This window comes from Moschus berezovskii, chromosome 28 (assembly GCF_049115385.1).
Source record: "Moschus berezovskii isolate FMDL1 chromosome 28, NW_MosBer_1.0, whole genome shotgun sequence".
Taxonomy (NCBI): Eukaryota; Metazoa; Chordata; class Mammalia; order Artiodactyla; family Moschidae; genus Moschus; species Moschus berezovskii.
The window spans coordinates 3,622,115-3,747,840 of NC_142487.1; the positions used below are offsets into that span (position 1 = coordinate 3,622,115).

At 40.3% G+C, this 125,726-nt stretch overlaps 1 pseudogene; it reads left to right on the forward strand.

Moving 5' to 3' along the window:
* The first annotated feature begins 972 nt into the window (after positions 1-972).
* Positions 973-114,965, forward strand: LOC129549585 (uncharacterized; annotated as a pseudogene).
* The last annotated feature ends 10,761 nt before the right edge of the window (positions 114,966-125,726 follow it).

The window sequence follows — 125,726 nt, forward strand, 5'->3', positions numbered from 1 at the left end:
CACACTTTGTTCATGTGTTTCTTTAAATCAGTATAATACACTAGCTAAAAGCTTAGGTTTTGCAGTCAGACTGCTGCTGCTGCTGCTAAGTCACTTCAGTCGTGTCCAACTCTGTGTGACCCCATAGATGGAAGCCCACCCGGCTCCCCTGTCCCTGGGATTCTCCAGGCAAGAACACTGGAGTGGGTTGCCATTTCCTTCTCCAATGTGTGAAAGTGAAAAGTGAAAGTGAAGTCGCTCAGTCGTGTCCGACCCCTAGCGACCCCATGGACTGCAGCCCACCAGGCTCCTCCATCCATGGGATTTTCCAGGCAAGAGTACTGGAGTGGCTTGCCATTGCCTTCTCCTGGCTCTGGTATTTACCATGTGAACTTGAAAGTGTTACTCACTAATTTGTGTCTGACTCTTTACGACCCCATGGACTGTAGCCTGCCAAGGTCCTCTGTCCATGGGATTTCCCAGGCAAGAATACTGGAGTGGGTTGCCATGCCCTCCTCCAGGGAATCTTCCCAACCCAGGGATAGGACTCCAGTCACCTTCATTACAAGCGGATTCTTTACTGCCTGAATCACAGAGAAGCCTTATGTGAACTTAAATGCTACTAAGCTTTGTTCATTTTTTTCATTATTAAAATGGAGATAATAATAACATGCTTCTAAGGATGGTGATAAAGATTAAATGACACAGTCATTATCAGGTTCTGAGAAGAGTACTCGGCACATATGCCTAATAAATAAAAGCTTTTATCTTTACTCCAGATTTCATCTACAGTTTCAAGCAGTGAAATAATCCATTTTCTGAGAGGGAAGATCTCTGCTTCTTCTGAGTGCAAGTGTGCTTTATGTTCAGGGCCTCCTGGTGAGTGAACTAAAGAATAATTAAGATTGTGTGACAGCCTTTGGACTGCCTGGGTTTTAAGCAGGGTTAAAATAACATCACAGCTAAGTTGTTTTAAGTCGAGGATTAGAGTCAATGACTAAGAGTCAAGGGCGGGCTGAGAGAGGACAGCGGTGGCTGCGCCCTCTCATCCCTGTGAACTCTTCCGCCCTGGACGTGTGGACTCTGGAGCCTCACCCTGACAAGATGATAAAGAGACAAGAGCAAGTAATGGCCACAGATGATAATCCTCCCAGCGGCAGCAAGTCGGGCTCTGCTCCCACCTCTCCAATCACCTCCCCCATGCTTCTCCAAAACAGATTATCCACCATTACAAGGACATTGCCCACCTCCACATGTTCCTGCCTTCACATCTCTGCAAGTGCTAGTCCCTTCCCTAAAAAATCCACCAGCATGCAAGAGAGACTCCAGGTCATGAAAATTATTGCAATACAGAGACACCCAAAAAATTTTTTTAACTTGTATGCCCTTGGACTGCAAGGAGATCAAACCAGTCAATCCCAAAAGAAATCAATCCTGAATATTCATTAGAAGGACTGATGCTGAAGCTCCAATACTTTGGCCACCTGATGGGAAGAGCTGACTCATTAGAAAAGGCCCTGATGCTGGGAAAGATTGAAGGAAGGAGGAGAAGGGGATGACAGAGGATGAGATGGTTAGATAGCATCACTAACTCAATGGACATGAGTTTGAGCAAGCTCTGGGAGATGGTGAAGGACAGGAAAGCCTGGTGTGCTGCAGTCCATGGGGTTGCAAAGAGTCGGACACTGAGCGATTGAACAATATATGCTCTTACTGTTCTCACTGGAATCAGAACAGGTGGACTGATAAAAATGTTTAATGTGTAATAATAGCCCAGGTTTCTTGGCAGATGAAAAATCCTAAACCAAATTCACATATAAACATGGCTTTCCTTCTGAAACTGGAGGAGGAAATGTTAACCCACTCCAATATCCTTGCCTGGAGAATCCCATGGACAGAGGAGCCTGGCGGGCTACAGTCCGCGGGATCACGAAGAGTTGGACATGACTGAAGGGACAGCACACACACAGTAACAATTCCTTCCCAGATAAACTGAGTCTGGTACAAGTTTATCTCGCGTTCTCAGGCGGGCAGATGTGGCATTCAAGGGGCAGTTCTGGGTCTAAAGAGAGATTTATACAGTCCCTGTATAAGAGACTGCAAAAGAGACATAGGCATTTAGAACAGTCTTTGGGACTCTGTGGGAGAGGGTGAAGGTGGAATGATTGGGGAGAATGGAATTGTAGCATGTATATTATCATAAGTGACCAGTCCAGGTTCGACGCATACATTTTCCTCTGTTCATTTCTTTGCATTTGTGCTTTTTTAATAAAATTCTTTTTTAGAAATAAAAAAAAATAAAAATAAAAATAAATCAAAACTCAAAAAAAAAAATATGCTAATTAAAAGTTGGTTATAGAACCAGGGTTCAACTGTGGTGTATAGCTTTAAAAGTCCATGCTTCTATTTACTATTTTATATTCCACCCTGCTCCCCAAAAACATGTTATACAATGCTAAAGAGAAAAATAAAAGAACCAGGATATATAAACACTATGAACATTTTATATGAAGCAACTAACAGAATTGCCAAAACATATGTGTAAACTAAACAATGAATGCCGAAGCTTTCAACATACTTTTCTCAGGGATAGATTAAAAAAAAAAAAAAAATTTTAAGTGGAGATGCTGGGAATCTTTGCAATTGAAAGCCTTAGTTACTACAAAAATATTTAACTTAATAGCTAAGCCAATATTTGTCAAAATTTGAGAGACAAAGCTGAGGCAGTGCTCAGAGGGAACTTCTTAGTTTTAAACATGTTTTTCTGTTAACAAGTAAACCAAGAATTCAATATCAGAAACTAGAAAAATTTCACTGGTGTTTGGAAGTAAGAAAGGAAATAATAAAAATAATGTCAAATAGTATTTTTAAAATAAAGATAAAATATAGAGAACTAACTGAAAAGAGAGAAGTGAAACAAACAAACAAAAAATAATAAAGAGAGATTTAGGGACATTGCCATCCACAGTTCTAATTTCTTTCAAGAGCTTCATTTAGTCCCACTATTTCAAACATGTGCTTTTATCTGAATCTCCCTCATCATATCAACTTTAATCTAAAATCAGGCTTTTATCCCTTCGCTTCCCAAAACACTGACTTCTATCGTCCCTGTTTCTGTTAGTGGCACCGTTTTTCTCCCAGGCAATGGGGCTTGAAGACATGGAGCCATCAGTTGCTCAGCCCTTTCCCTTGACCCCAAAATTTAATCAGCAATCACCAATCTCATTTTTTTATTCTTTTTTTTTATCACCAACACTAATATTGAGGTCCATTTTACCCTGAGCCCATATTTATACTATAGGACATACTCATTTTTCTAACACAGCACACTGTGTCACACTGCTGTTCGGAAATTTTCAGTGGGCTCTTGTCACTCCCTAAATGCAGACTGCCCTTCAGAGCTTGGAATTCGCCTGCTCCATAACATGGTCTCTATTCCCTGTCAACTTATCCACCTCCACCCCTTTCATGCTGCCTTACCCAGGGTCCCTGTAGTCACTTTCATTGCTCCTCAGTGCCCAACTACTCTGCTTACCTCCTCCTTGTCAATCCAAACTCAATTCTTCAAGGCTTAGGCACAGTTCCACCTCCACCAACCAACCAGGCTTCTCCATCCTTCACTTAACTCATAGTACTGACTGTCATCTACCTGGATCATCCAATAACTATTTGTATATACAGCTCTATGATATTATTAATTTTGTCTTACAGAATTTTTCACACTTACACCAATGGTGTATATATTAGCTATGGCTTGTCTTTTCAAATAAAATGTATGCTATTATTCAGTTCAGTTCAGTTCAGTTCAGTCGCTCAGTCGTGTCAGACTCTCCGCGACCCCATGAATCACAGCATGCCAGGCCTCCCTGTCCATCACCAACTCCCGGAATTCACTCAAACTCATGTCCACAGAGTCAGTGATGCCATCCAGCCATCTCATTCTCCGTCGTCCCCTTCTCCTCCCGCCCCCAACCTTTCCCAGCATCAGAGTCTTTTCCAGTGAGTCAACTTGTCGCATGAGGTGGCCAAAGTATTGCAGTTTCAGCTTTAGCATCAGTCCCTCCAATGAACATCCAGGATTGATCTCCTCTAGAATGGACTGGTTGGATCTCCTTGCAGTATAAGGGACTCTCAAGAGTCTTCTCCAACACCACAGTTCAAAAGCATCAATTCTTTGGCGGTCAGCCTTCTTCACAGTCCAACTCTCACATCCATACATGACCACGGGAAAAACCATTGCCTTGACTAGACGGACCTTGGTTGGCAAAGTAATGTCTCTGCTTTTTAATATACTATCAAGGTTGGTCATAACTTTCCTTCCAAGGAGCAAGCGTCTTTTAATTTCATGGCTGCAATCAGCATCTGCAGTGATTTTGGAGCCCAAAAAAACAAAGTCTGACACTGTTTTTCCATCTATTTCCCATGAAGTGATGGGACCAGATGCCATGATCTTTGTTTTCTGAATGTTGAGCTTCAAGCCAACCTTTTCACTCTGCTCTTTCACTTTCATCAAGAGGCTTTTGAGTTCCTCTTCACTTTCTGCCATAAGGGTAGTGTCATCTGCATATCTGAGGTTATTGATATTTCTCCCAGCAATCTTGATTCCAGCTTGTGCTTCTTCCAGCCCAGCGTTCCTCATGATGTACTCTGCATATAAGTTAAATAAGCAAGGTGACAATATACAACCTTGACGTACTCCTTTTCCTATTTGGAACCAGTCTGTTGTTCCATGTCCAGTTCTAACAGTTGCTTCCTGACCTGCATACAGGTTTCTCAAGAGGCAGGTCAGGTGGTCTGGGATTCCCATCTCTTTCAGAATGTTCCACAGTTTATTGTGATCCACACAGTCAAAGGCTTTGGCATAGTCAATAAAGCAGAAATAGATGTTTTTCTGAAACTCTCTTGCTTTCTCCATGATCCAGCGGATGTTGGCAATTTGATCTCTGGTGCCTCTGCCTTTTCTAAAACCTGCTTGAACATCTGGGAGTTCACGGTTTACATACTGCTGAAGCCTGGCTTGGAGAATTTTGAGCATGACTTTACTAGCGTGTGAGATGAGTGCAATTGTGCGGTAGTTTGAGCATTCTTTGGCATTGCCTTTCTTTGGGATTGGAATGAAGACTGACCTCTTCCAGTCCTGTGGCCACTGCTGAGTTTTCCAAATCTGCTGGTATATTGAGTGCAGCACTTTCACAGCATCATCTTTCAAGACTTGAAATAGCTCAACTGGAATTCCATCACCTCCACTAGCTTTGTTCGTAGTGATGCTTTCTAAGGCCCACTTGACTTCACATTCCAAGATGTCTGGCTCTAGGTCAGTGATCACGTTATCGTGACTATCTTGGTCGTGAAGATCTTTTTTGTACAGTTCTTCTGTGTATTCCTGCCACCTCTTCTTAATATCTTCTGCTTCTGTTAGGTCCATACCATTTCTGTCCTTTATCGAGCCCATCTTTGCATGAAATGTTCCCTTGGAATCTCTAATTTTCTTGAAGAGCTCTCTTGTTTTTCCTATTCTGTTGCTTTCCTCTACTTCTTTGCACTGATCACTGAGGAAGTCTTTCTTATCTCTCCTTGCTATTCTTTGGAACTCTGCATTCAGATGCTTATATCTTTCCTTTTCTCCTTTGCTTTTCACCTCTCTTCTTTTCACAACTATTTGTAAGGCCTCCTCAGACAGCCATTTCGCTCTTTTGCATTTCTTTTCCATGGGGATGGTCTTGGTCCCTGTCTCCTGTACAATGTCACGAACCTCCGTCCAGAGTTCATCAGGCACTCTATCAATCAGATCTAGTCCCTTAAATCTATTTCTCACTTCCACTGTATAATCATAAGGGATTTGATTGAGATCATATCTGAATGGTCTAGTGGTTTTCCCTACTTTCTTCAATTTAAGTCTGAACTTCGCAATAAGGAGTTCATGATCTGAGCCACAGTCAGCTCCTGGTCTTGTTTTCGCTAACTGTATACAGCTTCTCCATCTTTGGTTGCAAAGAATATAATCAATCTGATTTCTGTGTTGACCATCTGGTGATGTCCATGTGTAGAGTCTTCTCTTGTGTTGTTGGAAGAGGGTGTTTGCTATGACCAGTGCATTCTCTTGACAAAACTCTATTAGCCTTTGCCCTGCTTCATTCCGTGCTCCAAGGCCAAATTTGCCAGTTACTCCAGGTGTTTCTTGACTTCCTACTTTTGCATTCCAGTCCCCTAGAATGAAAAGGACATCTTTTTTGGGTGTTAGTTCTAAAAGGTCTTGTAGGTCTTCATAGAACCGATTAACTTCGGCTTCTTCAGCATTACTGGTTGGGGCATAGGCCTGGATTACTGTAATATTGAATGGTTTGCCTTGGAAACGAACAGAAATCATCCTGTCATTTTTAAGATTGCATCCAAGTACTGCATTTCGGACTCTTTTGTTGACCATGATGGCTACTCCATTTCTTCTAAGGGATTCCTGCCCACAGTAGTAGATATAATGGTCGTCTGAGTTAAATTCACCCATTCCAGTCCATTTTAATTCACTGATTCCTAGAATGTCAACATTCACTCTTGCCATCTCCTGTTTGACCACTTCCAATTTGCCTTGATTCATGGACCTAACATTCCAGGTTCCTATGCAATACTGCTCTTTACAGCACCGGACCTTGCTTCTATCAATGGTCACATCCACAACTGGGTATTGGTTTTGCTTTTGCTCCATCCCTTTATTCCTTCTATAGTTATTTCTCCACTGATCTCCAGTAGCATACTGGGCACCTACCGACCTGGGGAATTCCTCATTCAGTATCCTATCATTTTGCCCTTTGATACTGTTCATGGGGTTCTCAAGGCAAGTATACTGAAGTGGTTTGCCATTCCCTTCTCCAGTGGACCACATTCGGCTGTGGTCCATGTGATCAGATTGGCTAGTTTCCTGTGATTATGATACCAGTCTGTCCGCCCTCTGGTGCCCCCTAGCAATACCTACCGTCTTATTTGGGTTTCTCTTACCTTGGTCGTGGAAAATCACTACATTATCCTTACTCAAGTATGAGTATGCTTATACATCTTATTTTTAATTGAAATATAATTGACCTACAACATTATTTTGATTCCAAGTACACAACATAGGAGGTTGCTACCCCTATACATTACAAATTGATCACCTTAAGTCTACTTACCACACAAAACTATTACAATATTATTGATACATTCCCCATGCTGTACATTTCATCTCTGTTCTTCATTTATTTTGCAATTGATAGTTTGTACCTCTTAATCTCCCTCACCTATTTTGCTCATTTCCTCCTCTCTGGCAATGACCTATTCTCTATATCTATGAATCAGTCTCTGTCTTATTACATTTGTTCACTTGTTTCACTTTTTAGGTTCCACATGTAAGTGAAATCATACAGTATTTGTCTTTCTCTGATTTATTTCACCTAGCATAATACCCTCCAGATCCATCCATGTTGTCAGAGATGGCAAGACTTCATTCTTTTTATGGCTGTGTAATATTCCATTGGGAAAATAGAGAGGAAATATAGATACATCACAACTTCTTTATCTGTTCATCTATTGACGGATGCTTCAGAGAAGGCAATGGCAAGCCACTCCAGTACTCTTGCCTAGAAAATCCCATGGATGGAGGAGCCTGGTAGGCTGCAGTCCGTGGGGTCGCTAAGGGTCGGACACGGCTGAGCGACTTCACTTTCACTTTTCACTTTCGCACATTGGAGAAGGAAATGGCAACCCACACCAGTGTTCTTGCCTGGAGAATCCCAGGGACAGGGGAGCCGGGTGGGCTTCCATCTATGGGGTCACACAGAGTCGGACACGACTGAAGTGACTTAGCAGCAGTAGATTGATGGATGCTTAGGTTGCTTCCATATCTTGGCTGTCATAAATAATGTTGCCGTGAACATAGCGGGTGCCTATATAATTTTTCAAGTTAGAGTTTTGGTCTTCTTCAGAAGACTACCCAGAAGTGGAACTGCTAGATCATATGGCAGTTCTATTGTTAATTCTTTGATGAACCTCCATACTGTTTTCCATAGTGGCTGCAGCAATTTACATTCCACCAACAGTACACAGAGGTTTCCTTTTCTCTGCATCCTTGCCAGCACTTGCTATTTGTTGCCTTTTTGATAATAGCCATCCTGACTGGTGTGAGGTGATAATCTGATTGTGGCTGTGGTTAGTGATATTGAGCATGTTTTTTGGTGTCTGTTGGTCATCTATATGTTTTCTTTTGAAAAATGTCTGTTATACTTCTTTTTTGATCCACAGTACTCAGCACCTAGTTGTCACTTAAATATATCATAGAACTTGAGAAAGGGAGCCCTGGAGGTCATCTATTGCCAACGCCTACTCAGGATAAGAATCTCTTCGACACTCCTCAGAGCCGATTCTCCAGCCTTTCTTGAACACTGGAGTAACACTTCTTAGTTACATCATAAGACAGTCTGTTCCACTGCTGAAGAGCACGAGTCAACAGAAAGGTTTTCATCAAACTCTGAAATACAGCTGAGTGAAAGCACAACATACTCAACAGTACATTCAGTATGCTTCCCTATGTGCATGTATATGCCCAGAATATCTCAGGAAGGATATTCAAGGAGCTGGGGTTATCATTGAACAGAGAATTTGGGTGGCTGGGAGACAGAAGAAGACCTAATTTTCACTATTAGACTCTTTAGTATAATTAAAAATTAACAAGTAAAATATGATTTAAGTTCTTTCTTGTTGTATACTTAAATTTTCCTCCATGAAACTTTCATCCTGATCCTATCTCTGATCTCTGGAGCTATCCACCATAACTCAGCTATGCTGATGGATGGATCGGCATTTTAATGAACTGCTGTTACGAATCATGTAAATAGGTACATTCAATTGAGGTTTATCAGTCCTGGGTGTTCACTGGAAGGACTGATACTGAAGCTGAAACTCCAATACTTTGGCCACCTCATGCGATGAGTTGACTCACTGGAAAAGACTCTGATGCTGGGAGGGATTGGGGGCGGGAGGAGAAGGGGACGACAGAGAATGAGATGGCTGGATGGCATCACTGACTTGATGAAGGTGAGTTTGAGTGAACTCCGGGAGTTGGTGATGGACAGGGAGGCCTGGCATGCTGTGATTCATGGGGTCGCAAAGAGTCGGACACGACTGAGTGACTGAACTGAATTGAACTGAACTGAAGTGAATTAAAGGCTTCAAAAGTAGAATATTCTCTTACATGAGTTAAAAACTGGCTCCATCAGGCTTTATAAAAATTTATTTTATTGAAGTATAGTTGATTTACAGTTCAGTTCAGTTGCTCAGTCGTGTCCGAGTCTTTGCAACCCATAGACCGCAGCATGCCAGGCCTCCCTGTCCATCACCAACTCCTGGAGTTCACACAAACTCATGTCCATCAAGTCGGTGATGCCATCCAACCATCTCATCCTCTGTGGTCCCCTTTTCCTCCTGCCTTCAATCTGTCCCAGAATCGGGGTCTTTTCAAATGATTCAGTTCTTCGCATCAGGTGGTCAAAGTATTGGAGTTTCAGCTTCAATATCAGTCCTTTCAATGAACACTCAGGACTGATCTCCTTTAGGATGGACTGGTTGGATCTCCTTCCAGTCCAAAGGACTCTCAAGAGTATTCTCCAGCACCAAAGTTCAAAAGCATCAATTCTTCAGCACTCAGCTTTCTTTAGTGCAACTCTCACATCCATCCATGACTACTGGAAAAACCATACCTTTGACTAGACAGACCTTTGTTGGCAAAGAAATGTCTCTGCTTTTTAATATGCTGTCTAGGTTTGTCTGGCAACCCACTCCAGTACTCTTGCCTGGAGGGTCCCATGGACAGAGGAGCCTGGTAGGTTGCAGTCCATGGGGTCGCTAGGAGTCGAACACAACTGAGCAACTTCACTTTCACTTTTCACTTTCATGCATTGGAGAAGGAAATGGCAACCCACTCCAATGTTCTTGCCTGGAGAATCCCAGGGACGGAGGAGCCTGGTGGGCTGCTGTCTATGGGGTCACACAGAGTTGGACACGACTGAAGTGACTTAGCAGCAGCAGCAGCAGGTTTGTCATAACTTTCCTTCCAAGGAGCAAGCGTCTTTTAATTTCATGGCTACAGTCACCATCTGCAGTGATTTTGTAGCCCAAAAAATAAAGTCAGCTACTGTTTCCACTGTTTCCCCATCTACTTGCCATGAAGTTGTTTACAACATTGTGCTAATTTCTGTTGCACAACAAAGTGATTCAGTTATACATATATATACATTTCATATTCTTTTCCATTTTAGTTTATTACAGGATATTGAGTATAGTACCCCATTCAACATGCTTTAATATGCTTGTGTGTATTAGTTGCTCAGTGGTGTCCCACTCTTTGCAACCCCATGGACTTCAACCTGCCAGGGTCCTCTGTCCACAGAATTCTCCAGGCAAGAATATTGGAGAGAGTATAGCCATTCCTTCCTCTAAGGGATCTTCTCTACCCAGGGATCAAACCCAGGTCTCCTGCAGTGCAGGCAGAGTCTTCACAATCTGAGCCATCAGGGACTTATTTTTTGCAGAATTTTCAAATCAGTTGTCTTAATTGTCTTAAATTTTTTACACAGGCCTTCTATTGTCACCCATATTAGCATAAGAAAGTTGTTGCCCAAGGCATTATGATGTTATCTTGTATATTATGTAAGCAACTTTGTGATGTTCTTGACACCTGCAGTGCCCTCTTATTACCTGAAGGCCTAAAATATGGTTAGTAGCTCTAAGGCTATATTAACAGCTTTCAGATTTATGCATAATCCCCAAATTTCAAAGTAACCTTAAGAAGAAAGGCCATTTCTAAATATTATGAAAAATTTACAGAATGAATAAAGATATTCTTTCAGCATTATGAATAAGCATTTATCTCAGAAATCAAACAACCTATGTTCTACTTCTGGCTCTTTAAGTAAATCTGGGCCCTCTATTTCATCTCCATCAGTATCACAGATGTATTTTTTAAGAGCCTTTCTCTATGGAGCTTTCTGTTTATGACATCTTTACTGCAGAAGGTACTCAGAAATTATAATACACACAGTTTGGATTTTTAGCTATTCACCTAATGAAAGCACCCCTGGGGGGTAGAGCAAGCCTTCCTTAAAGCGGGAATCACTACTGACTCTAGGCATTCCCCTTATCAATTATCAGCAGCAAACTTGGACAGAGATCCTTCACAAGTCTGAATTACTGACACCCATGACAGCTGTCATCCTGAAACTCGGGTCATGAGGTTGCAGAGGTATATTAAAGACAGATAACGATGATGCCAACTAACACCAGCTACAGTGTGGACTGTAATTAGCAACTGGCTATGAAAATCCCATTAATAAAATTCAGCCCAATTAAATAAGCACTTGTTGAGTGTCTATGAGGCCCAAGGCAATGTGACCCTGTTCCCGTCCTTTGCCACCCAGTACAAAGAGAAGAAATACAAAAGGCCTCTGTGAGTGAAAGGGCTTCTTGAGATGACACTATTCACCAAGCACATGCTTCCCTCTATCAATTCTATCACGATGACTAGACTCTAATCTTGCATCTAGAAAGTTCTAGTACTTATAATCTCAGAACCCACAGAGTCATGAGGCAAAGGAAACACACACACACACACACACACCTGAAGTCCAGACTAGTGATGTGATCCTTTTACAATGCATTCCCCTATCTGCACTTGGGACACCTGCAGATCTCATGCTGCCCTCCCACTGTATCTCAGTTTGGATGGAGAGCCATAATTTCCACATTCCAAGTTTCACCTGTTGGCAACCCCTCCCAGGGGGTTGGGGGAGAGAAGGGGAAGGGGCGAGATCATGTTCACTTTCTCAGACACAGTATTATTCTGGCATATATATACACTTATCTTAAATCTCTTTGGTCATTTCTACTATTCCCAGAGGGCAGAAAGCAATAGTAGAAGCAAAAAAAAAAAAATTTCTGCAAATACCTTCCCTTATCACCCTTCATAATTGGAAGAGGTCATAAGGCAATGAAGCATGTGCTTCTTGAAGTTATTCCTTGTATCAATAGGTATTTACAGATTCCTCCATCCATGCTGGGATCTGAAGAATCCGAAGCAGTGAAGACACTGTTCCTAACCTCTGGAGCCTTATGATTGAATGGGGAGGTGAGGTTTACCCAAATAACCAATTGAGAAGAGCTAAGCACAAGCTAGAATCAAGATTGCCAGGAGAAATATCAATAACCTCAGATATGCAGATGACACCACCCTTATGGCAGAAAGTGAAGAGGAACTCAAAAGCCTCTTGATGAAAGTGAAAGAGGAGAGTGAAAAGGTTGGCTTGAAGCTCAACATTCAGAAAACAAAGATCATGGCATCTGGTCCCATCTCTTCATGGGAAATAGATGGGGAAACAGTGGAAACAGTGTCAGACTTTATTTTTCTGGGCTCCAAAATCACTGCAGATGGTGATTGCAGCCATGAAATTAAAAGACGCTTACTCCTTGGAAGGAAAGTTATGACCAACCTAGACAGCATATTGAAAAGCAGAGACATTACTTTGCCAACCAAGGTCCGTCTAGTCAAGGCTATGGTTTTTCCCGTGGTCATGTATGGATGTGAGAGTTGGACTGTGAAGAAAGCTGAGCACCAAAGAATTGATGCTTTTGAACTGTGGTGCTGGAGAAGACTCTTGAGAGTCCCTTGGACTGCAAGGAGATCCAACCAGTCCATTCTAAAGGAGATCAGTCCTGGGTGTTCATTGGAAGGACTGATGCTAAAGCTGAAACTCCAATACTTTGGCCACCTCATGCGACGAGTTGACTCACTGGAAAGGACTCTGATGCTGGGAGGGATTGGGGGTGGGAGGAGACGGGGACGACAGAGAATGAGATGGCTGGATGGCATCACCAACTCGATGGACATGAGTTTGAGTGAACTCCAGGAGTTGGTGATGGACAGGGAGGCCTGGCGTGCTATGATTCATGGGGTCGCGGAGAGTCGGACACGACTGAGCGACTGAACTGAACTGAACTGAACTGAACTGAAGTGCCAAATCATCTGATACTGACAATAAAGAAGGAATCAACGTCACAAACACTATAGGAAACCTAGGGAGGATCCAACACAGCTTCTCCCCATAAGCAGAAATCTTCTATCATCCTTGTCAGGGCCACTGAGCTTCTGACTTAACAGTGGAACTCACATTTCATGAAAGCTGTCCATTTAATTTTTCTAAAGCCTCTCACTGCTGAAACATTTTGTCCTACATAGAACCAAAACTCTCACCTATTTTTTTATTTTACACAGTAATGATTTTTCAAATCTTTAGTTTAAGTGCCTTTAAAAGAAACAGTAGGCTAACAAGCCCAATAAATAAAGCAGTTAAACGTGGAACTCTTCTGTTGGGAGCTGCAGGGGCCCTCAGCATGTCCCCTAGGGCCCCCATCTCCTCCACACGGTGTCCCCTGCAGCCCAAGGCATACCACAGAATGACTGCTGCTCTGCAGAGCAAACCACTGCTTTAAAGGTAATTAGAGTAAATCTAATTTGATCTGTGTTTGCCAGCCCTTGAAGATAGCTATCTTGTCTCTAAATCTTCTTGAATTAAACTTGGCTCCCTTTCAAACTGTCTATTCCTTTTATATTGTTTTTCCCCATAACTCCCTCATCCTGCTCACTCTTCTAAAATGCAGAAACCATATGTGAACACAGTTCATTAATGACTATGATCAGCCAAGGGTAGGGTCTCTCTCACACTCTGGACAGCAACAGACGCAGACGAGGGCTTAGTGGATGAAGAAGGACCTAATCTGGACCCTGAGAAATGTGGGATTTAGATAGATGAAGAGAAAAGAAGATAAAATTCCAAGCTGGGTGACTAGCATGAACAAAGACACAGAAATTAAAATGAGGGCCTCTAGACACACTTTGAACACGTCTCTTCCAGACCCTCTCAGTTCTTCTTCATTTGGCCAGTTGCCCACACTCTTGTATTTCTCAGAAGAAAATTAAGCCAGATCTTACCTCCATGAATTTAGATTTCTACTGTGTTGATATCTGAGTGCCATGATCTAATCCATACTAAAACTAGATCATTTCAATATTATATTTAGTGCCACAGGGAAAGAGTACTTGATGAAGCCTATAAACACAAACAGTCATCTTTTCAATGAGTCAATAGCTGGATAAGAAGATTCATAAAGGCTATAACACTACTGGGGAACATCCCTGGGGATCCTCAAATCTAAAGCAAACCCAAAGAACATCTTGCCCCTAAGACATTATCTTATTTATCGCTTATCACACCATAGGTAATACGTGCCCCAAATGGTCTCTTGAATATGAAAAAAAACAACAGCTTCTTCATATATAGGAGTGCTAATCCACCAAAGTAAGACATCCCATGAAAACAAATATTAAAAGATCAATTTGTGGGGCAAATATGTAATATGTTCATCAGTCTGCTTTCTCATGTTACTTAATTTTCAGCACATCAGTGTTTCATATAATCTGATTTATTATTCAGGAAGTAAGATCTTAAAGAAAGGATTTCACTATATAAATCTTTTTCCCATAAAAATGTATTTGTTAGTGATTATATGAATATTTGCTATTTTATGTTACAGAAATGAAATTTTCACATACACACACCACTTACAAGACTGAGGAAATTATCTTGTCCTAAATTTTAATGTGTGTTATGAATCTAAGAGTTTTAAGGTATTGAGAAAAAAACTGATGTTACTAGCATTCAGGGAAATTGATTCCAACGTTTTATTTCCATTATTTTTCTCTTTCCCTTCATATCAAAAGAAGATAATCTGAATTGCTCTAATTTGAAAAACAACAATATGTGTAGCAAATACTTGACAATGAAGATAGAAAGCCTCTAAAAATCTGTTACCTTAGTAACGGCAAGAATGTGGAAGAATAAGAATACACTGTCAGGACATCATTTCAGATTCCACAGATTTGAGGCCTAAATACAGTCAGCTTTCATTAGCTTTTTGTTTTTCCCAGCAGGTCCTTGGACTTTGAAACAAAACCTGAATGACAGCTATGAGCAATTCCAGCCTGGTTCCTGATTAGCTATGCCAAACAAAACAACTCTCAGCAGTGTAAACTTCCAGGCATCCGCAGCCAAGCCTCTGTGGAGACGAGGAGTCCTCAGTGAGATCTGAAGGCGAGTCAGAGGTTGGGGGGTAAAGGGTGAACAGGATGGGGGAGGGGGAGAAAAAGGATAAGACCTTCCCCTCTACCTCGAACTAGTTCCATGAACTAGCCTCTGATTAAAATGAAGCAGTAACTAGTCTTGGCAGTATTCTCATTGTAGCTTTATAGCTCCCCCTATTCTATGATTTAACCCATCAGTTCATTAAATCTGAATATTCCCTTCCAATTAACACCCATAACACCCTCATATTCCAAACTACCCACACTTTTAAACCAAACAAGCAATTCTGAGGCCCTATTGGCATCAAATAGAGCAAGCAGTCAATTAAAGAGATTCCAAAGAGATTCTGAAGAGACCGGAGCAAAGCATGAGAATAGACAGTGCCCCATATGGATGCAAACTAAGATTGTGCGCCATTTGTTGTTCCTCACTTTCACTGCAAGCGGACCTAAAATTAATTACAGCAAATGACAGTGCGTGGTGCTGTGTGGTCCCAGCTGCTCCATAATTACCTCCCAGCGGAACTAACTATTAAAAAGCTTTTTTCTTACCATTGATTCTACCTAAAGAACATTCCTTTATCTACACAAAAGCATTACAGATTAGATCTCAAAGAAGATCAGATTTCCTTTTGGTCAGAAGCTTGATTTTTAAAGTTATAACTGGTTTCAGAAAAAGCTGTCTGGAGAAAATTCTGTATTGGATTGCTAGATGGCAATTCAGCTGTAAAGAGAGGAGTCAAACTAAAAGGTTGACTCCACTCTGCCAACAAGCCTCTTAACACTTCAAAAGTTAAAAGTGAGTATTTTTATATTTCTTGGTCACATAGCAAAATGTTACCACTGACATTTCCTCCTGTCTTCTGGAAAAGTGACATTTAACCACACTCTGATCACTACTGTTTCTGAGATAACCTACAATAGCTGATGGTTGATTTACTTATAATGCTGGGCAACAAAGGACCCTGCTTGTAATCTGTAACCACCTTTTTTTTTTTTTTAACAGTCTTGTGATGATTTTGTAGCATGTAAAGTAAGGAAAATAGCTCTAACACCCTAAGATGTAATTTGCAGATATGTGGTAACAGATGCCTCAGAAAGCTTAACCGTTTATATAAGCACATTATAAAAGCGCAGCCTGGACTTTAGGACATTAAATTTAAATCATCAAAGGTTCAAGTGGAAAATTCAAGTTCAGGCATACAGAAGAGAGAATATATAAAGATTTATCAAAAATCACAATCAGAGAGAGAGATTAATTTTGAAAACTAAGAACCAGGAAAATTTCCATCTTTGAGATAGGTAGTATGAAACCAGAAAGCTACACTCCCAATTATTTTCTTTGACTTGTCTGCAATCCGACCAATTTATTAAACTTATAGAAAAGAACCTTAAGAATATTTTTGTAATAAATGAAGACAGTTAAGGCTGTCAAAACAACAGAAATCCCCTCAATATGAGTTTATGCTTGAAATCCCAAACCAAACCTGCTTATTCAGCACAAAGTCATCAAACAGAGTTCTTATCAGTAAAAGGAACAATCCATTGTCTGGCTGAAACAAAGGGCAATGCACAGGAAATCAGGCAAATCTGGGCCAGATGGTCACTGATTCAAGTTTCATTCTCCCCATCCCCCACCCTGCCGGGCACTACAGAAATACATTCAGATAACATTTTTGGTTACCAGGTAACATCCCGGAGTGTAAGGTATAAACCTCTTATAATGACTATACCACCCCCCACCTCAATACCATCTAATTTACTGAAAGAAAAGGTCCTTATAAAAAGTTAAAAGAGGAAGTTACTGTATAGCAATTGTTGAAAGGAAAATACCTCTGAAAACCCAGTGCCTATATCTGAGGCATGGCATGGAGGTTTACTAGGTGGGATAATTTAAAGTATTCACACTGATTTATGTTCATCTTTTTTTTTTCTTAAACCATGACACAAAATAGAAATGAACCCAGAGAAAACTGATTTATTACACTCATTTTCTCCAGGTTGACCACTGGGCTATCACCTTGTAGAGTCTTGTGGTTTGTAACCCAGGAACACTTTTCACCAATGACAAACTACCAAAAAAAGGAATTACTGACTGATTCTGATTATAAACCAATATATATGACCTCATATCACAGAATCTGTAAGTTAGGATACTGCTGTGAATACACATTTCACACCCCTATTAGGTTTTAAATTCTGAAGATCAACTATTAATTAAAGGAAAATATGCAGAATTATGTCTTAAAATTTGCAAGCACTCTATAGAAACCTGTATATTAAAAATGGCATAAATAAAAATTCAAACCCTCTCAAAATACTCAAAAAACACTCCTTTACATTTCCTAATTGTATAAAAGAAAAATATTTAGATTAAACAAAGGTCTTTTCTTCCCATGACTACAGTGGTTTCTTGGAAAGTAGTTACATTTATGTGACCTAAGTAAATTTTATCAACCAATGAATAGCAATTCCTTTAGTAAACTTTATCATCCTTTTGACAACATTACTTTGGAAATGTCAATGAATGGTATGCTACAGTGCCACTCTTTCAAAATTTACATATAGAAAGGTCAGGGTAGATCAAAGAGTTTTTTTGTCTATTTGTTTTTTTCTTTTTACACAAGATAATCACAGGCTAGTAATGTCTTCAAAAAATGACTTCAAAATATGCAATCAACAGCAACTCACACAAATGGCCTGTTTTATTGTAGGGAAGTAGAAAAAGTCAGCACTAATAACCTCCATTAAGAGAGCATTCATGGCAGCTGACACAACGCCAAAAAATAGGTATAAAATGAAGCCAAATAACAAAACTTTAAATCTTGACCTTTTGTCTTAAAGTGAATAATAATAACTAGAAACTTTTTCAAAAACTTGTTCTCAGAAATTGTTCCTGAAAGTTGAGTTAAAATTACAGTATCAGACTAAGTTTTCAGACTAAACATATGCATAGCACTGTATGTAGATTTGTGTGTTATGCATGTGTGTGATACATATGTCAGTGTGCTTCTGCGAACCTCAATAGCTTTTTTAACATCTCAGATTTATTTGAAGTGTATTTTGACAACTTATACTACAAAATACTACTCAACATCATACTGAAAATTGTTGAATTATTGCTGTATGTGCTTTTAAAACATATAAATTAATTTTCCTTCAATAGAATTTATAAATTAGAAAAACTGCTAAAGAGAAAAATTAATAATCCATTAAGAAACTTAAAAATAAGCTAGTTGAGTATTGTCTTTTTAACAAGTTTTATTTTCTTTAGTATAAAATGGGAATTTCACTATTCATGAAAAAAGAAGTAAATGACTATTCAAATTAAAATTCTCTACCTTCTGAGCTCATCTTTAGAGTCTCTAAGATAAATTTACATTTAAATGAAACACACACAAAGACAGCTGGACTATCTATCATAACCATCCCACACACACACGAGTGTTTTCAGAGATTTAAATCTCTAGTTCTCAGCAGAGAGAAAATTGTGACTTACGACTATTTTTAATCAGTCGGTTTTATTTCTACATCATTGCAATAGGATGTATATGCTAATACTTTAACTTAATACAAGAGTTAAGGGGAAAGTATCTCTCAACAGTTCAAAACAGAGTTCTACCAACAAAAGTCAACTCTGAACAGACTTCTCATGCACAGAAGTTTCTGGAAAGCTAGCTTCTAAATAAGATAAAAACAAAACTCTGTATCAACAACAATAAATACAATGTGTCAGAATTCAGCAGACTAATAGGCCCTAATATAATGGAGTAACAGAGTTTGAAGCCAAAATATTAATATGTAAGTAATAAGTTGTAGCTGTTCTTTAAGTCCTTTCTTTTTTTTTTTCTTTCCTTACCGTATATCTTCTTTATCTTGTGACCCATAAATCAGGTAGGAAATTTAACTCCATTCAATTAAAAAAAATTATGTTGTCTTTTAAAAAGATAACATATTTATGATAAATATGGCACTGATTAGTCTTACTACTTTTTTTATTACTGTACCTAATAAGGAACATGGGCTTCCCTGGTGGTTTAGTGGTAAAGAATCCGCCTGCAAATGCAGAAGATATGGGTTCGATCCCTGGGTTGGGAAGATCTTCTGGTGAAGGAAATGGTAACCCACTCCAGTATTCTTGCCTGGAAAATCCCATGGACGGAGCAGCCTGACAGGCTATAGTCTATGCAGTTGCAAAGAGTCAGACACGATTTGGCGACTAAATAACAATAAGAAACATATATCAAGGGCCAAATTTGAGTGTGCATAGCTTTCACTGATGAAAAATTGGCAGGAAATCAAATTTCTAGAGTGAAATTTATAAGAAGATATATTTTTAAGAAAATGCTCTTTGATCTGATACTTTAAATGCTTATCATTTCTCAATATAATCTATATACATTATAGTAAAATAGTAGTTTATTACACAAATGAGTGTAAGTGTGTTTTAAACATCAACTGAAGGTCAAAATAAGCTTTCACTCATTTTCTCTCTAAATGATAATTTCTCATACCTTATATTTACTACATCAGTTCAGTTCAGTTCAGTCGCTCAGTCGTGTCCGACTCTCCACGACTCCATGAATCGCAGCACACCAGGCCTCCCTGTCCATCACCAACTCCCAGAGTTCACTCAAACTCATATCCAGCAAGTCAGTGATGCTGTCTAGCCATCTCATCCTCTGTCGTCCCCTTCTCCTCCTGCCCCCAATCCCTCCCAGCATCAGAGTCCTTTCCAGTGAGTCAACTCTTCGCATGAGGTGGCCAAAGTATTGGAGTTTCAGCTTTAGCATCAGTCCTTCCAATGAACACCCTAAAGAACCTCTAAAAAGGAACTTATTTACTAAAATTAATATTTGTTCTACCAAAAAAAAAAAAAGGATACGAATTGAATACTTAATGTCCATGAAGTTTTACTAACAAATTTAAGGCTCATACCAGGATTTCCTTAACATCACTAGCACTGTTTTGAATTTTATATTCAATACTTCATGAACAAAGTTTAAAATGTCTTCTAGTTTAAAAAATGGACACTAAAAAAAAAAAAATGGACACTAAATTTCCACTAGATATCAGTTCAACTGAATTGTTATAATTTTGGTATTTGGCAACAGAATAAATAACATGCTTCCATATTATGTTATATAAATCTTTTACTATATGAGTAATGATTCCAGAAACATGATTTAAATAAAATTAGATATGAATCTACAAAACAACAAGCCACAAAACTGTCTTAACTAGATTGTATAGGCTTCCCCATGGTCACGAATAATTCTTTATTTTCCTCTCTTTCTCTCTCTCTAAGGCACCATTCTAATTATAGGTACTTGGTGAAGACTTATTAGCTTGAATTTTATTGTTAATTTCCTGCCCAATGGAGATTTCTGTTAACCCCACTGGATATTAACTTCTTGCTCAGTAGGAAAACTAAAGAGAAAAATTATTTTTAAGGAAATGACAAACATATTTGATGCAGCAATTACTTTTTATTCAAACGAAAACTGAGAAGCAGTGTGATATTATAATTGCTGCTGCCAATTATTACTTCAAAGCCTTAAAAAAATAAGTACAGGTCAAACACCAACTTTACGGTGGAATTATGGTGTCTGTTTGCAATACGTGAACTTTAGCTTCCCAAGGGTAAACAGCTATCTCCTAATCTCCCATGCAGAGGTATCTAAAGTGCGTGCGTGCTAAGTCGCTTCAGTCGTATCTGACTCTGTGACCCTACGGACTGTAGCCTGCCAGGCTCCTCTGTCCATGGGATTCTCCAGGCAAGAATACTGAAGTGGGATGCCATACCCTCCTCCAGGGGATCTTCCCAACCCAGAGATGGAACCCATGTCTCTTTATGTCTCCTGAACTGGCAGGCAGGTTCTTTACCAGTAGCGCCACCTGGGAAGTCCCGGTATCTAAGTAAGTCCATGCTATTTTGATTTTGAAAGACTTATCAATTTAAAATCAAATGAGCAAAATTAATTGTAATATTTAAACGGTAGGAAAGATTTGTCCCATTTTTCAAAACACTTTTTCCAGACTTTCAATTCCATGGTTCTCTTCCACTACACAATCTTATCCTGGAAACAGATGGCTTTGAATTATTTCTTATTAGCTAGGATATTTATTGACAAATTTAAAGTTCATGTTACCTAAATTACATAAGTCAATTTGTAAATAAGTAAATATGATGATAAACTTAACATGCATGAAGGATGCATGTTCATCCTTCATGCATGAGAGATGCATACAGAGACATCACTATTTTGTAAAACTCAAAAAGAAGGGAAAATCAAGGGCATCTCCTTTCATTTCTGCCACAGTATTGTTTCAGTTTTATTTTTCCATATTACCATCCTTTATGCAGAAGATAATGCTACTGATCTAGCTTCTGTAGTGCCTGGGCCTCATCATGGTATTTCCAGTAGAACTGATCAGCTTATGCTGTTCCATCTACCCTCCCTCTCCCCTCCCTTGAAGTCAGTGGCGTAGATCTGAAAGAAGCTTGACCCAGGTGAAGGACAGATTCCACAGCCATAGAAGAAAGCTCACAGGTCCCTACAGAGGTCATGCATTTATTCGTTGACAAATATTTATCGAGGAGAACTAAGTGCTTGTTCTAGGTGCAGAGACACAGTAGTGAGCAAAAGAGATAAAGTGCTTCGAGTCACAGAGATTTCAAGTTTGGTGAGTAAATCCAAGACCTGACCTCCATTATGCTCCTCAGCAACCAAGATACGGCCTTGGTACAGCCTATTTCTCAAAAATTAGGTACTGAATGGTCCCTTGATGGCCTGAAAGAGTTAATATGCCCTTGAGCACCTATGGATGCCATCTTCAGCAAGAGCAGCAATGTTTTCCATAAGATACACCTTCTTATACTCAGATCTTACCTTCTAGTTGAGTCACAAGACAGGCACCCAAGAATGTGACATAGAAGAAAGAACAAAGATTCTGAATTAGCCAGCCCTAGATTTGAGTTCTGACTTTTCTACTTACTACCTACAGGAGCTTACAAAATTTACTACAGCCTTTCAGAGCCTTAGTTTTCTTAGCTATAAAAAGAAGGACAATGAAGAATACTTTACAAGGCTGTTGTGAATATTAGAAATAATATGTGTGCAATGCCTGATGAAGTGTACATTAACTTTTATTAATTTACTGGGTAAAATTATTAATCCCTGCTATAAATTAAATTGTTAAATAATAGGAAAGGACTAGTCAGAAAAGTATATTTGGATCATAAAGACTTTTCTGGTTGTTTTTTTATTAAAGGTTATGTTTTGTGCCCATGAATGTTATTTTTGTGATCGGTCACTTCACTCATGTCTGACTCTTTGTGACCCCATGGACTGTAGCCCACCAGGCTCCTCTGTCCTTAGGATTCTCCAGGCAAGAATACTGGAGTGGGTTGCCATGTCCTCCTCCAGGGGATCTTCTCTGACCCAGGGATTGAACCTGTATCTCCTGCATTGGCAGGTGGGTTCTTTACCCACCAAGCCACCAGGGAAGCCCTATGCATATTCTCTGACATATACACATACTTTCTCTCTGATATTCCAGATACATAACTAGGGGATGCATTTCACTGTCCTGTCACATTTCCTGTTCTGGAGGTAGAATTGAGATAAGGCATACCACTGACTCAGACTCTTTATGATGGCAAAAAACCTCAAACACTTAGGATATTTGAAATACCATAACTCAGACACTACACTTCGAGACTCCAAAAGAGCTTTAGCTTTAGATTGTGCTTTTAATACCTGCCAATATCCAACAGCTTCTGTACATCTTTTGACCAAAATACTATGAAAATATCTCCCCTAATATTAGATTGCTCCATTTATATGAACAAGGGGCATAAAGGTGATTTTAACATAGTCTAACTTTTCTAGAAAAGGAAAAACTTGGTAATATTAGTTGCCAAGCAAAACATTTAATATTAATTGCTATTCTGGCACTAGTAGTAAAGAACCCACCTGCCAATGAAGGAGACGCAGTTTCCATCCCTGAGTTGGGAAGATCCCCTGGAGGAAGGCATGGCAACCCACTCCAGTATTCTTGCCTGGAGAATCCCATGGACAGAGGAGCCTGGCAGGCTACAGTCCATAGGGTCACAGAATCAGATACGACTGAAGCAACTTAGCACGCATGCACTTTACCTTTACATGAGAGATTACGAGACAGATGTTTACCCTTGGGAAGCTAAAGTTCACGTACTGCAAATAGACACCATAATTTCACCGTAAAGTTGGTGTTTGACCTGCACTTATTTTTTTAAGGCTTTGAAGTAATAATTGGCAGCAGCAATTGTATTACCACACCGCTTCTCAGTTTTAGCTTGGCTTCCCTTGGTGGCGCTATGGTAAAGAATCTGTCTGTCAAGGAGGAGATGTGGGTTCAATCTCTGAGTCAGAAGATTCCCTGGAGGAGGAAATAGCAACCCCACACCAGTATTCTTGACTGGAGAATCCCATGGACAGAGGAGCCTGGCGGGCTACAGTCCAGACAAGAGTCGGACACGACTGAAGCAACTTAGCACACACGCACACACACACGATGAAGTCTGAGTCATGTCATTCAGCAAGTCTGATGAGGAAAAAGAACTGAGATTTCCTGAGGGATGATTTTGTACTAGGCATCCTGCTTTGTGCATTGATCCATTATCTCAGAAAGGTGACTGTTTTGGAATCCAACAAATAAATAAATCCAATAAATAAATCAACAGTCTGAACATTAAAATATATCAGGAGTCTCCAGTGGAAAATAGTTATTTGTTCAATAAAGATTTCATTTCTTGAAAAATAAATTAGATTAATTTTGTATTATAAGGTGGCTTCCCTGATAGCTCAGTTGGTGAAGAATACGCTTGCAATGCAGGAGACCCTGGTTCATTTCCTGGGTCGGGAAAATCTGCTGGAGAAGGGAGAGGCTACCTACTCCAGTATTCTTGGGTTTCCCTTGTGGCTCAGCTGGTAAAGAATCCACCTGCAATGCAGGAGACGTGGGTTCAATCCCTAGTTTGGGAAGATCCCCTGGAGAGGGGAAAGGCTACCCCCTCCAGTAGTCTGACCTGGAGAATTCCATGGACTGTATAGGACATGTCATCTCAAAGAGTTGGACACGACTGAGCAACTTTCACTTTCACTTTGTATTATAAGGTAATGAGCCTACCAGAGAATGCTGTTGTTTTCATGTCAACCCATAGAATAATACAATCTGTGAAATTATGCACAAAGAATGTAAGAGAAGCATTCCTTACATTTAGTCTTTACATTAAATGAGATGCTGCTGTTCATGACTCCCATTACTAGTAATATGACTATTACTAATATTAATTATTAGTCTAACTTGATCTTTCACTGGGCTGCAACTGGTAAAGATATGTCTAATATCTCTAATATACCAAGACCTTAACTTCCTGCTCCAACAATTTTCATGTGATTATTAAATCATTAAAATAGAGGAGAATAGTTACTGGATTCTCTAGATAGGAAGTAAACCCTGATTCATGTGGGGAGTTCAGTTGCAACAAGTTTCTCTTTCAGCTATCATTCTGGTGGTTTGATTAGTTTATGTTCCACAGGAGAACCAAGGGATCAGAGCATGTTTAAAATGGCCATTTTAAAAAAATGCTGCAAACCCAAACTTGCACAGGGAACATCATCATGTAATATTTGTTAGAAATCTAAGCAGAAAGTTTTCAGGTTCATTTCTAACAAATGAAATTGAGGAAAAATATTGTGGAAATACTTTTACCATCATCTATCTTCTTTCCCCAATACCACACACAGTTTTATGACATTTCAAAGAATTGCCAACTAAATACAGACTGTATATGTCAATTCTGTAGAATATAATTAATCAGTCAATACTTTGTACTTACTATGTACCCAACACTGTATTAGACATTATGGAAAATGCCATAGTATCTCTTCTCAAGGGACTTACATTCCTATATTCAGAAAAAAAAAATCTTTCTGAAATAGAGATACTAAATATCTATAATGAAAATCTAAAATTTTGACACATAAACTACAAGTTTAGAGAAGCAGAAAATTAATAAAAACACCAATATTTAGGATACTTCCATAAAGGAAATAAACTAAACTAGACCTCATTGTGATCTAGTTTCTTCTACTTCTGGAGGCATAAAAGTGGCCTGGGGCTAAACACTTAGAGCTTGGTATCTACATTTAAACAGCAACTTCAAGTATCCAATAAGTAGTTAATATCCAAAATATACAAAGAACTCATACAACTCAATTTTTTTAAAAAACAACCCAATTAAAAAATGGGCAGAGGATCTGAATAGAAGTTTTTCCACAGAAGACCTACAGATAGCCAATAGGCACATGAAAGATGCTCCACAGCACTAATTATCAGGGAAATACAAACAAAAACCACAATGAGATATTCGTCACACTGTTAGAATATCTGCCATCAAAAAAGACCACAACAAACAAGTGTGGGTGAGGATGTGGAGAAAAGAGAACCCTCATATAACGCTGGTGGGAATATGAATTGGTGAAGCCACGATGCAAAACAGTACAGAGATTGCTCAAAAAACTAAAACAGAACTACCATACAGCCCAGCTGTTCTACTTCTGGGTATTTTTCTGAAGAAAACAAAAGCACTATTTTAAAAAGATTCATGCACATCTATGTTCACTGCAGTAGTATTTGCATCATCCAAGGTAAGAAGCAACCTAAGTGTCCATCAATAGAAGAATGGATAAAGAAGACATGGGAGATACATATAAATACAATGGAATACTACTCGGGCATTAAAAAAAACACAAAACTTTGCCTTTTGCAAACACAGATGGATAAAGAGAGAACTATGCTAACCGAAATAAGTCAAACAGAGAAAGACAAATACTGTGTGATTTCACTTATATTTGAAATATAAAAAACAAAACAAATGAACAAACAGAAACACTCATCCATACAGAGAACAAACAGGAGGTTGCCAGAGGAGAGTGGGGGAAAGAGAGAAATAAGTGAGGGAGATAAAGAGGTACAACCTTTCAATTGCAAAATACATGGACCACAGGTATGAAATGTGCGTGGGAAATAAAGCTGATAATTATGTCCTTTCTTTGTATAGTGATTGATGGTAACAAACACTGAGGTGATCATTTTGAAAGGTATAGAAATATCGAATCACCATGTTCTATTACAGGAACTAACATAGTTTGGTCAATTATACTTCAAAAACAAACCAACAAACAAACTCATAGGAAAAGAAACAAATTTATGGTTACCAGAGGTAGGGAATGAGAGGATCAGGAATTGGATGAAGGCAGTCAAAAGTCACAAACTTGTAGTTATAAGATAAATAAGTACTAAGGACATGATGGACAACATGGTAAGTATAATTAACACTTCTGTATGTTACAAAAGTAGTTAAGACAATAAACCCTAAGTATTCTGACCACAAGGAAAACAATTTTTTTTCTTTAATTTTGTATCTGTATGAGATGATGGCTGTTCACTGAACTTTTTTGGTAATCATTTCACGAGGTCAAATCAGTCAAATAAGTTAAATCACTATGAGGTACACCTTAAACTATACAGTGCTGTATGCTCAATAAAGCTGGGGGGAAAATACATATCTCTAGTTGATTCTGATATAAGTGGCCTATAGTTTGGCAAACACTGTTTAAATATGATTTGCCAGACTTTAGTGTTGTCCGAACAGAACTTTCTAAAGTGGTGGAAATAGTCTGTAACTGTGATATTTAGTACAATAGACACTAGCTACACGTGGCCATTAAGCTCTTGAAATGCAATTAGTATGACTGAAGAACTGAATTTTTAATTTAACTGTAATTAATTTTAATTTAAATAGCCACAGCCAGCACTAGGGAATAGGAAGAGATTTCTAAGGGAAAAGTGAGACAAGCCACAGGTAGGAAGGCATATGAGAAAGGCAGGAAAGACAACTGATTGGCTTGTCTAAAACAGAGGTTTTATATTTGATTATCATGAGGTCAGATTATAAAAAGCCTTGAAGGGAACTGAGGAAATTGGATTTCATGACACATACTGCTAGTTGTATAACTGAACCATTTCCTGATCTTTCTCCTTATTAAAACGTGTGGGTTATTCACGCTTACCTCAGAGAGGAGACTTTTCCCCAAGCTCTGGAGTGAATCTTCATTATTCTACACCAGTCGTGGCATTTCTGTTTTCCTCATCAGTAACTAGCTGACATATGTCATTCAGTTGCTAAGTCGTGTCTGATGCTTTGCAACCCCATGGACTGCGGCATACCAGGCTTCCCTGTCCTTCACTATCTCCCAGAGTTTGCTCAAACTCATGTCCATTGAATCAGAGATGCCAGCCATCCATCTCATCCTCTGTCACCTCCTTCTCCTCTTGCCCTCAATTTTTCCCAGCATTGGGGTCTTTTGAGAATGGGATTCAATGAGAATCCCATGAACAGTATGAAAAGCTTACACATGAGTATGTGATAAATTCTAACCAATGGGATTTGGGACATCTACGTATGTGGGTAAACTCTTAAGAAAGTATTTAACTTGAAGAAGTAGAACCTTTTCCTGACTCCAGTCAGAACCTTGCAAGGCTTGAATGTGCTGCTGACACCTGAGTACATGAAAGGACAAGGTGGAAAACAAACACCAAACAACTAAGGATAGCAGAAAATGATGGAAAGAACCTGAGTCCTTGACGACATCACCAAGCACCAAGAAGTGCTTCCCCAACCCTCTCCCCATATATTTTGGAAAAATAAGGAATTAATTAGTTTAACTTCTTTAGCTTTCTGTTCTCTTTCATGCATTAGAACAGAATACTAATATTTAGGGGAAATGCTAAGGAAGGCATCTGATCCAGGTTGAAACTGATATGAAACAAAGTTCAAGGCTTAGAAATGACAGGTATGAAAAACAGATCAGAAGAGAGGACCAGAGTCAAGCAGACTAGCGTGAAAGTCCTGAAAGTCAAAGTTGCCAAAAGATCTTGGAAACCTTAGTGAAATGTTATCATTTGCAAAATCATTCATGCATATAGGTAAGTACTTGAGGTAAAGTTGGAAAAGCAGTTCATTTTGTAAGGGTAGTAGGATTGTAAGTGATATGCGTCTTTGCTGATTTTTTATACTGTTCTCATATGTTATTATTTCTACTTAAAATCTCCATGACAATATAATTTGTTTAAATGCTGTCTATTCAATTCTTTTGGGGAAATGGAAACATTCTTGAAATGTGATTTCTCTATACTAGCTGCAGCTAAAGGTATGAGAAGATTCTGAGGAACAGGACAGAAAGCCAGAAAGGATGACGGAGTAGCCAGGTGACCTTGGGGAGTCAGGTAAAACCCTGTTTTCCTTTTAGGATCGATCTCGGGCTCTAAAATCCACAATGTCTGCTTTCAAATTGAAGAAAACTTTTTGGAAAAGAAGAAAGTCCTACAATTGACCTCACTCTTCACTTTTCTGAGCTCTGTTCTCATCTCTTGTACTATGTTGTTGCTGCTGTTTGTTGCTAAACCGTGTCTGACTCTTTGTGACCCATGGACGAAAGCCCACCTGGCTCCTCTGTCCACGGGAGTTCCCAGGCAAGAATACTGGTGGGGGTTGCCATTTCCTTTTCCAGGGCCTTGTGCTATGAGTTGAGTCTAAAAGGGAATAAAAGTCAATCTCTCCTCAAATCCTCTGAGCAAATGAGAAAGCTTGGAAAATAATTATGCTTTACAACTTTAGTATAACTTCTGAGAAAAAAGTTTCTGCATCGATTTTCAGTGAATAAAGAAAACTGATTTTGGAAATTTTAATGTGAATTAAAGATCTATATTAATATCAGGTAGGTATCAAGTGCAGCTTACTATTATTTTTAACTTGCATTTCCAAATAACTGATAAAGTTAAGCATTTTTCATATTTTTGACCATTTGGAATTGTGCTTCTGTGAATGACCTAATCACAGCATTTTTAAACTGTTTTAAAATTATGCTGTAGAAAATAATTTTATTATCATTTTGTGAAGACTTTCTTATATACCAGATGGTAATTTTTTCTCTGCATATGCAATGATTTTTTTTTCAACCTAACATTTGTCTAAGAAAGGCAATGCCAAAGAATGCTCAAACTACCGCACAATTGCACTCATCTCACATGCTAGTAAAGTCATGCTCAAAATTCTCCAAGCCAGGCTTCAGCAGTATGTAAACCGTGAACTCCCAGATGTTCAAGCAGGTTTTAGAAAAGGCAGAGGCACCAGAGATCAAATTGCCAACATCCGCTGGATCATGGAGAAAGCAAGAGAGTTTCAAAAAAACATCTATTTCTGCTTCATTGACTATGCCAAAGCCTTTGACTGTGTCGATCACAATAAACTGTGGAACATTCTGAAAGAGATGGGAATCCCAGACCACCTGACCTGCCTCTTGAGAAACCTGTATGCAGGTCAGGAAGCAACAGTTAGAACTGGACATGGAACAACAGACTGGTTCCAAATAGGAAAAGGTGTACGTTAAGGTTGTATATTGTCACCTTGCTTATTTAACTTATATGCAGAGTACATCATGAGGAACGCTGGGCTGGAAGAAGCACAAGCTGGAATCAAGATTGCTGGGAGAAATATCAATAACCTCAGATATGCAGATGACACTACCCTTATGGCAGAAAGTGAAGAGGAACTCAAAAGCCTCTTAATGAAAGTGAAAGAGCAGAGTGAAAAGGTTGGCTTGAAGCTCAACATTCAGAAAACAAAGATCATGGCATCTGGTCCCATCACTTCATGGGAAATAGATGGAAAAACAGTGGAAACAGTGTCAGACTTTATTTTTTGGGGCTCCAAAATCACTGCAGATGCTGACTGCAGCCATGAAATTAAAAGACGCTTACTCCTTGGAAGGAAAGTTATGACCAACCTTGATAATACATTAAAGAGCAGAGACATTACTTTGCCAACCAAGGTCCGTCTAATCAAGGCAATGGTTTTTCCCATGGTCATGTATGGATGTGAGAGTTGGACTGTGAAGAAAGCTGATCGCCGAAGAATCGATGCTTTTGAACTGTGGTGTTAGAGAAGACTCTTGAGAGTCCCTTATACTGCAAGGAGATCCAACCAGTCCATTCTAAAGGAGATCAATCCTGGATGTTCATTGGAGGGACTGATGCTAAAGCTGAAACTGCAATACTTTGGCCACCTCATGTGACAAGTTGATTCACTGGAAAAGACTCTGATGCTGGGAAAGGTTGGGGGCGGGAGGAGAAGGGGACGACGGAGAATGAGATGGCTGGATGGCATCACCGACTCTGTGGACATGAGTTTGAGTGTACTCCGGGAGTTGGTGATGGACAGGGAGGCCTGGCGTGCTGTGATTCATGGGGTCGCGGAAAGTCGGACACGACTGAGCGACTGAACTGAACTGAACTGAACATTTGTCTATGGTATTTGTTTACAGTTCTCTTTTTGCTTTACAAAAATGTTTTAAAATTATATAATCAGATATGCCTGTCATTTAGTATACAATTCTGGTTTCTTGTTTGGTATAAATAAACATCCTCTGGTGAAGTTAATGGTTGTTTAACTGTGTAATATGTATATCACAGAACATTATGCAGTCATTGAAACGAATAAACAAGAGCTATACCATTTGACTTATAGGTATATCTTGTGTTTCATTAAGTATTAAGAAAAAAGAAATTTTATATATAATTATGATTATATATATATAAAATACAACAGTATATATAAGATATTGAAGATATACAATATACATATGTTTCCATGATCACAGAAGAAGTTTAACAAAATAAAGAGCAGACTGGCCACACTGTGGAAGTGAAAAGGGAGGTTAAAGAGGTAATTTAGACTCCCTGAACCCAGATGACTCAGTGATAAAGAATCTGCCTGCCAAATTCAGGAGACACAGGTTTGATCCCTGAGTCAGGAAGATCCCTTGGAGAAGGAAATGGCAACCCACTCCAGTACTCTTGCCTGGGAAATCCCATGGACAGAGGAGCCTGGCGGCCTACAGTCCATGGGGCTGCTCAGACACAAATAAGCGACTATGCACACACAACAATGAATTTCTTAAAAGATGTGACTAGTTTTCTTAAAAAACATACGACCCTATTATGTAAAATTATTTGTGTTGGTGAATATATATATATAACTATGCATGGAAATGTGTAAGAAAATGGTGACCAAAACATTAATGGTGTTTAAGATAGTTAGATTTCAAGGAGAAGGGAAGAGGAACGAGCAAAGAAACAAGAGGCAGAGAGAGAGAAAAAACAGAAAAGAAGTAAAAAAGAAAATATGATTTTAAACAATCAAATAAATTGAAATTCACCCTTTCCAAAAAAAAAAAAAACTGATTGGATGAGGGGGAGGACAGAAGCCTCAAGTGAAAAGGTTCCGCACCCTCTGATGTGGTAACAATTATGACAATAATCTTACCATCCCCGAATACTCCACAGAGGTATACACATAAACTTACTATAAGTAGTATCAATTTAATCAGTCTTAAAATGCAGGAAGTAAATGAGACACTGGATCAATTACATTTTCTCATTATGACCTCCACAGGCAGTGGTGAGAATTTTAGACACACCTCCTTTCTAGAAGCTAAACTTGCAAAATGATAAACGTGAGGAGTGGTTCTCAGACTTGTGTGCCCATAAAAACCACCTGAGAAGATCGTTAAAACACACATTCCAGGGTCCCAGCCTAGAAACTCTAATTCCGCAGGGACAAGTAATCCACATTTAACAAGCACCCCAGGCGAATAAGGCAGGTGTTGACAGATCACGCTGAAAAACAGTGAATTTAAGGATGTCTGATCTCATTACAAACTGATTAACCAAAGAGTTCGAGGAGTGGAGTACACTAGAGAGAACAAAGATTCTGAAGCCAGAAGATCTCCTTGGAGGCTCTCATCTGATCCCCCTTACTCCCTCACTTGCCTCTGCTCTTCCGGCCGTGGCCTCCCAGTTATCCCTCCGAGGATTTGAGCCCTGCCAAGAATGCTCTGCCTCCAAATTTCCAAGAGTTCCGTCCCTCCCAGCCTTCAGGTCCTCACTTAGATGTCACTTCTCAGTCACACCCTGGAGAGAATCTCAACTCCCATCTCACTTTCTAAGTTCTCTTTCTGCTTCATTTTTCCTCCCCAGAGCTTCTCACTGCCTAAAAGACAACATATTTAACTCGCTTATTTCTTTTGCTTATTGTGTGATTCCCATCAGGACAGGGATGTTTGCTAGTTTTCTTCACTGCCGCCTCTGAAGCACCACAAACGGGGCCTGGATCGAGTTCAAGGAGATCGCACTTGGCCAAGATAAAACAAAGCTTGAGAGATCAGTGATAGGAGGCAGATACCGGCAGGAAGTAGAGAGCTTGTTATTACACAGATCCCTGGGCCCTTCGAGAGATTCTGATTCAGGATGTTTGGAATGGAGTCTGAGCCTCTGAATTTCTAACAGGAGCCCCAGTGATACTGATGCAGCCTGCAGAACTGTCAAGTGTCTCTGCTTGCTCTTTTGTGAAAGTCAACCAAGTCTAATATGAGAAGAGATACAGGCTAAAAAGGCAGAGCTTTGTCATAACTACAATCATTTGCTGGAGGACAAAATTTGTTCCCCTAATCTCTACGTGGGCTTCCCTGGTGGTTGGATGGTAAAGAATCTGCCTGCAATTCAGGAGACTCAGGTTTGATCCTTGGGTTGGGAAGATCCCCTGGAGAGGGAATGGCAACCCACTCCAGTATTATTGCCTGGAGAATTCCATGGACAGAGGAGCTTGCTGTGCTATAGTCCATGGGGTTGCAAAGAGTCAGACACAAGTGAGCGACTAACACTTAATTTCTGCGTACCTAAGTTATCTACCCAAATAAATAAAATGATTCTGCAATAGGGATATTGTCACATAACAATGTATCATGGATATTTGTGTGTGTGTGTGTGTACCCAGTCGTTCAGTTATATCTGATTCTTAATGACCTCATGGTCTGTAGCCTGCCAGGTTCCTCTGTACATGAAATTTTCCAGGCAAGAATACTGCAGTGGGTTGCCATTTCCTACTCCAGGGCATCTTCCCAACCCAGGGATTGAACCCACGTCTCCTACATTGGCATGTGGATTCTTCACCACTGAGCCACCTGGGAAGCTCATGGATGTTTAATACAACCCAGTTTTTAGTAAAATATGATATTCAGTTTGTTTCTAATTTTTTACTCCTATAAATAACGTTTAAGATGATGTTTTTACTACATGCATTTGTCTAATTATTTCTTTCTAACAAATTCCTAGAAGGAAAGTTTCTGACTCAGAGGTTCGACCATTGCTATCCATAAGAACTTTCTCCAATGAAGAAAAAGTTCCACATCATCACAGTCCAATATTGTAGCCACCCACCGCATACAACTAATGACCACTTGAAATGTGACTAGTGCAAATGAGAAACCAAATCTTTAGTTTTATATAATGCTAATTAATTTAAATTTAAATAGCCACACATAGTGATGGACTGCCACATTGAACAGTATAGGTACAGACATTTAAAATCTTGACACATGATGCCAAATTGCTCTCCAGACAAGTTATAATTGTCCATAGTGTATAACAGAAACCATTTCTTTATCCCATTGCCAATGCTAGATATTATTGATTTACTAAATCTTTATAACCTGAAAGTCGAAATATGTCTATATGGTTTTCATGAGCATTTCTTTATTAATAATGTTGAACAGAGTGCTTTCTTCTGTCATCATCATAATCCAAATGCAAAGATTTTCACCCATTTTCAGGGGCTTGTTTTCTTGTCTTTTGTTTGTTGGGTTTTCGGGGTTTTTTTTGCCACACTGGCCAGCATGCAGGATCTTAAGTTCCCTGACCAGGCATTGAACTTGCACCCCCTGCAGTGAAAGTAGGGAGTCCTAACCACTGGACCACTAGGGAAATCCCCACCCATGTCAATTAATTGAGAAGCTGGAAATTATCTGCCTTCCAGATTTGTTTTCCTGGGTCCATATGTTTTCTTTAAAATGTATTGTGTGTGTTAGTTGCTCTGTCATGTCAGACTCCTTGTGACCCCATGGACTGTATCTCTCCAGTCTCCTCTGCCTGTGGAATTTTCCAGGCAAGAACACTGAAGTGGATTGCCATTCCCTTCTCCAGGGGATCTTCCCGATCCAGGGATCAAACCCAGGTCTCTTGCACTGTGGGCAGATTGTTTACCGTCTGAATTTACTGCCATCATTTAAATTCATATAAAAATATGAATTTTCAGTTCCACTTGAAAAAAATCAAATGATCTGGTTAACAGTGACATACAGGGAAAACATCAGTGTAGCCTCAGAAATCATTCTACCTTCAGTCTTTCTTGCCCACCAGAATTCGGCATGCCCTATTATTTTACAGGTGCCCTGCTTCACTCAGGCAAACTTCCTGCTCCAAGGCACCTGAGTTTACAATTCCTGCTCTGAATCACATTCAGAGAGGTTAAAAGGTGAATGATAATAGCTAACTTTCATTTCATACTCAGCATGCAAAAGTGATGTTGTATTTCTGGATTATCTTACCACTAACATTTAACAAGGAGAATACTATTCTAGGGATTAACTAATGTTTACTACTCCCAACGGGATTGGGTCAGTATCAGCAGTGTTGTTAAAATGCAGAACAGGCCCCACCCCCACGATTTGGGTTGGACCCCAAGAATTTTCATCTAACCCCATGCTCCCAGCACAGCTCCACACTGGGATAGGGCTTCCTCAAAGACACAGACACTCCTGGATGTGTAGTGATAATATGTAATTATGACATGGACACTTCTGGACGTGTAGTGATAATGTGTAATTATGACGACACAGTGTGAACTCATACACCCTTTTCTTCTAAAACATGCCCACATTTATTAGTTCATTTTACCTTCACAACAATTCTGTGCAGAAGGTGGATAATTAGAGCAGTCCTTTAATTGTTCATCCCATTTTACAGAAGAAAAGAAAGACACAAGAATTAAGAATCTCCTCTAAACACACAAGTTCAAACGGCCAAAGCAAGCAGGTTCCCTAACTCCTAACCTTGGTAGGATAGGCAAACACAGCAATCCGGCACACAACCCAAGCTTGTTTTCTATTTTTACTATAAAAATAGCACATGTCCAGGAACAGAGAAGACCATACGAGATATGGTTCACAGCAACAAACATTTATCCAGTGCCGATTAAGCATTAATCTGTTAATCACACTTACAGTTTCCACTGTAGGGACTGTTGAAGACACTCATAAAGCACAGAGATAAACTGAAAATAAAATCTGAAACCACAGCCTTGAAAAGAGTGAATTCCCTATGTCAGAGGACAAAAGCAAAGGCACCGAAGGGGTGGGTGGTGGGGATAAACACAGAGCTGGGCTGCAGGGAGGCAGCCCTGTGGGACTTCACATCTGGACTTGGAGGAGCTGCTATCACCAGGCAGTCAAGAATGGGAGGCAAGGAAGAGTACACAATAGGAAGCCCTCCTGGAGCCCAGGAGCACAAAGAGCTGCTGTTATCCACGTTGGGTGTGTGTTTGCCAGAAATATCAGGGCTGCTGGAACTCCAGAACTAACAAGGGCATGCTTTTGTGTAGTCTAAATTACCTTGACTGTATAAGAACTCAAGTCAGAGGATATAACTTCATCACCCACTGGTAGCCAAAAAATAACATGATTAGCGATCATGAAACTTTCTCTCTCTGATCTTTTCTCCCCCCATTTTAGGAAGCATTCCTAGCCAAAATCCACCAATTTGGATCACAGTAATGCTAATTAATAAAAATCCGCCCTTCAAGGGAAAAAAGAAAGGATTGCATTTTCACTTAAATGGCATTGATAGAGAACACTATTCATTAATTTTAACAGCCATATTTTTAAGAATAATGGATAAAATCCACCATCAGTTGAGAATACAAGAAAACTACAACTAATCTGAAAGAAACGATTGGAAAATTTGGTTCACTCACTAGTGTTGTAACTGACCTGTCCTATTGGCTTGTCTTATAGTCTTGTTCAAAATGGCTGAGGTGATGAAATTTCCACCTCTTCAAGTAGAAAACTGTAGCAATACTATAGAAAAAAAAAATTACCTCTCACCTCATGCAAGATCAAAGGAATGCAATTCAAAACAAATGGATATAATTTTACACTGATCAAATTAGTCACAATAACATAAATGTTTAAAATAAGTACACACAAATAAGTATAAATTTATGTAATCCTTCTGGAAAGTAATTTGGAGATTATAAGAAATCAGGAAATTTCCTAATTAAAAAAAAGCTAACATTTACATGTGTAAATGCTTTTTACATGTATTACTGCTTTTTTATCTTAACTGTATTAAGAGTTATTTCTACACCTACTTTACAGATTAAGAAGCTCTGAGAAAATAAGTTACTTGCCCAATATTGCCATAGGAATGGAGCTATGTTTTGGACACAGAACCTTTAATTTTGAATCCCAGCTATTTAGAACTACACTGTATTACCTCTTTAGGGAAACAATTCTAAGTTTGTTTGTTTGTTTTAAAGAAGAAGGTCCCATTCATAAGGGTAGCCATTATATATTTAAAAAAACTGGAAAATCATGAAACAGAGAAAGAGCTAAGTAAATTATAATACAATAAACTAATTGTAAACAGCAGAAAGTATAGAAAAATGTTTATAAAAAATCAGAGTAAACATGTCCAATATGATAAGACATTTGTAAAAATACACATTCACATGGTAAGGATGGGAAGGAAGCTGAACAAAAACCAAAACGATTCCATTTTAGAAGAATTTCATTACTAATTCTTAATCTTCTTTAGTTTTTGTTAGTTTTGTCAATCAAGATTACTCTCAGCACCCTTACAAATCTAACCTTCCAGTTCATATTCTTATCACCCCAATCGAACAACTCCTAAAACTTCACTCTAATGTATTTATATTACAGATATTCAGACTAAATACATCATATTCTTTGTTGTTGGCTCTGAATCTTCAAAGTACGAGATCTCTTTCTTTAACAAGAGTGATTTCTGTAACAGTGTACTTTTGAAACCCTTAACTGAGATCATATATAGTGACTAAAATCACTTAACTCTTTTTATTGTCATAACCTTGAAATCACTTCTCGGCTCCCTGCACCCCTCTAGGAATTTGCAGTTGCAGGTGTTTTAGAGATTAGAAAAGTTTCCTACTAAGAACACGATCTCTAAGTGAATATTTATAAAGTCACTAAAATAGCTTGGCTATAAGGATTATTCATATTCTAAATACTTTTGAGAATCGCTAATTAAATTAGGTAAAGTTCCTTTGAAGTAGGTCAATGAACTTTATTTCCACTTTAAGAAGAAAAGTAAGAGTCTGATAAGAGCAATTTCCCTAAAAATGGCACCATGAGCTGTGAAGAATTTTCACTCTCCTTAGCCATACACGGTGATACACAGAGGCCCATTCAGGGTTCGACGTTTTTCAGTAGCATAAACAAACATTTTGTGGGAAAATAAAGTAGCTGTTCTCCAATGATATCAATCTCATAAAAGCAGGAATGTTGTTTAAACATCTCAACTTCTTCTTTATGAATCTACCATTTAGGATTTTTTTTTTTTTTTGGTCACTCCACTAATACCCACAGATCCAACTGGTTTATCCTTACCCAGTCTTAGGACACCTACAGAACTCCCATTTTACCAAAAATCACAGAATTTTGGAGTTAGAAGGTGTCTCAGAAGCCACATGGTTCAATTCCTTTATTTAAATGGGGAGGAAATAAAAGCATTTCTGAGAAAGTTAGTTCATTTAGCTAGTTTATGGCAAATCCAAGCCTGGAACTAAGAGATATGCCCAAACGTCTTAACCTTGGCCTTCATACTATTGAAATTTTTATACTATCTCCTGTCAGCGGGAGTATTCATATATCCTTTCAATGTCTTCAGATATGTGCTGCGCTGTATAGAATAGCTATAGTTCTCATTTTCTGCTTCATAAAGAGCTCCGAAATGGAAGAAAAATCAAAGATTATAAATAACAAACCTTATAAAAACCAGGAGAAACTGGAGGGAGATAACCACTTAATAGTTCTGCTTTGCACTGAAGGCTTGTTCTAAGATTTTTAGCATTCTAACTGATAAGTGCCTTAGGCCAAATGAAAGGGTCTAACATTATCATAAGTGAATATCAAATTAAGATTCATCACCACTGAGACGCAATTCAGTCTTACATATCCAGTTCCTTTCATCCTCTATTTCCACAATGTAATTCTACTCTAACAGAAGGTTTATAGAAGAATTTACAATGGAGGAGCGTGGTTGCCTCTGGGTGGAGGAAGAACTAGGGCATTAGGGATACGGGTCTCTGAAACAGAGGGCATATTTTCCACTGGTGTTTGAAATTTTCATCCTTTGCATATAACTTCCCAATATTCATTAATTAAATCTTTCCCTTGAAACACATGCCTACATGCACGTAATTCTAATATTAATTTAATAAAACAATTATTTAAATTTTTCTCTATCTGAAATTTTCAGTATTGCGATTTGTAAAACTACATAGAAATATTCCGAAAGGGGGGGAAAAAAAACCGACACAGTTCCAAAACTCAAAAGAGGATTCCAGGATAAAGTACTCACCGCCCCCCTCCCCCCAAAAAAAGATGTACAGAGGAAGGGGAGGTTTCTAAAAGGGGCGTTTCATTCAAAAAACCTTTTGCGGACAAACTCTTCCCCATCTTTAAATAGCTATATTTTTTAAAATGAGATTTCAGTGGGATTTCCCACCTCCCGGTCGAGGTGGAGGGAGGACAAATTAAAACGTGGTTTCTGTCTTCGCCACCGGGGCCAGAGGGCCGCGGTGGTGGATAAGGACCTCGCATCAGGCACGCAACCGGAGGAAAGGAACCGATCGAGGAGGTGTTTCTACCGGCTCCGTCCGCCCCCGCGGGCGAACCCGGCTCTGGACCCGACGTGGGCTCGGGCGGACTGATCCGCCCCATGAATTGCGTCGGAACCGAGCGTTCCTTTTTCCCCGGAGCCCGGAAGACAGACTGAGGAAACTGATGAACTTTAACAAGCCGCCTCTGCATCCCTCGCCTCCCTCCCCATCCCCGGCCCTGCACACACCGCTCCGCGCCGTCCGCTCCTTAGGTCAGCTGTCAACACAACCCTTTGTGTCTCCGTCGGCACAAGAGGGGTCCCCAGCCCCTCACAGAGAAACTCGAACGATGGCCGGAGAACACGCGCGCGCGCGCGTGACCGAGTGACACTTCGTGCGGAGCCGAGCCGCCCGGGCACCCCGGCAAACGCCCGGCCACCGCCGGACGCTCCCAACTTTCCACCCGGGGCTCGACTCTCTCCATCCTCGCGCGTCACCTCCGCGCCTCCCTACCTGCCGTCCCCCACCTCGCGCCCGGGAGACCCCCCTCGGCGGCCCGCGGGCTGCAGGAGACGCTCCCGAGGGGCGCTCCCCGCCTCCCGCAGCCTCCGGGCTCGGGCTCCCTCGCTCCCGCCACAAAGGCGGCGGTGACAGGCCTCTGGCCTTGGGGCGCGGAGCGCACGGGCTGGGTCTCCTCGTGGGGCTTGGGGCTGGCACGGGCGCCCGGCCTGGCCGCACAAACGCAGCGGCGCTCACGCCCCGCGCTCCGCGCAGCTAGCCCTCCGGAGAAAGTCAGCCGCGCGCCGGCCCGCGCAGCCAGGGTGTGCACAGCCCGCCAAAGGGCAGCGCCGGCGGGGCAGCGGCGCGCGCTCGCGCCCGTCTGGCCGCCTCTCAGCACCACCGCCCCCGCGCCCCGCCGCCTCCCCGCGCCCCGAGTCCCCGCAGCCGCTCACCTGGCCCTGGCAGCGCGCGAGGGCCGAGGACCGGGGGTGGCCCTCGCCTGGGTCGGGGCTCGTCTCCCCACCCCCAGCCGGGTGGCGGCGCCGCGCTCCGCTCGCTCGGCCGCGTTCCTCCGAGGAGCTAGCGCCGCCGCTGGCTGGCGTCTGTGTGTGCCGGGCAAGCCGGCCGCGCGCCCAGGTCCCTGGGGCGGAGCGAGGCGGCGGCCGCCGCGGCCGGAGGCGGATTCCTCAGGTGCGGCCCCTCCCGCTTCCCCGGGACCTCGGCGGCGGCGGGGACCCCCGGGCCCCCGCTGCGCCCCGCCTCTCGGCCGACAGCCCTTCCAGGCGCCCCAGTCCCTGACCCTCACGGAGTGCAGTGGGGAGTGGGCGCGAGGCCCCCCGCCCCGGTGAATCCCCTCGCCCCGGGGGCTCGCGCCTCCATTCCCAAACTCGTCCGGCCCCCGGGGGTGACGTGTGTGGCCACTGCGGGGACGTGTCTGTCCACTGCGGGGAGTGGAGGGGTCTTCTCGGGAGGAGGACTGTCCCCCACAAACGCCCCCGGAGTGGCTGACTGGCTCAGCCGAGAAGAAAAATTTATTTTCTCGCGGATTCCACCTTCATTCATAGAGTGCTTTGGCCTCGCTGCGGGATTGCTTTCTCTGGCCGCTGGACGGCGGGCAAAGAGCCCTAAGCGTGAGCTCGAAGTGGGCGATCGGGGGTCGAAACCCTTCGGCCTTTTGCTTGAAGTGGGGCTGGAGGATGGGGCGGGGACGGGACACGCACAAAACCCAAGTGACACCCCCTTTCCGCCCGGGGGCTCCGGCCGGATCTTCCTGGACACCTCCCAAACGAGCACACTGCCTCGCCTCCTGCTCGCCCCGGGACCCGAGCCTTCCCGGGCCGGGAGGGCTGCTCCGACCGACCGCGGGGTCTCGACGGGGCGGCGGGGGTAAGCTTCTGCAGAGATACTTGGACCCCGTGGTGACAGATGTAGCTCCATTCTTCACAGCTGGTGGGTTTTGTGATTAGAGCTGGAGCTCATTTATTTTTAAAACGGTCATTGTGGCCAGAGATGGGCGACTAGACGCCTTTGCTGGATGGCCCACACTGGAAGAAACCGCTCCAGGCTGGATGTTATGGGAGAGTCTAGCTAAAAGCTAATCTATTTGCTGTGCCTTTGGGGCCAGCATAGCCCGGGGTAGGTCAGCCGATGGGTGGCTGTGGGGAACGGACCGCGGTGCCAGGCCCCGGGCGGGTTGGTTATCAGTCTTGAGAAGGTATCATTGTCAGTTACAGTTTAAAGACAGCTTCAGTTAAAGCAGATCTCATAAGATCTCTAAGTCAGTACGTTTTGTTTGCTCGTCTTGCTTTTTTTTTTTTAAGAACCGAAATGCATTTCCCCCTCCCCCTCCCCATTTCTCTTTTGGTCCATACAGAGGGAACTGATTGGAAGACAGTAACTCAAGACATAGTTCAGTTGTGGCTTGCAAAAAGTAAGCGATTTGTTTATGATTTGGATTTGTCTTCTCTTCATCCTTTACTGGGAACACAAGCTCAAGTACCATTTTTTAAAATCGTTTTCTTCCATGTGGGAATAAGGAGTAGACATGTTTTTTTGCCTTGCTCTACAATTGAATCCTCATTGTCCAGTCTTTTAAAACACAAGAGAACACTTTTCTTTGCCGTGAGGGTGGGAGCCATGTCTGGCTCAGTCACGGTCTGTAATGCCACTGTCCTAGATCTTGGACACAATACAGGCTTAGTGAATGAGATCAGCGCGGTTTTTAAATGACTCCAATACAGAAAGGTGCCGCTGATTAGCAGCATTAAAGCTCAAGGTATCAAAAAGGAATCGAATGTCAGTTCACACACTCTACTTGAGAACCAGCCATATATGTGGGAAAGACAGTGAGTAGAAACTTAAAATTTCAAGTTCACCTCCGTGCATGAAAACTAAGCTCATGGGAGGTTAAAGCAAGCAACCATCTTTTGAAAAACCCAGTCTGTCACAGGGTTGGTTGAGCTGAGGAGGGGAACACCTTCCATTTTAAAGATAAGGAAACAGGGAACAATGAATAGCCTTTATGTAAAACCACAGTGCAGTTTTCTCTTAGTTTAGTTCAAGGACCATTTGTTGAGCATCAAACACACTAAACTCTGAAGATGTGAAGGTAAATTTGGCACAGTTGCTCAAGAACCTTAGACCTATATTACAGAACTCCAGTATTCATTCTCCATTCATTCAACAAATATTTATTGAGCACCTACTGTGAGCCAGATGGCGAAGTGAGAACTGGTAATTCATCAGTAAACAAAAGAAGTCCCTAACAAGGTTAAAAAGTTCATGATGGTAATCTATCTATATTCTGGTAGTTTGAAAATGTTTCAGTATCTCCTTCATTAAATAACACTCCCTTGCTTTGAATTTATTTGTGTATATGTCTTGTCTCTTCTTTTTGAGGTTTATGTATTCCTCCTCATGTCCAGTAGACATCTGTGATTGTAAAATATGACAGAATTGGGACTTCGCTGGTGGTCCTGTGGCTAAGACTCTACACTCCCAATATAGGGAGCCTGGGGTTCTATCCCTGATGGGGGAACTAGATCTCACATGCCACACCGAAGAGTTTGCATGCCACAACTAAAAATTCCACACACTGCCATGAAAGATTCCGCATGTTGCAACTAAGACCCAGCACAATCAAATAAATAAGTAGATTTAAACAAAAAATTGTTAATAAAAATATAACAGAGTTAAGGGTGAACCCTTTGGAGTTAAGGTGAACCCTTTGGACCCATGGTTTTGAATCCTGGCTCCAAGGCTTACCTATTATGTAACCTTGACAGTGTTCCCATTTGTAGAATAGCATCATGATAGTACGAACCTGAGGGAGTAGCCGTGCAGATTAAGACAATGCACAGTGCCGAGCTCACTATAAAATGTTAACTCCTATCATCTGTGAATCCCTCCTCTTTGTAACAATGAGTCCCAAATGCTTTTGCAGAGATTCACTGCATTAGAACCACATTCAGTGAAACACATGACTCATAGCCGTCAGGATCCATAGAAATGACGGAATCCTTCTCAGTGATGATTGGGAAGGTCCTCCATCTGAACGATGGGGGACATTCCATGATTACATCCTGGTTCTGCTCTCAAGAATGAATACCCTTTTGCATTAATTTCTGTGGCCCTTGGCTTACAGTCTCTTCCTTGTTCATTATCCTTTATGACCACATCTGAAGTGGTCCTTGGGAAGTAAGCCCTTCTTGGAGACCTCAGTTTTCACAACCCATTTCCTGTTGGTACAAGTTTGGGATCCTGAGAGCTTATTTACAGTTAGTTACTTACAACTGGATTTGTGATTTGGCCACACAATTCCCTCATACACTTAGTGGGCTGTTGGTTGATTTTAGTCACTGAGTTGTGTCCAATTCCTTTGTGACTCCATGGACTGAAGCCCGCCAGGCTCCTCTGTCCTTGGGATTTCCCAGGCAAGAATACTGGAGTGGGTTGCCATTGGCTACACCAGGGGATCTTCCTGGACCAGGGATCGAACCCATGCATTTGTAGGTGGATTCTTTATCAGTGAGCCACCAGGGAAGCCCACACTTAGTAGACTTCATATTTATTTGCTTCCGTTGAGTTCTAGGTGCCGATAGTTCCATGTAAAGTTCTTTTCTGAACATAGTTTCAAATAATTGATTTCTTTGCTTCCTCACCCTGATCCTTTCTCTCTAGGTTCAGGTTTGAGACTTGGTGGCTCAGCATCTTGTGTACCGTCGTAACCAGTACCTTCCATGAGGAAAGGGGATGCTACTTCGCTACTAAGTGCCAGTTCGCTGGCTTCACTACCTAATCCCAACCTCCACTCTGCTACCATCGTCCTAAGAGGGTCAGACCACTACAGGGAATTGAACAGTGGTCCCTCTAATTCCAGATGGGAGGTCAGTTACTGATGCTGAATGACCTAGAGCTCCACCTTTAAATATGAACAAAGTCCGTGCTCTGCCACATTTTATAATCACAGAGGCATACTGGGCATGATGAGGTATACATAAACCTCAAAAAAGGAAGCAAGACACACACACAAATCCACTAGTCATGAAAAGAAGATCCACTATTTGAAAGAAGAGGGCCAAATTAGAGCAACTCTCACTCACTGAAATGGAATTAATGCAGGAAATAGGAGAAAACTTTTTTTTTTTTAATCCTGTTTAGGTTCTTAACTGAAATGTAAAGAGTGACAAGGGCAAGTAATTGTGAAAATGGAGCATCTAAGAGCCAGAATGTCCTCAGAAATTAAAAAAAAAAAATAGATGAATGTTTAAGTTGAAAAGATTATGAAAGAAGTTAATAGGAAAATAGATGCTACTGAAAACTGAATTAGTGAATTATAAGACCATATCAAAAAATCCTTCTAGAGCATAGCAAAAAGATAAAGAAACAGAAATTGTGAAAGAAAAGATTTTTTTAATGTTAAAAATATATCCAGGAGATCTAATAGTTATATGTTGAAAGTTTTAGAAGCAAAAAAAAAAGGAATAGATATTGTATTTTACAATACTTACTTTTTAGTATATGAATACTACAAGATATGTAGACATCATTGAAAGAAATTAAGGCTTAAATAAAGGGAAACAACAGTGTTGTTGGAGTTTAAGAGTTAATATTGTTATGGTAGCAATACTCCCCAAATTGATCTACAGATTCAGCACAAATCCTGTCAAATTCCAAAATTGTTCCTTTCTTTTATGAAGGAATTGAAATTTGACCCTATAATTTATGAATTATATGGAAATGCAAGGGATTCAGCCAAAGCAATCTTTCTTTTGTCATTTTTTTATTGTGGAAAAAAGCACATAATATAAAACATACTATTTAACCATATTTAACTGTATGGTTCAGTGGCACCAAGTATCCAAAATTATCTTATAAAAAAGAAACTTTTTACTTTGTATTGGGGTATAGCCGATTAACAAACAATATCGTGATAGTTTCAGGTGAAAGGCAAAGGGACTCAGCCATACATATATACAGGTATCCATTCTCCCCCAAACTCCCCTCCCATCTGGGCTGCCACGTAACATTGAGCAGAGTTCCATGTGCTATACAGGAGGTCCTTGTTGGCTACCCATTTTAAATATAGTAGTGTGTACATCTCCACCCCAAACTCCCTAACTATCCCTTCCCCCAGTCTTTCCCCCAGCAACCATAAACTCATTTTCTAAGTCTATAAGTCTAAGTCTGTTTCTGCAAAACAATCTTTTTAAAAAATAAAAAAATTCAGACTATAGTTTCCAATTTCAAATCTTATTACAAAGCTCTAGTAATCAAGATAGTATGGTACTGGCATAAGGACTTACGTATAGATCAAAAGGATAGAATTAAGAGTCTACAAATAAGCTCATGCATCTATGGTCAATTGCTTTTCAACAGGTTGTCAATACAATGGGGAAAGAATAGTCTTTTCAACAAACAGTGCTGGGACAACTGAATATCCACAACCAAAAGAATGAATTTGGACATTTGCCTTAGAGCAGCTACAAAAATTAACTTAAAAGGGATCTTAGATCTAAATGTAAGAGCTGAAACAACAAAATTCTTTTCATAGAGTTCTTTGACATTGGGTTAGATAATGGTTTCTTAATATGACACCAAAAGCACAAGCGACAAAGGAAAAACTAGATAAATTGATTCATAAAATTAAAAACTATGTGCATCAAGGGACAGCATCAAAAAAGTGAAAAGACAACCCACAGTATAAAAGAAAATATTTTCAAATCATATATCTGATATGGACTTGTTATCTAGAATATATGAAAAACCCTTGCAACTCAACAATAAAAAGACAAATAATCCAGTGAAAGATAGACAAAGGATTTGAATAGACATTTCTCCAGAGAAGACATATAAATGGCCAATAATCATGCAAAAGATGTGCAGCATAATTAGCTACTGGGGAAGTAGAAATCAAAACCACAATGATATATCATGTTATATATACTAGGATGGCTACATTTTTTTAAAAAAAGTAACAAGATATATAGAATGGAATGTTATTCAGCAAGAAAAGGAACAAAATTCTGACACATATAACAATGTGGATGAACCTTAAGACATTATGCTAATGGCAATAAACCAATCACATAAGGACAAATACTGTATACACAAATACAAATACACTTATATGAGATACCTAGAACAGTCAAATTCCTAGAGACAGAAAGTAGAATGAACAATAGTTGGGGTGGGGATGAGGACTCTGAAGCGGGCATGAGATCATGGTGGGTTGTTGTTTAATGGATACAGTTAGGTTTAGGCTTAAGGTTAAAGTTTCAGTTTGGGAAGATGAAAAAATCTTGGGATGGATGGTGGTGATGAATGTACAACAATTTGAATATCCATTACTTTGTCAACAAATGTCCGTCTAGTCAAGGCTATGGTTTTTCCCGTGGTCATGTATGGATGTGAGAGTTGGACTGTGAAGAAAGCTGATCACCGAAGAATCGATGCTTTTGAACTGTGGTGCTGGAGAAGACTCTTGAGAGTCCCTTGGACTGCAAGGAGATCCAACCAGTCCATCCTAAAGGAGATCAATCCTGGGTGTTCACTGGATGGACTGATGCTACAGCTGAAACTCCAATACTTTGGCCACCTCATGCGACAAGTTGACTCACTGGAAAAGACTCTGATGCTGGGAAGGATTGGGGGGTGGGAGGAGAAGGGGACGACAGAGGATGAGATGGCTGGATGGCATCACCGACTCGATGGACATGAGTTTGAGTGAACTCTGGGAGTTGGTGATGGACAAGGAGGCCTGGCGTGCTGTGATTCATGGGGTCGCAAAGAGTCAGTCATGACTGAGCGACTGAACTGAACTGAACTGAATCCCACTAGAATGTACACTTAAAATGTTTGAAATGGTGACTATAGTTAACCATAATAATAAAAAAGAGATTTAGAACATTTTTTTAAGCTATAATAACAGATGTTTGTTAAGCTATAATAACAAATGGAGCCTTTATACATTGCTGGTAGGAATGTAAATGGTGTAGCTCTGTGAAAAACAGTTTAGCAGTTCCTCAAAATAGAGTTATAATATGATCCAATAATTCCATTCAGAGACGTATACCCCAGAGAATTTAAAACATATATTTGCACAGAAACTTGTACATGAATGTTCACAGCAGGATTATCCATAGCAGCCAAAAGGTGGATACAATGCAAATGTCAATCAACCAATGCATGGATAACCAATATGTGTCCTATCCATGCAATGGAACACTATTCAGAAGTTTTTTAAAAATGAAATGCTGATACATGCTCCAAAATGGATGAACCTTAAAAACATGAAATGAGCCAGGCATTAAAGGTCATATATTGTATGATTCCACTGATGTGAAATATCTAAAATAGGTGAGCCCATAGTGATGTAAGGGGTAGACTGGGCTTCTCAGGTGGCTCAGCAGTAAAGAATCCACCTGCTGATATAGGAGACGTGGGTTCGACATTGGTATATGAATACATTCTTAGCATTAATAACAATAAACTAAGTGAGCTAGATTTCCTTAGTGAAAGACAAAAATCTTTGAAAAAAGAAAATTTAGCTATATTCTCCTTATACATTATACCCAAAATAAAACAACATAGAAATATTGAAAATAAATGGATGACCTATTAAGGTTACAAGCACATGTAGAGGGGGGGAAAAGTAGCAATATAAAATCAAAGTGAAATTCATGATTGAAAAGTAAATATCAAGCAGGACAATAAAACCAATTTACTTGGAAGAATAGCAGACATTTATTATACACTCACTACATGCCAGGCACTCAACTGAGGATTTCCAAAAGTAATCCTTACAACACTATGGAGTGACTGTAGCTCACATTTCCGTTCTGCAGATGAGGAAGTAGACTTAAAAAGATTAAGTGTTCTCAGCATCTGCCACACAGCAATAGATGGACGTGGAACTCAAACCCTAATGTGCTAACTCCAAAGTGTACATTTGTAGCACCAACATATTTAAATAAATAACAAGTGGGGCTAAAAGAAGAATTTGTTTAAAAATTTTTAACCCACTTCTCAAAGAACTGGATAGATCTCATAGACCAAAAATAAATAGAAGAGACAATTGAGGGACTTCCCTGGCAGTCCAGTGGTTAAAACTCTGTGCTTCCAACTGCAGGGGACATGATCACTGATTAGGGAACTAAGATCCCTCATGCCCATGCAGTGAGGATTTGGGTAATATAAGAAAACACATACCTGGGCTTCCCTAGTAGCTCAGTGGTAAAGAATCGCCTGCAATGCAGAAGCTGCAGGAGATGAAGATTCGATCCCTGGGTCCAGAAGATCCCCTGGAGGAGGGCTATGGGATCCCACTCCAGTATTCTTGCCTGGAGAATCCCATGGACAGAGGGGCCTGGCAGGTTACAGTCCATGGGGTTGCAAAGAGTTGGACACAACTGAGCACCTAATATGAACATGAACATCTCAGGCACAGAGTCATAATAAGGGCTATTGAAAACGTCAAGGAATTTCTTCCTTTACTTTTCTGTTTCTTTCACCAATACAATTTTCGGGGAGGAGGTATAATTTACATACTACATTACACTAGTTTTAAGTGTACAACATAATGATTCCATACTTTTATACGTTGTGAAATGATCACCACAATAAGTCTAGTTAACTTCTGTAGGGAATTTTCTGGTTAGGACTCCATGTTTAGGACACTGCTAAGGGCATGGGTTCAGTCCCTGGTCAGGGAACTAAGATCCCACACGCCACGTGATTCAGCCAAAAAAAAAATTGTGATTATACATATTGACAGAATTTTTTTTCTTGTTAAGAGAACTTTTAAGTTGTACTCTCTTACCAACTTTCAAATATGCAATACAGTGTTATTAACTATAGTTGTCATACTGTACATTATAGCCACATTGCTTATTTATTTTTTAAACTGGAAATTTGTATCTTTTACCCATTTTATCCCTTTACCCATTTCATCCACTGCCTTCCTTCCCATCCCCTCCATAGAAACCATCCACCTATTCTCTATATTTACGAGCTTGTTCTTTTGTGGGTTTGTTTTTTTTTTGGTCTTTTTTGTTTTGTTTTTGTTGTTTTGTTCTCAGATTACTCATATAAATGAGCAATCATTTAATATTTTGTTTTTGTCTGGTATATTCCACTTAGCATAGCACCCTCAAGGTCCATCCTTGTTGCTGCAAATGGCAAGATTTCCTTCTTTGGGCTGAATAATATTCCATTTTGTATAGATATAGATCACATTTTCTTCATCCATCCATCTGTCAATGGACATATATTATTTCCATATATATTTCCATATCTTGGTTCTTGCAAATGATGCTGCAATGAATTTGAAGGTATATATATATATTGAAGTTAGTGTTTTCATCTTGTTCAGATAAATACCCAGAAGGGGAATTGTTGGATATTTGGTACTTCTATTTTTAATTTTTTGAGGAACCTCCATATTATTTTCCATACTGGTTGTATCATTTCACATTCCCACCATGAGTGCACATTGGTTCCCTTTTCTCCACATCCACGCCAGCATTTGTTATCTCTTGTCTTTTTGACAACAGCCATTTTGACAGGTGTGAGGTAGTATCTCATTGTGGTTTTGATTTTCATTCCCCTGATTAGCGATGTTGAACATTTTTTTCATGTACCTGTTGGCAGTCTGTATGTGTTCTTTGAGAAAAAGTTTACTCAGATCTTCTGCCCATTTTAAAATCAAATTATTCAGTTTTTTAATATTAAATTGTATGAGCTTTTTTCATAGCCTGTGTATTAGGAATTTCTTAACTTTGTCATTTCTCTATATTTATTAGATTCTTCAGTGATTAACAGTAAACTCCATAAAACCTAAGGACCAGGTTGTTGACCTTTGGGCATCTGAGGACAAAGGAATTTATGGAAATTCCAAGACTCCACAGTCAGTATTGTTAAAGAAAATGACAAAAGAATGCAGGGACAATGACAGCATAAAAAAGGAAAGACAAGAAGGCGACCCTTGGGGCCTCCTCCCCTCCCCCACACAAGAAAAGGAGAAGATAGGGAGCTGCCTGCGCCTAACTAACAGCCTGGAAGTTTCTCTGGTTTCCCAACACCTGTAACTCCTCTTGTTCAGACAACTGCAGCCACCTTTTTGCCAGTCTCTTATATCTCCTCTCTTGCGGTTTTTTCAGCCGATGTGTTTATTTTCCTCATCTTCGAGTAACAGAGCTGGGACTGTGGGGGACTAAGGCCCCTGGGGTGCAATGTGTAAGGAAGCACCACTTTCAGGTGGCAACCCCGCATCTCCACCATCCTGGGAGAGTCTTTCTTAATTCTGCACCCTGGGTGTACACTGAGCACAGGCTATCCAGTCCTCGAGCATGTGTGCTAAGTCGATTCACTTGTGTCTGACTCTTTGCAGCCCTATGGACTGTAGCCTGCCAGGTCCTCTGTCCATGGGATTCTTCAGGCAAGAAAACTGGAATGGGTTGCCGTGCCCTCCTCCAGGGGATCTTCCTGAACCAGGGATCGAACCCGTGTCTCTTGGGTCTCTTGCGTCTCCTGTATTGGTAGGTGGGTTCCTTACCACTTGCACCACCTGCGAACCCCATAAATAGCCCTCCCTGAGACCAGCTCTCCAACCTGACTTCCTACTGCATCCCTCTTTCTCTCTCCATTCCAGTCACATGTATTACCCTCCCTGGTGCTCCCCCAGGCCATTCCTGCCTCCTGTCTTTGCCATTTGAGCTACCTAGAAATCTGTTCACTCAGAGAGTAGCACATTTTACTTCTTAATATTTTTCAGTTCTCTGCTTAAACAGCACATTCTCTCTCAGAAGCTATCTAAAATAGCACCCTCATCACTATTGTACAGCTTATCCCTTCATATTGCTTTTTCTTTAAGGTACTTATTACAATCTATATTTTATTACTTATTTATTTGTACATTATATGTCTTCTCCACTAGAATGTGTGCTAATGAGGGAAAGGATTTTTGTCTGTGTTTTTCTAGGTGCTTTATCTTCAGCACCTAGAACGGTGATTGGCATAGGGCAGGAGCAAAATGAATATTCATTGGATAGACAGATGAATTCTGCTCAGTTTTATAGCTCATCTTCATGATCGTCTTACCCATTACAAGCCTTTATGGTAACTGTCAAGATTTCTGCTTGTATTTCCAAGGCATCTATCATAGTGCTCTGCATTTCATACAAACTCCATAAATGTTAAATTGAATTAAATCTACCTCTCTGTAACTTCTTCTCCCTTAATTCTTATCCACCACACATAATTCTGTAAGATTAAGCTACCTAAAATCTGGATCTGATCATGTTTCTGTACTATTATTGTAAAACCTCCAAGGAATTTTTTTTTCTGAATTTTTCATGAAAATATTGTTTTGGGAAATCTTCTGTTTATGAAATACAGATAGAGTTCATACGTGTAACTTAATCCTCACAATTACCCATAAGACAAGTAATACTCTTGTCACTTGACATATGAGGAAACAGAGCCTCAGAGAAGTTTAGTACTTTTTTCAGGCGCAGTTATCTAACAATTGTCTGATCTATTTGATTCCAAGAATGCAGCTGCCACACTACATTTTGCTGTAATTTCTTTGGTATTCAAAGCCTTCCACAATATGATTCTTATCTGTCTTTGCAGTCTTGTTCTTCTTTAACCAGAAACTAATATTAAACCATAGAAGTGTAACCTTCCTATGAGGTCTCATGTAAGCTAGTGGAAAATGGCAACTGAGCAATCCATTAATAATAGGGACATAATTTAAAAGAAAATACTATTTCACTCCAAGGACTGCTTATGAAATTAATATCTATAAGTTTAACTTGAAATACATCAAAAATAAGATGGACTGATAGATGGATAGGGTGATATTAATAGATATGTGACAAAACATATATAGTAAAATGTTAACTATATTTATGAATGTAAGTGAAGAGAATATGGTTCTTCATGGTAAAATGTTTTTGACTTATGCTTCAAAATTTTTATAATAAAATCTTGTGAAAATGTATTAAACAATAAGGAAAAATTTTATAATGAAGTAGTATATTTTAAAACATGAGAAAATTGTATATAAAAAGAAACTCTGTCCCTCCCCCCCAAGAAAACTAATTTACTAAATTATTACTAGTAAATGTGTTTAGAAATTTTAATTTTTCCCTTGTGTAATTTTAGCATTTTACAAATGTTTAATGAACACGTTATAACATTAAATTTAAAAAATAAAGCGTTTTAAAAAGTAAAAATGCATAATAAATTGCACTTTACAGCCCTACAATAAAATTAGCAGGATTCATGAGAAAGAATAGGAATCAACAGACAGAAGCAGGTAGATCAAATGGAGAATTGGCCCTAAGACTGCCTCTCTACTTTGATAAATATTACCTGACTTACTTATAGGGCTTCCAGGTGACGCAGTGGTAAAGAATCCACCTACCAGTGCAGGAGACACAAGAAACTTAGGTTTGATCCCTGGGTTGAAAAGATCCCCTAGAGGAGGAAATGGCAACACGCTCCGGTGTTCTTGCCTGGGAAATCGCATGGTCAAAGGAGCCTGGCGGGCTGTAGCCAGGGGGGTCGCAAAAAATCAGACATGACTGAGCAACTGAGCAGGCACGCACCAATTATTTACAGGATCACTCCCCTCCCTTTACCAAAAGGGATCTGCTATGAAAATACACCTATTTTCTGTGTTTTCCTTGATGATCAAAAGGCCATTACTAATGGAACTCTTTCACACCCCTCTAGGTCCTACTGCTTAGAGTTAAACCATATCCACATGGGCCTTGACAGCAACCCTTCACTAGAACCCACTCTCTGTGTTAATGGAGGCTTCCCAGTCGTGTGGGGGTGAAGATTTGGTAAATCCATCTTGATTTTTGTAAGAATGCATCAGATTTTTGTAAGAATGTTCCTGGAATTCCGACTCCCTACTGTTAACATAAATAAATTCTCTACATCAGCATGCCAGAATGGAGTTGGGCTTTAGAGCTAAGGTCAAGGGTAGGGTCAGTCAGCAGGGGTCTTACAAAACCTCAGAGGCTGTGACATCTCAGTGTAGGGTGAGTTTTTTTTTCTAACATAAAAGTGTTTGCAGATTCTTGAAACCAACAAACAAATGTGACTTCACATTTTTTTTTTTTTTTTTGGTCTCTTTGAAAAAAAAAGAAACTCTCTTGAAGTTATCAGATGGCAAACTCAAATAAAGTTCTCTAGGCTTCATTTAATTAAAAGATAACTTTTCTTAGACAGCTATTATTTTAATCAGGTAATTTTCCACCATATATCAAACAGAATCCATTTAATGGGCAAATTTAAACACAAAAAGTTGTCTTTAAGGCAGGATCTTTGAAGAAAACACTAGAGAATCAAGAAACTATAAAATTAATATCAAAAAAATTATTGGGCTTCAATTATGTATCCGGCACAATTTCAATGTTCTAGTACCATACAGATTTACCCATAACTACAATTTGGTTTGAATTACCTGAGGATGAAATTGAACATGTTCTTCAAGTTTGCAATATATATAAAAGTCACATGATTGGTTAATTAGCCCTAGCAAAATAATTGTTTCATATAGATCTACAAATATACATTTAATGTAAAAATGAGGACTCGTAGCATTTTTTAAGCCAGAAAAGGCATTTTTATTTCAAATTATGTTTTTAGAACACAGTCCTATGTGACATTTCATGAAAAAACAACATCATTTTAGAAAGAATAGACATATTTGCTGAAGTTGAAGCTCCGATCCTTTGGCCAACTGATGCGAAGAACCAGCTCATTGGAAAAGACCCTGATGCTGGGAAACTTTGAAGACAAAAGGAGAAGACAGCGGCAGAAGATGAGATGGTTGGATGGCATCACTGACTCAATGGACATGAATTTGAGCAAACTCCAGCAGATACTGAAGGACAGGGAAGCCTGGCATGCTACAGTTCATGGGGTCGAAAGGGATCAGACACGACTTAACAGCTAAACAACAATAACAAATGGAGGATAAAACATGAACAAGATCCAGTCTCTCAAATTGTTCATTGTCAAGTTGGGACAAGAAAGATATTCAGCTATTGTGTAGAAGACAGAATGTGACATGTGCTCTAAGAGGTTAGAACAGAAAGCCGTGGGAACCCTGAGGAAAGAGAAGATACAGGCTTTAGAGAGAAACAATTTTTTTATAAAGTCTTTTAGTGTCCGATCTGGAAGAAACTGGGAGAATTTAACAGGTAGAGAGATTAGTGTGGTGGATAGTCCAGGTAAAGGAATTGTGTGAGTTAAAGGCAGACAGGCAGAAAAACTATGTCCTTGTCCAGGAAGGAAAGCATAATCTGATCTGATGGTATATGCAGTGCAAGCAAGCAGTGCTGAGAAATAAGGCTGGGCAGGGAAGTTGAGGACATACCTTTGGATGACCTCGAAAACGCCATTAAAGCTTTTGGAAGACAATGGGAAATGGAGCCGGGTACTGGTATGACCTGACCTGCAACTTAGGAAGATTATCTGGCAGCAATATATGAGTTGAACTGGAAAGAGAGAAAAGGAAGGCAAAGAAATAAGGAGGAATCCAATTCAATAACCCAGAACAGAGATGTTAGGGCCTGAACTTGAACAGGGTTGATGGAAACTGAAAGGCAGGGATAGATAAAAGACATTTCAGAGATAATAGTTAAACTGGCTTTTGTATTATTTGTTTTGGGGGGACTTCCCAGGTGGCTCAGTGGTAAAGAATCCACCTGCCAATGCAGGAGATGGGGGTTTGATCCTTGGGTCGGGAAGATCCCCTGGAGAAGGAAATGGCACCCATTTCAGTATTTTTGCCTGGGAAATCCCATGGACAGAGGAGCCTGGCTGGCAACAGTTCATGGAGTCGCAAAAGAGCTGGACACGACTTAGCAACTATTATTTGCTTTTGCTTTTCTTCTGTTGGAAATTCTTGATGGGAACTGTGACTTTAATTGGCTGATGGAGGGAAACCAGGTGCCTAGTAAATCATGTTGGTTTGTAGCTTATGTATTTTTAAAAGGCCAAACTAGTTAATAAACCTTGGAACATCCTGATCTTAGTACAAACATTTGATGTGCTCACATTTTCTAACATTATAGTTATTTCAGTTAGTTTTTTTAATGTGTAGCTACTATGTTGTCTCAAAGAGTCAGACACGACTGAACTGACTGACTGACCGACTATGTTGTTGGGGGCTTCCCTGGTGGCTCAGTGGTAAAGAATCAGCCTGCCAAAGCAGAAGATGTGGGTTCAGTCCCTGGGTCGGGAAGATCCCCTAGAGAAGGAAATAGCAACCCATTCCAGTATTCTTGCCTGGGAAATCCCATGCACAGAGGAGCCTGGTAGGCTATAGTCCATGCGGTAGAAAAAGAGTTGGACACAACTTAGCGAATAAACAACAACAACTATATAGTTAAGGACATTTCATCATCTCATCATTCTCATGAGCCAAAATTATTTTTAAATAAATTAAGAGACAAGCCCACAGTTAACATCACACTCAGTAGTGTGATGTTGAAAAATAAAGAATAAGACAAGGATACCCACTCCGACCACTTTTATTCAATGTAATATTAGAATTTGTAGCCAGAGAAATTAGGCAAGAAAAAGAAAAGGCATCCTCATTGAAAAGAAAAAAGTATCACTATTTGCAGATGACTTAATATTACGGAAGTCAATATTACATAGAGAAAATCCTAGAGACTCTATCAAAAAACTGTTAGAACTAGCGAACAAATTCAGTGAAGTTGTAGAATACCAAGTGTGTTAGTCTCTCAGTCATGTCTGACTCTCTGCAACCCCATGGACTGCAGCCCACCAGGCTCCTCTGTCCATGGGATTCTCCAGGCAAGAATATTCAAGTGGGTTGCCGTTTCCTTTGCAGGGAATCTTCTGACCCAGAGAATCTTCCTGACCCAGAGATCAAACCTCGGTCTCCTGCATTGCAAATTGCAAATATTCTATTCTTTCTGAAATGATTTGTAGAATACCAAATCAATATGCAAACATCTGTTATGCTAGTGTCTAGCATTTCTAGACACTAATGATGAACTATCAGTAAGAGAAATTAAGCAAACAATCCCAGTTACAGCATCAAAATGAATAAAATGCCTAGGAGCAAATTTAACCAAGGCAGTGAAAGTCCTCCGAATAATAATAAAGGCAGATCTATCATGCCAATTATGTTATGGTGATAATTATGTTATTATTATATTTGGGGCTTCCCAGTTGCTCAATGGTAAAGAATCTGCCTGCCAGTGCAAGAGACACAGGAGACAAAGGTTAGGTCCTTCAGTTGGGAAAATCCCCTGGAGGAAGAAATGGCAACCCACTCCAGTATTCTTGCCTGGAGAATCCCATGGATAGAGGAGACTGGAAGGCTACAATCCGTGGGGTTGCAATGCAAAACAATTATATTTAACCACTACAGTGGCTGCATATCTAGTCACACTGACTTCAGTGTCTCCCATATTCCCAATCTACCCAGTCATCGATAGCATTGTCAGATAAATGTTCCTGTGTAATATTTAATCACCACTCAGATTTATATAGTGGTTCCTTAATGCCTACCCTCTAAAAACTACAAGTTTTCTGCTCAGTATTCAAGGCCAATAACACCTGGCCCTGTTCACCTCTACAGTTTTGCTATAAGTGATCTCTGACCCTAAACCTCCATTCCACTTTGCCTGATCTTCTTATCCTCCACTCTCTACATGCACCTTTTGCAGTTTAGGGTTTTGCCTTCAGGCTCTTCTTACAGAGAATTCCCTCCCTTGATCTTTTTTTCCTTATTCAAATTCCTACCTGTCTTTTAAGGCAAACTCAATTTCTACCTCTCCATTACCTCCTCTCCCAGGGACTTCAAAGGAAGTTGATCTCTGCATTTGCTAAAGTGATATAGCATTTAAAGTCTACACCATCTAATCTGACGTTAAAATATCTGCTTATTTGCTAAGTGCTGGCTACCTCTCCTTTCCAAGCAGATTCTCATTTCCTAGAGAACAAGTTAACTCTATTATGTACTTCTGAGTCTCTCCATCTTTACTTTCTGTGTTTTGTGTGTGTGTGTGTGTATGTGTGTGTGTGTGTGTGTGTTAGTCACTGAGTCGGGTCCGACTTTCTGCAACCCCATGGACTGTAGGTCACCAGGCTTCTCTGTCCATGGCACTCTTCCTGGCAAGAATACTGGAGTGGGTTGCCATCCAGGGGACCTTCCTGATCCAGGGATCAAACCCCGGTCTCCTGGATTAAAGGCAGATTCTTTACCATCTGAGCCACCAGGGAAGCCCTACTCTCTGCGTTAGTCAGAAATGTTTTGGCTGAAAGCAATAGCATCTCGATTCAAATTCTAAAACAAAAAGATTTTTTTTCCTCAACCTAAATAAAGAAGCTATGGATACAGCAAGATTTGGAAGCACATTTGATCTTACATACTTAGGTGCAACATCATCAGAAGTTAGTCTCCATCTCTTGGCCCTGCCTTCCTATGAGAGAATGAGCTCAGGAGGTTTTAGCGAAGATGGCCAGCAACAATAGAAGGTACATCTGACCAGCTTGGTAAACTGAGCAGAAAGAATGCATATTTTTCTCCATTGTTTTAGAAACTACCCAAGGCTGACTCCCATTGGCCTGAGGAGGGTCATATACCACTCCTGAACCAGTCACAAGAACTCTGACTAATTAGGCATAGGTCATGTGATCAAGTCTTGAACAGGAAAGAGGCAGAGTCAGGGTTGCTCCTTGCTGGCAGACCACGCCCACTGAGAAAGGTACAAGGATGCTATTCCAAAGGAAAATCCGGACATGGTTACCCACAGAAGTGTTAATGATTCTGGGCGGGCAAAAATAGCCCATGTCTGCATGAGTGTCCCACCTACTATGTCCTTTAGAACTTTATAAAAGAGCTTTCAAATGTAACTTTCTGAGCTGTTAAATTGTATTTATTTTTGATGCAATATGGTAAAGATCTGGGTGGGCAAAATGTGATGTCTAAGAGAGTGGAGGGTCATCTTTTTATTCTTATGTAAACACTGGAAGTCATGACAGGCATAACTTGTGGTGAAATAGCATCACCAAAAGAATTCTCCTTAAGCTTTGCTTCAGGCAGATTTGAAAGGGCTGATTAATGTGCTACAAACCATCCTATTGAAAGCTAGATTTTATTCTTGTTTCTTGTGCAATTAGAACTTGATGAACTTCAAGAATAAAGACCTTCACATTTTGGAGAATTTGAAATAGAAGACAAACTTAATGATAAGTCATAGTCATTTTGGGGTCCAAAATCACTGCAGACGGTGACTGTTCAGTTCAGTTCAGTTCAGTCGCTCAGTTGTGTCCGACTCTCCGCGACCCCATGAATCACAGCATGCCAGGCCTCCCTGTCCATCACCAACTCCCGGAGTACACTCAAACTCATGTCCACAGAGTCGGTGATGCCATCCAGCCATCTCATTCTCTGTCGTCCCCTTCTTCTCCCGCCCCCAACCTTTCCCAGCATCAGAGTCTTTTCCAGTGAGTCAACTCGTCGCATGAGGTGGCCAAAGTATTGCAGTTTCAGCCCTAGCATCAGTCCTTCCAATGAACACCCAGGATCGATCTCCTTTAGAATGGACTGGTTGGATCTCCTTGCAGTCCAAGGGACTCTCAAGAGTCTTCTCCAACACCACAGTTCAAAAGCATCAATTCTTTGGCGATCAGCTTTCTTCACAGTCCAACTCTCACATCCATACACGACCACGGGAAAAACCATAGCCTTGACTAGACGGACCTTTGTTGGCAAAGTAATGTCTCTGCTTTTTAATATATTATCAAGGTTGGTCATAACTTTCCTTCCAAGGAGTAAGCGTCTTTTAATTTCATGGCTGCGGTGACTGCAGCCATGCAATTAAAAGACACTTAATTACTCCTTGGATGGAAAGCTATGCCAAACCTAGACAGCATATTCTGTCTAGTCAGTTTTCCAGTAGTCATGTACAGGTGTGAGAGTTGGACTATAAAAAAGGCTGAGCACTGAAGAATTGATGTTTTTGAATTGTGGTGCTGGAGAAGACTCTTGAGAGTCCCTTGGACTACAAGGAGATCAAAACCAGTCAATCCTAAAGGAAATCAACCCCAAATATTCATTGGAAGGACTGATGCTGAAGCTCCAATACTTTGGCCATCTCATGTGAAAGCTGACTCATTAGAAAAGACCCTGATGTTGGGAAAGATTGAAGGCAAAAGGAGAAGGGGGTGGCAGAGAAAGAGATGGTTGGATGGCATCACTGACTCAATGGACATGACCCTGAGAAATCTCTGGGAGATAGTGAAGGACAGGGTCACAAAGAGCTGGACATGACTTAGCGACTGAACTATAAACATAATGACTTAGTTATAATAAGTAACAATTATTTAGCTTTAATGTTTACTCACCATTATAGAAGCAAACACTCTTTTATTTCTATTCTCTTCAGATGCTGTTTGCATCCTTGTCCCCACTCCCTCCTCAGGAAATTAGACACAAGCTGAACGTTAACTTTGGTGGCTGTCACCATGGGAGAAGTTAGGACCTCGATGATGGGGCTGAACTTGGCAGTCTTGAATGGGAAAGTGGATGGGGTTGTACAAGTCAGTCATTAAACAGGTGAGATGCCAGTTGGTTGAGCACTGCCTTATTAACTAGAGAGAATCTAGAATCAAAAGTTCAGTTTGAGTGAGTCCGTCACCTCAAAAGAAAAATACAGGAAAAAAAGCATCACGTGGTATTTCACTAGAAGCTGGAAGCTAGAAGCCAGATGATATGATGGGTGGTGACCACAGGGCAACGCAACATGCTAGCCACATGTTAATGAAGTGAATAAGCAACTGAAAGTGTTTATTAAAACCAATCAACAAATATGGGTAATCTGGCCTGGAACAGGAATAGAAATGAACGTGACAGCCCCCTCAGAGTAATGAAAAATCCCAGATGATACAGTTCTGTTAAAGAGCTACATGACAGAAAAAAACATCTGTGCTAATTTTATTTTATTTTTTTGTGTGTGCTAATTTTAAATTAGAGTATAAAATAGGAAAAGGGGAAAAATCGGAACTTTGAAACCAGATTCAAATTCAATTTTCTACCACTTAATAGGCATAACCTTGGTAACTTCCGGATGTTCAAGCAAGTTTTAGAAAAGGCAGAGGAACCAGAGATCAAATTGCCAATTTGATCAATTGCTGGATCATGGAGAAAGCAAGAGAGTTCCAGAAAAACATCTATTTCTGCTTCATTGACTATGCCAAAGCCTTTGACTGTGTGGATCACAATAAACTGTGGAACATTCTGAAAGAGATAGGAATACCAGACCACCTGACCTGCCTCTTGAGAAACCTGTATTCAGGTCAGGAAGCAACAGCTAGAACTGGACATGGAACAACAGACTGGTTCCAAATAGGAAAAGGAGTACATCAAGGTTGTATATTGTTACCCTGCTTATTTAACTTTTAGGCAGAGTACATCATGAGGAACACTGGACTGGAAGTAGCACAAGCTGGAATCAAGATTGCAGGGAGAAATATCAATAACCTCAGATATGCAGATGACACCACCTTTACGGCAGAAAGTGAAGAGGAACCCAAAAGCCTCTTGATGAAAGTGAAAGAGGAGAGTGAAAAGGTTGGCTTGAAGCTCAACATTCAGAAAACAAAGATCATGGCATCTGGTCCCATCACTTCATGGGAAATAGATGGGGAAACAGTGGAAACAGTGTCAGACTTTATTTTTTTGGGCTCCAAAATCACTGCAGATGCTGACTGCAGCCATGAAATTAAAAGACGCTTGCTCCTTGGAAGGAAAGTTATGACCAACCTAGAGATATTACTTTGCCAACCAAGGTCCGTCTAGTCAAGAATATGGTTTTTCCAGTGGTCATGTATGGATGTGAGAGTTGGACTGTGAAGAAAGCTGATCACTGAAGAATTGATGTTTTTGAACTGTGGTGCTGGAGAAGACTCTTGAGAGTCCCCCTTGGACTGCACGGAGATCCAACCAGTCCATTCTAAAGGAGATCAGTCCTGGGTGTTCATTGGAAGGACTGATGCTAAAGCTGAAACTCCATTACTTTGGTCACCTCATGGGATGAGTTGACTCACTGGAAAATAGTCTGATGCTGGGAAGGATTGGGGGCAGGAGGAGAAAGGAACGACAGAGAATGAAATGGCTGGATGACATCACCAACTCGATGGACATGAGTTTGAGTGAACTCCGGGAGTTGGTGATGGACAGGGAGGCCTGGCATGCTGTGATTCATGGGGTCTCAAAGAGTCGGACACGACTGAGCGACTGAACTGAACTGAACTGAACTGGTAAGGTTTTGCATTCTTTCCAAGCTTCAGTCTCCCTTTTTGTAAAATAGGGAATAATAGGGACAGTATATACCTCATAAATTGTTCTAAGGATTAAATGAGAAAGTGCATGTGAGATATTTAGCACAATACCTGGAATATTCAGTTCAGTTCAGTCGCTCAGTCGTGTCCGACTCTCCGCGACCCCATGAATCACAGCATGCCAGGCCTCCCTGTCCATCACCAACTCCCGGAGTTCACTCAAACTCATGTCCACAGAGTCAGTGATGCCATCCAGCCATCTCATTCTCCATCGTCCCCTTCTCCTCCTGCCCCCAACCTTTCCCAGCATCAGAGTCTTTTCCAGTGAGTCAACTCATCACATGAGGTGGCCAAAGTATTACAGTTTCAGCTTTAGCATCAGTCCTTCCAATGAACACCCAGGACTGATCTCCTTTAGAATGGACTGGTTGGATCTCCTTGCAGTCCAAGGGACTCTCAAGAGTCTTCTCCAACACCACAGTTCAAAAGCATCAATTCTTCGGCGATCAGCTTTCTTCACAGTCCAACTCTCACATCCATACATGACCACTGGAAAAACCATAGCCTTGACTAGACGGACCTTTGTTGGCAAAGTAATGTCTCTGCTTTTTAATATACTATCTAGGTTGGTCATAAATTTCCTTCCAAGGAGTAAGCGTCTTTTAATTTCATGGCTACAATCAGCATCTGCAGTGATTTTGGAGCCCCCAAAAATAAAGTTTGACACTGTTTCCACTGTTTAATACTAATTAATTATCAGCCACTATTACTATTATTTTCATTTCTAAGGTGAGCTCTTTGAAGAAAAGGATGAACCATCAAAATAACTTTGTTTTGTGGAAGCAGGATTAGAAACAAACTGAGTGGATTCAAAGGGTTCAAATTCTTGACAGTACATTTCCAAGTATAGAGCCAGATGTTCCTGACTAGAGACTGCAGCAGAGATTGCAGTATCTTGTTCAAGTTTGTATCATACGTGCCTGTACCCAGCATACACCTGTGCAATGAATGGAAGAATGACTCTCAGGCACACTCGTGGGGACGTATGTCCCCTCAGAAACCATGAAATGATTCTATATGTGTCAGACAGGCAACTCATAGTTCAACCCACATTTTCTAGAAAGGGGCTTCTCTGATGGCTCAGCAGTAAAAAATCTGCCTGCAATGCAGGAGAAGTGGGTTTGGGTAGGGAAGATCCCCTGGAGAAGGAAATGGCAACCCACTCCAGTGTTCTGGCCTGAAAAATACCATTGACAGAGGAGCCTGGCAGGCTGTAGTCCGAAGGGTTGCAAAGAGTCGGACATGACTGAGCACACACACAATTTCTAGAAGAGGAGAGATCTGATAACAGTATCCATTTCCCTAAAGGATTGTTGTATGTGGATGAAACGTCCTAACATAAGGAACCTGAGAAATTGTTATTGTGTTAGCCTCAGTTTTTATGCTGCTGTTGCTTCCAGAATATTGAAACTTTGTGCAAAGATAAGGCAGAATGGGCAATGAGGCTGGGGTCAGATTTAAAGTATGATTAATTTTCAAATTCAAAGTAAATGAGTGTATACTCAAGTCTCCACTAATTAAAGCTACTTTGGGTGGCTTTTCAGTACCTGGGCTGCTTTACCTTATTGTTGCCTTTGTTGTTGTTTAGCAATTCTGCAGTGTACCTTCTCTCCATGTTTGGAGCTCCCACTGGCTGCCATCTGGGACCACGACTCACATGTACATTGACGCTGTTTTCAAAGAAAACAGGGACAACAACGAATTTTAACCAATCTACTGTAACATCCAAAAAGATCATATACATTAGGAAAGCAGTATACAAAAACACTTTTTGAAAAGTAAATTAGCTTTTAACACACAGTTAAACGCTGTCCAAATAAAGTTTAACCATGGTTAGTGATTGAAACTGAGCTATAAAGTTCAATAGGTCCTAATGACATAGCTATCACATGATTTTTTGCTGATGATATGCAGGAGAAATGACATCCTCTTTTAAATGCAAAGCCTATTCTGTAACTACTAAACAAATGTGGGCTTAAAATTATTGGGAAATAAGAGGATAAAAGAGAATATAGGTAAAGAAGACTAATATGATGAAAGAAAAATATATTACAAATAAAGAAACATGAAATTGAAAGAAAGACGATTGACTAAAGGAGAGAATAAAGAAAAATTGAATGGGTTTTTGCTGAACCTGACTTATGGGTGAGAAAGGGTTTGAGGAAAGGCAGGGAGGTTCCTCTAACCTTCCATATCAAAGAGAAACCGAGATTTTAAGCCAAGAGCCTGGAATTCTCTTGGGACTCTATACAGACCAGCATCTGCCACCGTAATTACAAAAGGTGTCATCTGACCAACCTCAGGCTGCAATGTTAGGCTAGTGGTGTGAAACAAAACAAAATTTTACTTTCTTAACATCCTTTCAACAGGTGTTACTTCCCTTAATAGCACTGCCATGTTTGGTTTGAAGGAAGGAAACCCTACATCCTCATTCGGTAGCTCGTTCCAAGTATTATTTTTAAGCCTATGCATTTTCCCCTCTAAAATCCCTATAAAGGGTTATAGGTTTACATATTTTTTTTCCCCTTCTTACTTAGATGATGAACAGAGTATTTTTCATTTGTTTCATTAGAAACACCCAATAGTTATTAAAAGTTCTATAGAGCTTGCCTTTAGAATGCATGATTCATGTAATTAGAAATTGAAGCTCTCTTATAATCAGGACGGAATTAATTTACCTTTCATTTGTGTGGTATCTAGTTTCCAGGGTGCTAGTTGTTGCTGTATTTGGTTACGACTGAATCTCACAGCTGATATTGTGAGGAAGAAAAAATATATTTAGTGGTCAAATCAAAATTTGACTTTAACATTTTCCCTGGGGGTAAAATAAGGGATGGAAAATTAAGTTATACATGTCTTTAATTCTGGTGACAGTTTAAATGAATCATACGTCACTCTTCAGTGAAACTTGCATCTCATATCCAACATTTATTAAGTAAATAAGGCAAACCCTCTAGAGAATAACAGGAATTAAGAGTAACATTTGGCAAATAAAGTAAGGAATTAACTATCGCTAGTTACATTTATGTTTATTCTTTTTTTTAAGATGTTAGCTACAGTCATAAATTGACTTGTATAGCACGTCAGTATGGCACCTCTTTGGGACTTCCCATATGGTCCACTGACTTCACTTGTGATCATTTGTCCTTTCAGACCCTTCAAACCTTTTGTCTATAGCATATCTATCCAACATAAACTTTCATAGTTTTCCCTAGCAGTCTGGGCAGAGGACTAACAGTCCTTGACGTTTGTCAGGCTCTTCAACATCTACAGGATTCTTCCCTACTTCACAATAAAAATTGAGTGCTCTATCAGATTTCGGCTTTTATATCAACTCTCATGGACACAGAATGTAGCTAATGGGGGAAGACGTTTTTTAGTACTGCAAACGGTATCTAATCTCTCTGGTTGATTTTGAAAAACTGTTTCTTTTTGCATTTTAAAAGACAATCTGGTTAAGTGCTTTCTAAAATTATTCACTCGACTAAGTTGAATCCTCCGCGTTTCATTACATTTTAGACTAACTCATTGAAAGTGACAGAAAATGCCGATGCTTCAGAATCTCCCAAATACTTGAGGTTGTTAAGTTATTCGTGGCATTATCTACTTGAGGATATTTTGGGAGGAGAGGCATAAAGGAAAGTACACAGGGTGGCTAAAAGCAAACAAATGAACTTTGGCTTCAGAAAAAACTGGGTTTGAGTCCCTGTGCTGTCACACACTGTCAGCATGACTTTAGGTGGTCACTTAACATCACTGACCTCCATCTCCTCACCTGAAAGAAGAGTAAAACCTAGTTCATAGGGTTGACTTGCAGACTAAATAAGTTAAATGAGAAAGCACAGAAAATGTCCAACTTAGCAAATGACATAAGAACATATTCCATAAATGGTAACCAATATAATTATTTTTTATTTATTTTCATGCATGAATCAAGGCAAATTGGAAGTGGTCAAACAGGAGATGGCAAGAGTGAACATAGACATCCTAGGAATCAGTGAATTAAAATGGACTGGAATGGGTGAATTTAACTCAGATGACCATATTTGAATGAGATCCTTGCTGGGTATAGTAATCTGGGCTGTAGGGTATTTTCTTTCATCACTTTAAGTATGTCTTGCCACTCCCTTCTGGCCTGAAGAGTTTCTGTTGAAAGATCAGCTGTTATCCTTATGGGAATCCCCTTATGTGTTATTTGCTGCTTTTCCCTTGCTGCTTTTAATATTTGTTCTTTGCGTTTGATCTTTGTTAATTTGATTAATATGTGTCTTGGAGTATTTCACCTTGGGTTTATCCTGTTGGGGACTCTCTGGGTTTCTTGGACTTGGGTGATTATTTCTTTCCCCATTTTAGGGAAGTTTTCAACTATTATCTCCTCAAGTATTCTCTCATGGTCTTTCTTTTTGTCTTCTTCTTCTGGGACTCCTATGATTCGAATGTTGGAGCGTTTAACATTGTCCCAGAGGTCTCTAATATTGTCCTCATTTCTTTTAATTCGTTTTTCTTTTTTCCTCTCTATTTCATTTATTTCTGCAATTCTATCTTCTAGTTCGCTTATCCTGTCTTCTGCCTCTGTTATTCTCCTGTTTGTTCCCTCCAGAGTGTTTCTGATCTCATCTATTGCATTATTCATTGTATATTGACTCTTTTTTATTTCTTCTAAGTCCTTATTAAATCTTTCTTCCATCTTCTCAATCCTTTTCTCCAGGTTATTTATCTGTAACTCCATTTTGCTTTCAAGATTTTGAATCACTTTCACCGTCAAAATTTGAAATTCTTTATCAGGTAAATTCCCTATATCTTCTTCTTTTGTTTGTGTTGGTGGGCAATTATCTTGTTCCTTTACTTGCTGGGTATTTCTCTGCCTCTTCATCTTGCTTATATTGCTTTGCTTGGGGTGGCCTTTCCCTCTTCTTGCAGTTTGTGGAGTTCTCTTTATTACGCAGTTTCTTCGCTGTGTGTGGGGTTGGACGGGTGACTTGTCCGGGTTCCCTGGTTAGGGAAGCATGTGTCGGTGTTCTGGTGGGTGGAGCTGGATTTCTTCTCTCTCCTTTAGAAGACAATGGGCTGCTTTTCTGGGAGCCTGATGTCCTCTGCCAGTATTCAGAAGTTGTTTTGTGGACTTTACTCCGCGTTCAAATGTTCTTTTGATGAATTTGTGGGGGAGAAAGTGGTCTTGCCATCTTATCCCTCCGCCATCTTGTTCCTTCCTCCCCAGAACACTGGATTCTTATATTCCACTTGGTCGTGGAGTATCTCTTCCCAGCTGCTCCAGCAAGGCGCAGCCGCTGTACCTTACCTTGGAGGAGGGGTATCTCCTCAAGGCCGCGCCTCCTGCTTTGAATGTAGATCAGTTCCTCTCGGCCCTCCAGTGCCCAAGCAGCTACCGCCTCCTGAACGTGGTACAGCTCCTCTCGGCCACCGCCCTAACCCTGGGCGCGGGGTAGCTCATCTCAGCCACGATTCTGCACCCGTGGTCGGTTGGGCCGGAGCCGGGCGTCTCCCGCGCCTGCGCCGCGGGAGCCGGGTGTCTCCCGCGCCTGCGCTGCCGGACCCGGGCATCTCCAACCAGTCCATTCTAAAGGAGATCGATCCTGGGTGTTCATTGGAAGGACTGATGCTAAAGCTGAAGCTGCAATACTTTGGCCACCTCATGCAACGAGTTGACTCACTGGAAAAGACTCTGATGCTGGGAAAGGTTGGGGGCGGGAGGAGAGGGGAACGACGGAGAATGAGATGGCTGGATGGCATCACCGACTCTGTGGACATGAGTTTGAGTGAACTCCGGGAGTTGGTGATGGACAGGGAGGCCTGGCGTGCTGTGATTCATGGGGTCGTGGAGAATCGGACACGATTGAGCGACTGAACTGAACTGATGCATTTATTTGGCTGTGCCAGGTCTTAATTTCGGCACTTGGGATCTTTGGCAATCTTCAATCGTTGTTTGCCAAACAAAGTATGTGGAATTTAGTTTCCCCATCCAGGAATTCAAACCAGGCCTTGTGCACTGGGAGTGCGGAGTCTTAGCCACTGGACTTCAAGAGAAGTCCCAGTAACCAATATTATTAAAAACATATTAAGAGCTTCCCTGATGGCTCAGTGGTAAAGAATCCGCCTGCCATTGCAAGGGACCCAGGTTCGATCTCCAATCCAGGAAGATCCCACATACCGTGGAGCTGCTAAGCCCATGTGCCACGACTGTTGAACCTGTGCCCTAAAGCCCGTGCTCCACAATAAGAGGAGCCACTGCAATGAGAATCTCATGCACTGGAACTGGAGGGTAGTCCCTGCTCACGACAACTAGAGAAAAGCCCGAGCAGCACCAAAGACCCAGAACGGCCAAAAAGAAATAAATAAAAATTATTTTAAAAAAATACTGAGATGGAAGAAGTGTCTAAGTGTCTGTTTATAATGTGTTTACCATCAACTGGACAGTTTTTCCCCATTTCTTTTATTCAGTCTTGGAAAAAAAACTTTTGGAGTAAGGATAAAAGCTTTCTATACCTATAAATATATAGTTTTACATAAACACTAGAAAAAAAATTAATTTTCATTTGGGAACCAAACACTGTGCATTAAAAGTGGTGCCTAAATCTTATTTTCAGATAGCTCTATGTGTTTAATGTCCCTTCTCTGTGCTAAACAGAGAATGAAGGAAGATATTGGATCAAAGTACATGGCGCAATATAACCAGAATCAGGAGACCCTGAGCGACAAAGGAACATTGAAGAACACAGGAACATGCCATTCCAATACCTTAAAATATGATTCTTAGTTTCCCTCTTACGTCGGGCAATAAAACACAAATGTTGTCTAGTTTCAGGCTCAAGGTTGATCTTCTAAACGAAGCAAATAATAAATGATAGAAAAATTTTATAGATTAGTCAACCCTAGGTTGTATGCAGTAAGGATTATGGGAGAAATAATCTCTCTTTGAGGAAAGGAGGAAAATGTCACTCTAACTCGATCACTAAAAATCACCTTGGAACAAGAGGCTTGTCAAATAGCTGTTCGCCAACAAAATGAATTGCAAAGAGGCTGAACTGCTTGATTAATGAAATTTTCAATTATTTGCAAAAGTTGCATTTACAGTATAATAAAGCACTTTATTATTATTTTAAATATTTTAATGTGTTAAATAATATTTTTAAATATTTTATTTTAAAATAAAAATATCATTATTATTAAATACTTTCTTGATTTTCTTTCCTTTTTCTTTTTTGGCTTGCAGGATCTAAGTTCTTCAACCAAGGATTGAATCCAGGACCTTGGCAATGAAAGCATATTGTCCTAACCACTGGACCAGCAGGGATTCCCCCAAAACATTATTGTCACAAGAGAAATGCTTTCAAGACTCAGTTTAGGAATTCCCTGGAAGTATGGTACTGGCACAAAAACAAAACTATAGATGAATGGAACAGGGTAGAAAGTTCAGAGATAAACCCACTCACCTATGATTACCTACTCTATGAAAAGGAAGCAAACATAGATCAATGGGGAAAAGACAGTCTCTTCAGTGTTGGGGAAACTGGGCAGCTGTATGTGAAAAAATGAAGTCAGAACATTTTCTCACACCTAAATTCAAAATGGATTAAAGACCTAAATGTAAATCTGGAAACAATAAAACTCCTAGAAGAAAACATAGAGTCCACTCTGTGACATAAGTCTTAGTAGCAGTTTTTTGGAATTGTCCCCTCAGACAAGAAAAACAAATGCAAAAATAAACAAATGGGGTTTTTAATTACGCTTAAAAGCTTTTGCTGGTTAAAGAAAACAGTCAACAAAATGAGAAGACACAATTTTACAACACAGTTCATCAGTGGCTGTTCATTTGTTCAAACGTAAGATATGAGTGACATCTAGTGTTCACTGAGACTATCTGCAACTTTTACCACTATTTTCATGCATTCACCCATTCACCAAGATATTGAATGCAACATAAACACAGATGAGAGGGAGCAAATTAAAAACTGAACTGTGATAATCAGTTCAGTTCAGTCACTCAGTCATGTCCGACTCTTTGTGACCCCATGGACTGCAGCACGCCAGGCTTCCCTGTCCTTCATCAACTCCTGAAGCTTGCTCAAACTCATGTCCATCGAGTCGGTGATGCCATCCAACCTTCTCATCCTCTGTCGTCCCCTTCTCCTCCCGCCTTCAATCTTTCCCAGCATCAGGATCTTTTCAAATGAGCCAGTTTTTCGCATCAGGTGGCCAAAGTATTGCAGTTTCAGTTTCGGCATCAGTTCTTCCAATGAATATTCAGGACTGATCTCCTTTATGAGGAACTGGTTGGATCTTCTTGCAGTCCAAGCGACCCTCAAGAGTCTTCTCCAACACCACAGTTCAAAAGCATCAATTTTTTGGTGTTCAGCTTTCTTTATGGTCCAACTCTCACATCCATACATGACTACTGGAAAAAACCATAGCTTTGACTAGACAGACATTTGTTGGCAAAGTGATGCCTCTGCTTTTTAATATGCTGTCTAGGTTGGTCATAGCTTTTCTTCCAAGGAGCAAGCATCTCTTAATTTCATGGCTACAGTCACCATCTGCACTGATTTTGGAACCCCCCAAAAATTAAGTCAGTCACTGTTTCCATTGTTTCCCCATCTATTTGTCATGAAGTGATGACACCAAATGCCATGATCTTAGTTTTCTGAATGTTGAGTTTTAAGCCAACTCTTTCATTGTTCTCTTTCACTTTCAAGAGGCTCTTTAGTTCTTCTTTGCTTTCTGCCATAAGGGTGGTGTTCTCTGTGAATCTGAGGTTACGGGTATTTCTCCTGGCAATCTTTTTCCAGCGTGTGCTTCATCCAACCTGGCATTTCGCATGATATACTGTGCATGTAAGTTAAATAAGCAGAGCGACAATATACAACCTTGATGTACTCCTTTCCCAATTTGGAACCAGTCTGTTGTTCCATGTCCAGTTCTAACTGTTGCTTCTTGACCTGCATACAGATTTCTCAGGAGGCAGGTCAGGTGGTCTGGTATTCTCATCTCTTCAAGAATTATCCACAGTTTGTTGTGATTCACACAGTCAAAGGCTTTGGCATAGTCAATAAAACAGAAGTAGATATTTTTCTGGAACTCTCCTGCTTTTTCGATGATCCAGCATATGTTGCCAATTTGGTCTCTGGTTCCTCTGCCTTTTCTAAATCCAACTTGGACATCTGGAAGTTCACTGTTCACATACTGTGAAAACCTGGCTTGGAGAATTTTGAGCATTATTTTCCTAGTGTGTGAGATGAGTGAAATTTGAGGTAGTTTGAACATTGTTTGGCATTGCCTTTCTTTGGGATTGGGATGAAAACTGACCTTTTCCAGTCCTGTGGCCACTGCTGAGTTTTCCAAATTTGCTGGCATATTGAGTGCAGCACTTTCACAGCATCATCTTTTAGGATTTGAAATAGCTCAACTGGAATTCCATCACATCCACTAGCTTTGTTCGCAGTGATACTTCCTAAGGCCCACTTAACTTCACATTCCAGGATGTCTGGCTCTAGGTGAGTGATCACACCATCATGGTTATCTGGGTCATGAAGATCTTTTTTGTATAGTTCCATCTGTGTATTCTTGCCACCTCTTCTTAACATCTTCTGCTTCTGTTAGGTCCATACCGTTTCTGTCCTTTATTGTGCCCATCTTTGCATGAAATGTTCCCTTGGTAACTCTAATTTTCTTGAAGAGATCTCTAGTCTTTCCCATTATATTGTTTTCCTCTATTTCTTTGCATTGATTACTGAGGAAGGCTCTTTTATCTCTCCTTGCTCTTTTTTAGAATTCTGCATTCAAATGAGTATATCTTTCCTTTTCTCCTTTGCTTTTCATGTCTCTTCTTTTTTCAGCTATTTGTAAAGCCTCTTTAGACAACCATTTTGTCTTTTTGCATTACTTCTTCTTAGGGATGGTCTTAATCACTGCCTCCAATGTCACAACCTCCGCCCATAGTTCTTCAGGCACTCTGTCTATCAGATCTAATCCCTTGAATCTATTTGTCACTTCCAGTGTATAATCGTACGGGATTTGATTTAGGTCTTACCTGAATGGTCTAGTGGTTTTCTTCAATTTAATTCTGAATTTTGCAATAAGGAGTTCATGATCTGAGCCACAGTCAGCTCCTTGTTTTTGCTGACTGTATAGAGCTTCTCCATCTTTGTCTGCAAAAAATATAATCAGTCTGATTTCAGTGTTGACCATCTAGGTGATGTCAATGTGTAGAGTCTTCTCGTGTTGTTGGAAGAGGGTGTTTGCTATGACCAGTGTGCGCTCTTAGCAAAACTCTACCAGCCTTTGCCCTGCTTCATTCTGTACTCCAAGGCCAAATTTGCCTATTACTCCAAGTATCTCTTGACTTCCTACTTTTGCATTCCAGTCCTTTATAGTGAAAAGGACATCTTTTGTAGGTGTTAGTTCTAGCAGGTCTTGTAGGTCTTCATAGAACCGTTCAACTGGTTTGATCTTGCTGTCCAAGAGACTCTCAAGAGTCTTCTCCAACACCACAGTTTAAAAGCATCAATTTTTCAGTGCTCAGCCTTCTTTATGGTCCAACTCTCACATCCATACATGACTACTGGAAAAACCATAGCGTTGACTAGACAGACCTTTGTTGGCAAAGTAATGTCCTTGCTGCCGGAGTTAAACACACATCCATCCTGGAGTCAGGAAGCTGATGGGCCTGCAGGGGAAGATGGGGCATTTGCAGATCTGGCTCCAGCCCCAAGCCAACCACGTGGGGCAGCACGAGTGCCTGCCCAGACTGCTGAGCACAGACACACAAAAGCGACAGTCCCTTCACCTCTGCCCTTCAAATACCATGAGAAGATGCCCCCTGTGGCCTCTCCTAACTGGAAACCTTTGGGGAGTGAATTCTGGGACATATAACCCAGCCCCCACCCTACTGATGTATCACCAACCCACAACCCTCCTTCCTCAGCCTTGAGTTGCTCAGAAGGAGAGATCATGTCTAGCTCAGTACATTTATTCAGCAAATTTGTATTAGGCACCTCCTATGTGCCCTGTGCCAAATGCTGGCCACACAGACCTGACTTGGACTAAGCCTGATCTGAGGACCAACCAGAGGGAGCATCGCTCTGGTTTCAGGGCTGGATTCCCTGCCTTGACCTTGCTCTGCTCCCTGGAGAGGGTGTGTGTCCCTAGATCAGGCACTTCTATACTCTCCATGCAGGGACTCTGTGAGGATTAAGTGAGGTCTGAGCTTGAGCTCTCTTGGGAGTGCGTCTGAATATGGACATTGCTCTGACCTGTTAGACACTCTGATTTCTTCAGCATCAGATTGACCTCAGACCCAGCAGCTTGAAGGTGACTGTCAAGGAGCTGGGTTTTGTTTTTTCTTTTATTGTTGTTGTTTAGTTGCTCGGTTGTATTTGACTCTTTTGCGACCCCATGGGCTGTAGCCCACAAGGCTCCTCTGTCCGTAGGATTTCCATGAAGACTACTGGAGTGGGTTGCCATTTCCTTCTCCAGGGGAACTTCCTGACCTGGGAATCAAACCTGTGTCTCCTGCATTGGTAGGCAGATTCTTTACCGCTGAGCCACCAGGGAAGTCCCCAATACTTCCTTTCTTCTTTTACCAATTTTTTTTAAACAAACTTTCTGTATATGTGATAAATTATACATAATATAAAATTTGCCACCTTCGGGTATACAGTTCACTGGCATTTAAGTACACTTACATTGTTGTTCACGCATTACCACCATCCATTTCCAGAACTATTTTCATCTTGTAAAACTGAGACTCTGTCCTCATGAAACTATTCCCTGCTCCTCCAGCCCCTGGCAGCTACTTTCTGTCTCTATGAATTTGGCGACGCCAGGTCCCTCATGCAGGTGGCGTCATGCACTACTTTGTGTGTGGGTGTGATTGACTTGTTTTGCTTGGCATGCTGTCCCCAATTTCATCCATGGTGCAGCATACTCAGAATTTCCTTCTTATTTTAGGGCTGAATGGTGTTACATTCAATGTATATATCACGCTGTGCTTATCCATTCACCCCCTGATGGACACTTGGGTTACTTCCCCCTTCAGGCTGTTGTGAATAATGCTGCTGTGAACTTGAGTTACAAACACATATGTGTGTGTGTATATATATATATATAAAATCACATGGGGCTGGAAAAGAGCAGTTCTGAAAAGGAAGGGTTACAAGGCAGACAAAAGTAATAGATGTTCACTGCTTTTAATTTTCTTGTTCGGTAAGAAAAATGAAAAGACTAAACCAATCTCTACACATTTTGAAACTGGTTTGCACTTTCAATGTCCTAAAAGAGAGACTCATGGTACTTGCAATTTCTTTTAACATTTTAGATTTTAAAGTTACAAAAATAGTTCAGAAAGTTCCCTTATATCCTTCACCCAGCTTCTGCTAATGTTAACTTAGAAAGTTCAGCAAGACCAATGGCTTCCTTGAGACCAAGTCAACCAGCAGAGGGGCGCTTGGAACCACTCTCAGTGCTTGACTGGAGCGTCCACAGCAAGTGTGGCCTCAGTACAAACACATGATGAATTTCAAGCCCTCAGTCAGTTGCGCTCCTGAGAGCTGGTAGCCTGGGAGGCAATTCTCATGACCAGCATAGTCAGTGAATTATGAAGAAAGAATATTAGAAATTACATATTCTGAAAAGTGAAGGGAAATAAGATTGCAAACAATGAACAGAGCCTCTTCAGTCTGTAGGACATTTTAAGTGGTCTAACAGAAGTATAATTTGAGTCCCAGAATGAAAAAAGAAATCATATGAGACCTAAAAGAGCTGACAAAAAATAGTCGAAATTTTCTCAAATTTGGTGGAAATAATCTACTTATATATCAGAAGTGAAAGTGTTAGTAGCTCAGTCATGTCCAATTCTTTGCGACCCCATGGACTTTGTAGCCTGCCAGACTGCTCTGTCCATGGAATTCTCCAGGCAAGAATACGGGAGTGGGTTGCCATTCCCTTCTCCAGGGGACCTTCCTGATCCGGGGATCTAACCCTGGTCTCCTACATTGCAGGCAGATTCATTACGCTTTGAGAAGAGGGTCAACAATTTCCAAACAAGATAAATATAAGAAAATCACAACCAGGCACTTCGTAGTTCAACTACCAAAAATAAAAATAAAGAAATTATATTAAAAGCAGTAAAAGGAAAATGTTACACATTTGTTATGGTATATGATAGCATTCCATCAAGGGAGATAATATTTCATGAGAACCAGTGGACAGAGACAATAGAAATGTTATCTGTAGAGTGTTTCTAGCACACCCACCAATATGGTCACAAGCTAAGCCACAAAGCAAGTCTCATGAAATTTCAGAAATATTGAAATTTTACAGCTTAATTTCCCTGATCACAGTGGAATTAACAAATAAAAGGGAAGAAGTCAAGTCATCTTTATTCACAGATGATATGATTATTTATAAGAAATAACAAAATAAATGTACAAAAGAGCTAGTAGGTCTAAAACCTGAATTTAAGGTCACAGTATATTTGTTTACTGTCAAATAGTTCAAAAATTAATGTTTAAATACTAAATATAGTAGCATCAAAAATATAAACTATGTAAGAACAGACTTACAAAAATTCTGTAAGACTTCTACACTGAAAAATACAAAACACTCATAAGAGATATTAAAGAAAAACTAAGTAAATGGAGAATTGTATCATGATCATGGATTCTAAGACATAATATTAAGATAAACAATCTTACAAAAGTGATCTGTAAATTCTACATAATTCCAAACAAAATCCTAACAGACTTTTTCTAGAAATTGACAACTGACGCTAAAAATCGTATGGAAATGCAAAAGGCGCAGACTAGAACAAGACTGGGAGAGAAACACTCTTACCATAAGACTGTGTAGAGAGATAGAAATTAAGATGACATATAAGGATGTAACGATTGATAAACAGGTAAAGGGAACTGAAATGAAAGTTGAGAAATAGACCCATAGTCAGTTGATTTGTGCCCTAGGAACCAAGGTAATTTGATGTGAAAAGTAAAGTCTTAAATGGTACTGCCTTAGCCTCGCCGCACTCTGATCTCTGGCTCTTCAATTCAGTAAAACCTCCACAATATGCTTGGATTTCTGCTGCCTGCAAACTGCCTCAGGTAACCAGGACAACCACATGACTCACCTTATTGTTTCCTTTGTCTCAGGGATAGCGGTCCTAGGCTTCCAGTTGTCTGATGTTGTGCAATCAATTTTCTAGTTTTCAGTCTTCTGAAGTTGAAAACTGAAAATTTTTCCAGTTTTCTAGTCATGGGGGAAGGTAAGTCTGGACCTTGTTACACCATTATGGCTGAGACAGAGCTGGTGTGCACTTTTAAAAGAGCTCTCTGCCTGCTCTGTGAAGAATAGGTTGTCATGGAGCAAAAATGGAAGAAGTGGAAGCAAAGAGTCTCTTCAGGAAGTACTGCGGGTATGCCAGTGAGAGGCGATGGTGCTCAGTCCCTGGAGCAGCAGGGGCAGGGACTGGTTGACTGCGAAGGTGCTTTGGAGTTAGAACTGGCAGTAACTGCTGATGGATTGGATTTGAGGCAGAAAGGAACACACAGATGTTGACACTGATAGCAGACATCTGGGGCCTGCAAAATGCCCCGCATGCCATTTACTGAGAAGAGAAGGCAGAATATGAGGAGATTCAGGTTTGTTTGGAGGAATGAAGGTGGGACAGTGACCAAGGAAGGAATCTGAAACCTCCATTCTTTGACTAGAAGCATAAAAGAGAAAGTTTATATTCTCCCTATAAGACTGAATCTTCTAATGTGTTTTTCTTAGATTTTTCTTGTGTATTATAGTTTTAAGTCTCTTCTCTAGGCCATGAACTCTTTGAAGAGAGCGTGACTTACTAACGCATATATATGGAATTTAGAAAGATGCAAATGATAACTCTGTATACGAGACAGCAAAAGAGACACAGATGTATAGAACAGTCTTTGGGACTCTGCGGGAGAGGGTGAGGGTGGGATGATTTGGGAGAATGGCATTGAAACACGTATGTTGTCATATGTGAAACGAATCACTAGTTCAGGGTCAATGCATGTTATAGGATGCTCGGGGCTGGCATGCGGGGATGACCCAGAGGGAGGATAAAGGGAGGAGGGAGGTGGGAGAGGGGTTCAGGAGGGGGAACTTATGTAAACCCGGGGCGAATTCATGTCAATGTATGGCAAAACCAACCAATATAATATTGTAAAATAATTTGTCTCCAATAAAAAATAAATTAAAAAAAATGAAGAGAGTGTGACTGTCTTATTCATTCTGCTATCACAGACAATGCTCAGAGTGGTCTAATAAATGTGTTAGAGAGAGAGAGAAAGTAGGGGATCTGATCAGCTTGGTGTCAGAGGTGAGGAGTTGGATGTTCTGGGTTGGAGGAGAGAGCATCCTGCATTGCTGCATAAGATCGGAAATCTTCTGCTCTTCTTTTTTGGGAACCAACTGAACTGAGTAAGGATAAAGAATGTGTCTTAAATCATAAGTACTTCATTTGATTTACATAACCTTAGATGCAAATAATCTAGAGAAGATGCCTTGTGGTTTTGATATCGTTTATCTCCATGAAGAATAAAAATCCGTCTTTGAATTGAAAAACACAAGGGCAAAATGGGGAATGGGCTCAAGTATGTGTCTAATATGTGTCCAACATATCTAAGTACACTGCTTAAAACCTAGTCTTTCTTGGTTACAGTTTATAACATAACCTCCACAGAACTATTCACAGTCCTAGATGGTTTTATTTTTATAATCTTTAACTGCAGTGTTAAAAATGCCAAATCTATGCTGCATTCTGTGGGCATGGATGGAAGAAGTTAACCCTAAATGGCTGTGAAAGACGTCTTTGAAATTTTCACTATTCAGGTTAAAGTAGTGTCTTGAAAAATAGTCACTAAAAGTTTTTAATTCCTTACGGTGTTAGTTAGCACAGTAAATACTTTTTCATATAGGGAGATTCTATGTAGCGGTTAAAAGCTGTTACACTATAGACCCTCTTTGACTTAGTAGCCTTGTGATTTTGAGCAAGGGCGACTTACCCTCTCAGTCTCAAATTACTGATCTATGAAAGGGGACTAATAGTATCCCTCACACCAGGTTCTTGTAAAGATTAAATTAACAATAAATGTAAAGTTCCTCTGAAATAGTTTGTGGTTCCTTTTGTTAGCTAAGAAAGTACAAAGAATAATGAAATAAGACCCTGGAGAGGTAAGTTTTGATGTGACATATGAGGTCAGAAAAGATGTAAAATGGGACTTTCCTGGCAGTCCAGCGGTTGAGACCACACTTTCACTGCAGGGGGCACAGGTTTGATCCCTGGATGGGGAACTAAGATCCCATATGCTACCTGGTATGGCCAAAAAAAAGAAAAAGTCGAAGGCATACAGAGATACCACTGAAAGAAAGAAAAGGCCTTGGATGAGAATGTTAGTGAATAGATACCATCGTGGGGATTCTGAAAGGCACTGGGGACACGCTGGAAGGAGAGCTAGGACTTAGCACCAATAGAAGACTGGGAGCTGGTGCCAAGAAAGCCACATGACTCCTTGGCCATCTTAATTCAGACAAATGTAAGTAAATATTTACCCAATCTTACTATGAGAAAAAGACTACTTAATTTTAGAAATAATGAAAGAAATCAAACTCACAAGGTTAACTATGTTTGCTTTAGAAAAAAAAACCCTCAACTTCTGTACTTTAAAAATATTTAAAGAATTTTAGAATGAAAGGGAGCTTCATAAACAGAAGTTATGATCCCATAGAAGGTCTTCCAGGTAAAGTCAGTGTATTATACACAGGCACCTGCTTTTCCTCCTTCTCACAACCCACTAAAATGACAGCAAGGTGATTGTCATAAAGGCATAAACCCACAAGGATGGAGAGAAAAGGGAGAGGAGGCGACAGAAGTAAGATTTTGAAGGGAGGAAACAGATAGGGTAGTAAATGACTTAGAAAACCACCCGAAAACAGGATCTGAAGTCAGCAGTGGGAGAGCTGATGCCCGCCCCAGTTTACACTACAGAGTGTCCAAGGGGCGTGGGCAGGGGCAGCATGGGGAAGCAGGAAGGGAAGTGGAGAGAGGCTGAAGACAGGACCATCACTTTGAGAGTCTGGTAAGTAACAGGACCCCAGGTCTCCTCCCTACTCTGCAGCTGGGCTACTGATGAAACCCAATGAAACCAGGGAGGTTAAAACAGAGGACATCAGGCATGACTGAAAGCAGGGCATATAGTACTGAACAGAGATTAAGGAAACCTCTATATCTGCATCCTCAGACGTGTTGGCCTTGTCTCCCAGTCAGCAAACCAGAGTCCCATCCTGAAGAAAGGAGATCAGAAGCTCCCTTTGAGGAGTTTGACCAGCCTAATAAAACAAAGTGTACTCACCTTCCCAGGTGGGTAGTAATGAACCCGCCTTCCAATGCAGGAGATTTAAGAGACAGGGGTGGGGTAGGGGTGGGTTTCAATCCCTGGATTAGGAAGATCCCCTGGAGGAAGGGATGGCAACCCACTTCAGTATTCTTACCTGGAAAAATTTCACAGACAGAGGTGTCTGGTGGGCTATAGTCCATGGGGTTGCAAAGAGTCAGATATGACAGAGCACTGAGCACTCAATAAAACAGATCTAAACAGACTGACAATGAAGGTTCCTAACTCTGTGATCAGGCCAGATCGTCCTGTTGTGGAGATCACATTCAACACATACTCCCTTGCCCTTCCTCTGTCAGAGCCCGCAAGCAGCTTTTTAATTCCCTACTCCTGACGATATGAAAACAGCCAAGAATTACCAGACATCTGAGGGAAGTCCCCAATATGAAAGATAGAAGCCAAAGAAATAAACAGAAAAAAAGCAACTTGGAGGATACAAAACTTGCAAGAGAAATAACCACTTGTTTAAAGAAACGATGCCATTAATATCCTGAGAGAGATAAGAAAAGGTATTGCTGCTTAAAAGTAGAATAGGAAACTGTTTTAAAACAAGGGACAGATCTCTCAAAGGAAAAGTTCTTGAAACTAAAATTTTATAGAAAAAATTAACACAATAAAAATAATGAAAGAAGAAAATTAAGGAAATCTTCCAGAAAACAAGGTAAAAGACAAACAGATGAAAAATAGGAAAAGCAAATAGAAATATTAGAGGCATAACGAGGTTTAAAACCCTAATAATAGGAGTTCCATAAATACAGAACAAAGGAAATATATAAGAAAGTATTCAGAGAAAAGATTCAATACAATTTCTCAGAACTCAACCATATGAATCTGCAGGTTAAAAGAGTCCATTGAGAATACAGCATAATGGACAAAAATAGGCCTGCTCCAAGGTTCATGTGATGAGTCATTTTGTTGTGTCAGCTTGGATGGGTCAGACACCCATTATAAGTTATCTTACCCATTATACCCATAATAAGTTATCTTGGCTGAAGGGAATTGAAATTGAGAAAGGCTAGCCTGAGATGTTAGGAAACACCTTCCTCAAGGATTTTATGTTTGCCCTCCTTTTTTTTTTTGTTGGCTGCTCTGCTTGCAGGATCTTAGTTCCCAGATCAGGGATTGAATCCAGACCCATGGCAGTGAAAGTGCCAAGTCCCAGCCACCACACTGCCAGGGAACTCTCTTATGCTTGCCCTCAGTGGGATTATTCTGGGAGCTTCTGTGAGGGTATTTTGGATGAGATTAACATTTAAATCACTGGATTTGAAGTAAAGCAGATTGCCTTCCATAATTGGGGTGGGCCTCAGCCAATCAGTTGAAGGCCTTAGTAAATTGAGGCACTGCCTGGCCCACCCGGCAAACTTCTTCAACACTCATGAGGATTCTCCCTGGGCTTTTACTTTCTTCATGGTCTCAGTTCAGTTCAGTCACTCAGTCGTGTCCAACTCTGCAACCCCATGGACTGCAGCGCGCCAGGCTTCCCTGTCCTTTACCAACTCCCAGAGCTTGCTCAAACTCATGTCCATCGAGTCGGTGATGCCATTCAACCATCTCATCCTCTGTCGTCCCCTTCTCCTTCTGCCTTCAATCTTTCCCAGCATCGGGGTCTTTTCCAATGAGTTGGTTGTTTCCATTAGGTGGCCAAAGTATTGGAGCTTCAGCTTCAGCATAGTTCTTCCAATGAATATTCAGGACTGATTTCCTTTAAGATTGACTGGTTTGATCTCCTTGCTGTCCAAGACTCTCAAGAGTCTTCTCTATGGTCTGACTCCTGGGATATTTTTTTGCTCCACCCTTGAGTCCATCAAACTTGAATGAGTCCATTCAATTGTGAAGAGAGTTCAACTCCTTTCCCACAGGATTCTTCATATCCATTCAAATGTTGAAATATCTCTGGGCATATATGTGAGAGTCCTCAAACATCCCACTGAGGGCAAACATAAGAGAGTTCCCTGGCAGTGTGGTGGCTGGGACTTGGCACTTTCACTGCCATGGGTCTGGATTCAATCCCTGATCTGGGAACTAAGATGCTGCAGGCAGAGCAGCCAAAAAAAAAAAAAGGAGGGCAAACATAAAATCCTTGAGGAAGGTGTTTCCTAACATCTCAGGCTAGCCTTTCTCAATTTCAACTCCCTTCAGCCAAAATAACTTATTATAAAATACAATTATTACATGGCGTTTTATACTCCCAGTTTCCTAAACTTGGAAACCATTTTATTTTTACATAATTATATTCTAAGATAAACGGTTTTTTACAAATTAAGATGCTAGTGCTTGTACCAAAAGGAAAAAAAAAAAGGTATGTTCTTTAAAGAGAATCATCAAAATGAAACTGAAGTCCAAAAGCATTAAAATTATCATGATTTTCTGTGAAAAAAGGTTATTATAATTTTTTTAAATGGACCCACTTTGTTTCAAAATACACACAGACCTTTGGTATTTATTACACATGGTGATTGCAGCCATGAAATTAAAAGATGCTTATTCCTTGGAAGGAAAGTTATGACTAACCTAGATAGCATATTAAAAAGCAGAGACATAACTTTGCCAACAAAGGTCCATCTAGTCAAGGCTATGGTTTTTCCCGTGGTCATGTATGGATGTGAGAGTTGGACTGTGAAGAAAGCTGATCGCCAAAGAATTGATGCTTTTGAATTGTGGTGCTGGAGAAGACTCCTGAGAGTCCCTTGGACTGCAAGGAGATCCAACAGTCCATCCTAAAGGAGATTAATCCTGGGTGTTCATTGGAAGGACTGATGCTTAAGCTGAAACTCCAATACTTTGGCACCTCATGCGATGAGTTGACTCACTGGGAAAGACTCTGATGCTGGGAGGGATTGGGGGTGGGAGGAGACGGGGACGACCGAGAATGAGATGGCTGGATGGCATCACTGACTCAATGGACATGAGTTTGAGTGAACTCCGGGAGTTGGTGATGGAGAGGGAGGCCTGGCATGCTGTGATTCATGGGGTCGCAAAGAGTCGGATACGACTGAACGACTGAACTGAACTGAACTGAACACCAACGAAGACTTACCCCATCACATGTGACCTGAGCTGGTGACACATTGATATAATCCTGCTCATGTTCTTTGTACATGTGTTAAACAATCAAGGTGAAAATTCTGCTAGTATCAAAGATAGTCAAGTGAAAAGAGGCAATTATAAGCAGTGGAACCAGAAATTTAAAAAATTGTGATATTCACCATCATTTTGTATCCAAGCTTGTTTTTCTACAAGTACTTTTCCTACATATGAGTTACACTACCACTAGATGGCAGAGCAGTGGTATTTTGATGGTCTTTAAACTGCATGTCAAGGACTGATGCTAAACCTGAAACTGCAATACTTTGGCCACCTCATGCGACTAGTTGACTCACTGGAAAAGACTCTGATGCTGGGAAAGGTTGGGGGCGGGAGGAGATGGGGACGACCGAGAATGAGATGGCTGGATGGCATCACCGACTCTATGGACATGAGTTTGAGTGAACTCCGGGAGTTGGTGATGGACAGGGAGGCCTGGCGTGCTGTGATTCATGGGGTCGTGGAGAGTCGGACACGACTGAGCGACTGAACTGAACTGAACTGAAACTGCATGTCTATCACAACCAGGAAATGGGTTTGAAGACTCCCTTCAGCCTGATTGAAGCTTAGAACTGAGACTCACATTGGCTTTATTCACCCATCCATCCGTCCATCTATCCATCCAACCATCCATTCATCCTACAAATATCACTGCCTTTAAAAAGAACTCTTGATGGAACTTCCCTGGCAGTCCAGTGGTTAAGACTCTATGTCTCCACTTCCGGGAGTATGGGTTCACCCCTGGTCCAGGAACTAAGGTCCCACAAACCCCAGACAAAAATATATAAATCTCTTGATACAGACACAGTTAAGTTTAAAACAATATTACCAGAACCATATTTTAAAATAACCGAATAACTGGGTGATTAATTGATTGATTGACAGACTGATGAAGCCCAGATCGAAAAGGTACAGATTGAAGTACAGAGTTCCTGCATAATCAGTACAGAGAAACAAATCAAAATGTAAGCACTGGATGTTTAAAGCACAAGGGGTCAAGCATTAGATCTGACTCAAGGAGGGAGCCCCGAGAGCCAATTCTTGCACTCAGAAACCCCAAATAATTCAAGGTCAAAGCTTTGGAAGACCCAGAGGAAGTGAATCATGATCAGAGTCAGGATAAGGTGAGGTTGATGAGATCTGGCCACTGTTATTTGTGAACCCAGGCAATTTTATAAAGGTGTCACCCTGTTAATTGCTGACAAAGCAATTTGATACCAAGTTTACCAGTTTTTAACTGTTACTATTTTTCTTGCACGGGCTTCCCCCGTGTTTCAGAGGTAAAGAATCTGCCAGGAATGCAGGAGACACAGGTTCAGTCTTTGGATTGGGAAGATCCCCTGGAGAAGGAAATGGCAACCCACTCCAGTGTTCTGCCGGGAAAATTCCATGAGCAGAGGAGCCTGGTGGGCTCTAGTCCTTGTGATTGCAAAAAGGACACGACTGAGCAACTGAACACACATATGTTTTTCTTGCACACTATCAAAGAGATTCCTTTGCTTACATATTTGCCACTTGTATACTTCATTCTGGCCCTATTTTTACTAGCCTAAACCTCACCTACATCTGGCAGGAGATTTCTCTTCTCTCCTAAGTCTTACTTTGTGTAACTACTCCAAAACTAACGTGAGAAGTAGGTGAGTCTCCCAATTCAACTTCCATAGTTCAAACTGCCTTTTTCAAACACACCAAAAAGGAAGTATTTGCCATCTTCTAGTGGTCCAAATTGTGATTTTATTTTGTATTTACTTTGTTCTTTGATATAGAGAGAATAGCATAAATTAGAGAATAGCTTTGACTGATGGTTGAGACGGTAAAGCATCTGCTTACAATGTGGGAGACCCGGGTTCGATCCCTGGGTTGGGAAGATCCTCTGGAGAAGGAAATGGCAACCCACTCCAGTACTCTTGACTGGAAAATCCCATGGATGGAGGAACGTAGTAGGCTACAGTCCATGGGTCTCCAAGAGTCGGACACAACTGAGCGACTTCACTTTCACTTTTGCCTTCTAAAACAATGGGCTTTAAACGTTTTAAAAGCTGACCTTCAATCAGATATACATTTTATTACACAGCTGTGCCAATTCCTGGCCTTTTCCCTCTCAAATCCATTTCCTGTTCTTCCTCTGCTGTGTCTCAGGGATGCTAATCCCATCAGGCTATGTTTCTGGGGTTCCCAGGTTATGTATGTACTTCTGGCTGGGTCCGATCCATGGGCAGCCCTGCTACGACACTGGAGGGTGGGAGGAATGGAAAAGCAAAGAAGATTCTTCCCATCTTCCCCTGCCTGTAGTGCAGCTTTGACAGATGTTCCAGTTCCGGTCAAATCAGCCTCCTGTGACTTCAGCTTCTTCTGGATAATCCCAGCTCCAGGATCTATCAACACTGCCCCCTCCCTGGGTCCCTGAGTATTATGGTTTCTGCCACTGATGATCTCTGAGTTGCCTCACCTTCTTCTGTTTCGCTTCTCAATTTTTTTCATCACTTGTGTAACCTGTTTCTTGTATTAAATTCCCTCTATTTTGACAATGGTTTATATATATATATATATATGTATCTTTATTAATTGAGCTCCTTTTGGCTGTGCTGGGTCATGGCTGCTCTGTGGGCTTTTCTCTAGTTGCAGAGAGATGGGGGCTACTCTCCAGTTGTAGTGTGAGGGCTTCTCATTGCAGTGGCTTCTCTTATTGCAGAGCATGGGCCCTGGGGCATGTGGTCTTCAGTGGTTGTAGCTCCCAGACTCTAGAGCACAGGCTCAATACTTGTGGCGCATGAGCTTAGTTGCTCTGCGGCATATGGGATCTTCCCAGACCAGGGATCGAACCTGGATCTCCTGCATGGGCAGGCAATTCCTCATCAGGGAAGCCCCTGACAATGGTTTCTGTTTTTCTGATACATTAATTTCCTGAAGCAAATGTTTTGTTAACAGTTTTCCTTTTTTTGACACCTTGTGCATTGGTTCTGATATTTCCTATTCTATCTCACTTTTATAAAATGCCAGCCACAGCCTCAAAACTGAGTCCACAATTCACTGATGGGTTACATCTCACCAGAGGAGATTTGAAGGTTGCATCCGAGGCTGTATTTATTCATTTATTGTTTAAAGGTGGGTTTACTGAATTATAATTTGGGCACAGTAAATTCACCTTTTTAGGTGCACAAAATAAGAATTTTTGACAAATATTTACAGAATATTTGCATCTCCCCTCAAAGTTCCCTGCTCTCTTTTGCAGTTAACTCGTCCCTTCATCCCTAATCCCTATTAACCACTGATGGGTTTTGGTGGGTTCTTCTTTATTATCTTTTCCAGAAAATAATATAAATAGAATTATACAATATGGGATCTTCTGAATCTAGTTTCTTTTACTTAGTATAATGCTTTTTACACACAGAATTCACATGTGTTCTTTATCTATATTGCTGAGTAATAGTCTATTATCATGTTAAAACTTAGAGACTTTTTTGAGGTCCAAAATGTTTATTTTACTTTTGCTATTTGTTTTGTAAGCTGTCAGTCTGAAACTGTACAAAACCTTTCAGAGGTCGTAACTGCTCGGCCCAGGGACTGAAGCCATGGAGGTGGGAGCTTGTCACGGAAAAACCTCACCAATGTCCACATTCAAAGGCAAGAGAGTAAACAGCCTGGACTCTGGATTTACTCTCTGGAGTTGAATTCTGCATCCAACTTTTGCTTCCTCTCAATCTGGAACAAATTGCTTATTATCCCTTAAGTTACAGTTTCCTCATCTGTAAAATCAGATGATAAGAATGGTACATGTTTCCCTGAATTATTGGCCATCCCTGGTCACTCAGATGGTAAAGAATCCACCTGCAATGCGGGAAACCTGGGTTTGATCCATGGGTTGGGAAGATCCTCTGGAGGAGGGCATGGCAGCCCACTCCAGTATTCTTGCCTGGAGAATCCCCGTGGACAGAGGAGCCTAGAGGGCTACAGTCCATGGGGTCGCAAAGACTTGAACTTGTCTGACCAACTAAGCACACATTGTGAGGATAAAATAAGATCAAATGTATAACAATATTTGGTACATTGACTGGCCACAGTAAATACTCAGGAAATCAGCATATGTGCTATGAAAGCTGGTATGATTATAGCCAGCCTAAAAAGCCAGGAGGAATAACTTTCCCCAAGACTAAACCAGTCCCTTTAAGCCTCTATTGCTCACTTCTGAGTGTCTGGAAGCAGTGTCACTACCTCCCAAGGAGGAGAAGATGCCTGACTCAGTCCATGAAGTCAGGAAGACACGTCTGTGAAACCCAAATGTGGGGACTTCTCCTTTACTCTGGCCCCTCATGTCATTAAGTTAGATGATCAGTTCAGTTTAGTTCAGTCTCTCAGTCGTGTCCGACTCTCTGTGACCCCATGGACCACAGCACGCCAGACCTCCCTGTCCATCACCAACTCCCGGGGTTTATTCAAACTCATGTCCACTGAGTCGGTGATGCCATCCAGCCATCTCATCCTCTGTCACCCCTTTCTCCTCTCACCTTCAATCTTTCCCAGCATCAGGGTCTTTTCAAATGAGTCAGTTCTTTGCATCAGGTGGCCAAAGAATTGGAACTTCAGCTTCAACATCAGTCCTTCCAATGAATATTCAGGACTGATTTCCTTTAGGATGGACTGGGTGGATCTCCTTGCTGTCCAAGGGACTCTCAAGAGTCTTCTCCAACACCACAGTTCAAAAGCATTAATTCTTCAGTGCTCAGCTTTCTTTGTAGTCCAACTCTCACATCCATCCATGACTAATGGATAAACCATAGCCTTGACTAGACGGACCTTTGTTGGTAAATTAATATCTCTGCTTTTTTAATATGCTGTCTAGGTTGGTCATAACTTTTCTTCCAAGGAGCAAGCATCTCTTAATTTCATGGCTACAGTCACCATCTGCAGTGATTTTGGAGCCCCCAAAAATAAAGTCAGCCACTGTTTCCATTGTTTCCCCATCTCTTTGCCATGAGATGACACCAGATGCCATAATCTTAGTTTTCTGAATGTTGAGTTTTAAGCCAACTTTTTCACTCTTCTCTTTCACTTTCATCAAGAGGCTCTTTAGTTCTTATTCACGTTCTGCTATAAGTGTAGTGTCATCTGCATATCTGAGGTTATTGATCTTTCTGCCGGCAATATTGATTCCAGCTTGTGCTTCATCTAGTCCAGCATTTCGCATGATGTACTCTGCATGTAAGTTAAATAAGGAGGGTGACAGTACACAGCCTTGACATACTCTTTCCCTATTTTGAACCAGTCTGTTTTTCCATGTCCATTCTAACTGTTGCTTCTTGACCTGCATACAGATTTCTCAGGAGGCAGGTCAGGAGGTCTGGTATTCCCAACTCTTTAAGAATTTTCCACAGTTTGTTATGATCGACACAGTCAAAGGCTTTGGCATAGTCAATAAAGCAGAAGTAGATATTTTTCTGGAATTCTTGCTTTTTCGATGATCCAACAGATATTGGTAATTTGATCTCTGATTCCTCTGCCTTTTCTAAATCCAGCTTTAACATCTAGAAGTTCATGGTTCATGTATTGTTGAAGCCTGTCTTGGAGAATTTTGAGCATAACTTTGCCAACGTGTGAGATGAGTGTAATTGTGCAGTAGTTTGAATATTCTTTGGCATTGCCTTTCTTTGGGTTTGGAATGAAAACTGACCTTGTCCAGTCCTGTGGCCACTGCTGAGTTTTCCAAATGTGCTGGCATGCTGAGTGCAGCACTTTCACAGGATCATCTTTTAGGATTTGGAATACTGGACTCTAAATCAACAGATATGCGGTCTTTATGATCTCTTCAATTCATATGACTTTGAATCTCCAGTGCATGTCTTAAAAAGATGCAGGCAGCATGGTGCAATGGGTTTAAAGCCTAATGTGCTTGGATTTAAAGCCAAACACTTTGGTACCAGCTTGCAATTTGCCACTTTTTACTGATGTGACCTTCAGACAGTTACTTAGCATTTCTGTGCCTCGCCTTCTTCATCTGTAAATGAATATATGACTATTTCCCATAAGTGTTCCTGAATCAATTGTCACTTGCTATGCTTTCAAACTGAACGTTTCATTATTATCTTATATAGAAAATACATTTTATTTTTCAAATGCGGCCATTCAGATTAGAATTATATGAACTTCCTGTAATATGATGACTACATTGATTATTTCTGTGAAAGTATTTATTATTGGTTCTGTAATAAAGACTGTGTTTACGTATGTTGTCATATGTGAAATGAATCACTAGTTCAGGGTCAATGCATGTTACAGGATGCTCAGGGCTGGCATACGGGGATGACCCAGAGGGAGGATAAAGGGAAGAGGGAGGAGGGAGGTGGGAGGGGGGTTCAGGAGGGGGAACTTATGTAAACCCGGGGCGAATTCATGTCAATGTATGGCAAAACCAACCAATATAATATTGTAAAATAATTTGCCTCCAATAAAAAATAAATTAATTACAAAAAAAAAAAGACTGTGTTTAGAAAACACTGTTCCACCTGACCCCTGAATGCCCGTGCTTAATACTCACCAGGCATGCACATTCTAACAGCCTTTGTGTTGGTATAATGGACCAGCAAATTCTATTTTCTGCTGGGGATTCGATCATATCCTACAAACAAAGACAGATTGTTCTGAATTAGTGTCTGTTGGCAAGGATGTTCCATTGTTAAACTACTTTATGTGTGAGTTTTGATCAACTTGAGCCTATTTACCTTACAAATTACATTTCTCTACAGAAAAAAAAAATTCTTTATGAATTAGGTATACTAGCTTATTAATGTATTTCTAGTATACTAAACGCAAACAGTGCCTATCCCAATAAGGTTGTAACTTCTGTGTCAAGAAAGAACAAGCCATAGATTCATATGCAGTTGCTGGATATTGCCTTTACTATTTTTCATTTCCACCTGTCAAATAAGTAGTTCCTGCAATGCTGGTATTTCAAAATGTTCTGTTGGACCCTTGTACATAACTACCACCCACATAGGTGAGAATGCAACTACTAATTCAAGAAAGACAATGGAAAGGAAAGAAAAAGAGATGATGGTGTCTGTGATATCACACACAGAATGCAGCTAAGCTCAAGGAAATTTAAAGACAGAAGTAATTTTAAGTTCAGTGGGCTGGAATGTAGGATTCTTGAACTTCTCCAGTTATATAACTTGTCTCAGATTTAAAAAGCAGATCTTTTAATAAAATTTGAGCTGGACTTCATTATGAGTCAAAGCATAGTAAGTAAATTAACTGTTCCTTTTGAGTCTTGGAAGCAGTCTTCCACCATGTATCACTGGTAGTAAATCGCTCAATTGTGTCCAACTCTTTGCGACCCCATGGACTGTAATCAGGCTCCTCTGTCCATGGGATTTTCCAGGCAAGAGTACTGGAGTGGGTTGCCATTTCCTTCTCCAGGGGATCTTCCTGACCCAGGGATTGAACCCAGGTCTCCAGCATTGCCATCTGAGCCATGGCCCCCAAATTATAGATCCTAAGTTTGATCTGTGACTGGTATTTAGCATCATGATTTCTAAAACTCTGTTTAAATATAGTTTTAATGTGATGTAGTCAGTCACTTCTACTGTCATGAAATTAACAGACCAAATATCTCAAGTTAGGAATCATTTGTGGAGATGACTACTAATCATAGTGACTCTTCATTTATTTTTAATTCATCTCTGGTACCCTTTGATCTTCCTTAACATTCCAACCCTCAGCCTCCTTCTAAATATTATTTTTTTTAGTCTTTACTTTTTCCTCCATACTTTTAAGTTTCTGTTCATTCCTCTTAAATTATAAATTCTCAAACTGAAAGAATTAAAATAGGATTCCCTGTAATATACTCTAACGTTATCTTAATACTTTTATTGCATACTCGAAGCTCTGTGAAAAATATGTTTCCTTTCTTTCTAACACAAGCTTATATGCTTTGATTACTAATGCCTGAGCCAGCCCTCCCTGGTGATAACATAGCTCAGATCATCTTTCTAGTGTGTTGAGGAGGCTGTCATGTGGAATGGAATCAAAGCCTCAAAGAGAAAATTATATTGCCTTGCTCTCCCATACAAGACCCAGAAGGAAATTAAACTGCTTTCATGTGGCTTGTATTCAGAAGCGCTTTGGCATAATATGCTATGTTGCCAATATATTTCCCTCTTTTCCATGTGAATACAAATAAAAATCTTCCTGGGAAGACAGACAAGTTTTGAAACAAAACAAAAAAAAGAACAGACTTCCAACTTTAAACAGTGCATTCACCTTGCAGAATTTTTGTAAGGCCAGAAATAATTCGGCCAAATCTTATTGAGGATGTGTAGACAAGCAGTCCCCAAAACTTAACACAAAAGCTTTTCCTTTTACATAAATGCTTTTCATCTTTTGGATGATGACCTGAGAAATACAGCACCATGCTAAGAAAGATGTCTCATGGCTGAGGTTTTAAAAATGTTGTGTTGTGGAAAAGTGGTATAGAAATTTTGGAACACCATTGGAAGGGCTGAAGCTGAAGCTCCAATATTTTGGCCACCCGATGCAAAGAGCCAACTCATTGGAAAAGACCCCGATGCTGGGAAAGATTGAAGACAGGAGGATAAGGGAAGGACAGAGGATAAGATGGTTGGATGGCATCACTGACTCAATGGACATGAGTTTGAGCAAGCTCCAGGAGATGGTGAAGGACAGGGAAGCTTGGTGTGCTGCAGTCCATGAGGTTGCACTTAATAACTGAACAACAACAAGGCATTAAAAAAAAATTAGTGTAACCTAGGCCTGGGGAAGGAGAAGGCAATGGCAACCCACTCCAATACTCTTGCCTGGAAAGTCCCATGGACTGCAGGAGTCCATGGGGTCTCCGAAGAGTCGGACATGACTGAGCGACTTCACTTTCACTTTTCACTTGCAAGCATTGGAGAAGGAAATGGCAACCCACTCCAGTGTTCTTGCCTGGAGAACCCCAGGGACGGGGGAGCCTGGTGGGCTGCCGTCTATGGGGTCGCACAGAGTCGGACATGACTGAAGCGACTTAGCACGCAAGCACTAACGCACATAGTGGAAGAGTGAGGAGTTGGAGGCGCGGCTGCTTCAGAAGCAGTGTGGGTGCTCACCGGCAAGAGGTTTCATCTGTCCTCCCGGAGAGAATGCTGGTCCTCACAAAAAAAACAGCTCCAGGCAGATTTGTGAAGCAGACCGTGTCTACTTGACATCAAGAATCTCTGCCTCCCTCCTACTTATTCATTCCAAAAGTCTCTTCCTTTCTGTTCTCAGGAACATATCAGATATTTTCCCAGCGAAATACAAATGGCTAACGTGGCTTCATCTGTTTCTTCAAAGAGGTATTTACAGAGATCAAAGCCTAAAGCAAAAGCAGTGTAGTTGAATCATGCGTCACAGGGGCTGGGCAGGTGATGTAAATAAGCAAAGCATGTAGCAGTTAAGGAAAGCAGGAAGGGGTGACCCAGATGGGGAAGATCACTGGCCTCTGGCAAAGATGACCTCCAGCTCCCACACTCTTTTGCCAAATGGGTTTGTGGGCTCCAGCCTTCCCAAATCTGACATTTCATTTACAGTTCAGATTTTTGTGGAAACCCCCAGTTTAAAAAATTTCAGACTTCTACTGTTTGAAGGCTAAACTTAACACACCTGATAGTTGAATTTGTCTGTGGGCTACCTGTTTGTATATTTGGACTGCAGGAAGATGTTCAAACCTTCAAAAGCCTATATGGATCAGTGGAAAGAGATTGAAGTGCCCCACGCCTATTGAAATACCAGCTTTATCTCCCACAGTAAGTGAAAGCAAATTATTTAATGTCACTGAGCTTAACTCCTTATTTGTAAATTGGGGATAAATCATTCCTGCCTCACAAAAACTATATAACATATAAAACGCATGCATCAGAGTCTAGCACACAGTAATTGTTTCATATGTGGTCACTGCTACCACCACTGCTTACGTTTAATATAGTGGGATTGTAGGCATCCACCAGCACATGGGGAAGGTACTCAAAAGGGCTACATTCCCTGGAACAACTCAGATACACCATGAAGGAGGGTCTCCTATCTGTATGTAAAATGATTCCTGACTGTCGAGTTTGATGGGGATATAGTCTGATCATGGATGTGCCAAAGAAGTCCATGGCTGTAGGTTATTGGATCATTGACATGAGACATCAAAATATACAACTTATATTTGAACAAAGAGGCGACGTTGCTACATACATTGAAATCAATAAATAATAATTTAATTTTAAACGGGTTCTAGCTTTTATTTTTTAAAAAACTGATAGCTTTAGATGTTTTTCTCAAAAAATCTATAGTATAATATCTAGATAGATAGTTTTGATATCTATGGTATGCAAAATTTGTAGCAAAATTTCATTTACTTAATAATTCTATGGAGTGAGATAGATGACAAAAAAGATGGCATAAAGGCAAGCTTATGTGAAAGTGAATTATAATATATTTGTAATCTCATAATTTTAAGTCCCAGTCCATAGTGTAAAGTCCTTGTAAATAAATAGGAAAGTTGATTAAGTCCTAATAAGGAAAATATAATTCAAACTAACCTTATTAAAATAGACTAGAATAGTCCCAGCTATCTCATTTCTTTCTCTTTAATTTCAGTCTGGATTCTGCCAAAACTGGAAGACTTACCATGGATTCTTCCCTTTAAAAAACACAGGGGAGAAATAGACCCAGAAATGCACAGGATAGAATAAGGCAAAGAATCTGATGTCAGCCATATCTATTCTGGAGACGGTAAGGGATTGGTAATAAATGTGTTGAGTCTGGAATCTGAGGACACCAATAGAGATGTTAGGAGCAAGATTCCTGGTTCATGTGGGTCCAGTAGGTAGCATTGGTGGTGGTGGTGGTGGTGGTGGTCTGGTTTAGTCGCTGAGTCATGTTTGACTCTGCGATCCCATGAACTGTAGCCTGCCAGGCTCCTGTTTCCATGGGAGTTCCCAGGCAAGAATCCTGGAATAGGTTGTTTCCTTCTCCAGGGATCTTTCTGACCCAGGTCTCCTGCATTACAGGCAGCCTTCTATATTGCAGGTAGATTCTTTACTAACTGAGCTACTGGGGAAGCCATCGGTAACATTCAGTTCAGTTCAATTCAGTTCAGTCACTCAGTCGTGTCCGACTCTTTGCGACCCCATGAATCACAGCACCCCAGGCCTCCCTGTCCATCACCAACTCCCGGAGTTCACTCAAACTCATGTCCATCAAGTCGGTGATGCCATCCAGCCATCTCATTCTCTGTTGTCCCCTTCTCCTCCCGCCCCCAACCTTTCCCAGCATCAGAGTCTTTTCCAGTGAGTCAATTCGTCGCATGAGGTGGCCAAAGTACTGCAGTTTCAGCTTTAGCATCAGTCCTTCCAATGAACACCCAGGATTGATCTCCCTTAGAATGGACTGGTTGGATCTCCTTGCAGTCCAAGGGACTCTCAAGAGTCTTCTCCAGCACCACAGTTCAAAAGCATCAATATTAAGGATTAATCCTTTTGGGTCAATTTCCATGAAATAGGTCTTCAAATTTTCTTTTATCAACCTTCTTTCAATTGTTCTCGCCAACTTTATTAAGTGACAACACTCTCAAAGTTCTGATAATTCTTTTAATAAGGCCAGTTTGTTTATCCTTGGATGAGGCAAGGAAGAAGCAGAGAAAAAGGGATGTATCAGCAGTTGTTCTAAGTTAAAACAGAAGAGAAAGATGACTGTCAAAGAACTTATGACAGTGATAATCAAGATTGCTGATTGGTATTCTACATAAATTTTAAATGATGTCAGCATGCGAGATTCATCCGTTTACTACTTTAGGACAAGCTTTGTTTTGGTGGTAGCACTCTTTCCACCCATTTCAAAGGAATTTGCTTTCAATCATGCCTTATTTTTATATTTAGTTTACATAGAACAGTCATGTTTTCTTGGTTTTATTTTTTCCCTAAGAATTTCAGTTCAGAGCGATACTATATTTGAAGTGGTTTTTGTGAATTTCTTTATGTTTGTTTTGATATCTGATTGGGACAAGGTGTGTCCTTCTGTAGACTTTCTGGTTTCTGGAAATGATTTTTTTCTTTTTCATGCCATAAATCAGATGGTTAAATAGGTCCCCTTACATTTTTTCTTTTAGAGTGAAAATATCTTATGGAAAAAGGGAAGGAAGTCTGAGTGAATATGACAGTAAGTTTTAGAAAACCATCATCCTCTTTTCTCCTCCCCTTTTGCACAGCTAAATAACTTCTGATGCAATGAAAAACACCAATCAGTCATTTTCTCTTAATTTGTGTGCCTCTTCAGACCCTGCTGTCCCATGGCCTCTAATAATAGAACACTGTAAAAAATGTATTCAAGGGCAAATAATAATAATAGATTTTATATTTCTAGTATTTGTGATGGTAGAATATGAAATACAGTAAAGTTGGGCTACCACGGAAAAGCCAAATTTAGAGATCTAGGAAGCAAGAAATATGCCATAAAGCTTTCAACCAATTTTTTAACATTTTTTATGTTTGGGAACCCTGCTGACCACTGGTGAAATTACAAAGGTGTATAAAATGCAGTCCTTACTTTTGGTGAACTTACATACCATCAGTCAGTTTAGTTTCTCAGTCGTGTCCGACTCTGCGACCCCATGGGCCACAGCACACCAAGCCTCCCTGTCCATCACCAACTCCCGGAGTTTACCCAAACTCATGTCCATTGAGTCAGTGAAGCCGTCCAACCATCTCATCCTCTGTTGTCTCCTTCTCCTCCTGCCTTCAATCTTTCCCAGCATCAGGGTCTTTTCAAATGAGTCAGCTCTTCACATCAGGTAGCCAAAGTATTGGAGTTTCAGCTTCAACATCAGTCCTTCCAATGAACACTCAGGACTGATCTCCTTTAGGTTGGACTGGTTGGATCTCCTTGCAGTCCAAGGGACTCTCAAGAGTCTTCTCCAACACCACAGTTCAAAAGCATCAATTCTTCAGTGCTCAGCTTTCTTTATAGTCCAACTCTCACATCCATACATGACCACTGGAAAAACCATAGCCTTGACTAGACAGACATTTGTTGGCAAAGTAATGTCTCTGCTTTTTAATATGCTGTCTAGGTTGGTCATAACTTTCCCAAGCATCTTTTAATTTCATGGCTACAGTCACCATCTGCAGTGATTTTGGAGCCCAAGAAAATAAAGTCTGAAACTGTTTCCACTGTTTCCCCATCTATTTGCCATGAAGTGATGGGACCGGATGCCATGATCTTAGTTTTCTGAATGTTGAGCTTTAAGCCAACTTTTTCACTGTCCTCTTTCACTTTCATCAAGAGGCTCTTTAGTTCTTCTCTTTCTGCCATAAGGGTGGTATTATCTGTATATCTGAGGTTATTGATATTTCTCCCGGCAATCTTGATTCCGGCTTGTGCTTCCTCCAGCCCAGTGTTTCTCATGATGTACTCTGCATATAAGTTAAATAAGCAGAGTGGCAATATACAGCCTTGACGTACTCTTTTTCCTATTTGGAACCAGTCTGTTGTTCCATGTCCAGTTCTAACTGTTTTTTCCTGACCTGTACAGATTTTTCAGGAGGCAGGTCAGGTGGTCTGGTATTCCCAGCTCTTTCAGAATGTTCCACAGTTTATTGTGATCCACACAGTCAAAGGCTTTGGCATAGTCAATAAAGCAGAAATAAATGTTTCTATTTCTATTATTATTCCAAAATCATAGCAATACTGAAATCATAGCACAAATTATAAGATATTTGAAGATAACCTCGGGGATATAGGGGTGTCTACAGAGTGTGTGTGTAGTCTTTGGTTGTTTGGTTGTCTTTTGGTTGTTTGTTAATACCTTTATTGAGATATGATGTATATGGGATAAAACACGCCCACTCAACACACACATTTCAATGATACTTAGTAAATTAGCACAGTTGTGCAGTCATCACCACAATCCAGTTTTCGAAAATTAGCATCACTCCAAAAAATGCCATTGTGTGCCGCCCATTTGCAATCAATCTCGCTCTCCCACCCCCTGCCTCAGAAGCTCATTGATCTGCTTTGTCAGAACAGCCTTCAGTCTAGGGCTAAAGCTGACGTCACTACTGAAGACAGTGACCCTCTGGGGACTTGACCCGGCACTGATGGGAACGTGAACCGCTCTTAGCCATGGGCGGATAATTCTCTGGGATTTTTCCTCCTACCCCTTTCCTGTGGTTCTTTCCTTAGTCTCATTAGTTCTCTATCGAGGGCCTATCCAAATCTCTGACAGCAGTGGCCTCTCTCTACAGAGCTCTCTTCTCTGAAGCTTCGCCCCATTAGTTTCAGTTGCTCTGTCTTCCAGTTCTCAGTTCTGGCTCTTCAACCCAAAGACACTACTGGGCTTCTTGTGTTGTCCTCCTCCCTGCGTTATGACCTGTTGTTGCTGCTGCTGCTGCTGCTAAGTTGCTTCAGTCGTGTCCGACTCTGTGCGACCCCATAGACGGCAGTCCACCAGGCTCTGCCGTCCCTGGGATTCTCCAGGCAAGAACACTGGAGTGGGTTGCCATTTCCTTCTCCAATGCAGGAAAAAGTGAAAAGTGAAAGTGAAGTCGCTCAGTCACGTCCGACTCTTAGCGACCCCATGGACTGCAGCCCACCAGGTTCCTCTGCCCTTGGGATTCTCCAGGCAAGAACACTGGAGTGGGTTGCTGCTGCTGCTGCTAAGTCACTTCAGTTGTGTCCGACTCTGTGTGACCCCACAGACGGAAGCCCACCAGGCTCCCCCGTCCCTGGGATTCTCCAGGCAAGAACACTGGAGTGGGTTGCCATTTCCTTCTCCAGTGTGTGAAAGTGAAAAGTGAAAGTGAAGTCGCTCAGTCGTGTCCGACCCTTAGCGACCCCACGGACTGCAGCCTACCAGGCTCCTCCATCCATGGGATTTTCTAGGCAATAGTACTGGAGTGGCTTGCCATTTCCTTCTCCGGGAGTGGGTTAGGGTGGGGTTAATCACTGGGCTTTCAATTCATTTGTTCCCTTGTCCCAGGGACTGCTGTCCTGTGCTGCCTGTTGTCCAGTGTCTGGAGAGACGTGGTTTTATATATTTTAAACAATTTCCTAGCTCTTTAAAGTGGGAGGATTAATCTAATCTCTAATATTCTATTATGAATAGAAGAACAAGTTTTAAGTTTTTTGTCTGTTTTGTTTTTAATTAATTATTTATTTTTGGTTGCACTGGATCTTCGTTGCTGTGAGTGGGTTTCTTGTTGTGGTGACTTCTCTTGCATGGGCTTAGTTGACCCATGGTATGTGATATCTTTCCAGACTAGGATAGAACCCAAGTCCCCTGCATTAGCAAGTTGATTCTTAACCATTGGACCACCAGGGAAGTCCACAAGTTCTGGCTTTAAGGGTTTTAAAAATTATCCCCATATGCCCTCTACCTATGGCTAGTTCCATATAATAGAATTAATTCTCAATAAGTCAGCAGTGGATTAATTCAGTTTTGAGATCAAACATAGTAAATGTACATAGACATATATACATGCTCAATAGATGTGTGTGTTTATACTTAAAAAGCATAAAAATAAGGATGAATCTGTGAAAATCTCTTCATATTGTTATGAACTACAATGCTTGCCACATTATGTCAACTTAGCTGCAATCTATCCCTTCCCAGGCCACAGGTAGATAAACATCATCCTGAATTTCATATGGAATGGGGGTCAGACGATGACTTTGTTTTTAGACTTTTAAAAACTGAATTTCTTTTGTAACTTCTTGCATGAGACTGCAGGCTTGCTTAGTGGAGAAGAGAATTAGTAATAGAAGTGTGGAAACAGTGAGCACTACAGCCAGTACCCTGCATGATGTACTTAATAGTATGCTCTCATCCAGACAACTGTGTTTGGATCCTTGCAATAATTTTTAAAATATTTATTTATTTATTTGGTTGTGCTGGGTCTTAGTTGTAGCATTTAGGATTTTTAGTTGTGACATATGGGCTCTATTAATAGTTTCTTGACCAGGATCAAACCGAGCCCCTGCATTGGGAGAGTGGAGCCTTAACCACTAGACCACCAGGGAAGTTCCTCTTGCCATATTTTTGAATGATAGTTACAGACTGATAAATTTATTCTTTCCTCAGGATATTATGGTTCTTAGTGGCAGAAATCCCCACCCAAACTAGTTAAACAAAGTCTTGAATGGCTAGCTAAACTTAAGGTCTAGTTTCAGATGTGGCTGGATGTGTGTGTGCATGCCAAGTCGCTTCAGTTGTGTCCAACTCTTTGCAGCTCTATGCAGGGTAGCCCACCAGGCTCCTCTGTCCATGGGATTCTCCAGGCAAGAATACAGGAATGGCTGGATATAGGACTCTAAAAAATGTTATCAGCTTTCCAATTTTCTCTCTCCAACTCGGACTCTGTTTCCTTTATCCTGACTTCATTCTCAGAAGATTCTTCCATCCTAGTTACAAGATGGTTGCCTGGGGCTGCCTATTTCCACTTCATATTTCCACAAATGCCAAGGAAAGGTCCCAAGATCCACTCTGGATCAGCCGAGGTCACATGTCCACACTGACCACTTTGGCAAAGGAAACGTGATGCTCTGACTGGTTTAAGCCAAGGTCATATACTTTTCTTAAGAATCTAAGAGGGTAGAGCTGTTCTCAGATCATGTGACCCGAGGCTGGAAATCAAACTGTGGTTAGAAGTTGGTTGAATGATTGCTGACAGGCAAGTAATAAATGTGCTCTTGGCACATAAGATGTAATCATAACCAAATATGTTTACACTAACTCCACTTCAAACTGTATTTTGAGTATTACAGCCTGTACTCCTTGCCCTCAATGCACATCTAATCCCATTGCCCTAAATAGCTGAGGGCTGATTATACTTACATACATTGTGCAAGAGGAGAATAGACAAGGAGAATATATAATCAGACAATGGAAATCTTGAAAGACCTCATAGAAGGGGGAAGACTTCAATATCAAGGGATGGAAGGTGGTGGACATGCCAGGAGAAGAGAACAGCACAAGGAAAACAGGCAGGAAAATAGACAACAATAAGTAGGTCAATGAAAGTAAGTGTTGGGATCCAGCGTGAGACTATAAAAAGACTAAGGGACGGTCTTGCTGGTTCTTATGCCCCAGGCTACAGATCTGAGTGACTCTGAATGTGCTTAAGGCCTAGGTCAGCAAATTTTGTCTGTAAAGATCCAGATAGCAAATGTTCCAGCAGGTCAAGGGCAAAATCATAGATATAAGGCACGAACCTACACAATAAGAGAAATCAAATTTGCATAATGAAATTCAAATTATAATAAAAATTATTATTATTTTTTGTATATAGGCCTGCCATATGAAATTCTTTGTGGGGGGGAATCACATTTTACTGCATTGAAGTTCAAAGTGAGCATGCCCTATGAACAAATGCATGAATGCATGCATGCTCAGTTGTGTCCGACTCTGTGGAACCTTATGGACTGTAGCCCGCCAGGCTCCTCTGTTCATGAGGATTCTCCAGGCAAGAATACTGAAGTGAGTTGCCACGTGCTTATCCAGGGGATCTTCCCGACCCAGAGATCTAACTCAAGTCTCTTATGTCTCCTGCTGCTGCTGCTGCTGCTAAGTCACTTCAGTCGTGTCCGACTCTGTGTGACCCCATAGACGGCAGCCCATCAGGCTCCCCCGTCCCTGGGATTCTCCAGGCAAGAACACTGGAGTGGGTTGCCATTTCCTTCTCCAATGTGTGAAAGTGAAAAGGGAAAGTGAAGTCGCTCAGTCATGTCTGACTCGTAGCGACCGCATGGACTGCAGCCTACCAGGCTCCTCCGTCCATGGGATTTTCTAGGCAAGAGTACTGGAGTGGCTCCTGCATTTATCGCTAATGCCACCTGGGAAGCCCGAATGCATGAATACACGTGTAAAAACCATTCTTAGTTCACAAACCATACAAAAACAGGCAGCTGGATGTAATCCACGGGCCATAGCTTGTTGACCTCTGCACTAGGGACTCAGTTCATGCTTTTGAGAAGGGGAGGTTATCTGATCATAATGTTGTTACATCAGCATGAGACACACTGGAGGCAGTAGCATAGAGGCAAGAGATAGTGAGGACCTAAATTAGACTGTCTTGGGTTTGGGTGGTCATGTTCAAGTAAGTAGCTGATGTGAGAGGTAACAATTTGGGGTCAAGTCAAAATCAGATGGAGTAGCATTAACCACTCAGATCATAAACCCTTATCATAAGGAATGTTGGCTCCCTTTTCTGTAACCTCCTTGACCTGTGCAGGGCCTCTTATTTGTATTGGGAAAGGAGTCCAGATGCCTTCAGGCAAGTCTTGCCCCTGATAGAAGCAGATGTAAGAAAAGCTAAAAGAACCTCTAGAAATAAAACACTGGCAAGATGACTGATTGAGAAAGAAGAAGGCCAGCTCTCTGATTTCTGTTATCAGGGGCTGCAGAGACCCTTTGAAAGAAGAATCACTTCTCTCCTAAATAATTTTGACATTACAGAGAGTCATCATGTCTTTGGAGCCCAACCTGTTTGGTTATATAATCTTGTTAATTGGGTCAAACTCTCAGTTATCTAATACAAATCCTAATTCTCAACAGCTTTTAAGGCCACATTAGATAGATACTGCATCAAGTGAAATTGTTTTCAAAAAAATGGAAATTAGGTGCTTTGTTTCATCTTGAACTGGAACCTTATTTACCTAGAGTCCAGGGTGACTATGCAAGCGTGTTTCAAGAAGAAGTTCTGGGCCATAGAAGTCTGTTTATAGGGAGGACCATGGATCCTGCTTGGATAGTCAGTGTTGTGGGAGAAGGGTGGTTCTCAGAAAAGTGGTGTCTGTCAATTCAGTTGTTCTCTAATTCGGTTCCTATAGACTTATCCCCAGTCTTAGAGTACTGGGGAGACAACAAAGGAGGGAGTAAAAACTGCACTGAGAACTGTTTACAATAGCCAAGACATGGAAGCAACCTAAATATCCATTGACAGAGGAATGGATAAAGAGGTGGTACATATATACAATGGAATATTACTCAGCCATTAAAAATAATGAAATAATGCCACTTACAGTCACGTGGATGGACCTAGAGAGTGTCATACTGAGTAAAGTTAGTCAGACAGAGAAGGAGAAATACCATATGACGTCCCTTATATGTGGAATCTAAAAAGAAATGCTACAAATGAACTTACTTACAAAACAGAAAGACACTCACAGACTTAGAAAACAAACTTATGGTTGCTGGGGGGAAGGAATAGTTAGGGACTTTGGGAAGGTCATGTACACTCTGCTATATTTAAAATGGATGACCAACAAAGATCTATTGTAGAGCACATGGAAATCTGCTCAGTGTTATGTGGCAGCCTGGATGGGAGGGGGTTTGGGGGAGAATGAATACATGTATATGTATGGTTGAGTCCCTTCCCTGTTCACCTGAAACTACCACAACACTATTAATTGGTTATACCCCAATAGAAAATGTTTTTGTTGTTTAAAAAAACAAAACAGCGCTAAGAGATTAAGAACCCTTGGAATTCAACATTTCATCAGTAACAGGAGACTGACTCTTGGCACAAATCTTAGTACCCTTGATTCAGGTATTTTCCATCTTTGGGTAGATGTTGGCAGCAAGGGACCTGCCTGTCCCTGAAAGTGAAGGGGCTCCCTAAATTTTGTTGCTTAGTACCTGATCCCAGCCCTGGTTAGCAGTCATAGACAGCAAGATGACAATTTTGGTGACACCAAGATGCTAGTGGGTGGATGGGGGTGGAGTGGTGAGTTGCATATGAACCCAATGGGTGCAGTCTGCAAAAATCTCATGAAAGTCACTCCATGAGCACGTAGGGGGCAAATGTCAGGGTGGCCTCAGAATATGATTGTTGCCTTACATCCTTGGAGGTATTAACATATGCAGACTTCAGTGTTAATGGAGAGACATGAATTCCTCTTCCACACATCAAAATGTATTTGGTGCATTTCATTCCTCCTGGAAAACTACAGAGAATTTCCAGTGGTGCAACTGTGTTATTTTCCGCTAAGTGTTTGCTTTATAATGAAGGAAAACAGGCATATTTCTTAAGGAACAGGTGTAGTGCTAGTGGATAGGAGAATAGCAAACAGAAGGGGCCTGCTGCCTTGGCAACAGCCTGGTGTCCTAGCAACAAGCATATTCATTTGCCTGGCCTGCCCTGTGGAGTTCTGTCAACAGAGTTAAAGAGCTCACCCACTAAACTTAAGTGGCAGCGTTTCTGTTCCAGAGTGAAGCTAGGCCAGTAAGTGTAAACTTGGAAGTGGAGGAGAAAACGAATCATTCTGCCAAGAAGCCAGTGGTTTGGAAGCTAAGAGGTCAGCAATGTAGGAGTTAAATTGGTTCATATCTACTTTTTATGTAGATGTGTTGGACATACGCTTCTTTATTTGTGCACTCTCCTAAAGGAAGGATAAAAAATATGGTGGTGGTGGCTAAATTAGCCATGACTGTGGCTCTGCCCCCCGAGAGAAGGCAATGGCACTCTACTCCAATACTCTTGCCTGGAAAATCCCATGGATGGAGGAGCCTGGTAGGCTGCAGTCCATGGGGTCGTGAAGAGCCGGACACGACTGAGCGACTTCACTTTCACTTTTCATTTGCACACATTGGAGAAGTAAATGGCAACCCACTCCAGTGTTCTTGCCTGGAGAATCCCAGGGACGGGGGAGTCTGGTGGACTGACGTCTATGGGGTCTCTCAGAGTCGGACGTGACTGAAGCAACTTAGCAGCAGCAGCAGCAGCATGGCTCTGCCCCCCCGACTTTCTTTGGGTTAAGAACTGTGTTATTTTCCCCAAACTTCATTGACCTGTGCCTCTCTGTTTGAAGCCACAAACACTAGGAGAAAGAGGACAGGACAGTGGCAGTAATTTAAATGTGGGAGCTTCCCTTTTCCCACATATTTTATGGTAATCGTTAAATTCTGTGAGAATGATGGAGATTTTTATCTGGAAAATTTCCAAAATATTTCATGAGACCCATAGGAAATTTCAAATGATTGGAACTAGCTATGGGATAGGATAAAGGGCAAATTTTCTGAAGCTGAGGCCAGAGCAGAAAATATATATATATACACACACACTTTATGTATAATTTCAATGAGTGCATAAAAATGAATTAAATACTTAAAACTTATATTCCTTTAGAATTGTTTAACTCTTTTATTAGTGGGTGTCATAGTATAGTAGGTTATATACACACATACACAAAATGTTTAAAACTCTTTCATAACTAAATCAACCAGAAACCAAAAAAGAAAAAATATCTTTAATAATGAATCTTAGGGAATTTCCTGGCAGTCCAGTATTTGAGGTTCAGTCCTTGGTCAAGGAACTAAAAACCCACAAGCCATGCAGTACAGCAAGAAAAAAAAAAAAAATAATAAAAGAATCTTAGCTGTTAGTTTCTAAAAGAAATTCGATCTTTCATTTTGACTCAAAATGATATCATAAAGTTCTAGTGAATTCATATTTTTTTTAAAAATAACAAAGAGAGTAATGAAACAAATTATAAAGTTAGTTTAAAAATTCAAATGGATGCCTGAAAATGTCTTTGGTAACTATGGAGATCATTGTTCATAACGAAGAACGCGCTGAGTAACTCTGCTGGGATCATTATGAAAGCTTAGGCTTTTAAAATGAATTCTTACACATTTGAAATGAATTCCTTACATCCAAGCTAGTGACTGACCAACCAATTTAGAGACTGAAACTACAAACAGATGGTATTATATTTCAGCTGATTACCTGTAATTGATTAGTAAAAGTAAAGCACATAGAGATGAGATATTTTTTGGAGTATGATGTCAAGAAAAAAAAACAAATGATACCGAGTGAAGATATAAGGCAAGCTTCGCCAGAGCATTAGGAGAACCTGGAAATAATCACAGGTAAAGCCAATCATTGCAGCCATGAAATTAAAAGACGCTTAATCCTTGGAAGGAAAGTTATGACCAACCTAGACAGCATATTAAAAAGCAGAGACATTACTTTGCCAACAAAGGTCCATCTAGTCAAGGCTATGGTTTTTCCAGTGGTCATGTATGGATGTGAGAGTTGGACTGTGAAGAAGGCGGAGCACCAAAGAATTGATGCTTTTGAACTGTTGTGTAGGAGAAGACTTGAGAGTTCCTTGGACTGCAAGGAAATCCATCCAGTCCATCCTAAAGGAGATCAGTCCTGGGTGTTCATTGGAAAGATTGATGTTGAGGCTGAAACTCCAATACTTTGGCCACCTGATGTGAAGAGCTGACTCATTTGAAAAGACCCTGATGCTGGGAAAGATTGAGGGCGGGAGGAGAAGGGGATGACAGAGGATGAGATGGTTAGATGCCATCACCGACTCGATGGACATGGGTTTGGGTAAACTCTGGGAGTTGGTGATAGACAGGGAGGCCTGGCGTGCTGTGGTTCATGGGGTTGCAAAGAGTCAGACACGACTGAGAGACTGAACTGAACTGAAAGCCAATCATATAAGGCAGAAAGTCTTGAAAAAGTTAGGGAAAGAAAATCTTTGTTAAATGTGAACCAAGAGAAAGTTACGTATGTGTATGTTAACAGTTTAAATAAACACCCAAATATATTTTACTTTAAGCAATGCCTTTAATTAAACGTAAACAGCAAACTCAGTCATGTCAGCTCCTATTTTAGGTACATGTTTAAAGGAGGTTACAAATCTCCTAGTAACGATGTAGCTAGCCAGTTTTTCTTAGGAAAAAAATTTATTTCTCTAGAAGTTTGTTCTAAAAGACAATGTATTTATAGAAAATGAAATTTAACACCAAAGAGGTACTATTTTACAAAGTATGTGACTGTTGGCTTGAGGTATACTCATCAAAATGCATTTAGTTTTCCAAAGGACAATTCTATACAAGGTTTGACTAAAGGTTTAATAAAAGTTTCAAAGTCCTGTTAAAGATTTCCTAAGAGTCCCCATCTCACTTGCTTCCATTTTACTTCTGCTTCTCTGTGGTCGCTATGAATGTGCAAGAAGCAATTTTGCAAGCATTTATATGGCTGTGAGCCATGTATGAGTCAATTAGATTGCCTATTTTTTAAATCTCTCTAACAGTTTATAAAACAGACTAACCCCTTCTCTCACACTGCATCAGGCCTGGATTCTGCCCTTTTGAGGAAGAATATATTACACCAAAAAAAAAAAAAAAAACCACGGTGAGATCAGAGCAGAACATTAGTATCAAACTTTTCCTTTCAAAAATGATCTACAAATTCTTGAGATCTCTTTGAAACACATATGCAATGCTCAGAAAACAGTGATTCTTTGCTAACAGAGCTCCACAGATTCCCAGGCCCTAATCACCCACCTCGACACCTTATTCTTCTAGATTTGTTTTAGATGGACTAAACCATGTTGCTTATCAAAATTGCAAGAAACTTCCCATGAGAAACCCACTTTCCATGAATACAGGTCTCCAAAGATAGAAGTTTCAGGGATGTGAAACACAATCTGTTCAATATTACTCTGCTGCTGCTGCTAAGTCACTTCAGTCGTGTTCGACTCTGTGCGACCCCATAGACGGCAGCCCACCAGGCTCCCCCATCCCTGGGATTCTCCAGGCAAGAACACTGGAGTGGGTTGCCATTTCCTTCTCCACAGTATTACTCTAGACCAGTATTAAATATAATGAACCAATAAAAAGAGTGGCATGGATAACACAAAATCTATTTGTGTTATTTGTATTTCGACAGGAGGTTGAAAAAATGTTTTAATTGCCTTCAAGGGCAGCAGACTTGCCTTCCTTCCTCTTTTCTTCCTTCCTTCTGCCCTTCATTGCTGGGTGCTGATGCAGCCAATAACAGCATGAGCTTGTATTCTCTGACCCCAGGGTAGATGCTGAGGCTACTAGTGATGAGATGTGGACTAATAGTGTGCTGAAAAAAATTCAGCCTGGAATTTCTGCTTCATGGACCTATTTGACGGGCCTTGGTGAGATAACTGGATGCTATTTTATCCTACATACACATTCTGTATTCGGCAACACAGCACTTGATGTGAGCCATTAGTTACATTGGAACAGGAATGGACCTCTGCTTGTTCATCATTTAGAGCCCAAGAATCGAGAGGAGCATGGCAGATAATACATAGAAACACCATGTGCTCAGTCATGTCTGACTCTGTTGTGACACCATGGACTGTAGCCTGCCAGATTCCTTTTGTCTATAGAATTTCCAGGCAAGAAAACCGGAATGAGTTGTCGTTTCCTTCTCCAGGGGATCTTCCTAACCCAAGGATCAAACCCATGTCTCTTGCATTGCAGGCAGATTCTTTACTGCTGAGCCCTTGGGGAAGCCCATGACATACAATAGGCACTCAACTCACTGGAAAAGACCCTGATGCTGGGAAAGATTGGAGGCAGGAGGGGAAGGGGACGACAGAGGATAAGATGGTTGGATGGCATCACCGACTTGATGGATGTGAGTTTGAGCAAGTTCTGGGAGTTGGTGATGCACAAGGCAGGCTGGCGTACTGCAGCCCATGTGGTTGCAAAGAGTTGGACATGACTGAGAGAGTGAACTGAAAGTGACTTTGATTTACTCTTTCTGAACATTTCCAAATGCAAATCTAGAAAGAAAACAGTCATGCTAAAGCTATTTGTCCTTATCCAAACACACCATGTTCTCCATATCTCCTTGTATTTTGACCCATTGCTTACTCAGCGTAGAATGTTTTTGAACAACCTTTTACTTAGAGATTACTCCAACCTTCAGATGGAGGGATAACACTTCTGTGATGCTTTGACAGACTCCTCTGTTTTGTGATTTTTCTTCCTGCTCGCATAGCTTCTTATACTCACAGTTCTTTTACGGCACTGTAATTGTTTATTGACCTAATAGGATGTCCTCTCCCTAAACTATGAATTCCTTAATAGTAAGGAATATATCTTTTCATCATGGTAGTCCCAATTCTAGCATGGGTCTGTTTTGTTGGGATACATGCAGTGTCCATTGAATAAAAACTGTTTCCTTTCACATTCCAACGGGAAAGTCAGACACCTGATCAAGCAATTTGGTCATAGTTTAATGCATCTTATAGTAGAAATATGATACAATGAGAGAATAAAGGAGGGGATGGTTACTTTTTCCTAGAGTTTGGGATTAGAAAGCATAGAGAAGATAATATTTGACCTGTCCTTGGAACATGACAAGGAGCTCACCAAGTGGACGACCTAGAAGAGAGAACACAATGAGCAAAGGCAAGAAGATTTAAAAGTACACAGCATCAGGGCCTTCCAAGGTGGACCAGTGGTTAAGAGTCCCCTCTTCCAATTCAGAGGACGTGTATTTGATTCTTGGTCAGAGAATTAAGATCCCTCATGCACCGGGGCCACTAAGCCCTTGCACTCAACTACTGAGCCCACAGGCCACAACGAATGATCTTACATGCCACAGCAAAGATCCTGCATGCTGCAACTAAGGCCAGATGCAGCCAAATAAATATTTTTAAAAAATAAAAGTATTGCGCATGTGGCTGGAATTTTGCTTCCAGACAAGGTGGAATTGCAAGAAGCAGATTTATCTTCTCATCTGAACCAACTGTAAAACCAGATAAAATATATGAAATGATGTTTTCAAGATCTTATACACAGGTAACAAAGGACAGTGACGGATGCCAAATAGGAAACGAGGAAGATGAGCCCTATGATTGTCCCAATTTACCTGGACTTTTCAGACTATGGTTCAGGGAGAAGGAAGCCAGGCGGGGCTCACTGGCCTGCCTGAGTCAGGGAGATGAAGTTGGGCATCTCAGGAAGCTTCATTTCCTTGAACCTGAAGAGATTCCTTCTGGAATCTTCAGCTGAATGCTGATTAAGATATTCATGTGAAGAAATTACCTGACACTGGAGAAAGAACCACCAAAAGGATGAAAAGGAATAATCCCTGGAGTTAATCTGTTGATGACATGGCTTTGATTCCCATAGCCGGAATGGAAAATCTCGTCATTCACAGAGATTGAACTGATAGGGTTTGCACTAGTAGTGGGGCAAAATTAGGCCTAGACTCAAAGTTGTTCTAGTTCCCTCTAAGGAAGCTAGAAAGCAGAAACTGTGTATTGGTTTTTTCATTACTGTGTAACACAGACACACAAACATAGCAGTTTAAAACAACACTAAATTTATCTCTCAGTGGTTGTAGGTCAGGAGTCCAGGTACAGACTAGCTGGTTCCTCTACTCAGAGCTCATCAGGCTGAAATGAAGTGAGGCTATTGGCTAGGGACTGATTCTCATCTGAGTCTTGGAGTCCTCTTCCAAGGACTGCTGGAAGAGTTGTTGGCAGAATTTACTTTCTTGCAACTATCAGACAGAGATCCCTGTTTTATTGGGATTGTAAAGGGATATAAATAGGAGCATGGTTTCTATACTTTACTTAAACTGATAAACCAGCAAACTGTGATAAGTTCTGCATATATAAAATGTCATACTTAAAAAAGTATACAAGGTGATTTATGCAAACAAACCATAGATACATAACAATGGAATTGTAAAATGGTTCAAATAACCCACCGGAAAACAGGAAAAAGAACACAGAGAAGCAAAAAAGAGAAAATGAACGTAAAACAAAAACTGGCACATTCAACTCCTAAAATAATAATTACATTAAATGTTACTGGTCTAAAGTACCAGTAAAGACTTACTATAAAGCTAAAATAATCAAGACAGTTTACTATTGCTGGAAGAATAAAAAAATAGATAAATGGAACAGAAGAAAGAGCCCAGAAAAACACTCACATAGTCAACTGACCTTTGACAAAAAACCAAAGGCAATGAGATGGAGCCATGACTGTCTTTTAAACAAATGGTACTAGAACAACTGGACATTTACATGCAAAAAAATTAATTTGAACAGAGACCTTACACCTTTCATAAAAGTTAACTCAAAATGGATCACAAAGTACAAAATGCAAACTGTAAAATTCCTAGAAGTTAACATAGGAGAAAACCCATAATCTTGAATATGTGAAAACTTTTTAGATATGATGACACCAAAGGCATGATGCATGAAATGAATAACTGATAAGTTGGATTCATTAAAATTAAGAACTTCTACCCTGAGAAACACAATGTCAACAGAATGAGCAGACATGTCACAGAATGGAAGAAAATATTTGCAAATATTTTTCAAAATATCTGATAAAAGGCTGTTGTCCAAAATATACACAGAACTCAAAGCTCAACAATAAGAAAATGAACAACCTGACTTAAAAAATGGGCAAAAGACCTTAATGGACAACTCTCTAAAGAAGATACAGATGGCAAATAAGCATATGAAAAGATGCTCAATATTTTATGTCATTAAAGCGTTGAAATTTAAAACAATAATGAGATACCATTACCTACCTCTTAGAATAACCATATATTTTTGAAAACCCTTAAAAATTATTTAATTATTTGGTGTGTTATACTACAGGAAAAAATTTTCCTAGCTTCCTCTTTTAATACAATGAAATGGTACAGAGTCATTACTTGTATATTAAGACAGACACACACTCAGAAATACATAGAAACACATGCAAATTAACAGACTATGAAGTTAGAGACCTTGTTCAAAATTTGTTTCTGTCACATACTAGCTTCTTGATATGTATAAGTTAATTCATGTTCTGAGGCTCAATGGCTTTATCTATACAATGGAGCTATGTCGGAGGGTTATGATAATTTAAAAAGATAATCAAATAAAATTCTATAGAGGTACAAGGAACTTAGTAAGGACTTAATAAACATTGATAAATAAATATTCATTAAAATTATTAATTTTGACTATTATTAGTAAATTCACCCAACACCTTTCTCTGACCTTGTATTTCATATAATGTATGAAATTTAAAATTAATAAATCTTACTATCTTAGTGAAATAACTATGTCTGTTTCTTAACCATGAAAAAATACAAAAGGCATTTTTCATTAATTTTTTAATCTTTTAGGATGCTTCAATTTGAAAGTCATTAGATTTTAATAGTGAGAAACTAAATACTGAAATGAACAATCCACTTATTAATTATTGTGTTTTTATCTTTCACAAATGCTAGTTCTTAGTCATTATGAATGCATTTTCCCTTTCCCAACTGCCTGTTTAATGCAAAATACACAAAACTCCAGTTTATTTAGAGTGCAAGCAATTGAGATAATCAAATAATTGAAAATTTTCTATACTTCGTATTTTGAAAGAAAATCCCAATCAAAACTAATTCCAAATAGGCAAGCTGATTTGGAGAACTTTTATTTTATTTATTATTATTTTTGGCCACACTGCTCAGCTTGTGGGATCTTCGTTCCACGCTCAGGGATTGAACCCCAGCCCTCAGCAGTGAGAGTGCAGAGTCCTAACCACTGGGCCACCAGGGAATTCCACTGGAGACATGAAAAAAAAAAAAATTTCCAGGTAGCTTCTATGAACAGTCTGGTTCCTATTGATACATGATATTAAAAAGGATGACGTTAAAAAAAAATAAAATAAAAAGGATGACGTTGAAGTTCACGAAAACATCTTTGAATTATTGGTATAATCTGTGCTAATCAAATTCTTTTAAAATATAATTTATTATGTATTATTTTTTTCAGTCTCACACATTCCAAAAAGTACAAACACTGTGTGCAGAATGTAAAAATATGCTTTGTGTAGACTAAAGAGCTAGATTACACAATAAGAATATATTCCAACTGTCCTTATCTGAAACAGAAAATATGTATATACATCTTGAGCTGTAGTGAAGATTGGATATGAATTCTGAGGACTTGAAGACTGGTATTTAGGGGCAAAGTATTTTAGAAATAACTGAGGAAAGATTTTTAGCTTCTCAAATTTAGTCTTTAAAAGATAAGATGTATCATGTATATTTGGGGGAATATTTTGTGTCCTTAAAATACCTTTAAATGAACATGGCTTCACTGAAGATAATGTGGACAGACTGAATCATCTTGTTGAAAATAGAAAGCAGGGGAATTAGTATAAAGGCTAAAGGACTTTTAAAAATAGTTTGCTAGTAGTATAAGTCAAATCATTGTGCCTTAAATTTACACAGTGATATATGTCAAGTATATCTCAATAAAACTGAAAGAATGAAAATTGCTAAAATGCTGCTGCTTTTCTCCATAAAGTAAAAAAGGAATTTGAAACTATCAACTTTTCCAATTAAATTAAATTCTTTATGTGATAAATCTTATAGGTACATATAAAAGGCAATATTAATAACTGACATTTGCTTAGAATTCTATAGCCTATTATTTCTTATTGGTTATCTTTTTTTCACAACAACTGAGGCAGGCATTATCAAAATCTTCATATTCCAGATGAAAAATCTGAGACGCAGAGAGCATACTTTTCATTTTCATCATTCAACTTTTCTACCAAATCACAACAAAGATAGTTTTCCCTTTCTTTAGACAGTAAGAACTGTTTTCAGGTTTTGTAGTGTTCATTTTGTTTTTTTTAAAGTCCCATGACAGGGAAATGACAGTCATAAATAGTAAAGAGAGGTTGCTATTTTCTCCACCATTGAAACAGCAGCTAATGCTGCCTTCTTAGGACTAAAAACAACCTAACAAAACTCTGCACTATTCTAAGACCCAGAAATAGAGATCAAGTCGATCTTGGCTCCCTCTGGAATTTAGGTTGGCATTTAGGGAGTGGGAGTGTGTACTCTGGCATTAGGGATCACTCTGATGCTCAGTCCCACTGGTGTTTACGAGAACATTAGTTTTGGAGAACACACAACCAGGAAACGGGCTAGAGGTCCTAAAATGTAAGGAAAAAACACAAGCAAGTTTTCATACAGGATTAGAAATTTCATTCAGTCTACTGTTTAGAAGGGATTCTATAGAATCCTTTCTAAAATTATACTCTTGCTAATGTGAGATTATCTTGTCTTTGGAGGGCATATGTTTCAGTCACTACATAGCTCTCAACTTGTTCCATAAGCCAAATAGTTCTGTTTTTAGAAACATATAAACTATTGTAGTTACCAGAGAAAATTAGATTTAGACAAGTGAAAAAGTGAAAGCAATGACAGATTTTATTTTCTTGGGCTCCAAAATCACTGTGGACAGTGACTGCAGCCATGAAATTAAAAGACACTTGCTCTTTGGAAGGAAAGCTATGACCAACCTTGTTGTTCAGCCGCTCAGTTGTATCCAACTCTTTGTAACCCCATAGACTGTAGCATGCCAGGCTTCCTTGTCCTTCATCATCTCCCAGAGTTTGCTCAAACTCATGTCCGTTGAGTCAGTGATGCCATCCAACCATCTCATCCTCTGTTGTCCCCTTTTCCTCCTGCCTTCAATCTTTCCCTGCATCAGGGTCTTTTCCAATGAGTTGGCTCTTCGCATCAGGTGTCCAAAGTATTGGAGTTTCAGCCTCAGCATCAGTCCCTCCTGTGAATATTCAGGATTGACTGACTTTAAAATTGACTGGTTTTATCTCCTTGCAGTTCAAGGGACTCCCAAGAGTCTTCTCCAACACCACAGTTCAAAAGCATCAATTCATCAGCACTCAGCTGAAATAAAGATACTGTGCTACTGGACTCCATACAGTACAGTACAGTAAAGTACACAAAAGCACAACCACTTGTAGAGGATACACACATGGGACAATGTACACCAGACATGTGAACGAACTTATGTAACTGGACATGCAAATGTACATTTGCATTTTCGAATGTTCGCAACTTGAAGGTTCAAATGTAGGGGACTTAATATGATATGCATATGATGTGTCATTTTTCCTTAGCTGCTTTCAAAACTTTTTAACATTTCAGTTCAGTTCAGTTCAGTTGCTCAGTCGTGTCTGACTCTTTGCGACCCCATGGACTGCAAGCATGCCAGGTCTTCCTGTCCATTGCCAGCTCCCAGAGGTTGCTCAAACTCATGACCATTGAGTCAGTGATGCCATCCAACCATCTCATCCTCTGTCATCCCCTTTTCCTTCCTCCTTCAATCTTTCCCAGCATCAGGGTCTTTTCAAATGAGTCAGCTCCTTGCATCAGCTGACCAAAATATTAGACTTTCAGCTTCAACTTCAGTCCTTCCAATGAACACCCAGGACTGATCTCCTTTAGGATGGACTGGTTGGATCTCCTTGCATTCCAAGGGACTCTCAAGAGTCTTCTCCAACACCACAGTTCAAAAGCATCAATTCTTCGGCGATCAGCTTTCTTCACAGTCCAACTCTCAGATCCATACATGACCACTGGAAAAACCACAGCCTTGACTAGACGGAACTTTGTTGGCAAAGTAATGTCTTTGCTTTTTAATATGCTGTTTAGGTTGGTCATAACTTTTCTTCCAAGAAGCGTCTTTTCATTTCATGGCTGCAGTCACCATCTGCAGTGATTTTGGAGCTCCCCCAGAATAAAGTCTGCCACTGTTTCCCCTGTTTCCCCATCTATTTTCCATGAAGTGATGGGACCAGATGCCATGATTTTATTTTTCTGAATGTTGAGTTTTAAGCCAACTTCCTCACTCTCCTCTTTCACTTTCATCGAGAGGCTCTTTAGTTCTTCTTCACTTTCTGCCATAAATGTGGTGTCATCTGCATATCTGAGGTTATTGATATTTCTCCCAGAAATCTTGATTCCAGCTTGTCCTTCATCCAGCCCAGCGTTTCTCATGACATTTAGTTATCAATAGCTTGATTATAATGTGTCCGGGTTGTGGTTTTCTTTGAGTTTATTCTGCTTTATGTTCTGTGAAATTCTTGAATCTGCAAGTTAATGTCTCTCACCAATTTGGAGACATTTTCAGCCATTGTTTCCTGAAATATATTTTTCTGAACCAATTTCTTTATAGGACTCTATTGTTACAAATGTTAGATTTGTGATATAAGCCCTTGACCCCTCATATTCAGTCTTCTCTAATCTTCTCTTCATTCTTCAGATTGGAGAATTTCTGTTAATCTGTCAAGTTCATTGACTTGTCATCTTCATTCTGTTATTGAGTTCATTAGTAATTTTAAATATCAGAGAATGTATGTTTGAATATAATTTTGTCCTTTTTTTATAATTTATTTTCTTTGCTAAGACCTCCTAGCTTTCCATTTATTTTATCTCATATGTGTTTACCTTTACCTCGTGAAGTCTCAGTGGTAAGAAATCTGTCTGTCAATGCAGGAGACAGCAAGAGATGCAGGTTCAATCCCTGGATCAGGAAGATCCCCTGGTAAAGAAAATGCCAACCCACTTCAGTAGTCTTGCCTGGAAAATTCCACGGACAGAGGAGCCTGGTGGGCTACAATCCTTGGAGTCACAGAGTAGAACATGACTGAGCACACGCATGCATGAAAGTTATTATAGTATCTGCTTTAAAGTCTCATAATTTCAACATATGTGTCCTCTTGGGGTTGGCATCTGGTGATTGTCTTTTCTCTTGAAAATTGGTCATGTTTTCCTGGTCCTTTGCTTATCAAGTAATTTTGGATTATATTCTGGATTCTTTGACTATTGAATTGTGTGGATATGAATCCTGTTAAAATTCTCTAAAGGATGCTGTTTATTATTATTATCTCTATTACTGTTTTAGCAGGTGATTGAACCAGTTAGCTTCAGCCTTCAAGTTCTGAAAATCACTCTCTAGACGGCCCGCAAGACAGCTGGGTGTGCACCAGCCTTGAACCTGCAAGCAGACTCTCCCTGTCCCCAGGGACTCCAGCCCTGCCATGGCAGATTTCCAGCGCAACAGCTGCACCAACTTCTTGTGCACCCAAAAGGGAATGCTTCTGTTTGCTGAGATCATACTGTGCCTTGTGATTCTGACCCTCTATGGTGCCTCAACATCAGGATATATCTCTCTGTCGCTGATTGAACTGATCCTAGCTATCATCTTCTTTATCATCTACACATGTGACCTGCACACCAGGATACAATTCATTCACTGGCCTTGGACTGATTTCTTCCGATCCCTCATAGCGGCCATCATCTACCTGATCACCTCCATTATTGTACTTGTCGAGAGAGGATATCGCTCCAGAATTGTGGCAGGGATATTGGGCCTAATCGCCACGGCCCTTTTTGGCTATGATGCCTTTATTACTTGCCCGATGCGACAATAAAGACACACAGCAACACCTACTGACCCTGCTGATACCCAGTGTCCGTGAGCTGCCTTCATTTCTCTCTGTAATCTGCAAATAAATTAACTCCTTTCACACCCCACAACATTCTCAGCCAACCACGAGCCCCTCCGGTATTGAGGTGCAAGTGCCGCTATTCAGAGAATTTATCTTCCAGCCTGCCCACCAGCCCTTCTGGGTGTGTCTTGGTCCCCTTTCCTTATACAGTATCCAAAAGGAGATGCCAATTCTGTTTGGTCTATGCCCTCACCTAAAGCACAGAATGGGGCTTCCCTGGAGGCTCAGTGGTAAAGAATCTGCCTGCCTAGGCAGGAGACACAGGTTCAATCCCTCGGCCGGGAAGACCCTCTGGAGGAGGAAATGGCAACCCACTCCAGTATTGTGCCTGAAGAATCCCATGGACAGAGGAGCCTGATGGGGTGCAGGGAACAGGGTTGCAAAGAGTCTGAGATAACTGAGCCACGGTGAGGGAGAAGAGTACCTAAGGTTTCATACTCCAGGCCCCAGGCTGTGGCTCACTCCAAGTAACTTCCTCAATATGTGTGTGGGGACGGGTGGGGGTGGGGGGCTGGGGAGTGTGGTTCTATGTAGGAATAAACAAATAACAGATTGTTAGAACAGCAACCAAAAATGCACTTTCTGTGGGCAGTGGTTCTAATCTCAGTTCAGTTTCCTGACCTTACTGATGCTCCTTCAACCACATACATCTCTAAGAGGTTAATCTGAGATCTGGTTGGTGGTTTAAATCTTAATTCAAGCCCCAACGCTTTTGCTGCTTTGTGTCTGTCCCATGCATATGCAGCTTCCCTGGTGGCTCAGATGGTAAGGAACCTGCCTGCAACATAGAGAACAGACTTAAGAACACGGGGGATGGGTAGGAAGGAGAGTGTGGAACGAATGGAGAGAGTCGAATGGAAACATATACACTAACATTTGTAAAATAGATAGACAGTGGGAATTTGCTGTATGACTCAGGGAACACAAGCCAGTTCTCTATGACAGCCTAGAGGGGTGGGGTGGTGTGGGAGGTGGGAGGAAAGCTCAGAAGGGAGGGGACATGGGTATACCTGTGGCTGATCTGCATTAATGTGTGGTAGAAATGAACACAGTATTATGATTATCCTTCAATTAAAAATAAATTAAAAAATAAAAAAGAATCTGCCTGCAATGTAGGAGACCCGGGTTTGATCCCTGGGTCAGGAAGATCCCCTGGAGAAGGGAATGGCTACCCACTCCAGTATTCTTGCTTGGAGAATCCCCATGGACAGGGGTGCCTGATGGGCTACAGTCCATGGGGCCGCAACGAGTTGGACATGACTGAATATGCGTACATATGTAGCACAAGGGTAAGCCAGAGTCTTGTCTGGTTTTTTATACAATCTTGAGACATCCTCTTCTCCAGCTCACTTCTCTGCAGGATTTCTCCTACACTTTCTGTCCCAGAGAGGCCCCTTTCCCAGTCCTTCTGTGCAAAAAGGCAACAGTTTTAAAGTAACTGTATCAATACTGCTGAACAGTTCTGTACTTAGGGCAAAGTTACAGGAGAAAAGAGGGGAAAAAATGGAAAACTCCTTTTCAAATGCATTCCTTCTTCAAGTTTTGTCTCCACTCTGCAATCTGCCTGATTTCATTTATTTTTAAGAGTCCTTGGTTGATTATTTTTGTGTGTTTTGTCCAGAGTTTTCATGGTAATCAGCAGGAGAGACGGGCCATAGTTGATACACTCTTAACATGGTAGAAACTGGAAGTTTCATCCTGATATTAGATGTAAGAAAACAAATTTTAAGGATGTTTGTAAAGATACGTAAAATGAACATAAGGAAGAGTAGGGTCTTGGTGATCACATGAGTAGGAAGGGGATGAGTGCTGAGTATAAACAACACCAATTAAGTGAATTCTTAAAAATAAAACACCACGTCAGAGCTCAAGCATTCTAGTTATGGAGAGACCTCTTGATGCCCTTTCTCATACTCTTCTTTAGTGGGTACTTTGCACAAACATCCTTTAGTGATGTCGTGTGTGTGTGTGTGTGTGTGTGTGTGTTAGTCGCTCAGTCATGTCTGACACTTTGTGACCCCAACAACTGTAGCTGTGACCATCCAGCTCCTGGGTCCATAGAATTCTCCAGGCAAAAATACTAGAGTGGAGTAGCCATTCCCTTCTCCAGGGGATCTTCCTGACCCAAGGATCGAACCCGGATCTCCTGCATTCAGGCAGCTTCTTTACTGTCTGAGCCACTAGGGAGGCCCTTAGTGATGTCTAGGGGAATGATATAGAAATTATGCTGCTCAAAGCTTTAGGATTTCCATGGAACCCTTTCTTGGCCAAAGCAGTGGGGAGAGGGTGGATGTCCTGATACTACTATTGGCTTCAATTGTAGCAGCTTACTTTTATCTGTTGTTCTTATTGGATGGTGTTGTAAGATGTCATAACAACTAAGATTTGCACTGGTTTAGAACAAAATAGAGAGCCACTTGTTTAAAGTTGAGAGCCTGTCTTGATCATGATCAGTCCAGCATTAGTATCTGTATGGTGCTTTCCAGTTCTTCTCTGATGCTTGTAAAACAGCTGAGATTTCTAGGTAAGAAGTGCTTGCCAAGTCACTTGGGTGGTGTCCAACTTTTTGTGACCCTATGGACCATAGCTCACCAGGCTCCTCTGTCCATGGGGTTCTCCAGGCAAGAATAAAGGAGTGGGTTGCCATGCCCTCCGCTAGGGAATCTTCCCAACCCAGAGATCAGGCAGGTTCTTTACCACTAGTGCTACCTGGGATGCCTAAATATTCATGTAATCATATAAAAAGACGAAAATGCACAATAACTCCAGAAATGAAGAATAAAACTCAATCATGAATAGATTGCTGGAAGTATTTCTAGTATTACATTTTCATTAATGTCAAACTAAGAAACAGAATTGATACCTGAGGCATACCGCATTTTTTTTTTGGCCACCATGAGGCTTGCGGGATCTTAGTTCCCTGATCAGAGAATGAACCTTTATCCTCCTCAGTGAAAGAGTGGAGTCCTAACCACTGGACTGCCAAGGAATTCTCCATAACAGCATGTTTTGAATCTGGAAAGCACAGCTGTGAATTAGGTAGAAGGAACCCTGTCTCATTACCCACCTTGATCCCCTTCACTGACTTCCCACAGTTTGGGAACACAGCAGTTCACTAACGAGAAATCTAGACATCCATGGCTTTAACTGTGTGGAAATAGGTCTGAATGGTCAGAGTGCCCTTCCTGTCATTCAAGGCCCCTCTTATCCAATTCAGTTTCTACAATCCCCAGAACACACTAAGGCTTAGAATGAAGAGGATGGAGACCTTGGGATAGGTAGTCTTCTCAAAGATAAAGAATTTCAGGTGAAATCTTAATACCTTAATCTTATAGAGTGCTGTGTGTCCACTGTCTCATAAAACTGGGAGGAAAAATTAGGGGAAAATGTAATTGACAAATTATGGGAGGAAAAAGAATTCCAGGTAGAGGTAGAGGAACCCTAAAAACAGTGAAAGTTGAGGGCAGGAGTAAAGCTGTCCTTAAGGAAGAGTAAATACAGTTAAATTCTCTAAGTTAAACATCCTCTTTCTAACAGAGAATCAGGAAGTAATTCCACTTCATTTCAAAAGAACTACACAAAAGAAATGCTTGCCAAGCAGAGAAAAAAAAACACAGAAAACTAGAATAAGTCCTATGGATATCAAATCACAGGATATTAGAGAAGAGAGGGACTTCCCTGGTCATCCAGTGACTAAGACTCTGCACTGCCAATGTGGGGGGCCCAGGTTCAATCCCTGGTCAGGGAACTAGGTCCCACATGCCAGGACTAAAAGTTTGTGTGGTACAGCAACTAGAGATGCCACATGCTGCACCAAAGATCAACTATCCTGTGGGCTGCAATCAAACAAATAAAAAATGTACATACATTTGTTTTAAAAAGGAGGACTTCCCTAGTGGTTGAGGGGTTAAGTCTTCCCCTTCCAATGCTAGGTGGGTAGGTTCGATCCCTGCTCAGAGAACTACGATCCCACATGCCTCAAAGCCAAAACATAAAGCAGAAGCAATATTGTAACACATTCAATAAAGACTTTAAAAATGGTCCACATCAAAAAATATGTATTAGAAAAGAGAGTCCATCAGTACCTAAGCTAAATGATGAGGGAACTAAATAGCAACACTCTGCCTCTAATTTGTTTTCAAACTCTGGGCCTAGATATTTTCCTCTCAATTCAAAGCTGAGAAAATGGGGGTGAGGGTAGGGGGTGGTGAGTGAGAACTATGGAATAAATTTCTGCAGTATAAGACAAAAAAAAATCTCCTAAGAACTTTTTTTGAAGTCTTTATCCAATACTGATTTGTTACAGGAAGAGGAAGACATTCAGAAAGATGAATTTTTAAAAATCTACATGTCCATCAATGGATGTATAAATGAACAAAATGTGGTATTTCCATTCAATGCAATACTATTTATCCTTAAAAAGGAAGAAAATTCTTACACGTTACGTGGGTGAACTTGAAGATATTATGCTAAGTGAAATAAGCCAGACACAAAAAAGATAGATTGTGTGATTCCACTTATTTGAGGTACCTGAGGTACCTCATTCATAGAATACTATGAATAGTACCAAAGTCATAGAGATGAAACGTTGCCAGGGGCTGGGGTGTGGGGTGCGGTGCGGGGGGTGGTATGGGAAGTTGGTGTTTAGTGGGTGCAAGATTTCAGTCTGGGAAGATGGGATGTTCTGGAAATCACATCCCATCTTCCCAAACTGAAGATGGGTGGTGATGGTTCTACTGCAATGTGAGTACAGTTAATACCACTTTTCTGAACACTTATACATGATGAAAGTGGTAAATTTTATGTTATATGTATTTACTACAATTAAAAAATGTTCCCCAAATCTGTTTAAAAAGTCAAGAAAGTACATAGTATATGATTTCATTTCTATGAAGTTCTAAGTCTTGTAGAACTAATCTATGGTGATAAGAATCACAATATAGATTAACCTATATTAATGAGCTATTTATGGTGAGCTAATTATGTGAAGTGGGATGAGGAACTTTGGGAATGTTGAAAGTGTTTTAAGTAATTGATCTGGTGGTGTTCACACAGGTGGGTACATGTTTTAAATTGCACTGAGTTGTACCCTTAAGATTTGTGCATTTTACTAGATCTGTTATACCTTTTTTTTCAAACTGATGTCTATGAAATACAAATAGGGTATTAAAAAGAGAGAGCAGGCTAAATTGAAATGAAAACATATTGAGGGCAAAAGGAAAAAGAAAGTCTTTAAGGAAACCAACATTTTTAAATGCAATAAGTCAAATAAAATCCATTCTGGAGGTCATATGTAGCAGATGTCTCAGTGCAGCAAATCAAATCGATGTCTCAGAAGACAAACTTCAGAAGCTTTCTCAGAATGTAGACTAAAAGAAGAGAAAGAGAGAGAGGAAGACAAAGATGAGGCCCTAAGCACCTGATAATAGACATTCCAAAAGATGAGATAAACGAAGCACATGCAACACTGAAACTAATGAGAAAATTTCAGTGAAGTGAAGAAAGACCTTAGTCTTTTAAAAAGTTCCCTCTTCCCGAAAAAAAAATTATGATAAGAGATCCACCCCTGGGATTATTCCAATGAAGTTTTTGAATTTCAGAAATATACAAAGAATCCTTCAAGAGTTAAGCAAGAAAATGTTGACTATAAAGTAACAAAGCACAGATGGATATTATTTTTTCCTAGCAGCATTAAGTCTAAAGATGATGGTGGAGTAAATCTAAAGAATTTTTAGGGCAAATATTTATGAACCCCCGAAACTGTGTCTAGCCATGTTGTGAAGACAACAGACACTCTTAAAGGTGTGCTTTACCTCACTTTTCTTCTCACTTTTTAAATTATTTAAAGTTTTAGATGAGCTAGGGGTTTGAAATGGACAGTGTGGAGAATACAAGTCAATAACTATGTAATATCTTTGTATAGTGTCATATTGCAACTAGATTTATCATGGTGATTGAATGAATAGAAATATTGAAACATTATGTTCTGTAATGGAGATTAACATAGTGTTTGTGGATCAATTACATTAAAAAACCAACCAACCAGCACAGAAAAAGAGATCAAATTGTGGTTACCAAAGGTAAAGCAGGTGATGGGAGAAAGAAGTGAATGAAGTCAGTCAAAAGGTACAAATTTCCAGTACTAGGGATACAATGTACAATAAGATAATATAATTAACACTGCTGTGTGTTATATATGACAGTTGTTAAGAGATTTTAGGTGAGATTCAGACATGGTTTTAACTATGCTGAGAACATTATTGAAATTTTCTTTGTAATCTCATTACTTCCAGGAGAAAGTTTCAATTTTGCATGTTTCTTCAATACTTTTTAATATCCTTTTTTCTTTTAATAAGTAGGAGTTGGCATTAGGCTTGGAGCCTTAAGCAAGCAACAGTAAGTAAACAGAATATAACACTGTTTTGTGTTTTTAAAAAAATTTTATGGTTACCTCCCGTTTATGGAAAGTGATTGTTTTTCCATCTTCTTTTTTGTTGTTCTTTTTGCTTTTCTTTTTCCAACTTCTATAATGATGTAAAGTTTTCCACTTAATTTAACTTACTTTAAAATTTACATTTAAAAAGTGACACACTTTAAGAAAAATGATAAGTAATAAAAGCACAGCATCAGTTCAGTTCAGTTCAGTTGCTCAGTTGTGTCCAACTCTTTGCGACCCCATGAATCACAGCACGCCAGGCCTCCCTGTCCACCACCAACTCACGGAGTTCACTCAACCTCATGTCCGTCGAGTTGGTGATGCCATCCATCCATCTCATTCTCTGTCGTCCCCGTCTCCTCCTGCCCCCAATCCCTCCCAGCATCAGCATTCAGTTCAGTTCTGTCGCTCAGTCGTGTCCGACTCTCCGCGACCCCATGAATCACAGCACGCCAGGCCTCCCTGTCCATCACCAACTCCCGGAGTTCACTCAAACTCATGTCCACAGAGTCGGTGATGCCATCCAGCCATCTCATTCTCGGTCGTCCCCTTCTCCTCCCGCCTCCAACCTTTCCTAGCATCAGAGTCTTTTCCAGTGAGTCAACTCGTCGCATGAGGTGGCCAAAGTATTGCAGTTTCAGCTTTAGCATCAGTCCTTCCAATGAACACCCAGGATCGATCTCCCTGAGAATGGACTGGTTGGATCTCCTTGCAGTCCAAGGGACTCTCAAGAGTCTTCTCCAACAACACAGTTCAAAAGCATCAATTCTTTGGCGATCAGCTTTCTTCACAGTCCAACTCTCACATCCATACATGACCACGGGAAAAACCATAGCCTTGACTAGACGGACCTTTGTTGGCAAAGTAATGTCTCTGCTTTTTAATATATTAACAAGGTTGGTCATAACTTTCCTTCCAAGGAGTAAGCATCTTTTAATTTCATGGCTGCAATCAGCATCTGCAGTGATTTTGGAGCCCAAAAAAATAAAGTCTGACACTGTTTCCACTGTTTTTCCATCTATTTCCCATGAAGTGATGGGACCAGATGCCATGATCTTCGTTTTCTGAATGTTGAGCTTCAAGCCAACCTTTTCACTCTCCTCTTTCACTTTCATCAAGAGGCTTTTGAGTTCCTCTTCACTTTCTGCCATAAGGGTAGTGTCATCTACATATCTGAGGTTATTGATATTTCTCCCAGCAATCTTGATTCCAGCTTGTGCTTCTTCCAGCCCAGCATTCCTCATGATGTACTCTGCATATAAGTTGAACAAGCAAGGTGACAATATACAGCCTTGACGTACTCCTTTTCCTATTTGGAACCAGTCTGTTGTTCCATGTACAGTTCTGACTGTTGTTTCCTGACCTGCATACAGGTTTCTCAAGAGGCAGGTCAGGTGGTCTGGTATTCCCATCTCTTTCAGAATGTTCCACAGTTTATTGTGATCCACACAGTCAAAGGCTTTGGCATAGTCAATGAGGCAGAAATAGATGTTTTTCTGGAACTCTCATACCATCAGCATAGAAGATATGAAATTGGTATTTGACTGATATCCAGTGAATGGAAAGATACTGTCCTAAAATGATAAAGAGTATTTATTTTAATCGAAAGTTAACATCAGGCTTATAGATGAATTATCTCTCTGGAAAACTGGTGAAGGACAGGACTGCCTGTCATTTGCCTCTGTTGCTCTGGCCAAGACACAGAGACCTGAAATAGATGTAAGATATGATTACTAGTGAGAAAGACACCCAGTCATCATCATTTAGAAATCTGATATTTTATCAAATCTATGACTTGCCGTTTTCCACATTTTAACCTCTCCCAAACTGAGATATATCTCAGAATTAGTGATTTGTCACAGTTTGTTATGTTCCCTCTTTGGAGGAAATTAAAAGATTTTATAAACCCAATAGTAGTTCAGCAAAATGGCTTGATAAAAGACCACTACATATATCAAATTCAATACTGCTCCTTTATACCAATAATCATGAACTAATCAGAACATAGGTCCTATTCAAGACAGCAACCAACATTTTAGAATCCCAGAAATAATCGCAATGAGAAATATGTGTTGCCTAGGTGATAAAATGTATAAAATTTTGTCAAGAAACATTTTTACAAATTTTGAATAAATAGAGTTTACTGATTTTTGAACTGGAAGATGGAATATCATGAAGTATTCTATCCAAATTAAGTCATAAAATATTTTCAGTTAAAATAGTAGTGTAATGGAATGCAATACAGAGTGAGGAGGTACTTGAAGAAATATTCTTAAAATCATATGGAAGAATAACTGGCTAAAATAGTTTAGGAAAATATTTTAAAAGAAAAGTAACAAAGAAGGAATAACTTTTCTGGGTTATTAAAATAATCACATTAACTACCATTATATTATTATTTTGGTAGAATTAATATATCTGCAATGAATTACAATAGTTCAAGAATAAATGTAGATATTATAATTAATGTATGACAATGAGAGTAACATAATCAACAAGGAAAGTTAACTTAATAAACGATGTTTATAGTACTGTTCAGCAATTTGAAAAGATTCAAGTAGATTCTCAATTTATTCAATATATTAAAATGAATTTCAGTTGGAAGTTTAAAACTATGTAGAAATCAAGCCATAGCAAGGGTGGGGAAAGGAGACAAAAAAGAACAGAAATATATATATCAAACTTTTGGAAGGTGGGAGGAGTTTCTAAGCATAAAAATAATAAAACAAATTCCTTTTAAAAAGTCATTGACAGAATTTTTTAAAGTATGTATTTTAATTGACAAAAATACATTCAAAATGTTTAAATAAACAAAAAGTTGGTAAAAATTTTTAATTATAAAACAAAACTTAGTATCCTTAAGATATATATATATATATGCATACATACATATATACAGATACATACATACATTCATATTTATACTCATATAAATCAATAAGAAAAATCCCAAGGCCCAACTGATGAATAGGCACAAATTATAAATTAATTCATAGAAAAACAACTAATTAACAACAAATGGCAAAATATTCAACCTTGTAGTAATCAAAGATATGCAAACTAATACAACGAGCTAAGATGTTAATAATGACACATTCAGCGTCATGAACGACTGTAGCCAGGGACTTCCCTAGTGGTTCAGCGGCTAAGGCTCTGTGTTAGAAATGCAGGGGGCCCAGGGAACTAGATTACACATGCCACGACTAAAGATCCTGCATACAGCAACAGAGTTGCTGCAACTAACACCTGTGAAGCCAAATAAATAAAAAGTAAATATTTTTAAAAATAAATAAATAAAATAAATATAAGTAGGTGGAGTATAAACTTGCATCACTATTTGAAAAACAATTTGGCAAAATATATCAGAAGTGTTTAAAATGCTTTGGCCCACTTCTGAGAATCATTTTGAAGGAAATAATTTTCAATTAAGGAAAAATTTTATAATATGAAATAAAAAAATTTTTTTTAAGGGAAAAAAACCCAAAAAAAGAAGGAAAAGAAAAAAACTTTACGCACAAAATACTTAATGAAAATTTATGCACAAAAAATCTTTTTAGTAGCACTATTTATCAGATCAGATCAGATCAAATCAGTCGCTCAGTCGTGTCCAACTCTCCGCGACCCCATGAATCACAGCACACCAGGCCTCCCTATCCATCACCAACTCCCGGAGTTCACTCAAACTCATGTCCACAGAGTCGGTGATGCCATCCAGCCATCTCATTCTCGGTCGTCCCCTTCTCCTCCCGCCCCCAACCTTTCCCAGCATCAGAGTCTTTTCCAGTGAGTCAATTCGTCGCATGAGGTGGCCAAAGTACTGCAGTTTCAGCTTTAGCATCAGTCCTTCCAATGAACACCCAGGATTGATCTCCTTTAGAATGGACTGGTTGGATCTCCTTGCAGTATAAGGGACTCTCAAGAGTCTTCTCCAACACCACAGTTCAAAAGCATCGCTTCTTCGGCGATCAGCTTTCTTCACAGTCCAACTCTCACATCCATACATGACCACGGGAAAAACCATAGCCTTAACTAGACGGACCTTGGTTGGCAAAGTAATGTCTCTGCTTTTCAATATACTATCAAGGTTGGTCATAACTTTCCTTCCAAGGAGCACTATTTATAGTAATGCTTAAATAAGCTATGATAAATTTCTGGACTGGAATATTATGCAGGTATTGAAACTTATATTTAAGGTAAATATGCTTATACAAATCATTATGTAAACTGAAAAATAACCAGTATATAAG